Source organism: Phaseolus vulgaris, chromosome 9 (genome assembly GCF_051622355.1).
Source record: "Phaseolus vulgaris cultivar YP4 chromosome 9, ASM5162235v1, whole genome shotgun sequence".
NCBI lineage: Eukaryota > Viridiplantae > Streptophyta > Magnoliopsida > Fabales > Fabaceae > Phaseolus > Phaseolus vulgaris.
The window spans coordinates 31916509-32060687 of record NC_143506.1 but is presented as its reverse complement, the minus strand read 5'-3'; the positions used below and the strand labels follow the sequence as shown (position 1 = coordinate 32060687).

At 32.3% G+C, this 144179-nt stretch overlaps 11 protein-coding genes and 1 long non-coding RNA gene across 23 annotated transcripts; 8 read left to right on the top strand and 4 right to left on the bottom strand.

Moving 5' to 3' along the window:
- Positions 1-3706: 3706 nt before the first annotated feature.
- Positions 3707-5361, top strand: LOC137821354 (RNA-binding protein csdA). Of its 2 annotated transcripts, none has more exons than XM_068625907.2 (4): positions 3707-3806; positions 4253-4604; positions 4966-5036; positions 5165-5361. In XM_068625907.2, the coding sequence occupies exons 2-4, from the start codon at positions 4267-4269 to the stop codon at positions 5176-5178; spliced, it is 423 nt and encodes a 140-aa protein (XP_068482008.1). In that variant the 5' UTR covers positions 3707-3806; positions 4253-4266; the 3' UTR covers positions 5179-5361. The 2 variants fall into 2 exon arrangements, with proteins under 2 accessions (XP_068482008.1, XP_068482009.1); XM_068625908.2 differs by having other exon boundaries at positions 3728-3806; positions 4262-4604.
- A 13890-nt stretch (positions 5362-19251) lies between these two features.
- On the top strand, positions 19252-49380 carry EMB3142 (nuclear pore complex protein (DUF3414)). Of its 4 annotated transcripts, none has more exons than XM_068624822.2 (45): positions 19252-19541; positions 19640-19735; positions 21503-21577; positions 21843-21947; positions 22043-22153; positions 22832-22991; positions 23078-23163; positions 25272-25394; positions 25486-25707; positions 26415-26504; positions 27319-27480; positions 27776-27892; positions 27981-28187; positions 28593-28694; positions 28834-28977; positions 33901-34031; positions 34126-34245; positions 34502-34625; positions 35311-35508; positions 36954-37072; positions 37180-37330; positions 37433-37545; positions 37624-37705; positions 37789-37875; positions 37962-38039; positions 39132-39335; positions 41830-41922; positions 42100-42204; positions 42322-42492; positions 43194-43249; positions 43355-43427; positions 43553-43743; positions 43829-43955; positions 44045-44122; positions 45432-45596; positions 46579-46746; positions 46822-46959; positions 47168-47311; positions 47597-47719; positions 47836-47931; positions 48059-48196; positions 48305-48405; positions 48528-48647; positions 48819-48951; positions 49133-49380. In XM_068624822.2, exons 1-45 carry the CDS (start codon positions 19401-19403, stop codon positions 49211-49213), a joined length of 5649 nt encoding a protein of 1882 aa, XP_068480923.2. In that variant the 5' UTR covers positions 19252-19400; the 3' UTR covers positions 49214-49380. The 4 variants fall into 4 exon arrangements, 3 of the variants coding, with proteins under 3 accessions (XP_068480923.2, XP_068480922.2, XP_090151409.1); XM_068624821.2 differs by having other exon boundaries at positions 46813-46959; XR_016515563.1 differs by lacking the exons at positions 47597-47719; positions 47836-47931; positions 48059-48196; ... (2 more) ...; positions 48819-48951; positions 49133-49380 and having other exon boundaries at positions 42100-42208; positions 47168-47306.
- A 3329-nt stretch (positions 49381-52709) lies between these two features.
- Positions 52710-56068, top strand: LOC137820639 (heme oxygenase 1, chloroplastic). The gene is made up of 4 exons (XM_068624820.1): positions 52710-53541; positions 54519-54742; positions 55560-55667; positions 55846-56068. The coding sequence occupies exons 1-4, from the start codon at positions 53130-53132 to the stop codon at positions 55936-55938; spliced, it is 837 nt and encodes a 278-aa protein (XP_068480921.1). The 5' UTR covers positions 52710-53129; the 3' UTR covers positions 55939-56068.
- Positions 56069-76193: 20125 nt separating this feature from the next.
- On the bottom strand, positions 76194-79847 carry LOC137821557 (amino acid transporter AVT6A). Of its 3 annotated transcripts, none has more exons than XR_016515562.1 (4): positions 79110-79810; positions 78533-78736; positions 77214-77737; positions 76194-76699 (listed from the first exon to the last, which is right to left on the bottom strand). XR_016515562.1 is itself a non-coding variant. In XM_068626201.2 (4 exons), exons 1-4 carry the CDS (start codon positions 79684-79686, stop codon positions 76561-76563), a joined length of 1386 nt encoding a protein of 461 aa, XP_068482302.1. In that variant the 5' UTR covers positions 79687-79832; the 3' UTR covers positions 76194-76560. The 3 variants fall into 3 exon arrangements, 2 of the variants coding, with proteins under 2 accessions (XP_068482302.1, XP_090151408.1); XM_068626201.2 differs by having other exon boundaries at positions 77214-77679; positions 79110-79832; XM_090295282.1 differs by lacking the exon at positions 77214-77737 and having other exon boundaries at positions 79110-79847.
- A 5032-nt stretch (positions 79848-84879) lies between these two features.
- On the bottom strand, positions 84880-88257 carry LOC137822767 (pentatricopeptide (PPR) repeat-containing protein). Its single transcript, XM_068627761.2, has one exon. The coding sequence runs from the start codon at positions 88101-88103 to the stop codon at positions 85860-85862; it is 2244 nt and encodes a 747-aa protein (XP_068483862.1). The 5' UTR covers positions 88104-88257; the 3' UTR covers positions 84880-85859.
- Positions 88258-95772: 7515 nt separating this feature from the next.
- LOC137822645 (2-alkenal reductase (NADP(+)-dependent)) lies at positions 95773-98077 on the top strand. Its single transcript, XM_068627587.2, has 5 exons — positions 95773-96088; positions 96422-96599; positions 97095-97261; positions 97340-97422; positions 97526-98077. Exons 1-5 carry the CDS (start codon positions 95783-95785, stop codon positions 97905-97907), a joined length of 1116 nt encoding a protein of 371 aa, XP_068483688.1. The 5' UTR covers positions 95773-95782; the 3' UTR covers positions 97908-98077.
- Positions 98078-98444: 367 nt separating this feature from the next.
- LOC137821311 (pentatricopeptide repeat-containing protein At5g66520) lies at positions 98445-100363 on the top strand. Its single transcript, XM_068625832.2, has 2 exons — positions 98445-100113; positions 100231-100363. Exon 1 carries the CDS (start codon positions 98537-98539, stop codon positions 100106-100108), a length of 1572 nt encoding a protein of 523 aa, XP_068481933.1. The 5' UTR covers positions 98445-98536; the 3' UTR covers positions 100109-100113; positions 100231-100363.
- Positions 100285-103959, bottom strand: LOC137821312 (beta-glucuronosyltransferase GlcAT14B). Of its 2 annotated transcripts, none has more exons than XM_068625833.2 (4): positions 103288-103959; positions 102033-102108; positions 101796-101911; positions 100285-101211 (listed from the first exon to the last, which is right to left on the bottom strand). In XM_068625833.2, the coding sequence occupies exons 1-4, from the start codon at positions 103823-103825 to the stop codon at positions 100697-100699; spliced, it is 1245 nt and encodes a 414-aa protein (XP_068481934.1). In that variant the 5' UTR covers positions 103826-103959; the 3' UTR covers positions 100285-100696. The 2 variants fall into 2 exon arrangements, with proteins under 2 accessions (XP_068481934.1, XP_090151683.1); XM_090295557.1 differs by having other exon boundaries at positions 101796-101859; positions 103288-103957.
- A 10320-nt stretch (positions 103960-114279) lies between these two features.
- LOC137822765 (uncharacterized) lies at positions 114280-117176 on the top strand. The gene is made up of 8 exons (XM_068627758.2): positions 114280-114423; positions 114503-114615; positions 115176-115247; positions 116028-116063; positions 116237-116282; positions 116518-116605; positions 116839-116896; positions 116981-117176. The coding sequence occupies exons 1-8, from the start codon at positions 114345-114347 to the stop codon at positions 117029-117031; spliced, it is 543 nt and encodes a 180-aa protein (XP_068483859.1). The 5' UTR covers positions 114280-114344; the 3' UTR covers positions 117032-117176.
- A 3772-nt stretch (positions 117177-120948) lies between these two features.
- LOC137820014 (chaperone protein dnaJ 49) lies at positions 120949-122541 on the top strand. Its single transcript, XM_068623776.2, has 2 exons — positions 120949-121142; positions 121280-122541. Exon 2 carries the CDS (start codon positions 121313-121315, stop codon positions 122402-122404), a length of 1092 nt encoding a protein of 363 aa, XP_068479877.1. The 5' UTR covers positions 120949-121142; positions 121280-121312; the 3' UTR covers positions 122405-122541.
- A 7160-nt stretch (positions 122542-129701) lies between these two features.
- Positions 129702-137573, top strand: EMB1187 (Protein kinase superfamily protein). 3 transcript variants are annotated; one of them, XR_016515635.1, is made up of 12 exons: positions 129702-130219; positions 130600-130691; positions 130914-131020; positions 132703-132808; positions 133569-133691; positions 134176-134267; positions 134693-134927; positions 135079-135163; positions 135932-136037; positions 136116-136182; positions 136978-137070; positions 137156-137573. XR_016515635.1 is itself a non-coding variant. In XM_068625440.2 (11 exons), the coding sequence occupies exons 1-11, from the start codon at positions 130083-130085 to the stop codon at positions 137279-137281; spliced, it is 1134 nt and encodes a 377-aa protein (XP_068481541.1). In that variant the 5' UTR covers positions 129702-130082; the 3' UTR covers positions 137282-137573. The 3 variants fall into 3 exon arrangements, 2 of the variants coding, with proteins under 2 accessions (XP_068481541.1, XP_090151537.1); XM_068625440.2 differs by lacking the exon at positions 134693-134927; XM_090295411.1 differs by lacking the exons at positions 130914-131020; positions 134693-134927 and having other exon boundaries at positions 129942-130219.
- Positions 137574-139939: 2366 nt separating this feature from the next.
- LOC137822781 (uncharacterized) lies at positions 139940-142862 on the bottom strand. 3 transcript variants are annotated; one of them, XR_016515305.1, is made up of 3 exons: positions 142714-142817; positions 140901-142039; positions 139940-140251 (listed from the first exon to the last, which is right to left on the bottom strand). It is a non-coding gene; the product is annotated as an uncharacterized LOC137822781 (long non-coding RNA). The 3 variants fall into 3 exon arrangements; XR_016515304.1 differs by having other exon boundaries at positions 139940-141509; positions 141894-142039; XR_016515303.1 differs by having other exon boundaries at positions 139940-142039; positions 142714-142862.
- Positions 142863-144179: the final 1317 nt, after the last annotated feature.

The following is a 144179-nucleotide window of genomic DNA, read 5'->3' as shown; positions in this document are numbered from 1 at the left end:
TTGCTAATTAAATAAAGAAAGAAAGAAATAAGCCATACTTATTGTGTGAAGAAGATGTGGCAGTGCGTGAAGAACCCTAATGGGAATCATATCATGAGGCTTATAATTTGAGTTCATGTTACCCTCAATTTTGAACAGCCATTACGATTGATGTTAGTTGTTGGATATGAATCTGAGAATGGCATTTCTATTATTGCCAAAGCAAGCAAAAAAGATGTTGGTAATGGATGTGCATCAAAGACGAATCAATTCTCTATAATGTTTTTCACTTTCTTCTCACACTCTGCATTGCATAAGCCTATACCCAGTGAAGGTTTATTTGCTCATTAACACACTTTTTTTATAACATCTTTTCATCATACTATTTCTTCAAAATCAATCAATGTGTTCTTAGTTTTACCTAAGATAAAAATTCTACATATTTAAAATACTAATAAGTTGACAACTATACACTAAATTTTTACTATGAGGTCTTTAACTTTGAGATTGTCAAAGTAATATTTTTACATATTGAACATTATTAGTCTAAATTTCATCTAATAAATAAAAATATACTAAAAAATATATTATCTTGATTAGAAGTTGAGGTTGTCAACAATTTATATATATATATATATATATATATATTTTTTTTAATTTTCTGAAATGTTTTTAGTAACAAAGTTATAACAAATAATGATAAAATTTTAAATTTCAATTAAAAAAATCAAATATGGTAATTAATCTTAACAATATTGTTTTTGAATCAATTTGAAAGAATGGATGAGATATTTGATAATATTATTTAGGGGGGCAATTGGATTCTTGCAGTGTCACATAACAGCTTCCCCTCATAAAGCCTCACACCATGGATATGTTCTGCAATAATGCACTGGAATCATGTAAAGAAGGGTATTGTAAGGAAAAAAAAAATACAAAAGGAAAGTGTGCACATATGCATTGTAGTTTCTTCCTCTATTTAATTCATTTTATTAAATATTTGAGCAGAAAATTCTAATTATTATAACATTTTTATCTCACTCCTATAGTGTTATTTCTGGTAAAAAGATATTTAAGATTTATTAAAAATTATATTATATTTGACCTATAATTAGAAGTTCATTAGAAAATGAATTTTAAATTTAATTTAATATAAAATTGTTCGATCCAATAAATTTTTACTAAATAGATGTTATGTAACTCTAGTAATATTAAAAAATAATTTTAAGTTTAATTTAAATTTTTAAGATTGATTCATAAAAAATAAGTTTATACTTATTTATATATATTATAAAGTATTTTTATTTATAATTGATGTAAAACCTTTATCAGAAATATATTTACTCTTCTCTAATATGTAACTTTTTTTTAATCAGAAGAAACATAGAAATAGAGAGCAATAATAATTTTTTATATATATGCATGCTTAATATAATATATTATTAGTGAATTTAAAATTTGCCTGGCTAAATAAAAGGGAATCATGTTATTTTCTATGATCTATATTAATAGAGACTACATGTATATAACTAAAAAAGTTATTTTGATTGCGAAAGAAAAGGGTTGGTAAGTTCAATGACTTTCAAATTAAAGTTTTAAAAAACAACAGATTTGAAGAGTGAATTTACATATCCATGTAATTAAATTGATTTCAACATTCCTTTTCTTTCCCATATCTATTTTTTTCCATTTTTTTCTATTTTTTCTTATTTTATTTATTTATCTGTATTTATTTTCTATTTTTCTTCAATTAAATATATTTTAAGTTTTACCGGCATAATTTTGACATTCTCAACCGATTGTTTAAGTGGAAATTACAGCTTTTTATAAATTTTTCATCTATTTTAATTTAATTTTTTTATTCCATCAAGCTTATTTCTGAATACTAATTGCAATCTAATTCCATTGAATTTATCTATATATTATAAATTTCTTTTGAACTTGTATTCCAATAAAATTACATATAATTGGTTTAACTTATTTATTAAAGTAATCACTTATTTTTATCATATTTTTTAGATTTTTTTTGAAAAAATAATATAAAATTGCAGCAAACATGCCATGAATACGTTCAACTTGGATCATTTCAACATAAACTGCAGTAAGCCTATTTATTTCCTCCCTTTCAAACACATAGGGCCTATAGGTAGCTTACCTTATTTCGATTAGAAATTTTATAATTTAAATATATTATTGAATTGTTTTTATTTTAGATTATTTAACGTTTTAAATTCTAATAAATTAAATTTTAATCTTTTAATTTGGATAAAACATTTAAATTAGTTATTGTACTGGTACGGCCGGACGACTCAGTGAGTCGGTCAGCACTCGGTCCATATCGCCACCTAAGTAATAAAGAGACGGCTACGTCACACGTGTGTGGCCGACTGATTCACAATGTTCAAGTCAAAGCATGACTAGATTAGTGAGACTAATCCATGGTTAAATGGTGGCTTAACACAACCCTAAACGTAAATCAACTCCTTTAACCTGATCCAACAGTGAAGGCTCATTAAGGTAATATAAATAGCACGCATTTCAAGAATAAATGTACATTATCTAGAGTACTCTGACACCCAAATACTGACACCCAAATACCGACACCCTATCTGACTTAAGCGTTGGAGTGTCTTTTGCAGGTATCATCCCCGCTTGTGGAGCAGGACGACCGAGAGGGAGGAAGTACATCAGGTAGCACAAACACATTAAGGAATACCAGGACAACCAGATACAAAAATAAAAGTAATCGTTCTCTAGGTCCCAAATCCGTTTAAGAACCGTTATAAAAAAATAACATAGATACATTTCAAATCTATAAATCTATGAAGACGTTGACAAAATATAGATACTGTTGACAAAATATAGATACTATCAACGGAAAAATTTTCACAACAATCAAGAAATAAGTTGGCGTCTGCTAAAAAACTTAAACATGAATAATAATTGTATAAATAAATAATTCTTAGAACGTTAACTAGAAAAGTGTTGATGAAAATACTTTAGTTTACATTGAATGAAAATTAGTATTGTTAATGGTGACGAGAAAAATTTATTAATTTTAGTCAAAGAAATAACTTTGATCTATATTTTCATCATCAACATTAATAGAAAATATAATAATCCAGAATGACATGAATTAAAATTAGTGTGTAATTGATATTATATAAAATAATATCTATCAAAATTAACTGAAAAAGTTGTGTTTAACATTAATACAAAAAAATTGTTGATATTGAAAAAAAACCCTATAATAAATCAGAAATGAAAAATAATATTAATCTACTAACTATAGAAAAATCATTTTTATTAATCTTGGTCTAAAAATATATAGTCAATCACTCATCAATTTTCATCGAGTCAACGATGTACTAACTTAACTCAAGTTGACAATATCAGAATCGAGTCAAAGATTAAATATGAAAAAATATACAAAAATTTGAGAGAGAAAAAGTAAAAAAAAAAATCTTTATATTTTATAAGTGAACTTAAATTTATCTAATTTTAAATAATTAAATTAGTACGACAAAATTCAAGAATTTCAACTTTTAAAATTCTTTTTATGGAAACAACATACATTACGATAAAAAGTTAATTCTTTATAAAATTAGCATCTAAGAATTTTCTATCTAAAAGCTTAAGCTTTGACGAGGATAATTCTTTGATATCTAGAGAACTGATAAATCATGTCCCTACCCACAGTATCTTATCACAGGCTAGTTCATATAGCCCTTCACCCAAGCACTGGACTCACCATCTGTATCACAAGCTTCTCTAAGAACAACAATTTCCCTGCCTCATACTTCTATAATCGTTTACTCTCCCACAAGGTAATAAACTTCTTGTATCTGCATTTACAGTTCATACCACAATAATTTATCAATTCATGCATATCATATGCAAATTTCTTCGACTTATAAATAAAACTTCCACGTTTCAATCTAAGGTTTTAAATTGTAGACCCCATTACAGCCACAACATCAGCTATGAGCCGCAATGACAGAGAGTATGCTATCACTATGAACACAGTTCCTATCCAAACAAACACTTTCACAGATTTTTTGGATGTCGTTTAATAAAACATAGGATATGTTCTATTATTACTAAAACGAAACTTTATACCATATTACAACATGGAACAATTTTAAAGTTATATTGACCAAATAATAGGTATAAAATGGTGTCTGGTAGCTTTTAATATGCAGTGGTCAAGTCAAGGTGGTAGTGTTTGGTGCCTTTCAACAAGAAATTACTAAAACTAACAATACATAAATAGATTAAACAGGAAACATGAGCTGGTCTGGTGGAGATTGGATGTGTGGTGCTTGCCAGCACATAAATTTCAAGAAGAGGGATTCATGCCAAAGTTGTGGATACCCCAAATTTGGAGGCCCTGACCCAACAGCTTACAGATACAACTTGACTGAAGCCTTGGCAGGGGACTGGTATTGCACTTCTATGAACTGTGGAGCTCACAACTATGCCAGCAGATCAAGCTGCTACAGATGTGGTGCATTGAAAGATGGTTATTCTTGTGGACTTGGAGAAAACATGGATGCCTGTGGAGGATATGCTTCTGATTGCAATCATCCCCTTGGCTGGAAAACTGGTGACTGGATTTGCACTAGGTTAGTTCACATTATCATCATATAATTTTCTTATAGCTCAACAAACAATCTGCATTTTTGTTCCAACTATAAGAAACTCACGAGCAGTGTAGTTTAAAACATGCAAAAGCTACATTTCATGTATTCAATGCTCCTTTCTTCCACTCAGAGATATAGTTATTCTTTGCCTTGCATGACACATACATACAATGAAAAAGGAGAGTGTGGGCCATGAGCCCATAATAATAATTGAGAAAGAATAATACGAATGGTGGTCACTGGTCAAAGTAAAATAACTCATTTTCTTACATATTACACAATAGGAAATATAAGAATCGATTTTTTTTCTTTGAGCTTTATTTTCTTTAATCCCATGTATCAGAATTGGCTGTGGAGTTCATAACTATGCTAGCAGAACAGAATGTTTCAAGTGCAAAACACCCAGAAATTTTGGTGAGAATAATAGTTTAACCCTCGTGAAGTTTTGTCTGTAATTATTTTGAAAACTTTTGACATGTTCGTTACAATAGCACTGGCCATTCATCCTTAGTTCCATAACACGTTTATTACTTCTTTTTCAGGTGATGCAGACTGAGAGAGCAAATTTCGACCCCCTTTAACTTCACATCTTTCTTCTGGAAACTTGTTTTCCCTAATGAAGGTCTAAGGTCCTTTGATAGAGTGATGGCCAAGCTTTTGAAAGGGTTTTCTTTCGTTGTTGTTTACTGCTAGATGTTTTCACAAGAAAGTTATAAAATCCATATATATTTTCCTTGAATATCTTCCTTTGATTTCTAACCGAGATGAGATAACTAGGCTATAAAATCTGTCAACAAACTATAACCTTCCATTATCCCTTCTTTGGTTACCCTACTGCACATGAATATTTGCGTGTGTATGTCACGGAGGCAATGTGAGAGATTAAGGAAAGTTGAGTCGAGGGATGTGTGCCGGTGGAACATTATGTTACCAAGTGCTTCAAGGATTTAACATGGGTTCTTTTACTTTTTAGTATAAATTTATAAATTTCTGTTTAAATATAATTAAATAAAACAATTAAAAATGAAGCGTTTAGCATCTTAAAATTACTTTACAATTAAAAGGGAATATTATGTTAGTAAATGCTTCGGGTTTATCTATAGAGGTGCAAATACCGGTTGTCCTTCCGGTATTGATTCACCATGCATTGACTCGCAAAATGTATGTGAAGTTATTACGTTCCGTTTAAGTAATGTGGGTTGAATCTATTGATTCATCTCGTATAATGGATGGTTTGTATGTCTGCAGGTTATCTGCATAAAAAAAATTAAATTTTTATTAAAAAAATAAATATTAATCTATTTGTTGATGAGAATCAAAAGTTAGAGAAGATAATTTTGTATTTTTTATTAAGGTATTTTTTTCTGTACTTTATCAAACTTCTTCTTGCACCTCATTAGTTTTGGAATTTAATTTCCATAACATAAAAGTCAAATTTCGAAATGGAAATTTTGAAGAGAAAAAAATTTCAGAATAACATTTCCGAAACAACTATTTTACCTTTTGGAATCTAGAACAACTATTTTGACTTTCGAAATTTGATTTTTGGAATTGATCGGGTGCAAGAAAAAATTTGAGAGGATATAAGAAGAAACATCCTTTTTATTATTATGCGGACTAGTGGAATGACCCGTTCTGCCTCATCCATGACCTGCACGTGTTTCACCCTACATTTTTCATAGCGGGCTATTGATCAACCTACATGGTTCGTCCCTACTAAAAAGGATTTAACATGGGTTCTTTTATTTTTTTTACTATAAATTTCCCTTTAAATACATAAATAAAAACAAATTAAAAACATTAAAAAATGAAGTTTTTAACAACTTAAAATTATTTTACAATTAAATGTATGAATAAATTGTTACTAGTTAATTTGATAGATTATTGTAGTGGTTAGACACTTTTTTTTATCACAAGTTGACTGAATAATCCATGTAGTGAAGAATTTGAGTTTAATTTCAAGCATGTAACAAAACTTGCCAATAATAATCACAATGTGGCAAATAAGATTACTTTTTTTACTCACTAGCCTATGAAAAATTCAAGGTAGGAAAAAAATTATATCAAAAGTTCAAGAACTTACAATTTTAAAAAAAAATGCCTAAAATACTCATAATAATTTAATTTTTTGCCTACATTTTATAATTGTTGTTTAAAATGAATAAGCAACGTTTTTTTCTAAAAAATTTGAGTTAAAGACAAATAAACTTTACTATGTGGATAACAATAAAAAAAATTGTTGTTTATATCTCTTTTAAGCAATATTTTTTTATCCGTTGATATGTAAGCATGGTCTAAAGTGAAAAAATATGTAGTGAAACTATATATATATATAAGTTGTGGTAGGTAGGAATTCTCCATCAATTCCTAAACTGAAATAGAAATAGATGTCACTATGTACAAGTTAGTTTTAAAAAAAAAGGAAAGGATTCAAGATGACTTACTTTAAACTATGTTTGGAAAACTTTTCACAAATGTCTATCAGAACTTATAAAAATTTTATTAAACTTTTTCACAAACCTTAATCAACATATAATAATTGAGTAATAGAAGCAAAAGTGATAATACAAAATTTATATTGGTTTACCCAAACTATGCTATACTCTTTATTCTTGGAAGCTAAACAATAATGAATAATGAGTTTCACTATTCAAAATAAATTACAAGTATTATTACGACTACTTCTAACTTACAAAAGAGTACATAAAGTTATTATTTTTAACTATTTGACTATACAAGACCTCTTCAAGAAAAGTACATAAAGCCTTTTCAGGTTGTCAACTATAAATTCCTTTGAGTTTAAGATTGAGTGCACAACATCTCTCCAAACAAAGCACACAAAGTCTCTCTAGTCTATACTATACAAGTTTCACACTCTCTACAATCTTTACAACAAATATCACTTTAGGCAACAACATAAAATCGTGGTCTAAACTTTAGTCAATGGTTTTCCAGTTGTGGAGCATTCTACCTTGAACGTAACTCAAAGACAACAATCTTTTCCCATGGTCATGTTTTCTTTTAAAATCATTGTCTTAGACTAGTAGAATAGTCAACACTTTTTTGTCAACGTTTAAGCAAAACTTTTTATCATAATTTTAGGCAACACGAATTTTAACTGACACCTTTTCTCTAGACATAGATTTTTAACTATTGTATTTACGTTTAAGCTACATTTGTTTTGCTGACACTTTTTACCGTAACTTTAGGCAACACGCATTTCAACTATTGCCTTTTCTTTAGGCAACAATTTCTTAACTATTGCATTTACGTTTAAGTCACATTTGTTTAACTGTGACAATTGCATCTCTTATTATCATTATTACTATTATTATTAACAATTTGTTTGTTTGAGGAAATCAAATTCATGTTCCATGAGTAAACATAAAACTTATCACCATTATACAAACAAATTTTGTAGTCATGTTATGATTATTATTATTATTAATAATAAAATTATTATTATTAATATTATTAAATTTATTATTATGATTAATAATGATATTAATATTGTTATTATTAATTTTTATTATTAACAATATTAATAAGTATATATGAATAATTTGGATTTGGATTTTAGAACTAAAGTTTGTTTTGAATTTTGATTTATAAACCAATGAAAACTATTTAGATTTAGGTGCATATTGGATAATGGAAAACAAAACAAAAGGTATCATATATTTGAAATTCGAAAGCATACTTTTTTTTTAATTTTATTAATAGATTAATTAAATGTGATTTAAAATATTCATAATTTCAAAAAAGTTGGCTCACTAAAAAAAATCACTTTTAGCGACCACCAAATTCGGTCGCTAACAGTACAATAATCGGTCGCTAAACGTATTTGCGACCGAAACAGTCACCAAATAAAGATGGAAGCAAAATCCCTAGTCACAAAGCCTTTAGCAACCGAATTATAAAGTAGTCGCTAATTTGCACCCATATTTTGGTGGCGAAATCGGTCGCAGAATATTTGGTCACCAAAATTTAGAAACCAAATTAGCAACCGAAATTACGGTGGCTAAATCGGTCGCATAAAATTTGGTCACCAGAATTCATAAACCAAATTAGCGACCAAACTTTTATAAAATATTGGTGGCTAAATCGGTGGCTGAAATAGAGGTGATTGCGACCGCCATTTTCGGTCGCTAATGGATTAAATTAATTAATTAAAAAAAATTTGGTGGCTAATTCGGTGGCTAAATGGAGACCGCGACTAATTTGTTTCGGTGGCTAAATATTTTTCTTAATTACAGCGACCGATTCTATTTCGGACGCTAATTTTATTTTTTTTGTAAAAATAGCCACAAAATCGATTTCGGTGGCTATTTTTATATGTATTGTTCATACCTATTTAAAATGGTATTTTAACCATTTTATAAAGAAATTCAAACCTGCTTATAGATACTCAAAATTCAATCAAGCTAAATACTAATGAACTTCAAATACAAAGTTTAAGAAGGAGTTGTACTCAAATTAAAAGTAAATCGTATTACACAACGAAAAGTATTAAAAACTAGTTAAAAGAGTCAAATCTATTATATAATTCAACATTCAACTAATCTTCTTCTGAACTATCATCTCTAATGTTGTCTCCTTTATGATGTCCACTGGTAGTAGGATTTGAAGAACCTGATATGGGATTATTCATTTGAATGTGTTGACTGATTTGTTGCATCTGCTCATTTTGTTTGCACATCTCCTTATTTTGTTTACGCATCTGCTCATTTTGTTTGATATGCTATATATATATTTTTCCTATAGACAAGAGAGATGAAGAATGTCATATTGAATCAAAAGATCATTAAAATAAGTAAAACTAGCTTCAGCCTAATAATAAAGGTTTAGTCACCATCATGGAAAACTAATAAAAATTGAGATGTAATCAACCATTGATTAACCATATTGCCAACAATTTCATCCCGATATCATACAAAAGAATAAGAAAGAAGAAACTACAAACTAAGGAAATGAATGCAGAGGCAAGTTTAGAACAGATGGAAAAATCTTTCACCTTTTATTTTTTAAAGTTCAACCATTAATTTGGTCCCTATAGTTGAACAAACTTTACATTTTAGTTTCATGTAAAGATCATATTTTTAGTCTTATACATACTATTGTAATCTCTTTTAATTTCTATGAATTTAAACATTGAGACTAACAAATTAAAAATGGTATGCATAAAAACTAAAAGTAATCGAAATAATGAGTGAGATAATGGCCAAATTATAATTACACGACCTAAAAGACAAAATTTGTATAGCTAGAAGGACATAACGAGTAATTAAACCTCTTTTTAATATTGATTGTGATTTTTCAGTAAAAAATAAATTTTATGCACTCTGTTCTAAAGTGACGTCAATTGGAATGGTGTCCAAAATTAGTAAATAAGGAAGAATTTTGGAGAGTTAATTGCATATGAAAGATAAAACACCACATTGCACAACATTAATGTAGTAGTATAAACAGACACATGTAACAATGATAAAACAAGATAATTTTGTAACTCCGAAAGGTTCACTCTAAGAAAGGTGGAGTAAAACACAGCAATACTTGAGAAAAAGAAAAATACTTGAGGAATAACAATTGCTAGATTTAGAACTCCTATGGCCAATCCTGCATAACCAACAGGCATCTTGAGATCAGAAACATTAAAAGACCAAATATTCAGGATATCAAAACTATCTACAACTAATACCAACCTAGGTCACCTCCTGAATCAGCCGTCAACTCTGCTGTGACAGCAAAGGGAACATTATAGGTAATCTGCCACATATATGGGAAATTTATTATGCCATGCACTCCCTTAGGTATTTAATAAAGCTAATAGAATGATTGCTTGAGAAGATCTATAAGGAAACAAAATCTGGTGGTGCAACAAATAGTTTAAATGTAAAAGTCAAACAACTCATGCTCACCGCAAGAGGAAAACCAAGAAGAACAAATACAACTAAGGAAGGAATCTTGATTGTTACACTTGCTCCAATTGCCTTACTCAAATTTTGAGTAGTTTTAGATATTTCTTTTATTATTATGACAGATTTATCTTTTATATTCTCTTTCTGTCTATTAATTTAAATTCATATAAATGTCATGGTAGGTTAGATATTTTAGGGATTTCAAACTAGTTGCAAGCCTGTATATAGGGATTAATAGATGATTGTTGCCAAGTGTCTCCAGCCATCAGTTTTGTTGCAATTCTAAGCTTGTGGGCAACATGTAACACAATCCACACACAAAGAGATAGCCCAAGATGATCCTAGAAAAGTTATTCATTCACTAAAAGTGGGGCTTGCAATCTCACTGGTTTCTCTTTTCTATTACTATCAACCACTCTATGAGAACTTTGGTCTATCAGCAATGTGGGTTGTGATGACTATAGTGGTGGTTTTTGAGTACACAGTCGGTAAGCTAGTTTGTTCATATTTTAATCAATGATCATGATACACAAAACCATGTTTTTGGTTTTGTTTTCTTTTTATTTATTCCACAGTTAAACTAACCATTGTATTTGTAATTTATGGCACGTTTTTAGGAGCCACTCTAGGAAAAGGTTTAAATAGGACCATTGCAACATTGACAGCTGGTGCTCTTGGTGTTGGGGCTCATTATTTGGCCAGCCTTTCTGGAGCAACAGGGGAACTAATATTGATCGGTGCATTTGTCTTTGTGCAAGGTGAAAAGAAGTTATATATACTTAATAAATAAACGAAATAACAACAATGACGATGAAGCTTTAAGAAAAGAAAAAAGCCAAAAGAATACGGCTCTAGGGGTAGCTATTTTCAATCAATCATATAGTATATAGTTTTGATCGTTGTTGTTTTTTGTTTGTGTTTATAAGGTTTTTTTCGAAAGTGAAGGCAAGATGTTTGAAATTCCTATATACAGGCTATTAATCAATTTAGAAATATTTTCCGAAACTGGTTGTTTTAATGTAGGCAGGCATACAGAGACACATGGATCAATAGAATGAAGGAAAAATATAACATCATAAATATAAGAAACATGATAAACATTCCAGACATATTTCTTCATTCAAACAGCCACCACCTCCACCCTCTGAAACCGTAAGTCAAGTCATATTCAACTAAATTGTCTCTAGACAAGAGTAAATATCCAAGAATGAAAAATCTCACCAACAAAGTTAACCTCTTTGATGTGCCACCCCTTTCAATTTGTAATTCAATATTCTTCTCACACTATCATCAAGTAGAGTCTCCAGTTTCAAGAATTGGGTAATGACCTGCAATGAATTTTACAGAGTCAAGTTCTACAAAACAAATTAGAAATGAGACTCCCATGTCTAAAGCCAACAACAAATTAATGCAAGCAATCAAATACCTCCGTTCACACCTCCGTTCGCACCTCCGTTCTCACCGTTCGCCTCCGCTCGGCTCCGCTCACACCTCCGCTCGCCTCTGTTCGTACCTCCGTTCGCACCACGACCACCACCCACAACTTCCTCCTCCTCCGACCACCGCCTGCAGCTTCCTCCGCACCTTTCTTCATTCATATCAACAATTTTGGGTATTTGGTGCTCTAACAGCACCTGCAACTTAACTTTGAAGCTTAAAAAAAACAAATTCCAAATTTTATCTAATTGTCACGTTTTTTTTAGTGAAGGCACCTCTTTATAAATAATATTAAAAAATATAACATTCATGTAAAATTAAAAAATAAATATTAAATAAGTATTTAAATATCCATGATAGTAAATATGGATATTTTAATCAATTAATTATTTTTCATATTAATACATTTTATAATTTCTAACTGGCAGATACTTACCTCTGTAATAATTTTTAATTAAAAAAAATAGAAACAAGTAAAAAAAGTGTTATTAATAAAAAAAAATTAATAATTAAAAAACTATTTACAATTTAATTCTAAAAATTTATTTATTTTTATAAAATTAAAGTTATTTTAAAGATATCATTTTATTTAAATTTAATTATATAGTGTAATTTACTTTTTTTAAAGGATTAATTTTATTAATAATAATATTTTTTTATGTAATTTTATTTAGAATTTTTATTTGAGCTAATATTTTAAAAAAAATATTTAATAAATTTTATTTAAATTTAAGAAATTACAAATATATTTTACATATATTTTTTAAATAGAAAAAGAAACCAGTGATACAACTAATTATTTTTTAAACGGATGAGTACTCATTAATATTCAAAATTGTGTGTGATACCTGTATAGTTTTTTAAAATAAAAATGAATTATTATTATTATTAATAGTAGTAGTAAAATAAACAATTATATTTAGCGACCAAAAGAAATTCGGTGGCTAAAAAATAAACGTATTTGGTGGCTGATTCAGTGGTAAAAATAAACAATTATATCTAGCGACCGAAACAAAATCGGTGACTAAAACATAAATAAATTTGGTGGCTGATTCGGTGACAAAAATAAACATTTATATTTAGCGACCAAAAGAAAATTGGTGGCTAAAAAGTAAGCATAATCGGTGGCTAATTCGGTGGCAGAAAAAAACAATAAAATTTAGCGACCGAAATAAAATCGGTGGCTAAAAAATAAACATATTCGGTCGCTAATTCGGTTGCAGATATATTTTTCCCAATTTATTCGAAACAGCCACCACTGTAGCAACCAATGGTTTTGTCACTCTCATGTTCGGTCGCGGATTCGGTCGCAAACTAACTAACATGATAAATAATCCAATCGGTTGCTATTTCGGTCGCAGATCTGACACTACGGGTATTTGGTGGCTATTCCGGTTGCAAATTGCGACCACTAATTTTCGGTCGCTAAATTCGGTGACTAAATTGTTATTTCCTTGTAGTGGCTAAAATAACCATGTTTTGATAATCGTTCCCTATATTAAAGAAAAATTTAATTAAATATGGTTTAAAAATGCCTATTTTTATTATTTTAGGTTGCATTTTTTCAATGTGATTTATTCTTTTTTTTTTAAAGCTTACGCCACAAAATTGTGGCTTAAAAATTGATAAGTGCCAGATTTCAGTAATATTTCATATTAAAATACATGCACTTATGGATATTAATTGATAAAATAACCCATAATTTATGAATTTATACATTTTTATATATTTTGTGATTTTAATTTGAATAAGAACGATTTATTCTCAAATTTGTATTAATTTCATGATTCTAGGGAAGAATGAAGATGATTGGGCAAAATGAGAATATACAAAGCTAAAATGGGAAAGCTAGAACACACCAAACACTCACCAAAGCTCGTCCAAACTTGCCTAAGCCAAACACCCGTAGAGGATCTCGCTCAAGCGAGCTTAATCTCGCCCAAGCGAGATTGCTCCAGTAACTTTGGGCCTTTTTTCGTGAATCTCGCCCAGACGAGCCCAGTAACACCCAATCGAGAAGTCACTTAGCCTAAGACAATTAGGTTAAATAGGAGGTTGGAGGCACAATCCTAAACACACAAGATTGAGAAGAAAACACCATTGAATGAATTGGATCCAATTGGGAGAATATGAGGTGTTAGAAACCCTAAAGGAGGAGGCCATCAAGGAGAAACATTTGAAATCTTCTTTTCTTGCTCTCCATATTTGTAACAACCAACATGTGCGACTAATTATACCTTTTGAGATTATGAGTAATTTGTTCAAATTCTTATGTATTGAGGTGATATTTAAACATAATATTTTGTTCTTGATTGATGATTGATATTATCATTTTGTTAGTAATGCTTGTTCGCCTTGATCTCAAAATTTAGATTTAACTGGAAAGTACTTCTAAGTTTCTGACCCAAATGATAATGCTTAACGTATTTGAATGCTAAGAATAGATTTGAAATGTTAATTGTTATCAATGTTTGATCTTACTAATAATTTTTTTTATAAACATGTGAGAAATCGATATTTAGGAAACATCTTAATAATTTTATATGCGAGGAATAGAAATAAATGATTTTTATACGAACATCAATATTAATCAAAGGTCACAATATTGCTATGCTAATCAAAATATAAAAGAGTGAGAAAGATGAACCCCAATCCCTATTTTCCCAATTGAAACAACAAACTCTTTGACTTATTTTCTTATTAATCATTGCAATCATAACAAATTCCAACAAACTTTATTATTCTATTTTCTATTTAGTGAATCTTTTACTTGATTATTCAACTACTCCTTGTGGTTTCAATATCCGTCCTTAGGGACAAATTATTACTTAATGACAACATGATGCACTTGCCGTAAAAAGTCATCAAACATCTATGACCCAAAAAATGTGGTATATAGTGATTTATAAGTCACATTTGTAAAAGTGCTACACTTTCAACTTTTAGGCCACAATTTTATAAGTGTTATAAATAAGCAATGATTTTACGAACATGATCTTTGGTAATGCTTAAACCACACTTGTAAAATTGTTGCCCTTTTTATGTTTAGACAACAATTATATAAGTGTGACCTAGTTTAATGTTTCTAAAGTAAATGATGGTGTAACTTAACATGAATATAACAATTAATGTGACTATTAAGGAGCTAGTAAATAAGGTGATGTATTTTCAATGACTAATAATAAAGATAAGTACAAGGGGGACTTCAAAAGATCTTAAAGAATAAATTAGAAGACAACTAAATTTGTAATATTTTAAAATATTTTAAATTATTCTAAAAGAATTTAGAAAAGACAAGAGAAAAAAATAGAGAAAAAGTATAGAGGAACAATGTTTGATCAATGTTCAATAAATCCTTTATCTGATTTTGATTATGTGCATAAACAACAAAGTGTAAAAATATTTTTATTAACATCAGGTTTATACAAAAGCAAACTTATATGCAAACAAACACAAGAGTTTTTGTTCATGTGCTTCATTTGATCGAACAAACATAAATGTGTTTGCTTCATTTGACTGGATAAACGCATACACTTTGCTTGTACACTTTATCTAATAAGTTTTTCCTTGGACAAACAAAATCGATGTGTTATCGAAGCATTCATAATACACGTCGAAGACTTATAAATATTTGTTTTATGTGTAGGGAATGTTCATCCCTTTGTTTCTTTCAAGAGGATCTTGCATTAGTATCCACATCAAAATCTCTTAAAAATATGCTTAAAGTTGACCCACACATAAAAGACAAAATGTCAGTCTTGCAGAGTCAACAAGTTGTGTTAGGTCATGTCGTATATAAGAGGAGTTGCATAAAGAAGCCACACATATTTAATGTTGTATTGGAGCATTTAATGCATTTACATGTTTGAGTGTGGTCACATGCAAGACACAAAAGATGAAAGGTTTGAAAACCTCATAACAACTCTAAAGGGATTTACGATGGCTATTTCCTTCTTAATTCTATATATAAAAGACCTATGCGAAGAAGAAGGGTTGATGAAACTCTTTAAACAAGATCGTGAAAAAGCTCTTGTAATCTTAAACAATGCTTAACCTTATTCTCTATGAGAAATAACATTGTACGCGTTCATAACAAACTATAAAATGTGCTCAAACTTGTATTTGTCTTAAGGAAGATATTCTCTTTTAGTAAGTGAAACTCGTGATCGTTTAGATCATAAACCTTTGTTGATCAAATTGTTTTAACTAGGAGTGGTTGGATCTAAATAATATTCGCGCTTAGCCATAAGTTGTTATGTCCAAAGAATGCTTGTAGTTTAGGAAGATACGAGTTTGTTCAAACAATACTTGTTGTTGTAGCCTAAGTAGTTGTGTTTAAAGAATTCTTGTAGAAGTGATTGAGTTCAAATAATACTTATTTTGTAAGTTACATTGTTAGTATGCGTTAATGGAATCTTGATTATGTTGATTAAAAACTAAATATAGTTTGATCTTGTCAGACGAACCAATATAAAAATAACTTTGAGTAAATATATCTAATCTCCTTTTATATTGCATGTTATTTATCTAAATCTAATAAAAGAAGGAGAACTTTGAGAAAACTAGTTTTTAAAAGTATTTTATTGCTTCTATCTGTTGAACCAAGTGGAGTTCAATGTTTTGAAGAATCCAAATCCTTTGAAGGATGATGAAGCCTCTACTTTGCTTGTTGCTGTTGTGCTGGTTTCAGTCTTGTTCTGGGGTAGTTCAATGTTGTAATCAACATTTAGATTAAATCTCAAAGCAATTAGCATCTCAATTTTAACAAAGCAAAATGTTTTTCAAACTAAGTTGAAACAACCGATTGTTTTGTCGAAACAACCGATTGTTTACACTTAGGTGTTTTGAGAAAGTTTGAAAACTGTTTTTTGAATGGTGTTTTTGTTAAGTAACAAAACAACCGATTGATTTGAGGAAACAATCGATTGTTTGTTTTAAAACCATAACAGAAAAACTGTTTTCTTTGACTGAGCTTTAAATGCTTTAACTGAATACGCTCTAGTCATTAAATGCTTTGACCAATCTATTTTAAATGCAATTAAGAGTTTGTTAAGATTTGATAACAAACTATATTCTTAGATATATTCTGAAAAACAGTTTTGATATATTAAGAATCTTGAAACAAAGTTTTAAGAAGAAGAGTTTTTCAAAGTATTCTGAGATGGCTAACGAGTTGAGAGATTGATCAAAGTGCTGAATAGGGATTCTACTTGTATTGATTTCAGATTTTCATCTGTAACAAGTGTAATATTTGTAAACTGCTGAACAATTCGTTTGTGTGTGTTGCTGAGATTGGCTGTGTGTTCTTGAGGTGTTCAAGATCAACAATCTTAGTGTCGGCCAAGGAGAGTGTGTTTCTTGAGGTGTTCAAGGTCATTCTCTTGGTTGTGGTGTAAGTGATCAAGTGGTGATTGCTTAGTGGATTTCCTCAGGGTTTCTGAGAAGACTGGATGTAGCTCTGGATTGGAGTGAACCAGTATAAATAACTGTGTACAATTTCTCTATCCCTATCTCTTTAATTCAGTTTGATATTTTGGAACTGGTATAAACAACCGATTGTTTCGTTAAAACAACCGATTGTTTTTCCAGCTTTGTGCTTTTTGCTGTTTGTTTTGGAAAAACTGAATTCTCAATCAAGGTTCTTCTGAAGTATTTCCATTCTAAGCTTAAAAGTTTTCAAAAATCCTTCTTAAACAATTCACCCCCTCTCGTTTAAGGCCATATATTCTAACACTATCATTGTTAACATACATTTAATGAGCTTTGTCAAACACTTTTCTTAAGAAAAAACAACTTTGTCTAGCTTAAACTTTGTCTGTTCAAATCCATCAAACGTTATTTTATGAAAAGTTTTAAAAAAGATTAAATATAAAATTCAACTCTCCCTTCTCATGTATTTGTTGTGTTTTCACATATATTCATGAGATTAATTAACTCATTAATAAGGTAGTTAAGCAACATGAACCTAACTACCTCCACATATTTTTTCAAGCACACGTGAAAGTTGTAACTATCTTGACATGTCATTTTCAATAACATGTGATGGGTTAACTTCGTTCATGTGTCTTCATCAAAGTATTGAACATCCAAAATTTTTAAAAGACACTTGAATGCTCCCATTTGTAAAAACTATCCAAACTCCACTTTATAAATAAAAGTCGTCCCTTCCTAGTATAATTTACTCTTGCTTTTTTGAATATAATTAACTTTGTGAGAATATGACACTCTTATACTTTTTGGTTCTTATCCTAAAGAACTTATTTATACTTTGGTTCTTATCCTAAAGAACTTATTTAAGTGACTATTTTTCATTGTACTTATCCTTAGCTCCTTTATATTGAGCTCTTCTATGAGCTAAATTCATCTTCTTACCTTTAATTCATTTTGTTATTTCTTTTGCAAATTATTATTATTTTTTGCCTTATTTTCTCTATTGTCGAAAGCATTCTTATGAAAACCATGAAAACTTCTTCAAACACTTCTTTGAGTTGATAGATGACTCATCTTTCTAATAAATACATCACAAGAAGAAGTGAAGTTGAAAGCATACACTTTAAAGGAAAGAAGAAAGTTGAAGGAAGAACAAATAAGGCTATCAATAGAGAAAACTAAGGTTGAGATTAAAGCTAAAGTTTACAAGAAAGTTCCTGCTGCCAATTTGGTCACGGAGCTCCAAACCATCGAGCCATTGCCAGGTCCGCCTTCATCAGATTCTTAGGGAACCATCCAAACACCCCCTTAGAGTGTTGCACCTCCAACTGCCAACATCATAGACTCCATCGACAAATGGTCAATGATGCCCTTCAACAACAATGAGCAAAGACACAAACACAACTCTCAGAATCTGAACATTGCAACATCTGCAATAGCTACATAGCTGCAAACATCTATGACAATCTTTTTTGAAAGCAATAACCTAATCTCAAGAAATGGTTAATCCTATATCTCAACCTTCACTGACAACTCTTTCAATCTCAACTGGAAAATGAAATACCCAAATATTCTTTCATAATAAGTTATTCATGAATTTCCAAAAAAAAAAAAAAACTTGTGTAATTTTTAATTATAAATATCATATGTATGAACATTTATTATTTTTATTTATCTTAAAAATCATTTATTAAATGATTTAACCATCAGTTGTATATGCATTCCATTATTTTCTTTAACCAAATTAAGAAAAAAAAGATCTCCTTTGAATTTTTTAGATGGTTTGAATTTTGGTTTAGTTTTTTCAATTTTTTGAACAGGGGGGGTTTATAGGGTTTAAAGCTGCCATAATACGCTCACAGCCTCGGATCTTTAATCTTCGGTGAAACCCCACTGTTTCATTTCCCGCTCAAGTGGCCCTAAGGGAACGCACCTCTTTCTCTTTCCGCGTTCTGCTTCCAGCTTTAGGGTTTCTCCGGTGAGTGGCGAAAAAATGGTGTCTCCGAAGCAGCTCCTAGGCACTATCGAATCTGCGCTTCTCGGCGCTTCGCCTCCAACTGCGGCGCAACGCGTAGAACTATTGCACGCTCTTCGCACTTCCCTCATCTCCTTCCGCTCCCTTCTCTCCTATCCAGTACGCTGTTAACTTCCATTCTTGTTTTCTTCTTTTCAATTTCAAACTAGAATCACCACTCTTTTGATATATTTTATTTTGTTTTGTCTGTTGTTTAGCCCCCGAAGCCCTCTGATCGAAGCCAAGTTCAGTCGAAGTCCGTTAGGCTTCCGGATTCTCCTCCTATTTCACTTGACGACCAGGATGTGCACATTGTAAGCTCCTACTCTGCACTTTTTCTGCAATGCTAGCATTTAACACGGTTTGTATTCAGTAATAGTCTGGGCTATGGATACAGTTTGGTTGCTTATGTTTTTCTATAAAGAAGATGTATATCACGTTTTATTCTATGAATGGTTGGTTTGAGCATAAGAACTGGAGGTGACTGAAACAGAAAGATAGTTAATTTCCTAATTTTAGTGGTGAAACTTGGATTGGTAAAACAAAATAAACGACGTTAGAGATAGGGATCAAAGTGAAACCACTTTTGATGATATTTCACTTTGATCACTTGCAATCTATGCCTATTTGTTTGACCCTTGGCTTGCACAGCCATACATTCACATGCTCGCATCTGTATAAAATATGATGAGTGATAATGGAAATCGAACAATTGTTCATTTTTACAGGCTTACGTGCTTGTATAATGGAAATCAAACTACATATGTATGTGTGCATATAGGAGCAGAAGACACCTCTGATGCCTTAGGATAAGTTCATGGAGATTGATTTTCATTGGTTATAGAAAAATGATAATACAAATGAAGTAGGAGTTGAATGACTGGAATCCTTTAGTGCTTTGAGTTTCTTGGGTTTTTGTCTATTTGAGCTTTTCGTTGTTCTTAACAATCCCCTCTTTAAAGCACATGTTTGGTTCAAAATTATTTCCTTGGAAATACTTGCTTTTTTCTAGAGTTTGCTGGATTTTGGCATAAAAATCAATTATTTCTTTAAATAAGTTGAACAAAATATGCACTAATTCTTTGACAAGTCAACGGATTTTGAATGTCTATATTGATGAGTTCAGTTATAAATTATTAAGGGAAGCTCTGTTCTTAGAGTCTAATATTTTCTACCAGGAACATGCAGCAATTTTTCTGATCTTATGCTTGAAGGTTCCAAGTCATTTGACTCTTTATGTTGATATCATGAGAAATTATGTGCCATGACGAATCATGTTAAAAGGCAATAGGTGGTCTTAAACACTTAGAGAAAATGGTGCCAAAGCAAAAGAAAGCATGCCACATGTAAGCCTAGTCTTCAAATTGTAAGAAAAAGGAACTTAAAATATCCTAAAAAGTGCTGAAAGGCTTACCTCAGAATAGAAGAGAAAATCAAAAGTAAAAAAAGTGCCTATTCATTCAAGTGATATCTGAAGAGTTTTGCTTCTCTGTGTTACTTAGCTTGAATTGTTGAATGACTCTTAGCAGCCACCGTCTTTTAAATTTAATCATAGGGCTTTTATTCGCTAGACTCTGCCAAATCCACTAGGAAGGTGCTAATGGGGGGAGTGCATCTTCTATTATGAGGGACAACTTCACAAGCGCCTTGAAGGCACAAAAGGTGTGCCTCACCTAAGGGGCAGCACCTTTGACCAGAAGAAGGTGCTGGACCCTTTTCTTGGCCTGCCGTAATGCATTAGGCTAACTTCACTGGATGTATTTATAGTTATACGTATAGTTTTTTTTTATATCTTTGTTGTATGGTATGTGTTTTGCTATTTTTTTCTTTTTCAGACCACTTTTTGTATATTTAATTATTGAATTTTTGACATTTTCTCTCTCTTTAAATTGCAAGTTTCCTAGGATTCTGTTGTCTTCAGGACTTATTGATGAAGACTTGCGATTTTATTAATTTGATTCTTGCCACTAATGTGTAATAACTTGTTTATCTTGGTGATATGTGTGCACATCTGGTTTGGAGTCTAATTGTGGTTTTGTTTACCCTTCCTTTTTCCTAACGACTGCTTATATGACATGTAGGCGCTCAAATTGAGTGATGATATCCATCTCAATGAAGTAGATTGTGTTCGTTTGCTTGTATCAGCTAATCAAGAGGTAGACTTCAGCTTTTCATTTGCTTTATATACATTAACAAACTTTGTGCACAAACTAACAATGAATGTCCATATGATTTGAATACGTAAATATTTTAAATTCTATTGTTACCTGATTCATTATTGTTTGCTCCTTAGTTGTGGTTATTTAGTGCATCTATTTTTCTAGTTTTTATGTTGGAGTGAGAGACCATGACCCCGTGAATGATACTGTCAATATATGTGCATGTTTTATATTTAATTATTTGCTTTGGTTTTATCTGTAGTGGGGCTTAATGGGAAGAGAACCACTGGAGATTTTACGGCTTGCAGCTGGACTCTGGTATACAGAGAGAAGAGATTTGATAACATCCCTTCATTTGCTCTTAAGGGTATTTCTTTCTGTTCAAAGAATCATTCAAGTTCATTTGGCCATTATTTATTTCTTTAGTTTTTGGTTAATAGCTTTGTATTATTTTCTTGACAGGCTGTGGTGCTAGATCAGGGACTCCAAGATGATATATTGGTAGATATTCAGAAGTATCTAGAGGATCTTATCAGTTCTGGACTTAGACAACGGTTAATTTCTCTTATCAAGGTTTGATTTGTAATGAGTTATTAATATTATATTGTTCTGTAACTTTAAGATTATATTCCGATTTAGGGCAAAGTTTTTTAGAAAGTGGGTGTTGTTTATTGCCAGTTTCAAGGAGGGGTAAGCTATTATCAGAGTTTACTAGGTGTTGTTTCATGTAGTGGTTGTAACTTACTTTTCCCTGAGTTGTGGCTTACATAGATTAAACTATTTAAAAATTGACATAATTGATCATAATAATTAATATTTATATATTGGTAGTAATTTGGTTTTAAAAATTCTGCATGTTTACAAAGTGGCAGTTTATATTGATGATTGTGGCTCCATATTGGCTGGCGAATAACCTAAAAATATTTTTTTTTATATTGTAACTAATTGAGTTAACCTCAATGGTCCTGCTTGTATTATATGTTAGTTCATATTTCAAGACATTTTCTGATGCACAGGTATGTGTCAGGTACACTGTTGTTGATTAGTATGCCTGACTGTCTCTTGAAGAAACATGATCGATAAACTATGTACTCTTATAAGCATAGGATTGCCAAGTAAACAACCAATGTGGTGGTTCATTTTTTAATCTTGACTAGAGTATCTAATATATGATGTTATGTGAATATGTAACTTTTGGATTAACCTTGAATGTAAACATAGCTTTTCTTAAGAATTTGCTTTCTGATGTAGGAACTCAATAGAGAAGAACCTTCTGGTTTGGGTGGCCTTCAGTGTGAGCGCTTTATTCTTGATTCAAGAGGTTCTCTTGTGGAGAGGCAGGCAGTGGTCTCTAGAGAAAGACTTATTCTTGGGCATTGTCTTGTCCTTTCGAATCTAGTTGTTCGGACAAGTATGTTCAGTTGTGTTTCTTGTCTGCTGAGACTCTACTTGATTAATGTCATGAATGGAAGTTCATCAATAATCTCTAATTTTCAGGTCCAAAGGATATAAAAGATATTTTTTCTGTTTTGAAAGATAATGCTTCTGAAGTTAGTGAGAGCAATACCATTGTCAAACATCAGGTGCATTTCTATATTCTCGCTGAGCTAAATTTTATATATTTTGTTTTTTGGTGGAGCATTATTAGAGTTGTTTTTAAATCATAATTTTTCTCAAGCATTAAAACAATCCAACCAAGGTCACATGGTAAGAAGTTGTTATTCAAGCTATAAATTTCATTGGCCTTCTTTTTGAGTTTGTGCTGTATGGTTAGGTGCACTGTCGGGCATGCTGGACCTAATATTGTTCGTTAGTGTTAACTTTGTTTGTCTTTTCAAAGAAGCATTTCCTTAGATGAAAGGTATAAATAGAGGCATGCTTTTGCAGTTTCTCCAATATCCTTTACTAAAATGATGATAAATGTATTCAATGATTTTTATCTTCATCTCTAAATCTGTTCAATGAAACTAATGATCTAAAAATGAAGAAATTTGTCAGCTTTTACTATAATTGAAGAAAAATTGATGCAGAGATGGGAAAAGGAAAGAAGGAAGAGAGGATATATGTAATTCAAAGAATCTTATCTAATGTTAAATTTTTTGTTAAAGAGCACAGGATCATATGATACTATGATTTCTTGCCTTATTGTGTGCAAGATTTATTGTGGGACTGTTTTTCTGTAAGATTCTTCTTAATGCGATCTTCCTCATCCAAGATCACGCAATCTGAGCGGTCTTGATCTTCCTCTGGGTCTGTGAAACCAATTTAACCTGACTCTGTCTCTCATCTCAGCCTAAACTCTTGCTTGCTTTGTCTCTATCATAATATAACATAGATATTTTTCTTCTCATCTTTGTCTAATACTTTTGAAGCTTTTGCTTGCCTATTTTGACATAAGTACTCTTGGGTTCTTGTTGTCTTCTGCTGTTGCACTTTATCTTTGTTGTGGATTATGAGCATATTATCTGTCTGGTTTTGGCTCTGATTCCTTGCAATAAGAAACTCCTTTTTATGCTTTGATTTATTGTGGTTATAACTTGAATTCATCCAATTTTAGCTTGCCTATAGGTTAGTTATAAAACACTAGCATTATTTTTAAAATGCAAGCTTACTTTCTTAGATAATGTTACATTTACATACACTAGTTTGACTTATATTTATTTATTATATTATATTAAATATGTATATATATATTTATATATACACACACATATAAGGGCGTATGACATTTTGGTGTAGATATTTTTGTGAACTATTTTGCCCCTAAAATTTTCTCTATAAAGTTCTATTTTGTTCCTATAACTAAACTAGTCAAACCTCCAATACCCTAACTGCATTCTGAGAACCAACCATGTTTATTGACCTTTTTCATTTCAAAATACGGAGGGGTGCAAGGTGTGTCATTCTCTTAGTGTATAAGTTAATACTTGGATTGTGTATTTTAACATCATATATTCATGGTTATGAAAGTAATATGTAGTTATCAAGAATCTGTGATGTTGTAGTTATCATATATGATGTGCAGTGTTTTAACTCATAATAACCGGTTATGCATGAGTCACGGTTGGAAAATTCAGTATTTGTTATATATTAATGAGTTCAAGGAAAGTTATCCTTATAAATCCGTGAATTATTTTTTTGGTTCTACTTCAGTTCAGTTTATTTTTTGTTAATAAACTTTTTGACTTGTATATCTGTATGTATAATTTTCCTAGTTCCATCTTATCATGATCCTTAAAATTATGATCTCTCATCCTATCCCGTGTAAGATCTTTATTTTGACAACAATGATTTGAGCAACTTCAAAGTATAATAATTGAGCCAGCAGATTCCTTAACTAGGTACATACTTTTTTTTTTCTTCTAAAAGTAAAAGAGCAACAAATGCCCATGGCTCACCTGTTCAATTCATCATTAAAATATATTTGTATTTTGTTCAGAACCAGCAGTTAGCTTGGTGAGGTATAAAATGAATTGCTTTTTTTTCTATGTATTTTTATTTTATTATTTTTATGTGAAAATGATAAGTTTGATTTTTGAAAAAGTTAAACTTGATTTATTTGAGAGATACATGCTTCCACATGAGTATCAAGCTGCACTTATTATTTATTTTCTCTAATTTGATTTGGGTCTCTTTGCTCATAAAATTTTGCATGTGTTACTTGCTTATAATTTTCACTTTGTTATTGCAGATTACCTTTTGTCTTCTCTTTGCCCTTGTGATTGCATTTGTTTCGGATGGTTTGAGTACAGTGCCTGATAAAGCATCTGTCCTTTCTTCTAATACTTCCTTCAGACAGGAATTTCACGAGCTTGTAAGATGAAAGATAATTGCTGTTTTCTCTGTAATTGTTTATAATATTTAGTATCAAATTGGAATAATGTTGAAGTTTTTTAATGCTTAAGATAATGGCTGCTGGAAATGATCCAATTGTTGAGGGATTTGTTGGTGGCATAAGGCTTGCTTGGGCGGTACATTTGATGCTAATACAAGATGGAACAAGAGAGACTATTTCAAGTGGTTCATCAAACGAACTGGGTTATCTTAGTCAATGCATGGAAGTCATTTTCTCAAATAATGTTTTTCAGTTTTTACTTGATAAAGTTCTTCGTACTGCTGCCTACCAGGTATATTTCTATGCTTTTTTATTTTTGTTTTCACGTTTTGATAAAAAATATATTCATTGAGAGGACAAGGGATCCTTCATGTGGTGAAAAGAAAAAATAAAGTAACAAATGAAAAGTGAAAAAGCAAAGCTGTTTAATCTTTCTTTGTTAATGAAATACCTGTAAAAGTAAATTGCTTTAATTTCTGAAAGACTAGCACTTTATTAAGTTAGTGGAAAGGCTTTTTTTAAGTACGTATCATCTTGAGTTATATGTAATTTTGTTGCTTTTAGGAAAAAAAAATGTTCATTCTTTCCTCGAGCATTTAATAAGATTTTTTCAGTTTACAAATTCAATGTTATTATAATCTTTTTCAATGTTGAAAATAATAGTTATGTGCCTATATTGATATAAGGAAACAGGTGAGTTAGTTAATACAGTTAGGATATTGATTATTTTTTATAATTATTGATATTCTGATCTTTGTTTGGGTTTAGGGTATAGATCACTCTTTGGAAAGTTGTCCTGGATGGGATTATTTCCTGAATTCTTTTTTGTTTTCACTCCTACATACCAAAATATTAAGATTCTCAAGGAGTATGCTACAAGTCATTCTAGATTTTTGAATTTGTGCAATATCACTTAATTGTAATTCTGTATTTACTTTACCTTTTCATGAATCATGACTATACTTCATTATATTGAGACGGCCACTTGTTATCTTACAGACGGAAGATGAAGATATGGTCTACATGTACAATGCTTATCTGCACAAGCTGATTACATGCTTTTTGTCTAACTCTCTTGCAAGAGACAAGGTCGATTAATTTTTCTGCTTCTACATATGGAACAAGCTTATTTGGTTGATTGAGTGCACAAATTTTGCTAGGATCTTTTTTTGGTTCTCAAACTACTTGATCAATGTTAACTACTGTTTTTAAGCCTCTTATCTCTTATTATTATAGCAGTTGAATCATGAAGTTATTGTCTGACATGTCATGATTGTAGGTTTTTGTTATTTCTAACTTCATTATTTATATTTTCCCTGTTCTCTGTACCTGTGTGTATACTTGCTATATTTTGGTTGCATTTTTGTTTAATTCAAAAGAAATGGAATTTGACATTTGAAAGGTGTTTTTTTTTTTTTTTTTTTTTTTTCATTTTTCTTTGGGTTATTCCTCATTTTTTTACCTGGTTTCAGTATAATGCCAATGTTAGGTCACTTTCCAACTTTTTTCAGGTTTTGAGTGTGATGTACTCTTGGTCTGAATATTGCTGGCCATCACCTGCATCTTTTAGCTCTTTCATATTTTTTTTCTTGTTCCAATCACTAGTTTAATTTACTGTTAGCTGTTTGATTCTTATTCAATATTTAAAATGATTTTCCTTTTTCCACTTTAAGGTAGATCATTTCTTGAAAATCATTATTAAATATTCATTTCTATTCTTGAATATCTACTTCTATCCGTCCATTGAATTTGTTTTAAATTTTTGAAATCGTAAATACATGTGGCAGAAGATATTTTGTTTGGATAGTTTTTGCAAAATATATTTTTATCCACTCTGGTGTATCTTTTATCTTAAAAATATTTAGTTCTGTCCTTATCTTTATGAATATTATACATTTTACAGATAAAAGAAATGAAGGAGAGGACTATGAGTGTGCTTAGTCCATACCGAGTTGTTGGATCTCATGATTTTGCGCAGGACAGTAATTCAAGCTCTCTTCATGGCACTGAGATGGGCCCTTTGCCATTTAATTCAATCTTGGACTTTGTGAGCGATATTTATCAGGTCAGTTTGACCAAGTGGTGACAAAACATGACAATTTTCTTTTTTTATAAGCAATCAATGCTAGTTTGGAATAGATCTGATGATTCAAATTGTTGATGGCAGTTTATATGTTCCTTTTGCCTAATAACACTACTATAGATTTGTTTAGAAAAAAAATCTGTTCAGGCTATGTGGTTGTACGCTTATAGGGTTTGGATGCATTATTTTTTAGGCTTATCAGATTAAAGTAATGTGCTTGGCTGATTTTTAAGGCTTTTCCTTTCAATCATGACCTTTAATGTTGTCAAGTTATCAGAAAGAACCAGAGCTTTTGTCTGGCAATGATGTGTTGTGGACATTTGTAAATTTTGCTGGAGAGGACCATACAAATTTCCAAACGCTTGTAGCATTCTTGAATATGCTGAGCACCTTGGTGAGGATGAAATTTTTTACTATCTTTGATGTCTTAAATTTTCTTTTCAAACATTCTTGCCATATAATTTTGGGAAACTGCTTTCTAGGCTTGCAGTCAAGAAGGTGCTTCAAAGGTTTATGAGTTGCTGCAAGGTAAAGCATTTCGCTCTATTGGATGGAGCACTTTATTCGAATGCTTAACAATTTACGACGAGAAATTCAAACAGTCTCTTCAAACTGCTGGAGCTATGTGGCCTGAAATTCAGGAAGGGGATGCTAAAGCGCTTGTGGCATACTTAAATGTTCTAATGAAGGTCTATTTTTATCTATTTTCTTGTGTCAGCTTATATTGAATCCCTTGTACGCCCAAACTTGTCCTTGCCAAAATAGAAGTTAATAAATTAAGTTCTGTGAAAATGGTAGTGTATGATAATGAATAGTTTGTTATTCTGTTAGTGGTAAGTTAGTTAGTTAATAGACAGATGTAAATGTATCTTTGTATTGAATTTGTTACATCTAACAAACTCTAGCACAGGATATAAATGTGCTTCTCTGTAAACTCTAGTGAATAAGGGTAAATATTCAATAAAAAGTCCTTGGTTCAAGATTTTTTTTGTGGCGTGTCTAACATTTTATTGTTGCATGGGACTTTCCTTTCATAGATTTTATTCAATTGAGAGGAACGACATTTTTTTACTCTGCATTTGTTGCATATACAGGTTGTAGAAAATGGGAATCCAACAGAAAGGAGAACCTGGTTTCCTGATATTGAACCACTATTTAAGCTTCTTAGTTACGAAAATGTGCCCCCTTATCTTAAGGTAATGGCTGTATCATGATGTTCTTACAAGAAAGTTAAAAGTATAATTAGGTTCCTGATTTTGTTAGACCTTGGACTTCCAATGGAAGTGTTTGAACTGTTATTTTCTTTTTCGCTAAAGAGAATAATTTTTGATATAGGGTGCTCTGAGGAATGCAATAGCCACATTTATTCAGGTTTCTCCAATACTGAAGGATAGCATCTGGACCTACCTTGAGCAATATGATTTGCCAGTAGTTGTTGGGTCTGATATCCAGAACGGTCCACAATCTATGGGTACTCAGGTTGGTATATCTGATTGATGAAGAAGTAATAATTTCTAATCAGCATCTTATAATTTTTGTTTCCTTCAAAACTACGAGAAACAACGCTTCTAGGAACTATGGTTTGTTTGGATAAAAATGTTCTTTTTCTAAATCAGTATTCTTAATTTTTTTAAGATAATTAGATATGTTACATTTTTTGCTTGCTTGATAGATTGTTAAATCTGTTAATAGCTGTTAGTTATTATGTTTGTAAGTTAGTTGTAGATAGTTGATACTTTGTTGGGCATAAATATTAAGGCAGATTGTATGTATAATAGGGAAATTGAGAGATGGATAATCTTTTCATTTATGAAAAAATTGGGGTCTTTGGACACTGGTGGTTGTAGTTCCATGATGTTCTGCCACGTGTTCTATTCCATACACGATGGGTTGTTAGGCCCATCTTCCACCAACCCAAATGAGCCATATTCAAGCCTTATTGGACTAAATACTATTATGCATTAGTCACTGAGCTTTTAGCCCTTCTTCCAGTCCTTTGTAGTTTGTTCCCCTAAATGGGCTGAATGTTCTGAGTGGATGCCCTATCTACGTGAGTGGCATAATGAAGTTCTATCTTTTAAATTTACTCTATTGTTATTCATAGGATAACCATAGATAATTTTAGTAGCCCTAGCTGCACCAGCAATTGTTTCTAACGTTTTGATGCTTTCATTGTTGTCCCTGTGCTTCCTTATACAACTAGAGATATGGAAGAAGCCCTCCTGCCCATTACGAATAAACTCATGGATACAACTAAAGATATGGAAGAAGCTCTCCAACCCATTACAAATAAACTCACCCAACTTTAGACTCAACGTGAATCTAAACAACTTAGTGACATTCATGCTATGATACAACAATCTATGTATTCTCACCATGAAGCCTTTCATTCTGTCCTCATATTATCATGACCACCTCACTCATCGTAACCAAACCCTTTCCACCATAAGACTCACCACTTTGGGACCCTCTTCCATGGACTGTTAACCACACTAACCATGCCTTTCTCCACCATTACTTCCCCCTAAACCAACACCCTTCCCCCATTTCCCACCATCAACGTCAATGACCACTACCACCATCACTTCTTCGTGACACTTATACTTTTCTAGGCCCCTTAACTTTTTCCTTTTTAATACATAGTTGTCAATAGTGCATAATGGCACATAAATGACACTCCTGAAAATGCTACAACTGGATAGTAGTACTAGTAGGATAATCTTGATGAATTTTTTTTAGTACTTATTTTGAAAATTTAACTTTATATGTATATACATACACACATATACATAGTGCATAATGGCATGGACACCCACTCATACTATAACAATATATGGATTTTTACTAATATTTTATAATTTCTTGTGTGTTTTCTTGTTATTATATTATTTTTAATTTTTTCTTTATTATTATTTAATTTATTTTACTATAAATTATGTCATATTAGTTTTATTTCTATTATTATTTAATTATTATACTTTATTTAGTTTATTATATACCATGCCTTCAATAACTTATACTTTCTAATACTATTATATTTATTATTAATATTTTTAATTAATTATATTACATCACATGTTATGTTTATTGAGAAAAGATATAGTCTTACATTAGATAAAAAAAGGCTATTGGACTCAAATTGATGCCCAATAAATTGAAATAGATAACATAGAATGAAATACCCTAAAATCCTAAGATCCGACCCATTAGGTACAAGTTAGCGCCACCGTAATAGATTGAAGAGAGGGAGGTTGATGGTGAAAACATTGCAGAGTCTCATCTGACATAGTATAGTAGTTAATAGCGACACATGGCAAACACTCCTAAAAATGCTACAAGGGGATAGTGATAATGGTATAATCACTATTCTTTTCTGTTTGGTACTTATTTTGGAAATTTAACACTATATATATTATTTTGGATGTACACAACACACACATATATATTATAACAATATATGAATTTTGTTTAATAATATTTTATATTTTTTACTAGTTGTATATATTTCTTATCGTAATATTTATAAATCTTCCTTTGTACAACCTCGTTTTATTGTGGAATGTTTACACATATTAGTTCATGAAAAATACCATTGAGACAGAAAATTGGTAAATTCACGATTCACATATTTAATACCATTATCAAACTTAATTTTTTGATGGTTTTTCCAAATTGATTTTTGATGAGACAACATAAAAAATAACAGATTTGAGATACCTCATGTTTACATTTTATAATGTATATTCACATGGGATAGGTGCAATCATCAATCAAAGTAGTTCCAGAAATAGACTCTAAAAGGTCCCCAAACATCATAGTAAATTAAGTCAAATGGGATTGGATGCATGGTGATGCTTTGGTAATTAAAAAATATTACATTTGATTTACTAAACGAACTCTTTGGCATGGTTATGATACTCATGAGTTAACTCGTTCGAGTTTACGTTTCCTCTCATCATGGGCTAGTTGACTTAGAAGCAAACTCATTTTTGGAGGAAACTCGGTAAAATCACATTGAACTCGTGAGTCTGCAATCGAGTTGACGAGTTCATAGGGTTTTTCTATAAACCCAAAATGATTTGTTTCTGAACCCAAAATCAGACAAACAAACTCACGTTGCTCACGTTAGGGTTTGTTTGCGTTCTTCGTGGTTGTGTCTTGGTAGCGTTCGTTGTTGTGTTCGTGGTTGCTTTCTCTCTTTCGTGGCTGCCTCTTATTGAATCTTTGTTTTGATTGTCATCATCTCTGTTCTGATCGTGGTGGTGTGTAGAATTTGGGTATGCACCGCCTAGTAATTTCTAAGCTTGGCAAGAGAGAACATTGAGAGTGCATCTGGAGATATTTTTAAAAAAAATTGAAAACGTTTGTAGTTTTTTTTTTTTTCCAATTGAATTCTATTTTTAATTTCAGAAAATTTCATTTTTTGAATTCATGTTGTTTTTGAGGTATATTGGAGAGTGAATCAAATTCAACTCGAATAAACCAGTGCATCTTCATCTCTTAAAAGTAAGTAAAAATGCTTCCGGACATATTGTTTCTGCATGACCCATAATGTTTTGTAATATTTGACTGAACTTATTTATTTGAGGTACTTTGGATTTTCATTCACTACTAAATAAATGTATTTATTTTTTTGGTATTGTGGACTTTTGTTTTAAGTACTTTGATTAATTGTATTATTGAAATATTTTTTCATACGAAGTAAACTCTTACAAGTCTACAAGTTTGAGTTTACGGAGCTCCCACGAGTCTACGTAAACTCTCTAATTTGATAACCTTTCTCTTTTGTAAGTAAACAAGGTAACTTGGATTTGATAAGGTTGAATGAGGAGGGATGTTCAAATGTTATAAGATGAAGCCATATTTTGGAATTTCTCCATGTTTCTTATGTTGCTTTTTGGCTTATGACCTTTGTTTTGTTTTGATCCCTTGACTCCAATTTATACAAGTTCCTTAGCAAATAAAATCGTCTTCCTCTTAGCAAGGTCTTTATTGAAAGACAGTCAAAAGAGGAAAGAGATAAGACTATTGGCTAGTTTTTGCATATATATAACAAATCCTTTAATATAGTACATGATTCAAAGTTATATTTTCAGATTTGCATATGGGTACACTATCTCCATTTGCAACTTTAGTGAGTTCTTCTCTAGTCATTTTGATGTACAAATTGAAGTGCTAATGAATTGAGGTCATGTGATCAGTTGCTCTTAGTCAAGAATCCAAACACCATATAAGACATAGGGCCAACAATATTGAATGTACTCTTATCTTTCATGGATAAGGTATACTATCTAGAGGACTTATTCATTGATTCAATAATTTTTCTTAGTCGATTAAGTTCCTCCTTACCGTCTTTCATAACATAGATAAACCTATTTGGCAAAAGAACCACGACAAATCAAAGCCAAATGGGCTGTTACCACCCTTCGGAATGGGCTCGTGAGGTCCCTTCGACCTTGTGTGTGGCTGCAGCAGGGAGTGGGCTTTGCTAGCTCTAGGCAGGTGGGCTACATTCATTGATACTAGAGGTGGCATGTCAACCTTGTTTCTATGATTATAACTGGACTTAAGACTATGATGCATGAAAGGTACTGTGCATAACCTTTTCTTCAGTACTTTGTAATTTGTTTCCCTAAATGAGCGAGCTGTTGATCCCAGTGAGGGGATGCCCTATTTATGTGCAAGGCTACCATTTGAATGACATGAAGTTATATCTCTTTAAAAAATTTCTATTGTTTTTCATAGGGCAACCCTAGATAATTTTAGTATACCCAGCTGTATTGTCAGTTCTTCTTAACTGGCATTTGATAGTTCTTCCAAATTCTTTAAAAATAACGAGTTTCTATCAAAGAGCTCGAGAAAGAAAACAATTTGTTTCATAGGAAATTAACTTTTCCAAACTTGTTTCAAAGTTTAAAATGACAAGGGTTTGTATGCTAAGAAGTTTGTTTCATAGGAAATAAACTTATCCAAACATGTATCAAAGTTTAAAATGACAAGGGTTTGTTTGCTAAGAAGTACGTACAAAAAATATTGTAAAACAAGGAATGGTTGTTCTTATATGTTAACTGGCATGACCTAATCGTTCTTAAGGTTTATTGGTATATGGAAAAGCCAGATTTTTTTTATACTCTTGTACTTTGGCTATTTTGATTTGCATTTTTGTTTGTACTGTAGTTCTATAAGCTAACCACAAAAATATTACAAAATTAATCTATATACTAGAAAAAACAAACACTAGTCATAAATAGATATCATCCTTTTCTTTTAATTTTATCTTTCTTGTTATCGGCATCATTTTATTCATATGTTTCTTCCATCCCCCCCCCCCCATTTCTCCTGTTTTTGTCTTCACAATCATTTACTTTCTCTCATGCTCAAATGAACTTGTAAATCTGACAGGTTTATGATATGCAATTTGAATTGAATGAAATTGAAGCAAGGAGAGAACTATATCCTTCAACAATATCTTTCCTTAATTTGATAAATGCTCTTATTGCAGAAGAAAGTGATTTATCTGATAGAGGGCGAAGGTACTGGACACTGTATATTTCAAATCTGACTGAATTGTATATGCATGTTTTTTCTTGCTTGTGCTCTAATTTCTAAAAACTATTTGCTTTTCAGATTTATTGGAATCTTTAGGTTCATCTATGATCATGTTTTTGGGCCATTTCCTCAAAGAGCCTATGCAGATCCTTGTGAAAAGTGGCAGTTGGTTGGTGCCTGCCTTAAACATTTTCACATGTGAGTGGTTCTGTTTCTGTCTTTTGAGAAATAATTGAAATATATCTCTGTTGTTCTTTGATATAGGTTGTATTGATTATTGGATTGATTGGTTTTTGTTATTCACAATTATTTGAGTTGTATTGAGATGCCAACATAACTTTTCTATTTTTAATTTGATTGAAACTGATCTCTATAATGCAAAACTATGAGCAAGCTATGATATGAGCTGTTTATTATAGATTTAGAATGTTATTTGATGAACTTAAATTGGCAGGGTATTGAGCATGTATGGCATCAAGGATGAGGACTATGAGGGTGTAGTTGATCAGTCTCGACTTACAGCTACTAAAGAATCATCACCACTTCAGACACAGCTCCCAGTTCTAGAGTTGCTCAAAGTATGTACTTGTAATTGTCTTGTTATGGTGTATTAAGCACGTGGACAATACCTGTAATTTTGTTATTCTAATGATGTATCAGAATATTTTGCATTACATGATCAGTATAATAATAGAAATTAAAAAAATAAGAGAAAAATAGAATGATAAAAAGGAATTATTTTAAATTCATGTTATTAATGATATATAAAATACCCATTCTATTGATTGGGATGTCTAATCAACTATCTAACTAACTAACTGAATGACATTTGTCATACAGCTGTTATATTAACAAATTTAGAGCAGTTACAGCTAACTAAATACAACACTTGGCATACATGTTGGTCATCTAAGATTACTAAAAAGGAAATAAATATGGAATACAAAATTAAAACTGAATAATGTCTAAACACTGAGGATTATCATCCTGGATTTTGGATTTGTTAGCTGTATGTTATGTTATAATGAATCTCATAATGTTGAGATTGATGGATCGGTACTTGTCTAGTTATGATTAATGAACAACTATCAGCTCTGCAAATTTATTGGCTGTCGGTGTTTTTATAGCTTTCAATATCAAATATTCAGCAAATTGATGCGTTTATATTCAGGAAATATAGCATTGATGCAAATTATTATTCTGTTGGGAATTTTTATATCTTTAATTTTACTAGTTTATATGAAATAATTCTATATGTTTCAGGATTTCATGAGTGGAAAGACTGTCTTTCGGAACATTATGAGTATTCTTCTTCCAGGGGTGAATTCTATTATTGCTGAACGCAGCAGTCAATTATATGGGAAGCTTTTGGAGAATGCAGTGCAGCTTTCCCTTGAAATTATAATCCTTGTCTTTGATAAAGATGTACTTCTTTCTGATTATTGGCTTCCTCTATACCAGGTAACTCAATTTTCTAAACAGTACCCATCAACTTGTTTTTATGTGAGTGTGTGTGTGTAAAGGAGAGAGAAGAAATGAAGTTTTAAAGCTCTAGGATCAAGTTTTTCCCTGTTTTAACTATGGATAAGAAAAAAAGAGACACACTGAAAGATCCAATGGTGGAAGAGATTACTAGTTGTAGGAAACTTGATGGAGTTGTCCTTGGCTCCTAGCTTGATTCTTTGGTTAGAATGATGTATGAATGGAAATGAAAGGCAGCAGAAAGAAATAAGATCAATAGCAAGGTGATTCCGTGAGTGAAAGAAGGAGAATTGGTGCTATGAAGGAGGTTATGCCAACCTTCTAGCTTTTCTCTAGGCTTTATCACTAAGAAAGTAGAAGCAAGAGATGAGAGACTAGGAGAAAAAAGGCTGAATCAAATTTGGAAGAACTTCAATACTCAAAACAAGTCTGAAAAATACATGATAGGGATGCCTTATTTATAGGGAGAAGAAGCTTGGCCTCCAAGTTTGAGAAGCTTGCATGGCAAGCTTCAAGTTTGAACCGGTCATGACTTGGCTTGGTGCCAAGTTCTGTGTTCTATGGAAGGGTGCATCTCCCTTACCATGCTCCCTCTTTGGCCCTAGTTCACAAAAAGAAAAGAAATCCTAGTCTACTCAGCTGAAAATGCATAGCTGAGAAGTGTTCAGCCCATAATACAAGGCTAGAAAAACCTACACTACTCTATACAAGTATTTACAAGGCTAGAAAAACCTACACTACTCTATACAAGTATTTACAAGGCTAGAAAAACCTACACTACTCTATACAAGTATTTACAAGGCTTAAGAGGAAGAAATTAAAAGATTTATGTCTCTCTGCTTCATTTTCTTCATTCCCTTGGCCTGAGTTGGTGGTGGTTAGATGGACCTCCATCAAAAGTTGTGATAGAAAGAGAAGGAACATCGTAGGACTCCTCACACCTAAATTCTAACACTGAGGATAGATGGTTAATCAGATACGTGCTATAGAAACAGCTTCTGAACAAGATGCTTCCCTTTCTAACATCACACATACACACACACGCTCATATGCTTGGGTTGTATGTCTTTATTGATAGATAGATTTGAAGTTGCATTTTTCATCATCTTCTCTTCTTTGAGTTTCTGAGAAATTTACTGATTAGTGTGTGGAGGCGTTGTCAAGGTGATCTGGTTCAATATATATACATGATTTTGCATTTCTCTATTGAATTGTTAACATTCATTTTCTGGTGTTAATAACTTTCCAGGGCTTTGGTTGGGACATTGATCCTATTGGATGCTGTTGTTTTGATGTGATACTAACCATTATTGTGTTTAAATGTAAACTAAACATCTTTGTGTAGCGCCTTAGTTTAAATATATCTTCTTTTTTAGCATTGGATAGCTACTTGTTAATGTCCTTTATTGATGATCTACGTGCAGCCATTGGATATTATACTCTCCCATGATCATAATCAAATAGTGGCCCTGTTGGAGTATGTCGGATATGATTTTCAGCCAAAAGTTCAGCAATCCTCCATCAAAATCATGAGTATTTTAAGGCATTTGAATACCTTTCCATTTTCTTATTTTCAAATTTATAATTTTGTGTTCTGCTATCCTGAATATCATTACTTAATCTGTATTTTGTTTTCTTTTTGAGTGACAGCTCCCGCATGGTTGGGCTTGTTCAACTATTGCTAAAATGCAATGCTTCAAACAGCTTGATAGAGGATTACGCAGCATGCCTTGAGTCACGGTCAGAAGAGTTTCAAAGTCTTGAAAATAGCAGTGATGATCCTGGCATTCTTATTATGCAAGTTTGTCTTCATTACTATCAACTTTTTGTTTCGTTTTCTCTTTTAAATTGTATAATCTTCCTAAAATGGTTTTTGTTTGCATCTGCCTTCTGAATGTTTCAGCTTCTAATTGACAATATCAGCCGGCCAGCTCCAAATATCACCCATTTGCTGCTTAAATTTGATCTAGATACATCTATTGAACGAACAGTTTTACAGCCTAAATTTTATTACAGGTTTTTGTCTATTACTTGATGGTGCTTAATAGCTTGATTCTGGAGAATATAAGTTTTCCCTTATGATGTTATTTGCAGTTGCTTGAAGGTTATTCTTGATATTCTGGAAGATCTTTTGAAGCCTGATGTAAATGCATTACTTCATGAGTTTTGTTTTCAGGTCAGATGTTGTTTATCTAGTGCATTTTCCCCAGTCATTTGTGATTTTTTCTAAAAAGGATCCTGACTTTTTGATTGATGCAGCTCCTTTATGAATTGTGTGTAGATCCGGTGACATCTGTACCAACAATGGATCTGTTGTCAAATAAAAAGTACCAATTCTTTGTTAAGGTTAACATTCTCTTCGATTTATTTGAGTACCTTTTTTTCTTGTAGTTGTTTATGATTATTGCTCAAACTTTCTTGCTTAAATGCAGCACCTTGATACAATTGGGGTAGCTCCACTTCCTAAACGGAATAGCAACCAGTCACTTCGTAATAGTTCACTTCATCAGGTTTTTTTATTGTACTTTCTCCTTCAAACCATTTGTAAATTTAGAATTTAGTTAAAACATGAAGGATGCTGCCAATATTTGTAAAAGTTTTCAAACAAGTTGTTCAAAACAAAAGTGGCTGTTATGTAGTGAGAATAACAAGTGAGTTGTTCAGAACTAGATCAGCACAAAACTAATGCATGTGAACAGAGAACAATCAATTGATGTAAGGCTTTGAATTATTCTCATTTTTCATACATTCCAGAAATTACAAATGAGTCCAACATTACTTTTATGTTGATCTTTAACGCTTATTGATACATGACATTGGATATTTTTTTATAAAATAATTATTTTATTTGAAGTAATGAGACCAAGTTTCCTCAACTTTGAAGCACATATTTCACGTACAAATCAAGATATTGCACAGTATATAAATGAGTGCAAATCTCATCTTATAAGGCAGTTTTGTAAGGTCAAGTTAGACTTAGAAATTCACTTTTTAATATGGTACTAGAGCTATATAGAGCTCTTCTTAACGACGGTTTGTTGGGCTTATCAGGCCACCTGCTATCAGAATCCTATTGGACCACTCATAAATAGATAGTCCTACACAATAGTTGGAGGGTGTTGACGTGAGGGAGTGTCTTTGAAATCCCACATTGACCATATAAATGGACATTTCATATTATATAAGTGGGTACAAACTTGACCTTATGAACTCTGATTTTATATGGTTGAGTTAAAATTAAAATCCTCTTATTAATATCTTTTACTACTTGGCTCCTAATCAGTATGTTGAATTGTAATCCTTTAGTTGGATACATTGATTTAATAATAACAAGTAAACATCTTTCCAATTATTATTGTTTTTGCTTTTCTTTTTTAAATCTTCACAATTTTAGAAGGGCATAAAAATGAACTCAAAAGAATCTTCGTTAAATACCTTATGCACATATTGTTCATATGTGTCATTATTAATGTCTGTATTTAATACTTTTGTGTCAATGATATTAATTTTTTGGAAGGAATAGAATCGAAGTATATTCAAACTATATAGTATGCCTATAAAGTTGGATTTGATATAGGTGTTGTGTTTCATTGCTTTCTCAGAGAGCGTGGCTCTTGAAACTCTTAGCTGTTGAACTACACACTGGTGATGTTACAATCTCCAATCATAGAGAAGCATGTCAGACAATTCTCTCTTATCTTTTTACACATGGTATCAATGACTTTGGTGGAGGCCAGGCCATGTATCCACTTTTGCGTCATGATGCTTCTCAAAATGCTGCTCTAGGAGCTGTCAGCAAGAGTAAGGTACTGATAATTACATGCTTTATTGTTCCCTTGATATTATGGGCTAACATATCACATCTTGTTCATATCTTGGATTCTTTATTGTTTACTATAATTCCCTTGATATTATGAGCTAAAATATCCACAAACTTCATGTTGAGTGATAGCTCATATGCTTATTTTTATTGTTGTGGGTGGATGTAGGGAATCTTGTTGTCAAATTCCTGAAATTCAATTGTGTCAATTATGGCATAACTTTAGTGGATGAGAGTTAAATGGTGAATGAGTGGGGTAGAAGTAATGGAAAATTGAAACATCTTGGTCCAATGATAGTTAAAGGGTCATCATGGCAATGTAGATGAATTTAATGATATAGAAAATAGGGAGGGTTGTTTTAGACCCTTGATAACCAATGTAAAATTCATCTACACCCGAAACATAGATCATTTGCGACAAATGATATGTGTGGACATGGTAGGTTGTTACATGGAATTAACACTCTGAATGGCTTGAGAATTATGTTAAATAAGCTAGATCCATATAACCAGTGCTTGGATGTGTTAAAGGAGCATATGTCCTCACTTTTTTCTTGGATAGTTTGGGTAAATAAGCTAGATCAAATGTTCTTGATTGAGTTTGATACATGAACTATTGATGCTTTGATAGGGAAGCCATTACAGGTGGTGAATATGATGATTCATAGGAGGATTAACATCACTTGTCTTTGCCAAACTAAATTGGGTTGGACAAAAACCTAATGTGCTTGACTCTATTATTTAAACTTTGGTTCACATGAAAAGTTACATTCAATAACAGTTGAGTATTATTATAGTTAAGGATTGGAAAGGGTATGAATGTAAAATGGACTGGGGAGAAAGTTGTAAATGGGTTGGAGAGAAAACTAATGTCCTTGACATAATAGGATCTAAACTCTTATATATAGAAAAAGATAGATGAAAGAACAGCACCAGTGTTATTGTTGATAAGGATTGAAAGGAAAAGATGATGATTGTAAAATGATCAAGGACAAAATTGTGTCTTGAAAGTTAATTGATGCTTGGTCAAATTTCATCTGTTAATGTGCATCACAAGTAAGATAAAATAAACTTTTGAAAGACATGCTTTGGGAAGATTTGGAGGGTTTGTTCAAAGCTATCTAAACTAGGAAGGATAGTATTGATTTCAAAATGACATTATGTTATGATTATGAATACTTGTGTAAAGGGAGAGGAGAACATTTATCGAAGGTGCTCTACTAAAAGAAGTAAATTCTGATTTATTGAAGGATCTGTAACTAAAAGGTCTTTATCATTTACGAGTTTGATGAAAAAGTATTGATGTTAATATAGAAACTTGCAAGTGGTTTTTTATTGATTGGAAAAACATATAATCGAGTGCCATGAAAAGTGTTGTGGAAGGCTTTGGAAAGGAAATATAGCTGCATAACTTATATTTACAAGACATGTATAATTGGATAGTTACTAGCGTGAGAACTCCTAGTGGAAATATTATTGACTTCCCTACCTAGATAGGTCTGTCCTCAGCCTTCTTAAGTCTTTGTTTATCTTAGTATTTGTTGAATGGGCATACCAAAGACATACACACCAGGTGGCTCTCTCTCTCTCCCTCTCCTCGTGGAAGGATCTCTGTTCGTGATGCATAGCCGTTGTTTCTGCAACTCATGACATCGTTGTTGTTGTGGTCATTGGTGTGGTGGTGTGCTGTGGTTCCCTTCTTAGGTCACAACATTGTGTTCCTACCATTATTGTGGTCCATGCTCTGCTCTTAGGTGCTCTTAAGGTAGAAATAGAATTAGGCATTGCTGTAGGCAGTAGCATATATTTTTTTACTATATTATATGTTCTTTATATGATTTTTAATAAGTTCACACCTTAGCGCAATTATTAACAAGTGAATATGTTTTTTTTTAATTTTGTAATTGAAATTTGAAATTAGGGAGCAATTTAAGGTATGTAAGTTTGAGAATGGATCAAATTCAACTAAGGACAGACCAAGTGCCTCGTCATCTATTAAAAGTAGAAATCTAACATGTATGAACAGGTAGTATCTATTGGACACCTTCACTTATTGCCAATTGGTTTTAAGCTGAAATCGAACAAGTAGTATAAACAGGTATATTTTGACAGATGTGTTAGTAAGGATGTAATTCAAAATGATTTTATATGGAGATATTTGTGGCACTTATGATGGAAAAAATGGTTGAAAATCTGTTATGGTGGCTTGTACATATGTAGAATCTGCTGAGACCTTGCTGCTGACAAATTGGCATATTAGTTTACTGATAGAAACTGAACATAGAGGGTTCCACATGGTTTGTGCGAATGCATAGTTCCCACGTAGTCTATAAAGAGTCTGTGTGCACATTGTGCATTCTGCATTGTAATGAATGAGAGATTATTTTCATTGAGAAATTCTTTGTAAAATTTACTATTCTTCATTTCAAACTCCATCTTATGCTTTTCTTCTAATTTCAACAATTTTCTTTGAAATTCAGGTTTTTGAATTGCTTGAAATCATCCAGTTTAGATGTCCTGATTCCACTACTCAGCTCTCGGATATTGTGGCTGGTATGAAATATGACTTGCCGGTGAGATACTAGTCCTTAAAACACATTAAATCTATATTTTAATTTCCTTGTTTTTCTCTCGAGTTCTCCCGTACAAATATTTTATGTATTTCAAGTATCGAAACAATCAAGATGATATTCTAGTTCTTGACCATTTTCATCATGTTCTTGCCTGTCTTTGGGTGAACATTATTTCAGGCCGAAGACATACTTGGAAATTCTGGAAATGATGGTGTGTACTACTATTCTGAGAGAGGTGACAGGCTAATTGACCTGGCTGCTTTCCACGACAAACTTTGGCAGGCTGGTCTATCGTTCACTTATTAAATATTGAAGATATTGTTTTTTATTTTTACTCCTAGGATTGTAGTTTTTTGTTAATGTTTTTTTTTATGAAATTCAATTTTTTTCTTGTTGCAGAAATACAATTCAGCATACACCCAGGCAAGCAACATTGGAAATGAAGTTGAGCTAAATAATGTTCGTGAGACAATTCAACAGTTGCTGAGATGGGGGTGGAAATACAATAAAAATCTTGAGGAACAAGCTGCACAGCTTCATATGTTGACTGCCTGGTCTCAGATTGTTGAGGTGCATATCTTTCTATTTCTATTTCTCGTTTTTTTTTTCCGATTTTCCTGTACTTCCTTCTCTCTCAGTGCTCTCCCTTCCCTCTTCTTCCACATCCTCAAACTGTTGCCTGCAAATCCTTCTTGTCTTGCATCCTTTATATAACCCATCTCGTTGCTTCCTGCAATACTTGCACTGTTTTCAAAATATCAATCTGTACCGTGCTGCTCACCTACAACTGGATGACATTGAGGTCAACTGAATTTGCATCTCTACCATTACCTTTAGCCCAAACCATCGGCAATGCAAACTGTAATGAATCCCACCATGAACCTCACCACACCCACCTCAAACCCGCCTCCCCCTACATGAAAGCTATCACGAAACCCACCACGACAAAACATTGGTCCTCCTTTTCTCTCCGGCTTTCTTTTCTCCTCTCTCCCCTCATGTTGGTGGCTATGAGTTGTGGTGGTGGGCATTGTGGAGGACTGAGGAACAATGACGAAGTAAGGCAGTGGAGGTGGAGCATAAGACCTGAGTAGGACAAATTAGGATAAACTAAAGTAAATGAAGGAAATTTTTTCCCCATTCAATTTTTAAAGAGTTATTCTATGGCTAGAAATTGCTTTCAAATGGTGAGAGACCTGATTAACTCTCCCAACCTAGCTAGTGTCTTTTGTCTTGTTATACATTCTCTAACGTTGTGCTCTTTTGTTAAGGTGTCTGCATCTAGAAGATTAATAATGATTGAAGATCGGTCTGAAATTCTTTTTCAGTGAGTTGCTACACTTCTTTAGTGAAAAAGCAAAAACTGTAAATTATCATTGTCGATTTTCTCATTATTGGTGCACTTTATGTAACTGCTAAATTGTATTGGCAGGGTCCTTGACGCGTCTCTCAGTGCTTCTGCTTCTCAGGACTGTTCATTGAAGATGGCATTCATACTCTCACAGGTAAATATTTACAATATATCATTTTCTTGTTGATGAGTTCTTCAACAAGTCAAGTCATTCTGTTTTTGTTTGTAAGCTTTTCAGATAGACTGATGTATGTTTATTTAATGTGAAATTTCTCTCAGGTAGCATTGACATGCATGGCTAAGCTGCGAGATGAAAGATTTTTGTTCCCTGGCAGTCTTAGTTCTGATAATATCACGTGCCTTGATCTCATTGTGGTGAAGCAATTATCCAATGGTGCTTGTCTGACTATATTGTTTAAGCTTATTATGGCAATTCTTAGAAATGAATCTTCTGAAGCTCTTAGGAGACGGTATGTTTAATGTTCAGTAACTAGTTCTGGATGTTTGGCTGTATACTGTTTTGATTGCAAACTTACACTTGCATGTGTTGTACAGCCAATATGCTTTCCTTCTTAGCTATTTCCAGTATTGTCAAAATGTGGTTGATCCTGATGTTCCAACAACAGTTCTGCAATTCCTTCTGCTCAATGAACAAGACAATGAGTATATTGATCTCCCAAAGGTATAATTTCTTGAATTTTGTTCAAAAACAACATTATAATCTGGTCGGAGATTAAAACTTCACTGCAATTTGTACTCCATTTTGCCCAGATTGACAATGAACAAGCAGAACTGGCTCATGCAAACTTTTCAACTTTGAGGAAAGAAGCTCAGAGCATTTTGAATTTGGTTAGTTGCTACTCTTACCAAGCTTTAATTTTCTATATGCATTATTATTCAGAATACAATTTCTTTTTTAGGGCTTCTAACTAGTCTTTTTTAATTTTAACATGGGATAGAGAAAGGATCATGCTTATGACTGGAGAATAGTATGTTGGGAAGTCCCACATTACTTCTCTCAATTCTTAAAGTTTGACTTATATATTTGTTAAGCAACTTCACTTAATCCAATTGATTTTTAGATGAAATTTAACATGGTATTGTAGCCTATAGCTCATATTGGTAATTTCCTATTCTAGTAGGCTTGCATGGTTTGACAAGCATCTCGGTAGGGTGGGTGTTGGGAAGTTTCACATTGTCAGCCTGAATTCTTGGAGTGCAACTTATATATGATGGGCAACTTCACTTTAAAGATGAAATTTGTCAAAATATTGGTTTCCTAAAAAGAAATTCTTTAAGTGAAAATAGAAAAAGTGCATTGGATATTCATTAATATCTCTAAGCTGATGTATATATGTAAAAGGATCTTTACATCAAAGATTCTCAGGCAACCTATACATACTTGACAAATAGGTAATAGAAAATATAAGTTAACCTACTCTAAAAAGTGAACCCATTAAATCAATTATGACACTCCCCAAACTGAAGCATACACATTATATGTACCGAGCTTAGAACGTATAAATAGAATTTGATGTCATGTCAATGACTTAGTTATATGTGCTCTAATACTATCTAAGAAAGTAGACATTAAGTCTAACTTAACATCCCCAATCAAGTTCCTCCCCATGCTTGAGATGTTCAACCCTGTGTGTGTTGAGGATCCCACATGGACTAGAGATATTGTCAAATTATAGTATACAGATGAGTGCAAACCTTACCTTATGAAATCTATTTTGAGGTTGAGTTAGGTTTAATGTTCACTCTCTATGAGATTGTACAATATACCTAAGCCATATATTGAATATATATTTAACACAGTAAAAAATTTCTTCCAAAATCTCTATTGAAAACTATTATTTATTTAAAATAAAATGAATCAAGCATGCATTTTAATATAATAATATGAGGTATGTGTTTTTATTATCTGTAGTATAAATGTCAAGATATGATATTATAGGCTTATTGCTTGCATCCTCACTTTAGACTGCTGAAATATCAAGTCCTTTTGCTTCCCCAACCAGATATGATATTATGGGCTTGTTCCATGTGCTGTCATTGTCAAGTTCTGGTCTGTTTAGCATTAATTTTCCAGAGTCTGTTTCTATTCGCTATTCTTATCTCAATATTTACATCTTCAATTAATTTAAAATTGTAGGTCATAAAAGATGCCATGCATGGTAGTGAATCTGGAAAGACAATATCACTTTACGTTCTTGATGCATTGATTAGCATAGATCATGAGCGCTATTTTTTGAGCCAACTTCAGAGCAGGGGATTTTTAAGGTCTTGCTTTACAGCCATAAGCAATGTTTGCAATCAGGTGCTTGTTCTTTCCACCATAAACTGTTGTCTCTATTTGAAACATTGTATTTTTTGGTTCTGCAGTTGTGCACTGTTAATTGCTTTGCACAAGGCATCTAACATATAATTATTTTAATGGTTATTTTGGTTCTGATAATATCATTGTATTTTTATTTTATTTAAGTGGTTTCACACATTTGGTATTGAGGGAAAATTTCTGACTTGAAATTTTAATAATATAGGATATCTTTTTATCTTTGTCTTGATGTATCAATTCACTGTAGTTATTACTGGTGTGCTTGGCAACCTGTTATTACAATGTATGATAACATTTTTCCTCATTGTAGTTATTGGGTTTTAGACAGATTTCATATATAAAATTCTGTATTTGATATGCTGGTATTGAGTTTGCTGTCCCTCCAACTTTGTCTATTCTTACTATGTCAAATCTCGGCTTTAATAGCAGAAAGAATCATTCTCAGTACCAAATTACTCCAATTTCAATGAAGTTGCATGATTGTCATAATGCTAGTAGGTCTAGCCGTAGGTCAGTAATGCTTTGAAGCCATTTCCTCAACCTAGTTGCAATTGGCACGTCAGAAACAAATTATTAGCAGTTTTGAATATTTTTTTTTCAGGAAAATTACACACAGGTTTTAAGCAGTTTGTATTCCCATGATAAGATAAGTGTGTGTCTCATTCTCATGGGAATGAAAATTGTTGTCTAAAAAAGCTAATACCCATGACATTCTTCTACCTTTTATTTTTGTTTTATTTTTTAAAAATAAAATTACTACTACCAAACAACAGTCTGCGCCAAGAATTTTTCTTTAAGAAAGAAAGGATAAATTCAAATGCAAGAGGATGAGAAAAAAGGTTTTTGTGTGGGATTTGAGTCCCGCATTGAAAATGTGACATTTTTGTGTGGGATTCATACAAGGCCTTTGGAGCTTGAACTACGTTGGAACAAATAGTACTGATTCATTTATATCTGATTCAAGGATGGTGGCAGTCTTTCACTGGACTCTTTACAGAGGGCATGCACTTTTGAGGCTGAACTTGCTTTACTACTAAGAATCAGCCACAAGTATGGAAAGTCTGGAGCACAGGTACTGTTTTCCATGGGCATATTGGACAATCTTTCATCTGGCAGGGCAATGAATTTACAGGTGAGGGAAATTTTCCATGTTAATGCCACATCTACTCTAATTCGGCTAACTTACTGAATAGTAAAGAATCTGCAGGGAAGTTTAAGGTGGGTTGAGACAAGACTCAGAAGAGATGTGGCTGTGGATGTTGATAGACAACGGATGATTATAACTCCAGTCATGAGATTAGTGTTTTCACTAACTTCCTTGGTTGATACATCTGACTTTTTGGAGGTTGGCTTTTGTGCTCCATTTACAATATTTTCAATATGATGGTTTCTATGAATTTTCTTTGCTTCTCTGCTAGTGAATCAATCATTTTAGCACATTCCCTATTGGTTTTATGATTATTTCAATTGTGATTGAATTGTTTCTAAAAGGAAATCCAATTTTTGTTGCATTCATGAAGATGATGTATCATTCTGTCTCGTGTATAATACAGGTGAAGAATAAAATTGTTCGTGAGGTAATAGATTTTGTCAAAGGGCATCAATCACTCTTTGATCAGGTTCTCCGTTTAGACATTGCTGAAGCAGATGAACTAAGAATGGAGCAGATCAATTTAGTTGTTGGTATTCTTAGCAAGGTATTGTTCAATTATTTCTCTACATTTAAAAACCTTTTACAGGAATTGTGATGGTCGCTTGTCAGACTTAGTGTAGGTGAAGCCAAAAGATATTATATTTACATAAGTTATTGTGTAATCAAATTCTTTGAGAACTATACCTTTCACGTATCAGGTAAAGCATGATCTTTTATTTCATGCATAATAGTGAAATCATCTTAAATCTAGCTTCGAGAGGCTTCAGAATTCTACTTAGGGAGCTATGGTTGTTTCTCTTTGTTGCTTTACATTTTCTATTTTTATTAGGTTTGGCCTTACGAAGAGAGTGACGAGTATGGTTTTGTTCAAGGGCTTTTTGGTATGATGCGTGCTCTTTTCTCACGTGATTCGAAAAGTCCTAGTTTTGCTCAATCAAGAGTATCACCTGAGGTGAGTTGGTAGTTTTCTTAATTCATGTTAGGTTATGGGAAAGATTATCTGGCATTATGTGTGCATAATATTATTGATCCTAATCTTATGGTGATATTGCCTTGATTAATTATCAGAATCAGAGGAATTCAGAACTACGGCTGTTTAATTTGTGCTACAGCCTGAGCTCTTACTTATATTTTCTAGTCATAAAGAAATCCCTGAGATTGCAGGTATATTATACAATCAACAGTCATTTGTTTTTACACTGTTTTCCCCATTCATCTAGTGTGTGTGCATTTTTTTTTCTCTTTGCTAGTTAAACAGAAATTTGTTTTCTCTTGTAATTTTCTGTCCCAGCCTTCTGATGCCTCATCCAGTTACCCTACTTCTGTTGAACTTCAACAACCTACACTGAGCTTGCTTAATTCTCTTCTTTCTTCCGTTACAAATGCTCTGGAAAGGGCTGCTGAGGAGAAATCCATATTACTGAATAAGGTGAAAATGCAACGAAACTTGTCTCTTTATCTTCTCCACCTGATTTTGTTTACATAATTGCTTTTTTAATATGGATGTATAAAGAACACCTTATTTGCACATCTGCAGATCCGAGACATAAATGAACTGTCGAGGCAGGAAGTGGATGAAATCATCAATATGTGTGTCCGGCAGGACACTGTTTCATCTTCAGATAACATACAGAAAAGGTTAGTCATTTGACTGAAGGCTTTCTCCGCTTGTATATTATCACGTTCTCCTAATTTCTAGAATATTTCTCCTTTTTCCATAACATTTTCTCTGTGTGGTTTTAAATTTATTTTTTTTACAGGAGATACATTGCAATGGTAGAAATGTGTCGAGTTGTTGCTAGTAGGGATCAGCTAATCATTTTGTTGCTTCCACTCTCTGAACATGTACTAAATATCATCCTAATCCATCTTCAAGAGAGGTGAGACATTAAGTTGGAAAGGTGATAAGATGTTAATATTAACTGAAATTAGACACAATGTGTTGTGTCAGTGAAGATTAATATTTTGGCCAAACATTGGGGAAAGTGATACAAAGCCCTATAATGACCTCTGATTCTGTAGGCTAATCTTTCTTTGTAATCTTCTGGCAGTTCTGTTGCACTTGATTCAACCTTGACAACAAAAACAATTTCATATGGTACCAAGTATGATGCACAACAGGACGTTTCTGTATTATGTGGAAAGTTAGTCCCAACCCTGGAGCGACTTGAGTTGCTGAGTGAGGTATGGGTGCAATACTACTATAGTTCTTCTTAATGTTCCAATGGTTAAGTCAACCTCTTGAAAATGGCCTTATCTGCTAGTTTGTGATGTATTTAGTAGAAATCAGGTTTCGCCTAATTGACCAATTCTAGTATGTTTTGTGCTTAAGATGCTCTGGTTGGTGGTTGCTTTTCTTTTTCAGGATAAAGTAGGGCACAATCTCAAAGTATTCCGCAGATTGGCAACTTCTGCCAAAGAGCTTGCAATTCAAAAACAGATTTAAAATGTATGTATTACAAATTTGCTTCACTCGAATTAACTGCTTGTTGGGCGCTGTAAATTATGTAAGTTTTAAGTAGTTTCAGAGAATTGAGTTCAAGCTGTAACAAATCAACTTCACACTTTTTGTTATGTAGATGCTGTGATTTTAGTGCTATTTCTGATTTTTTATACTCATGCGTTGATGAAATTTAAAAGTCGACTTGGACTGGCAATTCGACAAAAGCCCTTGACTGACGCCAAAAATTTTAGACAACATAGCTGATAAATAGAATGCTTCCAAAAAAGCAAATGCTACAGCTCCTGAGCAATATTTAACCTTTAGTACTGAGTTTTTCAGGGATAAACTTTATTTATCCTTTTAGAGGTCAGAGATTAGTGAGATCTGGCCTCTACTATATTTTGTATTTTCTTTGTGATATTTTGAGGTATTGGATTAAATGGATTTTTGTTTGTGGTGTGAATATAATTGGGATGGTATTCAGCGTAATAATGTTTTAATATTCTTACTTTTATTAAAAGATGAGGAATATTTATGCTTTCGTCGCTATACGTGTTTGTAATATACAGAAACTAGAATTCTATTTTAAATTTCATTAGAATTTTTAAAAAATAATTTGCACAATCTTGGACTTCTATAAGTCTTAGTAAAGCTAAAATATTTATATTCTAAATTAGAAAATTTCCAATATCCAGTTTATTGTTGGTTTAAACCATTCACTTGTTTTTAATAAATGAATAATTTAATTAAATACTTTTTTTTTAATATAATTGGGATTTTATCTAGTATTTCTAAGTTTGATAGTATTCTTCTAAGATATAAATAATTGGGGTAACAATATACGAAGATAATGGATTGATTAGTATGTAAAAAGACCATTGCATTCTGCACCCAATGAAATTTTTTATAATATAGAACATAAATTATGTATTTTGTAATGTACAATTTATTATATATATTTTTTATTCCGAATTATATATTTTTGAATGTCATTTGGATTACAACTTTCTTGAATTTTTTAATTTTTGTAAGTTGCATTTTTTGGATATAAAATTTAGTTTTTTCTAATAGTAACAATATTCACTAAAGAACTACATACCATGTTTGTCATAAGCTATAAATATTTCAAATATTAATGTTTAAAAGTTCTTGTACAATATACTCTTTAATTAAAAATTGAAAAACTTAAATTCATAACAAAACTATAACAACTATTTAAGAATTATAGTCATGTGGCTTTCCATGTACGACATATGGACGTCTACTCTAGTGTAAAATGCTCATTTATTTGTAATATCAGGTTAACTATTGTGCATTCTGATTTTGTCATATTTTAGAGTATCTTGTTAGGTGTTGGAGGATGCTGACAATCCACTAAAATAACATTAGATATTTAAAATATGAAAACAAATAATAAAAATAAAATAAATTACTCATTAAATAAGCATGTTCATCTTGTGAGATTGATTGTGTCTCGTCATTATTTAGACTATGTGGTTGACAATGTAGTAATATAGACAATTGATCGTCCCTGGAAGTATATACGTGTGTTATATACTTCTAAATAAATGCATTTATCTTATTGTACATGCTAATGGATGTGAAACAAGTGTCACATCGATGTAGTTAATAAAATACAATCATCAACGGTTATTACCTTTAAATGACGAGGTAAGTTAAGGAATCATTTGTTTGTAATCAAAGTGCTGCAAACACACGCTTTGACAAATGGTCATGCGAGCATGTTTCGAGTCAGATGTATCACGAGATCATGGGTATCGCCTCAAGCGACCTGCTAAGATGATGGTTGTCATAAGGAGTCCAAATCACCATAGTATAAGTAACACCATCTAACTGAACACGCAAAAAGACAATTATGCATATATAACGTCCAGTCACACAACATGATAATGTTGGATGGAGAACCTTGTGATATGTGGGATTCATATCCATCCTACTTGAAAATTATATACATGTTTGTTACATCATGAATAAAACACGATTCATATATTCAATTGAAAATAAATTCAAGTTGTTCAAATTATGTATATTATTTACCATTAAAGCGTGACATAATCACACAACTACCTTGTTTGGCCAAAATAATCACCCCCAGTTGGTCAGACATGTGGCTGAATGCGTTAGCTTCCTATGTGTACTTATCACACATTCTCATATTACTAAACAACACCAAGTGTGACACATTAACATATGTCACACTTTTATCATCGAATATTGTGCATCCAACAAGATGTAATAAATGAGTCTGAGCTGCAAATTCCTATCTCTGTTGCACGATGCACTCCTTATCCACCTTGCACAACCAACTTAGTTTGACGTGAACACCACATCATACCTTAACTCTATCGTGACATCATTGAACTCCACCCCAAGGAGCTCGACAAACAATGTTAGTACTGATGTAAAATTCAACGCCACATATGAATAAAATTGTTCCACAATGGGATATGCAATAATGCTTACACCTCATCTAACGAGAGGTAGAAAGTGTTGGTGTAGCAGTGTCACCTTTTTACAGAGGCTAAAATGAGACCCTTATCAGCAGTCTCATAGTTAATGTTGCACTGGCAACAACCTAGTGTGTACTATGATCTTAATTTGGGGGTGAGGGATCCAAAATTTAGTTAACTTACATTTGTGAGAGACCAACTTCAATTCTTAACATAACTCACAAGTAAGAACATATCAAAAGGTTCACTAACAAATCCTTATTGCTCATCATGAACATCTACAAGTGGTGGTGACACATCTACATTAATTTCAATGGTAGCTTGTTCTTGATCTCTTTATGGGCTAATGTTGTCGGTCTATATTTAGCTTCGATGTGAGATACTCCACCTCTAGTCCTAACCATATCTAAGCCAAATGTCAAATGATTCCATCAAGATTATTATTTTAAAATGACAAATTTATTCTAGAATACACAATTCGAAATGTAGGACTATATTTCGAATTTGTATTTTTGAATGTATTTCTAGATTCATTATGAAATTTTAAAATGCATAATGTACAAAAATCTTCAAATACATTATGGATAATGCCAAATCAACCATTTTGAGTAAACTAGTCGCATCAAGCAAAATACAAAATAACAAATCTCTTCAAGTGAAACAGTTGGACAATCGAGTTAGAGATAGATTTTATGAGATAAATATTGTTCTGATAGAGTCTCTCACACATAGACACGAGTAAAGAAAAAAAAACTAGGGGTGCACCACAAAGGAAGAGGATGAAGAGTGAGAGTAAATAAAATATGATTGGTTTATAAACTTAGCGCGAGAGTATTATTGACAAGAAAAGAAAGAAAAGAGTAGTTTTAGAATTTTAAGAAAGAGTTTAAGAATTATATTTCATAATTTTTTTTTAATTTAATTTAATTTAAATTTGACTTGAATATAATTATTTATTAGCAATAGTTTTGAAAATGATAACAAAATATGTTGTAATATTTTTAAGAACGTTAATACTAACGAAGTACATATTAACAAATTTATGTTTCGAACACTTAAAAGATATATATAAATAAATGGCTCGTCGATATTCATGTTCCTCTCATCTCTAGCGTGGCCATTGTTTTGGTTTACATCAAAAGTATATAAAATTATAGAGTTTAAAATTTAGGATTTACGTTCTCTACGAAAAAGATAAGCAGAGAGTGGAAGGCATGTGTTGAAGGTACATAGAAAATCTGGGTGCTCGTGCTAATCTGCAGTATCTTGTTTCTATTTTATTATTATTATTCTCCATCAATAGGTAATAGCTTTTTCTTCAAGATTACTGCATCATCCATACCCATTATTCTATCATTCAATTTCTGTCTCACACACTCACTCCCAAGTACCGTGCCGCTTCATCTTCTCCTCCTTCACATCAACGTTTCCGTGCACTCAACTCTCCTATGGCGTCACTGATAGCTCTATCCCAGACCCAATTGCTCTATATTAAGCCTCGCATCGTATCACCGCCAAATCAATCTCGTTCCTTTTTCTTGCCCACGGGGTTACCATCGGAGGTTCGCGGGCTGCGCGCTACTATGCCGAGAAAGACGGTTATTGTGTCGGCGGCGACGGCGGAGACGCCCAAGAAGAAGGGGGAGTCGAAGGGGTTCGTGGAGGAGATGAGGTTTGTGGCGATGAGGCTGCACACCAGGGACCAGGCCAGGGAGGGTGAGAAGGAGGTCAAACAACCTGAAGAGAAAGCCGTTACCAAGTGGGACCCGACTGTTGAAGGGTACCTCAAGTTTCTTGTGGATAGTAAGGTCGTTTACGACACGCTAGAAGACATCGTTCAAGAGGCTCCTCATCCTTCTTGTCAGTATCTCTTTTATCCCAGGATATTTTTGTAAAATGGTTTTGTTTTGCGTGTTTGTTTTGGATAGTGCTGCTAATATGTGGTGGTGATTGTGAGGTCATTGTTGGAGGTATTGTGTGTCTTGCGTTGTAGTGTTCTGTTTTACGAGTTGCATGGTTTTATGTGAATCTTAGCCCTTTTCGTTGTTTGATTCAATAGGCTACTGATGGTATTTTTGAGTCTCTGCTTCTGTCTTTGGCTTTTTTTCACGATCATTAGTGTGTTTGTTTAGACATTGAAAAAGCTGAGTCAATCCTTTAAGTCACGTGGTCTTCCATTTGGGTATTTTGGAAGTTGTGACGCCTGCCATCCAAACAAACACCATGCTTTTGGATTTTAATGTTATGACATTTTGGAGGGTTCTGCTTTCTGTTTGCTGGGTTATGTTTTTGTTAGTTTTGGATCTTGCTGCAAATATTGGGTGTGATAAGATAAGTGAGATCATTGTAAGAGCTAAATGTTTGTCTAAGTTATTCCGATTGAGTGCTCTGACAATTGCGAAGCTTATTTTTTTATTGTTTTTCATTACATTGATTTGTAATTTTTGCTTTGATGTACCCATATTGTGATCTTTATAAGATCTCTCATTTTTTTATGGCTAAAATTTGTGTACAAACGATCATCCGTAGTATTTTGGGAATTAAGGCAAAATTTGAGCTGTTGAGAGGTTATTTACGTGGGTACAAGTGGGACAGACAGGGTTACAAGGTCATTAGAGAGTATCCATCACCTGATTGGTTGATGATGCTGAAGATAAATTGATTATACCAATTTTTGTGAGCCTGATTTTTCTAATTCAGTGAGTGTTTCTTGTTGTTATCCATACAGGTTGTACTATTCTATTACGTCTACCATATCTACAGCTTAAATGTTGGTGTTGGTATATATGTTCAAATCCAATTCTTAAATGTCCAGTGCATTTGTCTTTCTTGTGTAGATGCTGAATTCAGAAATACTGGATTGGAAAGGTCTGAAAGTTTGAAAGAAGATTTGGAGTGGTTCAAGGAGAATGGTCATACTATTCCTGAACCTTCTTCTCCAGGACTTACCTATGCACAATATCTTAAGGAGTTATCCGTGAAGGATCCTCAAGCATTCATTTGCCACTTTTACAATATCTACTTTGCTCATTCAGCTGGTGGTCGAATGATTGGGAAAAAGGTAAACAATTACATGCATTCTTAAAGAGGTTAAATTATGTTGTGTCACATGTTTTTAGAAAATCTTTGGTTGATGCTATTTATGGGCTGGAACATCAGTTTTATGATTTATAGACGCATTCATATCGTGGGACATAGGATTGTTTACTACTCTATATATCTCCTCTGAGAATGTGAGAACATAAAGAAGCTTTTGATGAAGTAGGAATATCTCATCTTTCCTTTACGTCTGCACAGTTTTATGTCTGATACCTGTAGTAGGTATATGTCATCTGGCATGTGGCTATTTCTATAGAGATATTTGCAGAATGTTGCACGTATGTACTATATGTTCTATTGTATTTCTACATAAAATATTTTCTAGTGTGTAGCTATTATTATGTCGGTGTTAATTAATCAATAATACTAATAAATGCATACCCGTATAATTAGCATATCATTTAAAGGAACTATAGACATCTCAGCCCAAAAGCTTTCTGAATGAAGCATTTTGATTGAAAAGTAAAATACGCAATACACCTGAACCTGAAAAGCAAAGCAACAGCAAGGATTAAAATTATGCTGTTTTCAATTTATTACAAAGCATAAAAGAAAAAGAAGTGATAACAAGCTTCTTACAAATCAGTGGTTCCTATACTTCTTTTGTTTTGGATGAAATTTGTTTTCCAAATTTAAATTGTTCTTACAACAGTGGACATCCTTTAAGCTTCACTATGTTCTAAACATTTTTCTTTCATTATCACCTGATGAGATAAACGCTAATGCTGAATGTTACTCTATCCTTTCTACAATCAATAAGTTCTTCCTGCGTCTTACAGGTTGGTGAAAAGTTACTTGACAGCAAGGCATTGAAGTTCTACAAATGGGACGGTGACCTTCCCCAGTTGTTGCAGAATGTGAGGGACAAATTGAATAAAGTTGCTGAAGTAAGTTTCTTAATTTTATTAATTGTTTGCATACATTTTTTCCAAATGTTTAAGGAATCGTCAATAGGTTTATTTTGGTTTCGGTTTTATACCTAATTAGCAAAGGATAACGTGATAGCTTCCAATTTTTCTTAGTTAGGGTGTTGAATTTACCTTTTTGATATTCCTTTTTTAATAGGATTGGAGTAGGGAAGAAAAGGACCACTGTCTAGAAGAAACAGAAAAGTCATTCAAGTTATCGGGAGAGATTCTCCGACTGATTCTATCGTGATATTAAAGTACCCTGCTGTATGTGTTATCTGTGTAATTATGGTTATTAAAGTGCACGGTGGAAGCCAAAAACATTGTATGTGAATTATTTAATTTCCAAAGCAAAGGAATAATAGAACTATGTTGATCAACTTGCTTTGTCAAATGGGCGTTTGTTGCTGTGAATAGGACATTTTATGACTCATCCTAAGCCAAAAAAGGGTACTATGATATTGATAGAAGCTGACTTTTATTGATAAAAGCAGCAAGAGACCAACTCTTTAATTACTTGATCAGAAAATGCAGAAATTTAAAGATAAATTTGAGGTATCCCAAATCTACTTCCTTCTCGGCTTTTCCTGTCAATTCAGGCACTTGCTTTATCTATCTTTTCCTTAAATTCTTGTTCCCTCTAAACCGTATATCCCTTGCCCACAACACCTTTATTTCCTCTCTAATATGCAAGATTCACCGTGTCCAGAGGTGAGGGACCAGGGCTGGATCCTATCAAAGTGTAACAGAAACATCCATCAGCTTACATTTGCATGAAGTATATACACGACAGCACTGTTGCAAATTGTTATTTCTCTATTTTGCTTGATGTCTGAATATTTGACCGAAACAGTCTAATGGTAGTTTCAGTAACATTAAAACAAATGAGCCATGGAAGGAGATTCCACCTATGATACTTGTTGTTTGGGTGCCTGCGTGAAATACCAAAGATTGAATTTGGTCTTAAAAGTGGTTTATCATTTATCTCCAGATTTAATTCTAATTTGATAATATTGGCTTTGAAGATCAATCTTGAAAAATATGAGATCTATGCAATTAATTGAGGAAGTCATGTAGTCTGTTATTTTAGGACATTATAGTTTGTACACATGCCGGTTTTCATCCTTTTTTATCACAAAAATGATTGATATAGCACAGTACGTTATGTTGAATCATTTTGGACTACTGAAGATTGATGTTAGGCAGTTTCTTCTTGCACCTCTACATTTTTCTTCTTGCACTCTCACAAAGTTGCACAAAGATAAAACTGTCCCTATATAAGCTGTACATTTATTTATTTGTATTCTGGATTATGAAATCCAGTAAATTTTCGGATTGACACTTCTGGTAAATTTTCAGATTGACGCATTCAGTAATCTCTCCCGAATTGATGCTTCCGATAGTACATGAATGATAGTGTTAATCCAAAATAAAAAAATGCAAAACATCCATTGAAAAAACCATTCCGGATCTGTCAATCCGTAATTCAAAATATGTATTCTGGATTCAGAAATCCATAATTGAAAAATATCATTCCAGATCCACCAATCCGTAATAGAAATTAGGCTTCCGGATTCAGTAATCCAGAAATCAATAATTTATGCAAACTTTGCTTTCGGAATACCATCTCATCCGGAATACAACATGATTCACTTCCGGATTGATGAATCCGTAGCACACTCTCAGATCCCAAAATTGTGGGGTCAGTTTCAGAATTTACAAAATTGTGGGGGTACAGGAAGAAACTGCCTTGATGTTATATGTTGGTCTATCTAGAAGAGAAGACCAAGAGATTAGATTTATCTGGTGCGCTTCTTAGAGGCGCTAAACTCTTGGGAAATACATCCCCAAATTGCTCTAACAATTTATACAAGCAGTTTGAACTATTAGAAGAATTAAAAGAAGGGGAAGAGGAAGTTTTAATAAAAAACTGTTTTTGGATTAATATTACTTTCTTAACCTTCTTTAGGGAGATTAATACGTTTTCTTTCTTTCTTTCTTTTTGACCTTTTTCTTGATTGGATATGATCGTGTAACTTGAAGTTCTAAAACACATTGGCTTATTAAAGATTTGATTTTAGTTTGATAAGCAAGATTTGAAATCTAAAAGTAGAAACCAATTCGCATAAAGTTCTTTTAAGTTCAGATTTAAAACAGAAGTATCAGAAACAGTTCTTTAATCTTTAATGACTTACAAGTTACTTGATTCACTTCAAATATCAAAACACTTGCAGTTTTAAAAAACTAGTTAAACATTTAATGACTTTGTTAACAGAAAACTGTAAAGAAAAGGGCTGCAGTAAAACAACATATATAATCTTCAAACAACAGATTCATTTTAAACCAATTTTACTGTTTTTCCAGATATTAAAGAAAGTGAGTATGAGAGCAGAAAAACACACAAGATTTTATACTAGTTCTCTCAAAACTAAGCTACAACCACTCTCATCTGACACTAAGATAGATTTCACTAATTCACAATAATCTATTACACAAGATTATACAAAAGCAATTCTTGAACCCTTCAAAAACAATATACACTTATTAAAAAAAACTATTTCAGAAAGCTTATGTTTAAGGAAATCCTATCTTGGAAGCACACTATCAAAACTTTACAAAGGAAATAAGTATGGAACAAACACACCTTGTTTGCAAATTTAGGAGACTCAAATTGGACTTCCAAATTACAGCACCATGAAGAAGCTCCTAATCACCAGCCAATGTGAAAGTGACAGCACAAGAACTTCAAAAGTTTTTCAAAAAAATTTTCAAAACTAAACTCTCTTAAAAACCTGTCAAAAACTCTTTGAAAGCAATAAGCAAATGTGTATTCAAGGGATGATTTACACCGTAAACTAGATATCCTTTTATAGGACTCAAAGCATAACAATTTTGTTAAAACAGTTTTAATACGGTTATAAAACCAACAGATTAAAGCTAGAAAAAACATAATGTATTTTCAAAATACACTAGGTGGCAAAAAAACTATTTTTTAGAGGTTGAAAACAGAATGTGAAAAACAAAACTATTTTTTGGAAACAGAACTGGTTTAGTGGAGTAAGATTTTAAAGCAATTGTTTCACCAAAAACATATTGAAAAACTAGTACAGGTTGTAAAAATATTTTAATAGATTTTAAAAACCTGTGACAATATTAAAATAGTTTTTAAAATCACTTGTGCTTAGGATCATCATCATGGCTATGAGATATGTAGTTAGATCAAGATACAAAAGACACTTAAACAATTCTATCTTAACTAAGATAAAATGACTGTATACACTCCTTATGACAACATCCACATCCACATCTCTTCAAGGTTAATTTTTTCATCAAACACTTCTTCATCAAGCAATATAGTTGAGAAGAGTTTCAAGAACTCCAAAAATGATCACTTTGTCCAAAATTTGATCACCAACTTCAAAAATGTGAAAATCTAACATATATGTTGGGAGCACAACACCAGAGCTGATATGCTTTCACAATTAACAACCGTCAAGAAGAAAGGGCTCCATCGTTGATACGGACGAATGTATGACGACTGAGATACAAATAAACTGGATAACACCCATCAAATAGTTCATAGACACTTTGTGACTGTGAAACGCAGCAGGGAAAGACAATGAGGCAGCAAGCTGCTCGATTTTTCCTCATTGGTCCCAATATCTACCGAAGAGGATATAGTTGGCCACTTTTAAAATGCATTTCTCATGACCAAGCAGATTATGTCATGCGAGAAATACACGAGGGGGTATGCGGAACTCACTCTGGGGAAAGAACGATAGTTGCTAGGATACTAAAAGCAAGTTACAATAGGTTGACCGTGCAAAGTGATTGCACAAAATTTGTCCGAAAATGTTTAAAGTGTCAGGAATACGACACCCTATCACACCAAAAGCTTGAGAATCAACATTATACTCTCTCTCCATGTCCATTTGCAAAATGGGGAATGGATATCATTGGACCTTTCAACTCAGGGAAAGGACAGTGTAAGTTTATGCTGATTTGGATAGACTATTTCACTAAGTGGATAGAGGCCGAGCCTTTAACATTAATAACAACACGAAATATTCAAAATTTTGTATGGAAAAATATCATTTTTCACTTCGACATACCCCATGTCATTATCATTGATAACGTTCAGTAATTCGTCGATCGAGGACTTGTTGAATTTTATGAGAAACTCAACATCAAACATATCACGAGTTCAGCGGAACACCCCCAAACCAATGGGCAGACCGAAGTTGCTAACAAAATAATTCTCAACAAATTAGAAAAGAGACTCGACCCAGCTAAAGGCAAGTGGACCGAGGAGCTTCTTGAAGTTCCATGGGCTTATGGGTGTACGCCACAGTCCACCAAACAGGAGACCCCGTACAATTTCAGTTGAAATCGGAGAACCCTCCCTACAACAACAAACATTTGACCTAAACCTCAATAAGGAAAGCCTACTGGTCGGACTCGATTTGATCAATGAATTCAGAGAAAAAAGTAGAATAAGAGAAAAATATTGCAAGATTCGAGCGGCAAGACGATATAACTCAAAGGTGACACCTTAGAATTTCCAAAAGAGAGACTTGGTCTGGAGAATGCATAGTGATGCTTGAAAAAATGAAGGTAAATTCTCAGTAATTGGAAAGGACCTTTCCGTGTTAAAGACACAGCAACCGGACGAGCCTATTATTTATAATTTTATTAGGGAAATTTGTACCGAGAACGTGGAATGTCATTCATCTCAAATTTTATTACCGTTGAAAATCTAAATAAAAATAGTGTACTTTTTCCTCACTCGGCTGTTTTATCCCTAAGGAGAGTTTTCGACCAAGAAGGTTTTAACAAGGCACTTTCAAAATTATTTATTTGATCTGTATTACATGCTATTATTAAAAATGCAGGATTGTTCGGTTAAGGCAGTCGCTTAAAAACTAGCAACCCTTACCGACCGAACGACTACTCGGTTAAGGCAACCGCTTAACAGCTAGCGATCTTTATCGATCAACTACTTGGTTAAGGCAACCGCTTAACAACTAGTGACCCTTATTTATCAACTACTTGGTTAAGGCATCTGCTTAACAACTAGCGACTTTTATCGATCAACTACTCGGTTAAGGTAGCTGCTTAACAACTAGCGACCCTTACCGGTTGAACAACTACTCGATTAAGGTAATCACTTAACAACTAGCGACCCCTATCGATCAACTACTCAGTTAAGGCAGCCACTTAACAACTAGCAACCCTTATTGATCAACTACTCGGTTAAGGCAACATAGCCTTATTGATTAAAAATGGCCATTTCGTAACGTAGTCAGCTCAACAACCAAGAGGTATTTGTAGAAGACTGAAAGATGATTTTAAAACCAAATTCCCAAGTTGTTGAAAATTTATTTTACAGTGCCCGGATGGCATTAGATAAGCTGCCACTAAGGCAATCACGTCAAATACATATCAGGGTAAACATTCCTCGCAACCAAATGATTTAACTCCAAAGTTATTCAGCCAGAGCCTTAAACAATTATTAAACGGGGCGTTAGGTTCGACAACTGTTATTGATAGTTCAACCAATAATTCGTCAACATAAAACATGTTATCAGGTGGAAGAAGAAAACAGTTGCACAAATTAAAAGCACGCTATCAGTTGGAAGAACAAAATTGCATTAATTAAAAATGTTAATTGTTTTATGCCCATAACCCGGTTCCAGGAAATTTCAACGAATTATAAACTTTACAAAGGGTCGAACAACTCTTCAATAGAGCATTTTCCCTCGTCTTGTCCACCAAGGTTATCACTTTGGCCTTTTGCAACCACGTCCTCCTCGTCTCCACCGACCGATATGATCTTTCCATTTACCACATCCTTATCTATATCATATCGATCGTCGTCCAGAGGGACAGCGTGGTAGAAGGCATCCTGGTGGATACTCTGAAAAAAAACATTGCTTGTTGATGCGGAGAAGGAAAGACTCATATTGCTCCAACTTCTCAATCAAATCATTCTTTTCATTTTTCGCTTCCTCCCCAACCTTAATGCGGTCGGATCTCATTTTGCAACTCTGATTCCAGAGTTACCACTTTTCCCTTGGCCTCGTTCGCTTTAGCACTATCTAGGAGAAACTTCTCGTCCAGTGAGCCCATGGCTTCCAGGGTTGATTTTTCAAAGAACTATAGAACTTGTCCAACTCCGCTTTCAGCTTAGCCACCATAGCGGCTGAGTTTCTCTTCATTTCATCACCCAGTGCTCGGGTCACCACTAACGACCGACTCAGCATCTTGACCATCCCTTCAAACAAATCATCTATAAAAATGGTGACGATGATGCTTTCCTTTTCATTAGTCATCCCCACTTGAATACCTTAGGCCAATTATAGACGTTCACCTAAACTTGAAGGAGAAGAGGATGACCCTGCCTCCATTCAAGGTTGGGACGCCTTAGCTGACCGACCTCTCTTCCTTGGGTTGGAAGGTTGTAGGACGATCGTGGTGGGCACCACATCAACGATCGGGACCGATGTTCTCGCTCTAAGCACCTCCAAGGACCCTTTTTGGCGCATGACCGTTGACCTTCAGTTGCTTCAAAAAATTTACCGGCTCTGGGTCAATCTGAGACATGATTTATGCAAAACACAAATAATTAAGCATTAAATCAACATATGAAACAAAGCCTTATGAATGTTAAAATGTAACAAAGCTACAAGCTTTCGAGTAGGAAGCCTGTTAGGAAGTTGGTCGAAAACATGAAAGATTTCTTTATCCTGGGGAGTCATGGAGGACCTCGGCCAGGAGACATATCGCGTGGGATTGCACGTCCAATGGAAAGCAAACTTCGTTCTCCCTTCCGAATTCATAAAGGAATGGTTTGTTGTCCGTGTTGATCAAGAGTGATCAAGGGCTTTGAAGAATCCAAATCCAAGTGTTTGATGCAAGGCTGGAGTTGCTGCTGTATTTGGGGTGGGATCTGGGTAGTTTAAAAGTGTAATCCACTCTTTGTTGAGTCTAAAGCTAATGTGTTTTAAAACCTTTTTGAATTTAAGTGTTTTTCAAAACTAAGTGAAAAACAACTTGTTGTTTTGTCGAAACAACCGATTGTTTTACTCTTAGGTGTTTTTTAAAAGGTTGAAAACTTTTTGGTTGGTTGACTTGCTGTCAAACCAAAACAATTAGTTGTTTTGTGGTTTCAACCGATTGTTTTTTTGAAAATCCTAACATAATTCTGTTTTGGTGGTTGAATGTGCTTTAAATGATTTCCAACTGGATACGCTCCTTCATTAAATGCTTTGACCAATCTTTGAAAAGTATAAAAGTTTTGTTTATGTTTTAAAACAAACAAGAAAAACAGATTTGAGTTTTTCAGTTGTGAAAAAGTTGCTTTCAAGATTTGAACATTCACATCAAGCTCTGGGTTTTCTCAAGAAAGAGTGGAATACTGTAAACAAGTGTAATTCTTTCTGAATCTTCTGTATTTTCTGGTGTTGTTGCCAAGGAGTGTTGTGTGCTCTTGAGGTGGTCAAGATTAATACTCTTGGTGTGTGTTATGCCAAAGTGAGTGTGTTTCTTGAAGGGTTCAAGGTCACTACTCTGGTGGTTTGTGTGTAATCTGTTTTGATTGCTTAGTGGATTACCCAGTGGCTTCTGGGGACTGGATGTAGCTCTTGGATTAAGGGTGAACCAGTATAAAATGTTGGTGTATCTATTTCTTCCCTTAAACTCTTTTAAATTCAGTTGTTATTGCTTTACTAGTATAAACAACCGATTGTTTCGCAGAAACAACCGATTGTTTTTCTTGTGCTTTACTGTTTTGTGCTTAAATTCTTGGCTAACTAAAATTCTGATATGGATTCACACAAAGGATTTTGTTCAAGCTGAAAAAGTTTTCAAAAACCCCTCTTAAAAAATTCACCCCCCTCTCGTTTAAGACCATATTTTCTAACAATTGGTACCAGAGTTTGGTACTTGAAAAATATTCAAGTTTGATCCTAAAATCTTTTTTTTTCTATGGCTGGAAAACTACCTTTTGAGGAGGGTGCTTCAATTAATAAACCACCTTTGTTTTGTGGTTTGAATTATAAGTATTGGGAAGCTAGAATGAAAATCTTTGTTGAATCTATTGATCAAGGAATTTGTGATGCAATTGAAAATGGCCCTTTCATTCCTAAGATTAAAAAGAGTGGATCTTTTATTAAAAAACCTTGGTTCCAATGGACTAATGAAGAAAGTGAGAATGCCAAGTTTGATTGCATTGCCAAGAATATCATAACTTCTGCTTTGGATTCTAAAGAATTTTTCAGGATTTCAGAATGTGAATCTGCTAAGGAGATGTGGGATGCACTTAGAGCAACTCATGATAGTACCACTGAAATGAAGAAAGCAAAGACAAGAAGTCAAGTAAGAAGAAAAAGGAGGCAAAATAAAAAAGGTCTCAATCTGTGTTTTATGGTAAAAAAGGAGGATGATTCAAGCAGTGAAAGTAGTGTAAGTTCTTCTGCTTCTGTAAATGCTGAAAACTATAGTCAATTACTTCAAGCCTTTAAAGAAACTCATGAAGAAGCTAACCGATTGGCTCTCTTGAATAACCGGTTGAAGGGAATGAACAACTGGCTTAAAACAGAGTCAAATCACTGGAAGAAGAATTGGAAAATTCAAAAACAGATTTTGAAAATCTTGAAATTCTTTACAAAAACTCTTCTTGCAAGTGTGACTCTATTGTTTGCGAAAATTGTGAAAATCTTAAAAAGAAAGTTCATTATCTTGTAAGAACTGTGGATAAGATTTCAAAGGATAAATCCAACTTTGAGAATGTCTTGGCATCTCAAAATTGTGTTTTTGGAAAAGCTATATTAGGTTTTAATCCACAGAACAAGCAAGATAAGTTTTCAAAGTAATTTTCAAAACTGCCAGAAAAACAATCGATTGTTAAATCGAAACAACCGGTTGTTACATGCTTCTACTGCATGAAAAGTGACCATTCAGTCAGATTCTGTAAAATTAGAAAATATTATGTTCCTAAAGGCATTATGAGATGGATTCCTAAAGATTTTGGAGTTCCTAGTGATGAATGTAAATCAAAAGGACCCACATTTATAAGAGGACCAAATCTTTGTACTTGAAATTTTCCTTTGTAGGGTTTAGGGTTTGTAAATCAAAAGGACCCACATTTATAAGGGGACCAAATCTTTGTACTTGAAATTTTTCTTTGTAGGGAAAATTGATGGAAATCATGCAGCAATGGTATCTGGACAGTGGCTGCTCAAAACACATGACAGGAGATAAATCTAAGTTTGTGAGCATCATCTTCAAACAAGAAGGTCATGTAACATATGAAGACAACAACAAAGGAAGAATTCTTGGAAGAGGCTCTATAGGAGACAAGAGTATCTTGCTTATTCATGATGTCTTATATGTAGAGGGACTAAAACGCAACTTGCTTAGCATTAGCCAACTGTGGGACAAAGGCTATCAAGTAATCTTCAAGACAAACTCTTGTGAAATCTGCCTTCCTAACTCAAAAGAGGTAATGTTGATTGGTAAGAGAATCAACAATGTCTATTTCTTGGATATTTCTTCTCCTTGTTCTATTGATTGTCTTCTTTCTAAGCATGATGAATCTTGGTTATGGCATAGAAGAATTGCTCACATTCACATGAATCACTTAAACAAATTAATCTCCAAAAGATCTTGTGATTGGGTTGCCCAAGCTTAAGTTTGAGAAGGACCACATATGTGAAGCATGTCTAAATGGGAAACAAGTTAAAAATTCCTTCAAAATTAAAAATGTTGTTTCATCTTCAAAACCCCTTGAGCTGCTCCACATGGATTTATTTGGACCTTCAAGAACCATGAGTCTTGGTGGCAACTATTATGCTCTTGTTATTGTGGATGATTTCTCTAGGTACACATGGACACTCTTCTTGGAATCAAAGAGTGATGCCTTCTCTGCCTTCAAAAAGCTTGCTAGAAGGTTACAAAACACAAAAAACAACAACATTGATTTTATAAGGAGTGATCATGGAGGGGAATTTCAAAATGAGAAATTTAGAAAATTTTGTGAGAAAACTGGGATCTTGCACAATTTCTCTGCACCAAGAACCCCTCAACAGAATGGGGTAGTGGAAAGAAATAATAGATCTCTAGAGGAATTAGCAAGAACCATGCTAAGTGAGTCCTCCCTACCCAAGTACTTTTGGGTTGATGTTGTTAACACTTCTTGCTATGTGATGAATAGAGTGTTGATAAGGCCAAGAAAACTTCCTATGAACTCTTCAATGTAAGAAAACCAAACATTTATCACCTAAAAGTGTTTGGATGCAACTGTTTTGTTCTGAATAATGGGAAAGAAAATCTGGGAAAGTTTGATGAAAAAACTGACTATGGCATCTTTATTGGTTATTCCTTAAATAGTCCTGCCTATAGGGTCTACAACAATAGGCTCATGATTGTAGAAGAATTTGTTCATGTGGTGTTTGATGAAGTTGATCACAAAAACATTCAAGCCTCAAAGAACAACACAGAAGAGGATGAGCAGAACATCAGTTTGTAGAAGCTGGACTGCTGTCCAGAAAAACAACTGGTTGATTCATCGAAACAACCAATTGAAATTCTACAGTAGAGTGAGTTGCCTAAAGAATGGAGAATACCAAGAGATATGTCAGTGGAGAACATCATTGGGCAGATAAAGGAGGGTGTTTCTACACGTAGCTCTATCTCAAACTTCTGCAGGCACACTGCTTTTGTCTCTCAAGTTGAACCAAAGTCTATTGAAGAAGCTCTTAAAGATGAAAAATGGGTGGATGCAATGCATGAAGAGCTAAATCAATTTGTAAGAAATGATGTGTGGTTTCTTGTCCCCAAGACATATGAGATGAACATCATTGGATCTAAATGGGTTTTCAGAAACAAGCTAGATGAGGTTGGAGTAATTACTAAAAACAAGGCAAGGCTAGTTGCCAAAGGCTACAATCAAGAGAAAGGAATTGACTATGGTGAAACATTTGTCCCTGTTGCAAGATTGGAAGCTGTGAGGTTGCTACTGACCTTTGCTTGTATGAGTGGATTCAAACTCTTTCAAATGGATGTGAAGAGTGCTTTTCTCAATGGTTTTATCAATGAAGAAGTATATGTTGAGCAACCACCGGGTTTTTAGGATCATCAACATCCCAATCATGTTTTTAAGTTGAAAAAAGCTTTGTATGGGCTTAAACAAGCTCCAAGGCAGTGGTATGAGAAACTTAGCAACTTTCGTTTATCTCATGGTTATGAAAGAGGAATGATTGACAAAACTCTTTTCATCAAGAAGTCAAATTCTGAAATTATCTTGATGCAAATCTATGTTGATGACATCATTTTTGGTGCTACCAAAGATAGTTTGTGTGAAGAATTTGTGGCTGCTATGCAAGGTAAGTTTGAGATGTTTATGATGGGGGAGCTTTCTTTCTTTCTTGGATTGCAGGTCAAACAAACAAAGGATGGAATTTTTCTATGACAATCAAAATATTGCAAAGAAATTCTCAAGAAATTTGAAATGGAAAGTTGCAAGGAAGCTAGCACACCTATGCCTTCAAGCTGTTATATGGATGCAGATGGTGCTGCAAAAGGAGTAGATCAAACAAAATACAAAGGTTTAATTTGTTCCTTACTCTATCTTACAACAAGTAGATAGGATATCATGTTTGCCATATGTCTTTGTGCAAGATATCAAGAAAATCCAAAGGAATCTCACTTCAAAGTTGCAAAGAGAATTCTTAAATATCTCAAAGGAACAACCAATGTTGGTCTATGGTATCCTTCTCACTCTCCTATACACTTAATTGGTTATTCAGATTCTGATTTTGCAGGGTGTAAGCTGGACAAAAAAAGCACAAGTGGAACTTGTCATCTTCTTGGATCAAGTCTCATTTCTTGGCATAGTAAGAAGCAAGCTTGTGTAGCTCTTTCTACTGCAAAGGTTGAATACATTGTTGCTGGGAGCTGTTGTGCACAAATACTTTGGCTTAAACAGTAACTTGCAGATTTTGGATTGAAGATTAGCAAGGTTCCTTTGCTTTGTGACAACACAAGTGCTATAAATCTCACCAAAAATCAGATTCAACACTCAAGAACTAAGCACATTGAGATTCGTCATCACTTCCAAAGGGATCATGTGAACAATGGAGATTGTGAAGTGAAATTCATTGAAACAAAATTGCAATTGGCTGATATATTCACAAAACCTCTACCAAAAAAAAGGTTTTTCTTCTTAAGAAATGAGTTAGGCATTCTTGACTCTAAAATCTCTCTTAAACTGTTTTTAATACTTAAAGTCTATTTGTGAAGACTAATAAGGGGAGAATTGGTTGGTTTTTGTGTTGTTTGCTCTCTATAAAATGTTTCAAACTGTTAGATCTCTCTAATTTCTGAAATTGGAACTATTTTGTTGCTTCTGTTGACAGAAACAATCGATTGAATCGAGGAAACAACTGGTTGTTTGTTTGATACAATGTTTAGTAAAAGTGCTATCCTAACCTGCTGCTATAGATGCCTTGTATTGCATAAGTTTTTGTTTTGCAGGTACTGCTTCATATTCAAACAAAGTCCAACACAAGCAACCAGGGATTTGTCTTCATCAAATAGGGGGAGATTGTTGATCGTGATCAAGGGCTTTGAAGAATCCAAATCCAAGTGTTTGATGCAAGGCTGGAGTTGCTGCTGTGTTTGGGGTGGGATTGGGTAGTTTAAAAGTGTAATCCACTCTTTGTTGAATCTAAAGCTAATGTGTTTTAAAACCTTTTTGAATTTAAGTGTTTTTCAAAACTAAGTGAAAAACAACTGATTGTTTTACTCTTAGGTGTTTTTGAAAAGGTTGAAAACTGTTTTGGTTGGTTGACTTGCTGTCAAACCAAAACAATCGGTTGTTACTTCTTTGAAAATCCTAACAAAATTCTGTTTTGGTGGTTGAATGTGCTTTAAATGATTTTCAACTGAATACGCTCCTTCATTAAATGCTTTGACCAGTCTTTGAAAAGTATAAAAGGTTTGTTTATGTTTTAAAACAAACAAGAAAAACATATTTGAGTTTTTCAATTGTGAAAAAGTTGCTTTCAAGATTTGAACATTCACATCAAGCTTTGGGTTTTCTCAAGAAAGAGTGGAATATGATTGCATCTGTATTGATTTCAGATTGTTCTGTAAACAAGTGTAATTCTTTCTGAATCTTCTGTATTTTCTGGTGTTGTTGCCAAGGAGTGTTGTGTGCTCTTGAGGTGGTCAAGATCAATACTCTTGGTGTGTGTTGTGCCAAAGTAAGTGTGTTTCTTGAAGGGTTCAAAGTCACTACTTTGGTGGTTTGTGTGTAATCTGTTTTGATTGCTTAGTGGATACCCAGTGGCTTCTGGGGACTGGATGTAGCTCTTGGTTTAAGATTGAACTAGTATAAATTGTTGGTGTATATCTTTCTTCCCTTAAACTCTTTTAAATTCAGCTGTTATTATTTTACTAGTATAAACAACCGATTGTTTCGCAGAACCAACCGATTGTTTTTCTGGTGCTTTGCTGTTTTGTGCTTAAATTCTTGGCTAATTGAAATTCTGATATGGATTCACACAAAGGATTTTGTTCAAGCTGAATTTTTTTCAAAAACCCCTCTTAAACAATTCACCCCCCTTCTCGTTTAAGGCCATATATTCTAACAGTTCGGCTTGATAAAGAATTTAAAGTACCTCTGCTTGAAGTGTTTATAGGACGAGTAAGAACGTCCAAGACGCGTGGATCCACCTACTCGTAATCCGGACTGTCGGACGCAAGGTCGACCGACTGATCCGAATTATTTACATATCTCACACCACCAGATGCGAAGTGAGTGTGCTTAGAAGACTCAATATTCAAAATAATTCTAGAAGACTTAGCGGGGAAGACACTACTAACCTTTAGAGTAAAAGACGTGAAAGAAAGAGAATTGCTCGAAACTCGACACTTGCTTCACGCTTGATGAAACTCAATAGCAAGAAGATAGGTAACAAACTTTACAATGTTCATAAACACTTCTATTTATAGAACGTCAATGAGGAGAGAGAAAATCATGCTCCCTTCTTGGACCGTTAGATCATTTCGCATCCAAAGGTCCACAATGCTTGGCATATGAACCGACATGGATCAGTAACCGTTAGATCTCTTGGATCAAACAATACACATGAAATTACAGACACTTCGAAAAAGCACAAGTCACGTCTCTGACAGCATTAAATGTATCCAAGTAACATCTTACCTCGAGACACCGAAAAATCACATATAGACTCTTCAGAAGCTTACGTTCCTCAAGCCTGGGGGACAAGTGTACCTGTCAATACTGGACAAGCCAATCACTCGGTCTCGGTGACCGATTGACCGTGTCAAAACACACTTTAAAGCACTTAATAAATGACAACAACGACAGTTATGAAAATTTTTTATGGGTCATAATCATGTCCCACTTAATGCGGGTGACATCTCCGAAAAATCAGCTAAACAACTTTTTAACTGAAATATATTGAAGATATTTTCTAAATATGAAATATACATATATACCAATATATCTCCCTATAAATCAGGGATCATACTACACATCAGTTAACAACTGATATTTATTCGGCCCATCGCAACAAAGACATATGACTAAACACTATAAATAATCAATTTACAATATACACTCTTAACTCAAAGTTCTTACTTGTGCGTCGGAGTATCTTTTTCAAGTCAACATCGACCGAGCATTGGTGGAATAAAGAAGGAGATTAGAAGCAAGGAGCAACCGACACATCAACAATTGTCCAACCAGTTTCAGGTACTATCTATCTCATCAAAGAAAACCAAAAGAAATTTCCTCAAGAAGTGTTGGACAAAAACTAAATTTACTAAACCTTGAAATGTGGCTGGGGCGTTTGTAGACCAAAGGGTTTCACCAGATATTCATATTGTCCCCTATAAGTTTTAAAAGTTGTTTTGTACATATCATCAAGATCCATACACACTTGAATATTATAGTTGGCTCTCAAATTTATTTTTGAAAAAATGGAGGATCCTTGCAACTCGTCTAAAAGATCAACCATAACTAGAATAAGGAACTTATTCTTAACTGTATTTTTGTTGAGATCCCTATAATTCACACAGTCTCCATGTGTCATCTTTCTTTCCCACCAAAACAGCCGGGCTGGCATAAGGACTTTGTTGTTCTGGATTACTCCAGTTTTAAGATAATCTTAAACTAATTGATCAATGATGTCCTTTTGGGACTTAGCATATCAGTAGTGTCCTTCATTGGTAAGATTTGCACCTTCAACCAAAGGAATCTGATGGTCATAACCTAGTCTAAAAAGGGGTAACTCGTAGGGTTCTAAAAAACATCATCAAATTCATATAATAAACTTTGTATTGAATGCAGAACCTATGGTTGATCTGCCAAAACTGTAAGAGCATGCATGATCCCTTCACTGTTGTGACACAATTGTAGCATAGAAAAGTGCACACCACCTTTGAGAGCTTTAATGAAGTTATTTTTGTTAGCGGTTTTCAGATGTTGTGATGTAGCTCCTTGTAACACATGTTTCTTGCCATGCACCCATAATTCCATAGTCAAGTTGTTAAATTCCAAGTGATATCACCCAAGGTAACCAAGGTTCCAAAATTAAGTCACAACAACCTACAGGAATTAGAAAAACATCAGAAGTAAATGTAGTTTACTATACTTTCCAAGAAAAATTATTGACCATAGAGGAAATAGTAATTTTGTTACCATATGCGACTATAACCATTAATGGTTCGCGTTCTTCAATTCTGCATCCAAACTTCTTGGCCATTTGAATATCCAAAAGGTTATGAGTATTATTGCTATCTAACAAAATCTGTCGGGGATATTCGTTAACTTCCATAGTTCTAAAATTAGCAATCTCGGTAAGAGCACTTACTGAAATCTGAGGATCATGGCAAGCTTTTGAAATGGCTTCAGTTGTTGTGAATTCTTGTTCTTCATCAGTTTCTTTCTTGGGCCTCTAACACATGAACCTGCAACTTCTTGTGTCAAACTGTGTTCTGTTGTGTATGGTTCATCACAAAAATCACAAAAATAACAAAGACGTTTGGCTCGTGTCTCATTCATAAAAGCAAGGATCAATGTTCTTGTTGATCTAATTTGTGGATTCAGGTTGTCGGAGTATTTAGGAATCCCTGTTTTTTCCAGCAACACTGGTTTAGAACCTAAAATGCCCTTGTTCTTGGTTAGATACCAAGAAGAATAAGTAAAGGTGGACGTATTACAAAAGTTTTCTGCATTGTAGTGGGTTAAACATATGCACTAGTATTTGTATATCTTTTTTGTAAACCTCAAAGAAAGCAACTCAAAGTATAAGATTCTGATAGATTCAAGTGATTAATAATCGCGTCAAAACCTCATCAAATCTGCCATGGGATCCACACATATATCTCCAAGAAAGCCCTTATTCTTGGTTAGATACCAAGAAGAATCGAAAGTTTTCTGCATTGTAGTGGGTTGAAACATATGAACTAGCCTTTGTATATCTCTTTTGAAACCCCCAAGAAAGGAACTCAAAGTATAAGATTACGATAGAATCAAGTGATTAATAATTGCGTCAAAAGCTTCATTATATTCATCCACTCTTGTGGTTTACCGCAACCTCATCAAATCTGCCATGAGATACACACACATTCCCAAATTGTTCTCGAACTAATATGCAATATAACCTTTCCAAGAAAGTAAAGAGCAGTTTCTATACTTTGCCAAAGTTGCATACCATTAAACCGCACGACCTTCCAGATGAATTATGACCAATTGAACCTGAATATCATCAGGTGTATGGTTAATTACGAAGAAATCATCACACTAATATAAACACTGCTCCACATTATCACCATTGAACCTTGGGAAATCAATTCTTGTAAATCTTTTCCACAAGAATAAGGTGTTGTTTATGACCACCAGGGACAGGAGTAGAACTTAAGTCACCCAAAGAAAAATGACTAATAAGTTCATACACGGTTTCTTTTAAGGAATCAGTAAGGGTCCGTTGAATATGGATCCTACTGATTTCGCTAACCAAACATCCAAGCTTGCAGAAAGACATTCCTCCAAGTCCTTCATAACCACAATGTTGCATGTAGATTGAGTGGTGTGTATAGATTTTGGAGGGAAATTGAGTTAATTAAATTTTTTTAATATATAATATTTATAATTATTTATATTTTTTAATTAAAAAATTAAAAAGTATGATAGAAAAATTAAATTAAAATAAATTTATGAAAATAATATTTATTATTATATATTAATTATTTTATATAATATATATTTTGTTGATATTATAATTTTATTTTATTATTTTCATTATTTATAATTATATCTTATTATTAATAGTATAATTAAATATTTTTAAGATAGTTAAATAAATTTATGTAATATTTAATTTTATATATTATAATTAAAGAATATTTGGATAAAATGTAATGAAATCAACACAAATCATTTTGTGTGAAAAACAAAAAAAAAAACTCTCATCTTCTTTCCTGTCCACTTTCTCACTCTCAAAAATCAGTTAAACAAACACACACAAAATACTCATTTTTTTCTTCATTGCACGTATCATAAACAAACACAAACACAATATGAGAGTCCTTTGAATGAAACTCACTAATTTGACTACACAAACATCCAAACGTGCAGACATTTCTCCAATTCTTTCATATAACCACAATGTTGCACATTCAACCATGAAATTATGAATTGAATCAACCTAGACTGATACAAATTGTTAGGTACAAGCTATTAGGGTTTGAGCATAGGGAAGAAGAGAGAAGATCTAGGTGTTTTATCACCCGATTACAGAAAAGGAAACTCAAAATCAAATTCCACAAGATTATAGAGGTAAGAAGCATACAATGAGTTGCAATAGTTTTTTCTATATATTTTACTCATGGCGGTTCCTATATATGTAGGAATTGGCCAGCTAAGAAATTGTAGACTACCCTACAACTTTATAACACATAAGACAAGGGAGCAACGACACAAAGTGTAGTAGAAGAAGAAAAAACAAAGAGTAATTGTAGAAAACACAAAGCGAAATGATGCATTTTTTACCCATTAAAATATATAAGAAGACCATTATTTTAAATAATCGTCCTCATTTCATATTATCAATGACAATTCATTTTAAACTATCATCACACATACCAACAATCTGGTTATTAATTATCATGATTCCTTTATAAATGTTATCCGAGAAAATTTGGATTTATTAAAAAAGCCAATGTGCCATCTTCAACTAAAGTTCTTATATGATTGTCATGTAAAGACATCTAAATGAATAATTTTGTATTATCGTGTAGAATATTGAAGAATATTTGTTACCATTAGGGCAGATTTGTTGGTTATAAACCTTGCATAATGGTACACCTATAGTTATGTAAAATTATCTTCACAATTAGTTAGGAAAGCTACATGATAGCATTTATCCAAAAAAATTGTATCATCACAATTTAATGGAGAATTCTGGAGAGGGGAACATAGTTTTGGTCGGCATCTTTTCTAAGACTAATAAATAATATTATAAGTTACATGTGTCTCATGTTTTTAATGTTGGCTGTCTCTATGCACAGGTACTGATTACAGAATATCATGGCACATCTTCTCACTTCCTGTAAAAATTACGTTAATATAATTTATTTATTTGATTTGGTTATATAAGTTAGTCGTGTGGGAATTTATTTATCTAACTATAAAATCTTTTTAAGTTTCCACGATTTAATGAGCAAATGTTAAGAAACTCGTAACTAAAAAAAATTAAAAAAAGTAATGAAAACTCGTAACTCAATTCGAATGAGTTATTATTCGAGTTAGTATTACACATAATATAATTAAAAATAAATTTATAATTCATAAAATGGTTATGAATAAAATAAATCAACCAAATGCTTAATACAAATAAATTATAAAAAACAAATTATTTATATTAATCATAGAATAATTATCTTCCACCAAACTTTATTTTTATTAACAATCCTCCGTTTATGATCCATTGTGCGATTCTGCAACGTTTTCTTCTAAAAAGTCATAAGATTGTATGGTCTGCGATTTTAATAACATTGGTGGTTAGAGATGAAGATTTTAATAATAATTGTGAAGTCGTGGCAAACTTTCACTACTTTCTTTAGTTATCAAAACATAATTTACGAAAATTGATTGAAGCCGTGGATTTGGTGGATGATTCCAGCTATGAAAAAGTCGTGCATGTCCTGTATGATTCCATTCTAGATAATTTGAGAAATTTAGGTTAAAAGAACTCTTGTCGTGAATGACTTTTCTTAATTTTTTTTAATGACCAATTTGTAGTTCACAAATTCCAAGATTTCTTTAAATGAATTTTTCAAATTATCTAAAATTGTGAAGGACATGCCAAACTTCTTTACTAGTCGTCCACAAATCTACTATTTCAAATAACTTCATAAATTAATTTTTGATAACTAAACAAAGTTGAGTTGTGAAGGTTTACCGCAACTTAATAATTATTTGATATCAAATTGTCTTTATCTCTAACAACTTCTTCTTCGATTAAATGTACATATTGAAATGATTTCAATGAAATAAAGTAGTCTCCCATACACACAACTTATTATATATGTAATATATTTTTTTTATCCAAATCCCTAATAAATAAATCGAATTGGAGCATTAACTTAAATTTTCCCTAACTTCCTACCACATTAGCACTTAATAGATCCTCTCATTATTTCTAATACGCAATGTTTGTTTTAATATCCAATCAAGCAAAATTCCGGTCCAGTTTTCACATCCCCACAGAAGTTACTCAATTCAGCTTCGAGTTTTCAAATCTTCAATTCATCTTTTTTGGTTCTAACGATGAACGCATTACATACTGGATTTGGGGTTAAGGTAAAAATTGCCCATTGGGACCCATACCCATCTCTAAGATCCTAACTGTCTAGTTCTATCATCTCCTATGATCCCGTGCAAAGCCATTACTGAAAGCTAGGCATGGATTGAAATTGGTATATATTACTACTTGCATAGGATTTGCTAAAGCCTCAACTACGGTAGTCATGCAGAGGAGAGAAGTGTGCGAGCAAGAATTGAGTTGCCAAATTAGTGCCTTGAAGAAATTTTGCACTTCTTTATTTGTCAGTTTTATTTTATACATTCAAGAGATCTCCTATTTTTGGAACTCCAGTTGTCTTCCAAATCCACTATTTATAGAGGATACAAGAAGGGAATGGGAGTGATCTGACTTAGGCTTCTCATGAAAGAAAGGGGCCTCCACACATGGCTTTACAAATTTAAAACCAGTGTTGATTCAATAATGGAAGGTTTAAAAATATGATTTCTGAAAAAATTACCTATGTAACTATTCATCTTAACTAAGCACACTTTCATCGTAGGTAACTAGGTATACTATTATTAAAATTTACTTATGTAACTATTCTTTTGCTGATAAAAAAAAAAAAAGAGTATATAACTATTCATCTTAAATAAGCATACTTTCATCGTAGGTAACTAGGTATACTATTATTAAAATTTATTATTCAAGAAATAACTTGAAAAACAGTCGGAAAAGAAACCAAAGTTGATTGGTTTAGAGAATGTGCTTTGAGAAATATAGAAAATATTAAAAGTACTAATAAATATCTTTATTCCAGATAGTCTTCCACTTCTGCTTGCAATTTGATAAAATCTTCCAAATCCACTTGTATTTCCAAAACCTTTTCAAATCTGAACCTTGAAAAAGTTTAGTGGATTTTCAAACCAACTCCAAAATAATACCCACATTTTCAAGGATTGATGCATTTTCCTTGGCTAAGAATGTGTAGTTCAACTTGAAGAATTGTGTTACCGATAAAATAGGCAACACATAACTCATTGGTGAGGATCCACTTGTTTTCTGAACAAAGCATCAGCGTTACTGTATATAGCCACAGCGTTTGAGAACACAGCAAGAAAAATCATGACAATGGATAAAATCTTGTCCTTCTTTGTTGCAATGCCATGGGGATCCCTGAAATAAAAGAAATATAGATCAGTAGGGAAAATGGATCTCTGTAGCTTTGAAGTTCAAACCAATTTAAATATTAATAGTTTTTTGTCAATGAAAAATTACATTCATGAAGCAAACTTTAGCAATCCAAGGATGAACAAAATTACAGGAAATAGCCACTCTATTATTCAGCCTTGTATTAAAACAAGACAATCTCTACAATTTAATGTCATCCTATATCCGAGTAAAAGTTAAACATTATAGAAGTCCAGAGGCCTAAATACTTCAGCTCTCAGCTGAAGAAAGAGTATGATTTATTTTGATAGAATATAATAGATCCAACATGAGCCTATTATATTTCTATGGAATGCCAGTCGGCTTCATACTAAAAGCTGCATGAACTTAAAGTCCCTAAACAACATTGATAAGTCACAAAGATTCACACAACAAACACTTCAATAAAATGAACACGATTAAATTAACAATAACAAAATTTGATGTGATCACTACATTAAGATAAAGTAAGAAAACCCACCTAATAGAAATTGCAGAAGGGAAAATAAACCCAAGGCAAACGGTGGCAGTAGCTCCAGTGAATTGAAATACATTCCAGATGCTAGGCAAAAAAATTGCAGCCACATAGATTAAAGTGACGAGTCCAATGGTGATCAAGACAAACCTACGATTATCTAAATCCAAGGACCTAGAAGAAGGAAAGATAAGATCGTCCAAATTGAAGCGCAGTGAGAAGAAGATAACTGGGAAAACAAGCATGAGGTGGAGGGCGTAGCTGATACGAACAATGTCATTGAGTAGACTGCTATAAGGGATACCCAGATCAGTATCAAAGTTGGCCAGCACATCATCAAGTGTTGACTCACCAAATAGGAGAAATCCAAATAATGCTGTAAGTATATAAATACTAGAACACAGAACCAGTGATGCACGTATAACCGGTTGCATCAAGGAAGGGTCTCCTAATTCATTTTCGATTGTATGCACTGCATGCACAGGACAGAACTTTGCTGTTTAACACTGGTTGTTTGTTGTATCAAATATCTGAGCATAACAGTAAGCAAAAATAAAAAATCGTGAAAGCTGATAGAACACCAGAAATGGAAGACTCATACTAGAGCCACCAGCTCCTTCTGAATGATTTCCCTGTCTAAAAATTTTATTACACACCACCTTGACCCTAACATCGCTCCGTCCCTAGCTATAAATTCTTAATTTGATAAACTGGCAGGGCAGAATTGTAACTGACTCCCTCTCTCCCACTGGCCAATTCTGCCTTATTCTATAAACACTACAGATCATGAGTTTCTTTAAGCTTGGATCCCAAAATTGATTAAGGCTCTGTTCAGCCCTAAAATCAGACATAGTGCCAAAAGTTGGTATAGGATCTATAGAACAGAGCATTTATATTTGAATGATAAATATTGACAAACTGTCACCTTATTCCAATTTTAAAGAAATGTGATTATTCCCAACAAGCATGAGCGATCGTGCAGAATAAATAAAGACCCCTTTGAAAAGGAAGATTTGTGTTTGTAACAATACAGAGCAGTGAGTGAAAGGAACTGTCATTGCCAATGCCATTAACATTTTTGTGTCAATCTGTTTCAGATAAGTTCCCAGGACCCACGGATTGATGGAAGGATTTTATTTTACCGATTTGACATAAAAATATGTACTTCTATTTTAACAGAAAGTATTACAAACACAACATAACAGTATTTGAGTTATTAGTTAATCTCTCTGCTTTTATGGAAGTGGGGACACTTAATAAAAATATCATCACAAACATTAGAAAGTGAAATTTTAAAATTGCACAATTACAATATGGTAGCTTACCATTGTAGTGACAAACAAATGCTGTCACAAGAACTGGAACTGCTGTAAAGAGATTCCATATGGATGAGACATCAGTAATATTAGGAAGCATCCTGGGACTGGCTATACTGCCATTAAACAATTTGAAGAACGTGATTCCCGCAGTTATGAGTAGAAACACAATGGCCAGAGCCACTGCTAAGGCAGAAGTATGTCTCAATGAATCTGCAGGCACAAAAATTGTCCACATACCAAAGGAAATTCATCAATGTGCCACGGAAAATATCCACCCACTCCTCTCCCTCACGACACACTATAAACCACTTGCGAAGCATATTTAATCATTAATGCCACAACTACACATTGAATTGTATAGAATCACACTCACTTGCAAATAAACCATTAACAACTTAGTTTAAGTCTAACTAAACCGATAAAACCAGGATTTATATCCTCTATATTGAAATTTTCTATATGAAATCTCCAAAATAAACCATGATTAAATATTTTAATAAATTCGTTTATTTTATTTTTTCTAACGTGTCTAAGTAGAGAGATGGTAGTGTAGTACTGTGCAGTGTGTATTGTAGTTAGTTACCAATCCTCTTAAAGAAGGCCAATGGAGCAAACACGAAGAGAGTTGTGAGAAGCAGAACAAAAGCACGGGTAGTCCAGAAGCCCTGACCAAACCAGCCTTCAAGCACACCAAAATGATGGACACCACTGGAAGATGTTCCGGACAAGACATCACCAATTATGATGACGTAGACAACAAGTATCCCAAAGTTGTTGATAAGCACCGATACGTGAAAGAGCAGGGTTCCGGAACTGCCAAAAGCATCCCCCATGAGGTGCGCATAGGTGGAGGCCTTGGCGACTCTGCTGAATCGGAGCAGAATCTCCAGAGAGGTGTGCGTGAGGAAGGCAAGGAAGATGACGGCAGCAACGCCCACACACACACCAACGATTTTGATGGCCGCAGGTAAGGCCATGATCCCGGCACCGATGATCGTCGTAGATAAATTGAAGACAGAACCACTAACCGATGCCTTTGACTTCGATTCGGAGCCGTCACCATCTCTTTCTCCGCTTCCAAGCAGTGGCAGCGCCGACGCTGATTCCTCCTCTTCAACAACTTCCTTTCTTCCTATACCAACGGAGTTGGCGTGGCTCATTCTGTTACTGCTAGCTGTTGCTGTTCAATCTTCTCTATCTTTTTCTTTCTCTCTCTCTCACTCATATCACAATCCAAAACTATGTGAAATCTGATGTATAAAAATGCCAGCATGGAACACGATAAAGCCAAAAACACTTTCATTCTACTCACTATTATCTTCCTATAACCTTTTTTGCTATCAACGTAAATAGAAAAAAACTAAAATAATTAGTTTTTCAATTAATAAATAAAAGTATATAAGGTGGGTTAATTAACTGATGAATGTTTTGTGATAAGCACATCAAACGAAATTATAGCAGGAAAAACTAAGTAGTTTTTAAGGTTAATCTAGTTTGTATTCACAAGTATTAATATTATTCTCATTTTGATTTTATCCCTGAATTTTATAATTATGTTTGGGGTTTTATTAAGGTTTTGAAGTTCTAATGTCTATAATTAAATTTATATAAAAAATAATAATTAATTATTTTGTTTCTTTTTACTTAATTCATGTTAGTTACTTATTTATAGTTCTGTTTGCAACTAGAAAATAAAATATATTTGAGTTTCTAGATGATTTAATTGTAATTGATCCACCTGAATACAATTCAAACTAGAGTTATGGATTAAATTTAAGAGAAATAATTGCATAAATCTAAATTCAATTCAAGATTTAACTAGTAGAAGCGTTTAGTCAAATCAATCCAATTACATGTCAAGAACACATTGAATTTAAACATTTATCATCGTAGAAGACCAAATCTCAATTAATGAACCAAAAATCAAATCCAAAATCAAATCAGACGAAACTTTTCTAAGAATATATGTCAAATATGGTCTTCATTTGACACAAGTTCTAATAAGACAAAATATTAATCTCTTTGTTCTTCATTTCACACCTAGGTTTTATTAATTATAACAAACAAACAAATTTTGATTTATCTAATAAAATCTACTTAGTGTGTAAAAAGTGTTAGAAAAAAAGTCAAAAATATATTTGATTCTGACCACGAAACAAGTTTTTTAATAAAAGCACAAGTCAAATTGAAGACAAGAAGCAAGAAAAAATGAGCTCATGTCAAATGAATACTACAAAGGATTAGAGGAGTCTTCAAGAAGTGTTAGATGACCCTAACGAATTTAGATGACCATTCTATGTTATGAATAAATGATCTCTTAAATACATCCTTTTTAACAATTGACATAAGTAATATAGAATTCGTACTATAAGGTGAAGAAAGACACCCATAATCACTAAAAGAAGGTGAAGAAGAAGAAGAATTCTCACTATCAACTAATCCTCATTTTCTCAATATCATAGTTCTTTTGGTAGGACAATTGGAAGCTATATGTTCTTATCCTAAGCATTTAAAGCATCTAATAAAACTTGTCTTTTGAGAAGAAGAATAAGTATTAGGAGTAGAAGACTTTTGTGAGGAACCACAGGAGGTTGATTTATAAGACATATAAAGACTTTGATGATGTTTGATTTTGATTTGGTCCTTCTAAGATGAGTTGTAGTTTTTATTACTATGAATACCTTTCTTAAAATTGGATTTTCTTTTTTAATTGTGATTCAACTTTAAGTGCTTGGTGAACCAAGCTTTTTTAAAAATATATTCATGTACTCTAATACTTCTTTTATGTGTGCCTATAAAGGCCACTTAAAAATCTATCCATTTTTACATCAACATTATCATCATTCAAATGGCTTTGAACATGGTTCTATCTATTGGACATCTCATAGATCCCAACTACAGTGTTTGATGAAGTCATGAGTGAAGATGTGATGCCTTATTTGTCTAGGTAACTTAGATTTTATTTTTAGTTGTCTTGATTTATCTTTTACCTTTAGGAATGATGAAGAGTGCAATAACAAAATGGTTTTCAACTGATTAAACTATTTTTAAATTGATTAAAAAGGTTTTCAACTGGTTAAAAAAGTTTTCATCTGGTTTTAATTTTGTTTTCTAGAAAGTTACAGTTTTTCAATATGTTATCTTTTAAATCAATTGATTGAAAATACTGAAATGTTTTTAGATTTTTTCTATAATATGTTTTATATACTGAAAATCATATTTGAATATGTAAGAGGATAAATGTTTTCAATTTAAGTACATTCCATTTGAGAAAAATTAGTTTTCAAATAAACTACTGGTTTTAAGTAAATCAACAGATTGTTTTAAATTTTAACTGGTTGATCTTACTGACAATACTTTTTTTTGTCTAAAACTGTTTTTGTTTTATCTTCTATAAAAGGGTGATTTTGTTTTCTGAAAAAAGGTCTATATAGTGGTTACACAAAATACACTTTTACAATTTGTGAGAATCCTAGTATGAGTTGTGTTTGAAAGAATTAGTCTTTGTTGATCTTTGAGAGTTCTTGGTGCCTAATTTTCATCATTGAGCGAGAGATCAAAGGTTCTTCAAAGTGTTGTTGTGAATGGGGAGATCCTATTGCATTTCTTGGTTCACATTCAAGGTGATTTCGTTCCATCTTATTATTGTTTAGTAATTTTTTGTTTGTAAGGGCCAAGACAGGGTATCTTGGTGGGAATCAAAGTTGTGACAGGGTGTTGCAGTGAGTGATTGGTTCTTGCAGTGTTCAAGAACTGGTTTTGTTCTTTTTGTAAAAGAATTTTGTTGATCTAGTAAATTCCATCTTGGTGTGAGGTGGGACTGGATGTAGCTATGTTGTGAGTGAACCAATATAAAATTTTGGTGTCCTTTAAGTTTTCTTTATCACTGGATTTTAATTTTTCTACATAATTTTCTATACTGGTTTAATCAATCGATTGTTTCTAAAATCAATTGGTTGTTTTTGTTCCCTGTAGATCTGTTTGATTGTTTGTATTAACCAAAGTTGTATATTAAGCAATACTGTGTGGTACATTGTGAATTGATTTTGATTGTATCCATTCATATTCATTACAATTTATACAAGTTAATTTGAATCAAGAGTTTCTTTAAAACATTAATTGAATTTTTTGTATTTTGCCTTTTCTTGAAGTGTTGCAATAATCAGTTGTTTTCTAACATAATCTATTGAATTTAATTCTGAAATGTATTTCTTAAAACAGTTTTAATTTTTTTCTAGTTGAGATTTTGATTTACAGAATTGTACTTTAAGAATTGTGTGTTAAGAAATTTAATCAATTGTTTTTTATAAAAAAATATGTTCATTTTTCTTAATAAGTATACTTTTCTAAATATCAATATGCTGTTTTGAAAGAGAATCAGTTAACATTCTGTCAAGATTGTTATAAACCACTTATTGTGAAAATCTAACTAAGTACAATTCACCCCCTCTTGAACTTAGCTCCCCATTAATTCAACAATTGGTATCAGAGTTAGGGCTTGAAAGTTAATCAAGTTTTTTGAAATATAGCAGAGTTTAAGTTGTTGTTCGCTGAAGATGCGTCTATTAATAGACCCCTGTGTTTGGTGGTGTCAATTATGCTTTCTAGAAAGTTAGTATGAAGATCTTTATGCAGTCTATTGATATGGGTATATGGGATGTTGTTTTGAATGATCATTTTATTCCTATGCATGTGGTTAAAGAAGAAAATGTTAAGAAAGCATGATTTCAATGGTCTGAAACCAAAAAGAAGACAACTCAATACGATTTTGTGGCAAAAATATTGTTTCATTTGCTTTGCACATAGATTACTTTTTCAAGGTTTCACACTGCAATTTTGCCAAGGAGATATGTGACATCTTGGAGGTCACTCATGAAGGAACTGATGATGTAAAAAGAGAAAGGAAGCATGCTCTCATCCATGAGTATGAACTGTTTAGGATGAAACAAAAAGAAACCATAACTGATGTACATAAAAGGTTCACACACATAGTGAATCACTTGACAGGTTTGGGCAAAGTCTTTGATAAGGAAGAGTTGAATATCAAAGTGCTGAAATGCTTGGATAGAAGTTGGCAACCTAAAGTAACAACAATCTCAGAATCCAAGAATTTGTCAAGACTATCTACGGTAGTTATGTTTGGAAAATTAAGAGAACATGAGTTGTAGCTGAACAAACTAAAAGAGCAGGAATCTTCTGAAAAGAAAGTGAAGAGCATAACTCTTAAGGCTAGTGCACAAAAGAGGAAGTTGAGTGAGGATGAAGATGACTGAGATCAGGATGAAACCTTAAGTATGCTCACAAAGAAGTTTAACAAATTTCCAAAGAAAAAAAACCATGAGAGGTTTCAGCATAAACAAAGGTATTCTTCTAAACAGAATGAATCTAGTTCTGCTAACTATACTTGTTTCGATTGTGGCAAGCCAGGACACATAAAAGTAGATTGTCCAAGCAACCAAAACAAGGAGAAATCATTGAGCAGAAAAACAGACAAGAGCAGAGGCAAGAGAGCTTATATATCATGGGAAGAGAATGGCATGTCTTCATCCAATGATACATTTGCAGAGAGTGAAGAGGTCAATCTTTGTTTCATGGCCAGTAATGAAGGATCAAGCAGTGACTCAATAAGTATCTATTATACTAATTCTGAGAATTATGATAAACTGTTGATTGCATTTCATGAAACACATGAGGAGGATAATAGGTTTGATGTTATAGGTAACAAGTTAAAAAGTGCAAATAGTTATCTTGAATCAAAAGTGAATTTTTTAGAAAAAGAACTACACGATGCTCAAACACGACTTGTTAATCTTGAATTAATATGTTTGCAATTAAAAACTTATGATAGAAATCGGTAAATTATGATATTAAATTTAATAAATATGATAAATTTATTATATGCAATTGACAGAAATCGATAAATATTTCACAACTTAATATGTGACTCAAAAAATATCAATTTACGTATATTAAAATATATGTTAAAAAAATACTATTTTCATAATTTATTTTTTTATAGAACATATTTTAAACATGTTTGTTTGGTGCTAGGCAAATTTTCCTTCTTTCACGCAGGGTTGTTAAATAAGTTTGGTTCAATGTGCTACTAGGCCTTTGGGATAGACTAGATTAAACAGTACATTTGACAGCTTTAGTTTTCACAAGTCCCTTTCAAATTTAAACCTCTTTTGAATTTTTATTTTACTAAAACTAAATGGTAGTTATTGAGCCACTGTCCTTACTCCCATCTTTACTCTCCATCTTGCCCTTTGTGTAAAGGAAAAAATGGCCATATACATACATCAAGGACTGATAATATATTTGATGTTTTGGCCAAAGCAATATGATTATCAGCGCATATAAAAGCACATTTGTATGACACATTTAACAATATCACTCATTCATAACAACTAATCCAAGTTTGGAAAAATGGCTTCATTTTCAGTACATCAATTCCATGGGAATTGGGAGTTATGAAGCAGGTGCTTCCAAACAATATGCCTGTATGTCAAAATGCCAGAGCTGCTTAATTTGAGCACCGTGGATGTTTCTGCTCAGTTGGACATGAAGCGAGGTCATACTGTTCGACTAATAGACAAAACCAAATCTGATGATTCCTTTAAATTATACACAAATTACAGCTAGGTAGGAGAAGCAGTATAATGTATAGAGGTAAGAAAAAAAGTATCCACTCCTTTAAGAAGCAAAAAATTCAGCAGAAACTTGATATAAAAAGGATAGGAAATGATATGACAGCTGCCCAAAAAAATGAATGGAGTGGATGAAAAAAATCAGATTCAGCGTATGAGGAAATCTCTTTATTCGGTATTAACCGCTCCTCCACTGGTTGTATTTGTTACACATAGCTTCTAACCTTGTTGTCATCATTATAACCAAATAAAAAGAGCTGCCTACTAGGGTGTACAGACAAAAATCCTGTTTAAATTGACAAAACTGTCCCACAAATACTGCCCACATAACACTGATTCACAGGGGATAGTGAAAACTTTCAACAACTATGATGGAACATTGTCTATGTCAAAATACTTCAATACGTGGTCAAACATTAATCAGCCTGTAAGAATGTTTCCCCTCTCAAATTAAAACAAATGATGATGGTAAATCAGCAGGAATGGTCACCATATTCTGTGATTTTGTTCAAGTCCATATAAAATGGCAGGATAGTCAACACACAACTGCATTCCACATATGGTAATGATACTCACCTTTTGAAGAAAGAGGTAACATAGGTATCTTCATACTGAAGAACCCTGTAAATGGTAGTCACTATTGACATTGCTTTATATTTCAGAGAATATAACAACTGGACCTGTCACCAAAAGTCTCCGCATGAACACGTTCCATCTTTAAACAAGTGGAATCGGGCAGCATCTCTAACAAGAATCTCCCTCTGGGTGATCTTAGATATATACTTAGTTGCATTGTGGCAATCCCCACAGACCCTTAAATTTTTAACAACTCGTATGGGCAAACCAGGAGGAATAAATATTAATCCAAATGCAATTGCAAGCTTTTCACTATGGTGATTAAGCATCTTTATTTTCTCTGAATCCTCAACATCATGCAAAACAGAATTCATATCAGGCACATATCCCTCTTGTACCATTTTATAGTTCAATTTTTCAAGCTCAGAATATATCTGATCAGAAAATGGGTTAGACCGATCATCAGCAGAAAAAATGTGCACTTGGTTCTTATATTTGATCCAGCTACATCCTGGTTCTTTTCTCAGACCCTTATCTCTCATCCCTTTTCTTAAAATGGAAACTTCTTCCCATCTTCCTTTAGAAGCATAGATGCTCGAAAGTAAGATGTAACTTGCAGTGTTATGTGGTTCTAATTTTATTAGAGATTCAGCTGCCCACTTGCCAATTTCCATGTTTCTATAGAATCTACATGAACTTAATAAGGATGCCCAACCAATTGCGTCAGGGCTGAAAGGCATCATATTTATAAAATTCCTTGCCTCTTCTAACCTCCCAGCTCGGCTGAAGAGGTCAATCATGCATGTGTAATGATCGTGAATAGGTATAATCCTATGTTCCTTAATCATTGACTCAAATATCTGATTTCCTTTCTCAACTAGTCCTGCTCTGCTGCAAGCTGAAAGAACCCCAATAAAAGTAACCTTGTCGGGTTTGAAACCATGGGCTAACATCCTTTCAAACAACGTTAAAGTTTCATTGGCTTTACCAAATTGTGCATAACCAGAAACAAGTGCAGTCCATGAGACTTCATCCACGAAGATCATTTCACTAAAAAGTCTATGAGAGTCTTCAATGCTTCCACATTTACCATATAATGTAACTAGAGCATTGGAAACAGTGATAAAAGAAATTAAGCCAGAAACCAGAGCTCTGCCATGAAACTGAGCGCCCTCTTCTAGGCTAGCAAGGTTTGCACACGAGCTAATTACACTCCCAAGGGTGAAATCATCTGGTTCAATCCCATATTTTTGCATATCACAAAATATTTTAACAGCTTCTTCACAGTAACCATTCTGTCCATAACCCACCAACATCGCAGTCCAAGATACAACATTCTTGCAAGTCATCTTCCTAAAAACTGATTCAGCTGATTTTATACTCTTACACTTACAATACATGTCAACAAGAGCGCTACCAACAAATATGTTATTCTGGTAATCCGTCCTAATTATATAAGCATGAACTTGCTTGCCTTCTTGCAAAGCCGCAACACCACCGCAAGCAGTTAACACGCTTCCAAAAGTGTACTGATCCATATCAAGATTTTCTAATCTCATATCTCTCAATAAATCAATAGCTTCTAAGTCAAAACCATTCTGAGTAAATCCCGCAATCATTGCTGTCCAGGAAATGGAATCCTTTTCCCGCATTTCATAAAACAACTGCCGCGAATCCTCAATTCTTCCGCATCGCATAAGCCCTGCAATCAGTGTATTATACATAACCACATTCTTCTGGGGCATCTCATCAAAAACCTGTCTTGCACAAAATATAAGCCCCGTTTTAGAGTACATATCCACCAGAGGACTCCCAACAAAAACATAGGACTGGAAACCAAATTTCACCACATGCCCATGAATCTGCCTACCCAAACAAACATAATTCTGATTGGAGGCAAGTATAAGCATGGTGGATAACGAAATCCGTGTCAAATTAAATAACCCATCATATAACATCATATTATAAGCCTTCACCGATTGAACAAGAAAACCACGACTAGCATAGCCCGAAATAAGGGAATTCCACGAGACCATATCTCGGGCTGGCATTGCATCAAACACGCGTTTCATCTCAGGAAGACGACCCAATTTTGAATACGATGAGAGAAGAGTGTTCCAAGAGTATAGATTCCGTTGGGGCATTTGATCGAACACCCGGCGGGCATAAATAATGCTTCCAAGCTTAGCATAGGCATTGACTAAGTTGTTTAGCAGAAAGGTTTCGGGATTTTGAAAGGCCTTGATTATGTTGCAGTGAACCTTCTTTGTGTCGCGGCAATGTTTGAGCAACTCGCAGTAGTGATTAGACAGATGCATGGAATTCAATTGTTTTGAGACATGCAAATACATTTACTTCGTCTTGCTTCCTCTCTGTTAGCTTTAACATTAAAGAGAGAATGAAAGAGTGTAAAAATTTCTTCAACTCTCTCTTCTATGTGTGTAATTAATACTATTCCTTTCAATGAATGATAATCTTCAATTTGGTGATGGTGATAATTATATAATTCTTGAGTAATCTATATCTATATATAAAATATTTTCATCTCAATTCTTTTACTATCTTATTTTTATATTAATATTTGATTTTATATTTTTATTTTTTAAAAATATTTTGTATATATGAGGGGTTTTAAATTGAATAAATTGAAAGAGGGGTTGAGAGATTTTTTTTATATTTCAGTCATTTATTTTTTTTAAATATTTACTAAATAATTAATTGTTTTTATAATTAATTGAAAACTATTTTTAAAAAAATCTAATATACTTTTTGTAAATATGGAGTACTTTATCAGATATGAAACGAAACAATTTATTACACGTGGAAACATTCTTGCACGTGAAATAATTTTTTTTTTCATATCTTCATCTTTTAAAAATTATATTTTTTTATCTCATCTTATTATTTTATTTAATTTACATCTTTTATTTAAATTTTAATATTAAATATAGATAAAAAATAAAAAAAAAAAGTGATACACCGCCATAGAGCTTACTATTAGTTAGTCAATCTAGATATGTCAATATTTTAGATCTGGATGACCCATGACAGCCAGTAAAAAAAAAGTTATGTTTTTTATTTTTACTTTTTCAAAAAGTTGCCATCATACTATATCACATCTCATTTTTCAATTTAGTTATAAAATTTTGTTGTTCGATATAACTTTGATTCCTATAAATCTTTTTTAAATTTTCAATAAAGTGCTATATTACACATAAATTATCATAAAAGACATTATAATCTTTCTTTATTTTTTTATTTTTTATTTTCTATCATTATGTCACATAATGATAAAAAAAACTAATTTAAAAATTATATGACAAGTAAAAAATTAATATAACAAAAATTAATTTTAACTGTTGATAAAATTTAGTAACCTTTTTAATATGCAAGACTATGGCATCTTCATTCACTTTTATTATTGGATTTTGGATTTAGATCTCTTTATTTATATGGATGTATTGATTAGAAGCAAAGATGTAAATGTATATTCTTTATTTGGATTCACTCTTTTGTGTGTAGAAGATAAAAAGAGAATATAAACAATAAATCTTTTCTTCCTTTCAAGAAAATCAAAAGAAAAGTCAGTTCAACATTGAGTATTTTTTCAAATTTGTACTTTTTTTATTTTTGGGTTTCACTTTTTTTACATTTTTTATTAATAAAAAGTATACTTCATTACAAATATTAGTTATTAAATAAATTTAACTAACACAAATAGTTTAATAAAATGATAATAATAATTAATAACAAAATAAAAATTTAATACAAAAATATATAGTTAGTTATAATACACAAATTATATAATTATTATTATTATTATAAATATAATAATACTATTTACGAATTTTCTAATTAGAATTTTTAAATTTATGAATATTTAAATTATTTATTTCTATACCACAATTTACAATTTACACATATTCAAAATTTTACATGTAAATTATTTTTCGTCAAGTAACTCGTATTTTTTTTTAAATTAATTATTCATTTATATCATATTATAATATTAATAATTTTAATTCATCCAAATTTATACAAAATACCTAATATTTGATTATTCTATATTTTTTAAAGACAAGTGTAAATTTGTAATCTTATCTTTTACACATTTAAAAAATAAAAATAATCTCATAACCAACAAATCACTCACAAACTTTAATAAATTTTCCTTACAAATTTACTCTAACATACCCAAATCCAAACAGACTCACTTACTTCACACTTTCATCTCAAATTCTCACGCATCTACTCCATCAAATCCTCACACTTTCACTCTTCAATCCAAACACAAGGTTGTGTTTGGATTGAGGAGTGAAAGTGTGATGATGTGTGAAGAAAGTGAGTGTGTTTGGATTGGATTATTTTAGAGTGGATGTGTGAGGAAAGTTTATTCAAGTTTGTGAGCGATCTGATCGTTGGTAGGAAATTTATAGTATTTTTTAAAAGTGCATAATGTAAGTTTACAATTTTACCCTTATAATAAAAAAATTATAAATAATAAAATATGTTGAATTTATGTGTATATTTTAGTTAATTTAAATTTTGTAAATTATTGTGTTTGCATTAAATTATGAAATTGAAAAAAATAAATTGAATATTCACAAGTTATATTAAATTTAATAATTAAATTATTTTCTACTAAATTAAATAATATTATTAATTGTAAAATTAAATATGATAATAATAATTCATTGATAATAAATTGCATGAAGTTAATTATTCATACCTTAAAGTTCAACCAAATGACAATGTCATGTGAATTTGAAGAAAATTGTGAACATAGTAATGTTAAGTAGCAGAAGCAAATACACCCTTGACAACATCGGAATACATTTTGTAGACAACTTCAAACGCTTCTTTAAACTACATATTTTATTCTTTTGTCTGACAATAATTACATTCATTTCATCGTCAACGTCTTCAATACACCATTTGACGAAATTAGAGTCGAAAACTACACCACTCCTACTTTATTTTGAACAAAACCATAAAATGAAATGAATTAAAAACTTTAACACATCGTCATACCTTTGCATAAAGCATACTTTAATAAGTTACCTTGTACTTAGGACAATCCCAAAATCGTTTCCCAACATTTTTTTTCAGTTGTTGTTTTTTTCAAAACAGTAAAATCTCCACAATCACAAATGAAAAATTGATTTTTCCATCCAGTACAATGCAACAAAATCGATTGTGAACTAAAAAAATGCATGAAATCGATTGTGGATGAAATACAAGGCACAACACAATCGATTTTGCATAAAAAAAATGTGGCAAATCGATTTTTCCATCCAGTACAACGCAACAAAATCGATTGTGAACAATAAAAATGCATGAAATTGACTTTTTTTTTAAGTGTGTTAAATGCATGCAAATCGATTTTGGAGAATGTAACTCACCTCCAACCATAAATCATTGCTTTCTTTGATGCTCAGGAACAAAACCTCTCTAGGCCAAACAACTTGTTGTTTCAAATGGGATCAAAAACCTAATATAGATACGCTCATTGGACACCCTCACTAGGCAAATGATAAGTATCATAATTCAGTAATATTTCATGCAAAAGATAGGTACTTATGAACTTTAATTTATAAAATAGTTATAATTCAACCTTTAATTTAGGAATTTGAACATTTCTACATATTTTTGGATTATAAGATGGATATGAACAATTTATTCCCAAATTTGTGTTAATTTCAGGAATGTATGAGAAATTGGAGATAAAAGGGCTAAAGGAGAATGGACAAGTTAAAGACAAGATGAAAAGATAAAGTTGGAACATTGAAAACTCATCCAAACTCATTCAAACTCGTCCAAAGTAAAATCACTCCAAAGAAACTCGCCCAAGACTCCTCCAATGGCTGCTTAAGCGAGTTCACTCTAATGAAGTTGGATTTTTTCTCATGAAACTTTCTTAAGCAAGCAATATTTCGCTTGAGCAAGATGTCACTTAATCCAAGCTCAATTATGTTAAATAGAAGGCATGAGGCATAACCCTGGACATCATTGGGAGGATATTGAGAGATAGAAAACTCTAGAGGAGGGAATCATCAAGGAGAAACACCATGAATCTTCTTTTCTTGTTTTCCATGCTTGTAATAGTCAATATGAGTTTAGGGTTTAGGGTTGAAAGTAATTTGTTCAAACTCTTATGTATTGAGGTGATATTTATTTATAATATTAATTTATTGATTGATGATTGGTATTGTCATTTTATTCTTAAAGTTTGAATCTTTATTCATGATTTTGATCCTTAGATTTGGCTGGAAAGTACTTCTAAGCATTTAACCTAAATGATAATACTTAACATATTTGAATGCTATGAATAGATTTGAAATATTAATTTCTTTATAACATTTATTCATAATGATAATGAGTTTTTATAAATATGTGAGGAATCAATATTTATGAGACTTTCTTAATAATTTTGTATGCGAGGAATTGATATAAATAATTTTTATATGTGCATCAATATCAATAAAGATAAAATGTTATATGTTTCTAATCATTGAAAATGTAGACGAGTGTGAAGGATTAACCCCAATCTCAATTTTCCCAATTGACTCATCCAAATAATTTACTTTACTTTTATTTAATTTCTTACAAATTCATGATACAAACAAACTTTTACACATTTTCTTATATTTAGTGAATGTTATACTTGAGATTTTTATAGTTGTTCCTTGTGGGTTCGATATCCGTCCTTAGGGACAATTTATTACTTCTGACTCGGTACACTTGTCGTAAAATAGTCATCAACAAGGAACAAATCTTTAATATGGAAGAAGCTCTCTATTGGACAAGGAAGAAGCTCACACAAAACAACACAATGATAAATGTTTTCAAATGGTGCACCACACTTTCACAAGTTCAAGTTTTTGAAGAAAAAGTTTTAAAAGTAGTCAAAGATTCCTCCATGTCGACAAAGTAAATTGAAAATTGTTTTAACAATGTGATTTAGTTGAGGTATAAAACTTGTGTCTGATGTAACCTATCAAACAAAAGAGCTACGTTAAAGACTAGTTTTCAAAACATGTTTCTTTAACTAGAAATTTTATTAAGTGTTTGAGTTGGGTTTATTGAACTTAATCAGATGTATCTTATCTTTATGGGAACACTTCCTTTAAAATCATATGATCTGATAAATAAGTCAAATTGTAATCTTACGTCTGTCTAAGATCATCACACTCAAAGTTCAATAGTTGATGGATCAGTTAAATCAAAGATATTATCTATTTATCCACAAACATATGATATTTATAAAAAGGTATATTTTAAAAACACAATTCAACCCTTTCTTTTATATATATATTTACATAACAGAAAGGATTAGATAGAAGTGATGATAATTGACCTACTCAATAAACTGATAGTTGTCTCTGTCATAAGTCGTTTTTCTTCCCTTTTGTCGAAAAGAATGATTGTACTTGGAAAATTTGCACATATAATAGAGCCTTAAATGTCCCAACAATGAAGGGTAGTTTTCCTATTTCAACTATTGATACATATTCCAACTATTGAAAGGTTTTCCTATTCCAACTACTGCTGAGCTAACTCGTGAGCTACATGGCACTAACTGCTTGTCCAAGTTAGATTTAAGATTTGATTATCACAGATTCTAATAAATGAGAAGGATACACCTAAAACAACTTTCAAGACACACACTAGGTCCATTTGGGCTCACAAATATTCCTATTACTTTTTAGTGTATATATATATATAAAAAAAAAATTAATCCTAACTTGTGGAATTTCTCATTTATCTTGGGATTTAAATTGAATAATGTTATATTTTTATACTCTTAAAATATCTAGGTCCTAGGAAAAATATTACGTAAATAAGTTTTAAAAGTTTTTATTAACTATTGACTAATAATATTTGCATCAAATTCATAGGTGTATGTTTTAAAATTAAATAAAGTTTTATATAATTAAGAAAATCATTAAATAAAAATGAATTTTAAAAATAAAAAATAATTAATTTCTATAATAAATAAATTAAATATTATTTTAAAAACTAAAAAAAATTATTAATATTTAAAATAATTTCTATTATTATTAAATAATTTTTAAATTAATATCTAATTAGTTACTAAGATTTTAACTAGCCAAGTGTAGAATCAAAAATTGTTGGTGGCTAAAACCTAAATAGCAAAAACCCTAGATATCAATTTAAAAACTAATTTATAAATTTTATTAATAATAAAAACTATTTTATATATCAATAATTTTTTTAATCTTTAAAAGAATATCTAATTTAATTAATATAATAATTTTTTTTATTTGTAAATTATTTTTATTTAATAATTTTCATATAATAAAATTTTATTTAAATTCAATAAGGAGTTTATAAAATAATATTCATAAAGTATTTTCTGTTTGATTAATTATTTCGAAACTGTTAAAAATCAAAGTGATAAACAACAAGAATTTAGGACATTACAACCGTTCTCTTGTTTGATTGCATTCATCTCTTTAATGATTCTTCTCTTTAGGTTTTCTAACTCCTTTTTGAGCTCAACCACCATTGTCTTACTCAAGTGGTTCTTCCTAGTTTATGGTGGTTATCATTACCCATTTGTCATATTTTTTTATAGAAACTATGTGATTTTTTAATAATCTTACTCGGTTGCACAATTCCAACAAGACCTTGAGAATGCTCTTCATGTGACAACACAAGACAATCTTTCAAGAATGTGATAAAAGGAGAACAAGAGAATGAAGTGAAATGAGGTATAGATGAGAGGAAACAACCATGTATAGGTCAACAAAAACTTGTTTTTCCTTTTCTGACTGGTGTCTTGCTCCTTTATCGTGTTTGAAATCGATTTAATTAGCATGATCAGTGTGATAGGTATCTCTATTTTGATGGTTGTTGATTTTTGTGGGTAGTTGGGTTGGTAGTTGGGTTGGTGGCTAAGGTCTGTTGTTCTATTTTGCCCCTTGCTATGGTGGTAGTGAGATTGTAATGGATTTGTTTTGAGATTGTACGGGATTTATAGTGGTAGATTATTTTTTACTCTCTCATTTTGATGGTTTGGGAGACCAGAGAAATTGGTTAGTGATTCCTATTATTCAATTCTTATTGTTGATAAAAAAAACAATGTATAGGCCTTGAGATCTTCCCATGTTTGTAGTCTTTTAATGTCTTTTATGAAGATGGATGATGAGCATGTGTGGAAGACAACCTTATTAATATTTTTAATGACGTAAATACTTATCTATGTGTTATTATCCGGAGATGTCAAAGTGTATGAGACCGAGATCATCTTGAATAAATTTTAAAATTCTTATAGAATTTCAGACATACAAAGAATCTGGAATGCTTAGAGATTTCATGTTTGCATATGATTCCATTTTTGTCTATAAGCAAAGATGTCTCCTTTCTTTGTTTGTTTATTGCAGGCCAGATTCCTAACTCACCACTGGTTTTGGATTTTACTTCAATTAATAAGAAGGGGTGGTTAAGAAATTGAAAGGATAATTAACAAGTTCATATTCTCTCCAGTTATATAATCACTGCTATTCAAATTATTTTATTAAAAATACTATAAACGAATATTTTTAAAATCAATGAATTTATATTTAATGGCCATTATCCTGCTAAATATCAATGGAGAAAATTCTTATACATAATTAATTTTATGTATAGCTCTTTTAGGTTCCTAGTAGTAGGGTATTAAAAAATATTTAAGTTTTCAAATTCATATAATTTTAAGTTAACTTGATTAAATTAGATCGAACTCAAATCAAATCAAGATGAGTCTAACTAAACTCGAGTTAGACCAGAGACCGAATATTGAACTGTCTATACAAGTTAAGTTCCATCAAATTAAGTCAAATATAAATTTAAATATAATTTGAAAAATTACTCAAATTGAATTTATTCTAATTTAAATTGAATTAGAAAACTCCAATTCAATGATTGAAATAGATTAGAAACCCATCTACTTTATTGGATTTAATATTATTTAAAAAAAATCCAAAGTGTCTTTTATAAAAATAACATTTGAGTGTGTTTTCTGATCATGCCTCTTCGTTCTATAAATTTTGTGTCCATAGAGAAAGAGAGCAGCAAGAAGAGGAAAAAAGGCGGAAAAATGGAAGTGAAGAACAAATACATAGTGATAAAGCATCACATTGAAGATGCACCCAGAGAGTCCAATTTTGAGCTTAAAACTGGGACAATTGCTCTGTCAGTTGCACCAGGTTCTGATGATATCATAGTCAAGAATCTCTACATTTCTATGGACCCTTACCACATTAACCGCATGAAATTTTCTAGTTCCTCTCAGGGTACTATCAGCTTTGCAGCACCCATACATCCAGGCCAGGTAATCATTCATTATTTTGGTTTTGGTAACTCAATTCTCTGATAGGGTCAGTGTTTGGATCAATTTCCAAATTTGTATACAAAATTGATGATTTAAAGTTATATATGCCATAAATTTGGATATTTTATTACTTTTAAAATCAATTCTCGAGTAATTAATTACATTAACAATTATCTAAAATTATGTTAATTGAGTTTGTAATTCTTGAAAATTCTGCAGGAAACCAAATACCACCCAAGTAGAAGTAGATCATTTTGATGTTTATCTATGACTGATCCTATTGCTTCATGAGAATTAATTATTGTGTTGTTGTTCTGTGTTCACACATTCCAGACTATTGATGGTGCTGTTATTGGAAAAGTTGTGGTTTCTGGGAATTCTAAGTTTCAGAAAGATGATTTGGTGCTGGGAGTATTCACGTGGGCAGAGTACAGTTTGGTGAAAGAAGGGAATATCATAAAAAGATTAGAGTCCTCTGAATTTCCACTCTCCTATCATCTTGGAATTCTGGGTAATTACCGATTCCTGCATATCATTTATCACTTTTATACAGTAAAGTTTGTAATGATTATGAAGAACACTTTATTGAAGATCTCACATCGATTAGGAATGATGATATATAAATCAGTTTTATAAGGTTAAATTAGACATAAATCTACTTCTTAATATGGTATCAGAGTTATTTTCGAGTCTATCCTATCGAGAGTTTGTTGAGTTTATCGGGTCGTCATTAGATCACCCATAAATATATAGTTTCACACATGAGTTTATGAGCCTCGACTTGAGGGGAGTGCGTTGGAGATGCCACATGAACTAGAAATAAGAATATTTTACAGTATATAAGTAGGTGCAAACCTCACCTTATAAATTAGTTTTATAACATTGAGTTAGGCTTAAAGTTCACTTATTAATATTAATACACTTATATGAACACTTTCTATAAAATAGCTTACAAATAACAAAAAAATAAAATAAGTAATGCTTTAATTTCCATTATCTGATGCAGGATTCAACGGACTGTCAGCTTATGCGGGGTTTTTTGAATTGTGTAAACCCCTAAAGGATGAAAAGGTTTTTGTCTCAACAGCTTGTGGAGCAGTTGGAAATTTAGTAGGGCAATATGCAAAGCTTTTAGGTTGCTATGTTGTTGGCTGTGCAGGTAGCAACAAAAAGGTAAAGTAACTAAGGTTAGGATTTTATGCTTAATTGGTTTTCAAGCTTAAAAGCCTAATCCATGCATTGTTGCCATAGGTGGAATTGCTTAAACAAACGCTAGGTTTTGATGAAGCATTCAACTACAATGAAGAAAAAGATCTAAACTCAGCTCTTAAAAGGTTAGTTAGTGATGGAAGAAGAGAATCAGAAGCCCATTTTGGAATAAAAGTTAGAAAGTTCAATTGGATTGTGTTTGATGTAGGTTTATGTGTTATATTGTAGGTATTTTCCTGATGGAATTGACGTATATTTTGACAATGTTGGGGGTGAGATGCTGGAAGCAGCAGTTGCTAATATGAGGCTATTTGGAAGAGTGGCTGTTTGTGGGGTGATATCTGAGTACACTGGTCCTGGAAGAAAAGCTGCACCAAGCATGTTGGAGATTGTGTACAAGAGAATCAACATCAGAGGATTTCTGGCTGCTGACTTTCTGCATGTTTTTGAAGATTTTTCTGCAAAAACTTCAGATTACCTTCGTACAGGAAAGTTAAAGGTACTTGAAGACATTTCATCAGGCGTGGAGAGCATCCCTTCTGCTTTTGTTGGACTCTTCAGAGGGGATAACATTGGAAAGAAAATTATCAATTTAGCAGAAGAGTCATAGAAAGGAATGAATTGGAGGTTGAGTTAGAGATTAGAGAAAATGCTACTCATACTCATGAATCACCACTACCATGAATTTGATCTTTAAGAATAAGATTGCTATTTTGTTTAATATGAGATGATGGGTTGTTGACACTTGAGAAATTCATGGAAAAAGGTTTTGGATTTTCACCTGCTTTTAAATTTTGCATTAGGTAAACATTAGAGTCTGCAAGAATGGAACTAAAAACTAACTTCACAAAATTAATTTTCAATTAGGTTAATTAGTGTAAAATTAGCAAAGGTTTAACTTAAGTTAAACCATGATAAGTGAGCAATAATAAGTGCAATAAAAATATTAGTTCAAGCCTAATTACTACCCTTTTGTAAACCAACAACAATATCTTTTTAACCAAATTACTATTCATATGATACGTCAATTTTTTGTTTGCTCTTGTTTAGAATCACTATACTATATTTCGGTAAATAAAGTTTGGATTATAATAAATATAAACGAAATATATTAGATGACTTGTAAGCTACTGTGTGTTTATGAAATTGTAGCTCATAGACCATCTAATAGATATACCTAAAGACAATCTATTAGACGATTGTCGACGATTTAGACGATTAGATAGAATTGATGTTGAAATGAGCGTTGAGAAGGGGTTTCTCACAAGCGTGGCGCAAAAATGCAACACTCTAATCAAACTCAAGCAACTACACGCTCACATCCTCCGATGCCGCTACAACGACACGCCGTATGCCCTCGCCCCGCTTCTCTCCGTCGCAGCCATCTCCAACGACGCCTCCTTTTTCTCCTACGCTCGCTCCATCTTCCGCCACCTCCGCCACCGCAACACCTTCATGCACAACACCATGATCAGAGGCTACCTCCAAGCCCGTTTACCCCTCCCCGCTGTCTCCTGCTACTTGTCCATGCTCCGAAACGGGATTGCCGTTAACAACTACACATTCCCACCTTTGGTCAAGGCTTGCATTGCGCTTCTTCCTTCTTTCAAAGTTGTTGGCCGTTTGGTGCACGGCCACGTCGTTAAGTTCGGCTTCCGCGACGACCCTTACGTGCTGAGTGCGTTCATCGAGTTCTACTCTGTTTCTCGTGAGGTGGAACATGCACGGGTATTGTTTGATAAAACGACTAAGAAAGATGTGGTGTTGGGGACAGCGATGGTTGACGGTTATGGTAAAATGGGGAATGTGGACAAGGCTAGAGAAGTGTTTGAGCAAATGCCTGACAGAAACGCTGTGTCGTGGAGTGCCATGATAGCAGCTTATTCTCGAGTTAGTGACTTCAAGGAAGTGCTTGCTTTGTTTGCGGAGATGCAAAACGAGGGTACAAAGCCGAATGAGTCCGTCCTTGTCTCGGTCCTCACTGCGTGTGCTCATCTTGGTGCATTCGCACAGGGCCTGTGGGTGCATTCCTATGCCAAGAGATTCCAACTTGACTCCAATCCAATTTTGACAACGGCTTTGGTGGACATGTATTCCAAATGTGGAAGTGTAGAATCTGCTTTATCTGTTTTTCAGAGCATTGTCAATAAGGATGCCGGTGCATGGAATGCTATGATTTGTGGTGTTGCCTTGAATGGTGATGCAGAGAAATCGCTGGAGTTGTTTTACCAAATGGCTGCTTCTGGGACTAAGCCGAATGAGACTACATTTGTGGCTGTCCTCACTGCTTGCACTCATGCAAAGATGGTTCAGCAAGGCCTTTGGCTGTTTGAAGAAATGAGTAGCTCTTATGGAATTGCCCCAAAAATGGAGCATTATGCTTGTGTTGTTGACCTTCTGTCAAGAGCTGGCATGGTAGAGGAAGCTGAGAAATTTATGGAGGAGATGGGTGGACTTGCAGCCAGTGATGCTAACGTGTGGGGTGCTCTTCTAAATGCATGTAGAATTCATAAAAATATTCATGTTGGGAATAGAGTATGGAAAAAACTGCTTGATATGGGAATCGCTGACTGTGGTACTCACGTTCTTACTTACAATATATATAGAGAAGCTGGGTGGGAAGCAGAGGCAAAAAAAGTTAGAACTAGGATCGAAGAAATAGGGATGAGAAAGAAGCCCGGATGCAGCATAATAGAGGTGGATGATGAAGTTGAAGAGTTTCTTGCAGGTGATCATTCTCATCCACTAGCTCAGGAAATGTGTAGATTACTGGATTCCATTCTCAAGATGGGGACTTTAGAGAACTTCTGATGGGTGTGAGTAGTTTTCTTACATGCTTTAGCTTAATTATAGTTAATTGCAAGAACCTATGGACATGAAAAGAAAATCAAATATAAATTGTGGTTCCTTTATTGGTGAATTTATGAGGGCAGTGCTTCACGAGGAAAACAAGAGCAAAAGAAAGAAAGGAAAGAACACACAGGATATGCCGCAGCTAGCATATCATCGCATAAAGAATTTGGAGAATATTTTACATCGGCTTATTGCAGTTTCCGCCAAACGAGCATCTTGATGCCCACGTATTACATAATTGAATCTTATTTTCTGTAAATCTCATACAGAGTACAATGGTTACAACGGTTGCATCGATGACTTGTCATTCCGTAAAGTTTAATAAATCGTGTGAACTGCTGATACATAGTGACAGCATACTCGTGGTCCTTTTACAAATTTACCGTAGAACATCAAGTCAAAGGTAGCCATTTCTGTTTTCCCTTTTGTTTACTCATATTCTCACAGCATCCTCCTGGCATCAACTGATAAATGAATTGTTCGCCTCTCAGCTGTTGGGTGATGGAAATGCAGCAATGAACTTAATAGGCATTCCAATGTCAGGTGTCAAGAACACTGATTTGCCTGAAAATTTTCTGCTGATAATAAACTACTGATAAGGCGTCCAAGCCTTTCAGCTCCAGGCCCTGGCCTAAGGTCGGTGATATTTCCTATGCCAGAATATTGGTCAATGGTGCTTGAATTCGCTTGACTGAACCACCTGCCGGGGACATAACCATCTGCATTTCTTCCCAAGAGTTCCGTATCAATCTTATCCAAGACTGGTTCGTTCCTGCCAAATTTCCTAGCAAAAGGTGCATTGCTATCCACCATTTTCTGGTAATCATTATCTGTAAGAAAATGGGGATGTTGTTTTGGAGGGTTGTCCCATGATATGAAGTGGAGGTCATGATTAACAGTAGTGTTACGAAACTCCTCTGCATTGCAGATGACTGTGTGAAAATACCCTTCTGGGGAAGACAGAAAGTTGGCATAATACATCAAGACTATTCTCGGTAAGTTATCCCAACCCCATATACAGTATTCAGTAAATGGGCGAGAGAGCATCATCCAGGCAGAACCTGAGCAAAATCAAGAATCATAATTTAACAACTCCCATGACATGAGATTGAGACAACCAGTTAAGTTACTTTCTGAATTTCAACCAATTTCATGCAACAAAGTTATATGTAAAAATACCTTCACATTTACGAAAACAAGTAAAGAGAAACTGTGAAGTGACACGAGTTAGAGAATATGCTATTATACCTAATTATGAATAAAAAGAATTTTATGAGGATTGGAAGCTCACAAGGGATGCTTGCCAACCAGCACTGGAAACATATATAAAAAATAACTTCAAGATGAATGCCAGAAGTTTTGGACAAAAGAATGGAAGCGTATGTGGAAAAGGTATTGAAATTCACATTTACACAACAGTACTATCAAATATCAATGTTTTATCTTTCGCACTTTACATTATTAGTGTCGGACTACGTTCAAGAATTTCCTTAACTACTCTGAGTATTTGTAATTCTCTTTAATCTAAGCAGGGACTAGAATTATTTTTTAGCACTTAAACTGACTCGACTCGAATTTGAAAGAGCTAAAAATTTGACGGGTTGGGCGGAAAGTAAAACAGTGATTCATGAAAAAAGTTTCTCACCTGTAAACAGTTTATAAGCTGTGGGCACATTTCTTTTCTCCGATACCCAAAATACATCTGATTTCTGCAAACCATAAAGACCTGGATCAAGTATAACTGGCTTGGCTCTATGATACCTATTCAAACGAGTAAAGTAGCCCTTGTAAATAAGGGACACATTGATCTTTACATATTACATGTTATTAACATTCATAAATCATGCAATGAACAGAATGGCGAAGAGAATTAGTAACTTACTCCTTCCAACCAATATCACTGGTGTGTTCAATGAAGTTCAGGTCTCTGGGAATAGACGACAGCGTATGCAGCAAATCTGTTGTGCAAAAGAAATATAGCAAATTGCAAAAGTTGGTCAATGACAACGAAAACTGGGCAACATAGTTCGTGCTTCTCTCTGTCTATTATTTTTGAACTTCCAACAATCAGCAAAATTATTCAGTGAATCATTAATTCTTCCGCAGTGTAAATTTCTTGAAGAATATTACTACTTAACATTATGTAACGTTTAATCTTGAATATACTTTATTAATTTTTATAATAACTATTTTATAGATATTTCAATAATTATTTATAACTATTTGAAACAATAAAACAACTAAAACACAAGTATTTCCATTTAAAGAACAAATAATACATAATATAAGGAGTTTAAAGTTATACATGAAAACGTAATTTTACGCTTTTCTTCGATTAAAAAAAACCACAATTGATATAGTTTAAAGATATTAATTGTAAAAATTAATATAATTCCTGTGCTTATAATAATTTATAATTGAATGACTACTTTACACTATTATCAGCACGAAACTCATTTAGTCTAACATAAATTATAATGTTATATAAATATAGATTATTATATATGTTACTTTTTTTATTTTTATATATATAATAACTATAAAATGTAAAAAAAAAAAACTATGACTTCTGATCAGTCTATATCCCTCTTAAACTCTATTCCCGAAATTTTTTTAAAAAAAAATAAATAAATAAATAAAATAAAATAAATAAATAAATAAATAATATATATATATATATATGATGAAGAGAACGAGTAAGAAGCTGCCGACAAAAATAACTATTGGTCAAGCAAGCAAGCAAGATATGGAAACCAATGTTAAGTAACTTTTAATTCATTTTACAAACAAAAAAAATCAATATTTAACAGGGAGCAAAATTATCAACGAAGAAGACAGATTAAAGAAACATAATGAGTGATGAAGGTAACTTTTTTTTAACAAATTTCTTCATAAGAATAAGAAAACAAACCTGAATAAAGTTAAAACCAGTTTTTAACAAATTAAAAAAAAATCTAGGTCAATTTTCATAAATAATTTTCAGTTCTAGATAAGCTTCTTCTATTTTATCTATTTTTATGGTAATAGACATGTTTAGAAAAAAGTTGGTCTAACCAAGAAGACACGCATACTTGGGAAGTCAACTCAGAAGTAGTGTGTGTGTGAGAAAGAGAGAGAGAGAAGGGAGAGGTTCCTACCATCTTGGGTTACCAAAGGGTAATCGGAAGCGCTCAAGTTAATGAACCAATCCCAGTCCTGAGCTTGGCTCAACAAAAAGGCGGCGGCGTGAAGGGTATTTGCGACCATAGTGGGCCCTCTGTAGGTAACCAAGTTGGCCTTAACCACCGTTCTCACGTTTCCGAATTTCAGAAAGAGAGGCTGGTTGCTCACGAAATCCGCCAGCTCCAACCTCTCCCTTGCCGAGGCCTCAAGGTCCAAGTGCACCGCGTAGTGGTTCCACGGATGGTACAGAGCCTTCAGCGTCCTTTTCAAACTCTCCCCGTCGCCCGCCGAGCCCGATATCAGGTAGGCGATTCGCGGCACCGCCCTCGTCGATGCGGCACTCGCCCTGAGCTTGGACTCCACGAAATGTGGCTGTTCCGCGGGAACTTCGAGGCGGTGGTGGCGCTGCGATGAGGAGTTGATGGAAGCAACAAGGGAGAGGAGAAGGATGAAGGTGAAGAAGAGGAGAGAGAGGAGGAGTGGGAGGAAGCTGTTGTTCTTGGTGGGTTCCATGGTTTGGGAGTGGTGAAGGCGCAGGATCTATGTTGGCGTGAAACGCGCAGCGAGGGTGAGTGGCCAACCAAGATTGGAGAAACATGCTACTTAATTCTCAGTGGCAAACCTGTCATTCTGACAATGATGGGAGTGCCCATTATCAAAACCTTTCCCTCTTTCTAAAACTCATTTCCACATATTACATTTTTTTATTCCTTATTATCTTCATTAATATACAGCTCAAATCATTTAAGTAAAAAGTATATTTTTAAAAACAATTGGTCAATATATTGGCTCAATTTCCTATCTAGCATCATTTACACTTTTATTTCTCTATTTAGTACCCTTGTTTTTTATTTTCTTATATAACACTTTTTTGTTTTTATTTCCCTATCTAACACCCTTTTATTTTTTATTTCTCTATCTAGCACCATTTCAAAAATAAATAAATAAATAATATATTTTTTTCTTTTATAATTTTAATTTTAAATACATTAAAAATTAAATATTTTTAATATTTAAAATAGTTAGAAATATAATTAATGAATAAAGAAATGAGTTTTTACAAAATAAAAATAAAAAAGTAATAAATTAAAAATGTTTAGTTTAATTTTTTTTTAAGAATGAAGAAACTAAAAAATTAAACTCTACAACAACATAAAAGTTGAATCTATAAACATAAATTAGTATTTATTTTTATTATTATTGATGATGTAATCATGTTAATTTCAAGTAAAAAATACAGGACATAATTATAAAAAAATCAAAGTCAATTAGTATTAATTAATATTGAATGCACAAAAAATATTGAAGTGTCTATCTACCCTAAATGCAAAAACCTAAAAAAAAACAAATGCAATTGCTACACCTAATGCTTAAAAATAAGAAGAAGAAAAATGTAAAAATAAATAAATATAGAAAATAAAAACAACAACATTGGAACAAATCTTCATGTTACGAAAGACTATTTGATGGAACTAAAAAATAAAGAGTATTGACCTGCATACACTGGTCAAATACTATGCCCAAGTCCCGACATGAAAATAACCTCAAAGGGGAGACCTAAGTCAAGTCGAATAAGGACTGATATGGACATAAGAGAACAACATGATCGTACAAAAAAATGTGCATATTGTCAAACACCAGGACACACAAAAAGAACATGTCCCAACATTATTGGATTGTGCACTTCTCGTCATTAATTATGTTTCATTTCGCACAAACTATTTAATGTACCATTGAAGAAAGAAAATATTAAACGAATGATCATCTTTCATTTATTTTTCTTTTTATGATCAACATCTACTTATTTAGAATCATCTTATATCTCTTATCTTTATCTTGTTTGGAGTTTTACTTTTTTTTGTATATCTTGTATATTTATCTTTTTTTTTGTCTTTATTTTATATCTTATATGTTTTTAGTTATTATTTTTTTCTGTCATTGTTTATTTATTTTTGTTTTTTGTTTTTATTTTATTATTGTTGTTTTTATTTTCTATACTCATTTATTTTTGCATTTTTTTCTTCTCATTTTTAAGCATTAAGTGTAGCATTTGCATTAGTTTTTTTTTAGGATTTTGCATTTAGGGTAAACACTTCAATATTATTTGTGTGTCCACTATTAATTAATATTAATTGACTTTGGTTTTTTTATAATTATGTCCTATGTTTTTTACTTGAATTTAACATGATTACATCATCAATAATAATAAAATTAATACTAATTTATGTTTATAGATTCAACTTTTATGTTGTTGTAGGGTTTAATTTCTTATTTTCTTCATTCTTAAAAAAATAATTTTAAACTAAACATTTTTAATTTATTACTTTTTTATTTTTATTTTGTAAAAATTCATTTCTTTTTTCATTAATTATATTTTTAACTATTTTAAACATTAAAAATACTTATATTTTAATGCATTCAAAATTAAAATTATTAAAAAAAAAAATTATTATTTATTTATTTATTTTTGAAATGGTGCTAGATAGGAAAATAAAAAATAAAAGGGTGCTAGATAGGGAAATAAAAACAAAAGGGTACTAGATAGGGAAATAAAAGCAAAAAGGTGTTAATTAGGGAAATAAAAGTGTAAATGGTGCTAGATATGAAATTTACCCCAATATATTATACTAATCATAAATGTTATAGTTAAAGAATTAAAATAATGCATTAACATAAGTAAGAAAATTTAAAGTATAATTAAATATAAAATTATTTATTTTTAGAGGAAAGTACGAAAATAATGAGAGTATTTTGATTGGGGTATGTTAGATTAGTGTGGTAGTTACGATAAATTTTTTAACTTTTTTAAAAGGTATAAAATGTAAAATTACAAATATTATTACTAATTAAAAAATATTTAAATAATAAAATATGAAGTATTTAAGTGTAAATTTGAGTTAAACACATACCATTTATTTAAGTTTGTTTTTTTAATATTTACAAAAATTAGTGTAATATATAAGTGTACATCTGTTAATTAAAAATATATAAGTTTAAGAAACAAGAAAAAAAAAAAGTATAAAGTGAAATTTGATAAAAGTTGAAAAGAAGTATTATAATTTAATGAAAACAATAAAAACATCGATATTTGAATATGCAAATATTGTGTTCGCATTTATAAAAATTGGGATAAAATGGGAATAACATCAATGTTGACGTGGTTTTATACGGATTGTTTGTTTTTATAAATGTACTGTTTACCAGCAAATATATGAAGATATATTTTTTATTTGGATTCATGGTTTAGTGGAGATGGACGAGATGATATAAGTGTGAAAAGGAAATCTCTCCCTAAAGAGAAAGTCAACTTAGCATTGAGTTTTTTCCAAATTAGTCATTTTCTATTTTAGGATCTCATTTTTTTTACATTTTTCATTAATAAAAGATAAAATTCATTATAAATATTAATTATTAAATAAATTTAACTAACATAAATATTTTAATAAAATGAAATAATAATAATTAATAATAAAATAAAATAAAATTTCAATATAAAAATATATAGTTATTTATAGTAAATAAATTATATAATAATAATTATTTATTATAAATATAATAATACTATTTACATTTAATACAAAAGGATTTTTTAATTAGAATTTTAAATATGAATATTTAAATTATTTATTTCTATATAACAATTTACAATTTTTACATATATTCAAAATTTTACATATATAACTCATATTTTTTTTCAAAATTAATTATTCAACAATATCGAATTATACTACTAATAATTTTAATTCATCTAAATTTAGACAAAAATATCTAATATTTGATTATTCTGTTTTTTTAAAGATAAGGATAAATTTATAATATTAAACTTTATACCTTTAAAAAAATACTCTCACAACCATCACAAACTTCAATATAAACTTTCTTAACAAATCCACCCTAACATACTTTAATCCAAACACACTCATTTTCTTCACACTTTTCTCTCAAATCCTCACACTTCCACTTCTCAATCCAAACACAACCTATGTGAGGTGTAACTTGTGTGCAGTAGGTTTTTGCATAAGCAGTATCTTTTTAAGGTTGTTCAAGATATTTTAGTTTATATATTTTGTGATTACATGTTTCACATATGAAGTGTGGTTGTAATATGAATTAGTGGGATAGTGAAAACAATCTCTCTAAGGTTAGTAGATTAATGTTGGATGTATGATCGGTTTGATTCAAATCAATCTAAAATCATTTGTTCAATCTCTATTTATCTAATTTTTTACTATTTATTGAATATATTTTTGTTTTGTGGGAGTTGAATATTTATAACCAATCTTTGAATATATTTATTGATCTTCTGGGTTAGAGTTGTAGCAAAGTGGATAGTTTTTAGTTAATAAGATTTGTACTACACTCAACTTGTGCTATACGATACTTTTTATTTTGAATATACTTTCAGTTGCATTAATAATATTATTTTGATCATTCAACTATAGAAAATTCGCATGTTATGTAAAATCCTTTATAATAATACGTGAATTAATATTATGTTGACTTCATAAGACTAATTTGATGAATTAAAAAATATTTATTTGTCTCATTATAACATGTTGTTGAGTCTTGCATCTTTTGTTGTATAAACTTTTAGTTTATCATTTTATTACTTGAAAGGACAAGATAGTTTGATGACATAGTAAAATTTAAACTTTTAATGGAAAAAAACTTGTGGTTGTACCCAATGAACATACTTCAAACAAATGTATTAGTTTACTAAAACTAGTCATTATTTGTTATGATCAAAACAAAGATTCTTTATATTATCTTTATTTATAATGATTGGACTATATTGATTAGACAATTGTGATAAGATCACTTTAAATCATATTGTCTCATGATAATATAATTTACGCTTAACATATTGCATTTAACTTTATTTGTACTTTAAAAATGCACAAATGGTTGTTGTCACAAATTTGTATATCAAATTTCAAAATTTATGACATTATTTTTTTTGCAAAGCATATAGAATGTCTGAGAGAAAATTTAATTACTATTACAACATAGTAAAGACTAAAAATAAGAAAGTAGCATGATGAATGAGTGATATTTTAAGGTACAAGTGAACACTTACGTAGGATACATTACAACCGACCTAACAGAGTTCATAAATTGTGTTGAAAAAGACTATGAGTCTTTTTCTTGGTGAGTTCTACAATTCACAATTTCTCGTAGAGTAGACTATAAATTTAGCATAGGAGAGTGAACAACTAAAAGATTCATAGTCATACAAGACAAAATATGGTATAATTGTGGAAAGTTTTAGAAACTTCAATTATCATGTTCAATTTGTTACATGAAAACACACAAAATTCAATCATGTATTTAATATGGTCTACAAGAAGAAATATTCAAAGTTTATTACAAGTTGTTTGAAGAATTGAGGCAAAGATACTATTAACCACCATACATAATAAGATCTCCAAATCCTAAAATGCAAAGAATTTGTAAGGGTCACACAACTTCATACTCTGTTCATAAAAATGGTTTTTATCCCACGACTTCACTATTATACATAATCATCCTCTATACTCACAATTTCTTTGCAAAATTAGTTATATTAAAAATATTTATGCAAATGATTTCTATAAAAAAAAATTCAACTGAAGAATCGTTACACCAAACAAAATCTTTCTTATAAACAGTATACACAACTTATCTATTACAAGAATGAATTTTCTTTTCTCCCACCTAAAAAAACGTTAGGATCATACATAGATAGTCATTTCTATACATTTTTGACTATTTTATGTTTAATATTTATATCAAAGTGATTGATACATCAAAATAATTATTGAAACTCACATTTATGTGACTTATAAATATGTGTAGACAATCAATTTTATTTTCTTTATGTTAATCAATAATCTATTATATGTAAATATCTATTATTTAAAAAGGTATATGAGAATATAAATTATAACAAGAATGTTAAAAAAAATTATTCTATTTCTCTTTTTTAACAAAAGAACCATTAATTGTATTTTCTTTCAATAGAAAATCTTTATTTCCCTCTATTTTTTTTTTCATTTAGACACTTTTTTTTTATTGTTTTCACTATACAAACAACGCAATACAAATTTTAGATTAAATAGTCAATTCATCATCATAAATATTAACATATTTTTTATTTAATAAAAATATTATAACCATAATAAAAAACTTGAATTTCATGAATATTGTCCGAACTCTATCATCGATTAAAATAATCGAATATATATTCTATTTTAATATTTTTAATACTTATTATATATTTGTATTAAAATAAAAATCAATCAACATTCATATACAATTAATCTTAAAGGAATTGTACTGTCTAGGCCGAAAGGTCAACCGAAAGGTTGTATCAAAAGTTGTACCGAAAGTCTCAACCGAAAGGTTAAATATAAAAAGTAAATAAGTAAAATTAAATTAGTGATTATAGCAAAGCCCATAAGATGGGCCCAAATATACATGTGTGTGTTTTCAAAATGTTAGGTGCAAAAAGAAAAGACCCAAGTAACTCTTAAGCCCAATAAGAGAGCCTTATAAATAGAGGTTCAACTCAAGAGGTAAGTAAGATTCAATTTATCTGATGAACATAAAACTATATCTGACTTTGGCATCGGAGCGCCTTGCAGGTACACACACCCACCTGTGAGGAGAAGAAGCCGAGAGCACCTAGCTGAAGGAGAAGCCGAGAGCACTTAGCTGAAGGAGAAGCCGAGAGCATCTAGTTGAAGGAGAAGCCGAGAGCACTTAGCTGAAGGAGAAGCCGAGAGCATCTAGTTGAAGGAGAAGCCGAGAGCATTTAGCCGAAAGAGAAGCCGAGAGCATCTACCTTGAGGAGAAGCCTAGAGCACCCAATGTGAGGAGAAGCCCAGAGTATCCAGCCCAAGAAGAGACCGAGAGAGTCCAACCCAAAGTTCGGAAGATTTGTATAAGAGTTAATCTTGTCCACCTGATTCTAGTGTTCTTGGTCCTTGTTGTAAGAACATTTTGGCGCCCACCATGGGGCCGAGAAGTAGCTGAAAAAGGTTGAAGACAAGATGAATCAAAGAGAAGAACAAGGTGGAGAGCAATCTGGGGAGCAGAGAGATAATCAAAATTCCATGTCAATGGCTATGCTCATGCAGTTACAAAGAGAGTTCGAAACACTAAAGAAAAGAAATGAAGAAAAGTTAAGTATGTTAAGGGCGGAGAATGCGTACATGAAAAGGAAGTTGAATGAAGAGACGATTTTAAACACATCATTTGAAACTGTTCAACCAAGAACACATATCCACCAAAGGGTACATAATGAGAAAAGATTTGAAGGGAAGGGCTCTGAGTTGGTTTACTCAGTTGCCACTGTTATCCATTGATTGTTTCAACACTTTAGTAAAAAAGTTTGGAGCTCATTTTGCTACAAGCCGACCACATCATCTGACATCAATTGCCTTAGTGAATATAAGGCAAGAAAAGGGAGAATCCCTAAGAACATTTATGGAGCGCTTTGGAAAGGTAGCACTAAGTATCCGCAATCTCAGTCCGAAAGTCACAATGCATCATATGATTATAGCACTGAAACCGGGACCATTTGCTGACAGTCTTTGCAAAAAACTGGCAACCAATCTTGATGAGTTAAGACAACATGCATCAAAGTTTATGCAGATGGAAGAGTTGAGAGAATTTCGAGGGCGGATGGAAATGATAAGAAGATAAGTGAAAAGGAAGGATGACATTCGTTTAGAAAAGGAAGAGAATAATTTCGTAGCCGAAAGTTTCAGCAATATACACCGTTGAGTAGTAATGGAGCAAGAATCTTACAATAAGCAATGGCAATAAAGATAATCTCACCACCAAAGAAGGAAAGAACTTCAAAAAGAGCATATCAGCGTAAACATTACCAATACCACAAGAATCATGGTCGTCATACAGAAGAATGTGTAGCTTTGAAAGATAAAATTGAAGAATTGATTCAAGTTGGGCAGTTGAAACGCTTTGTTAGAGATGGAGGGATAAGGAGCAGACAAAGTCCAAGGCAGTTAAACACTCATCGTTGTATGTAAAACCTTTCGGTCATGGATGATTTTTCATGTATAAAGAAAGTCTTATTCAAGATTGAAACACTTAATGAAGAAGTTATTCATATGAAGAGTCAAACTGTTAAATTCATCAATGCTTCGCATACTTCAAACCTCTCGGTCCTGGATGCTTTCACTTCAAGTGAAATCCCTCCCGAGAGTGTATCTCGTACTTCAAACCTCTCGGTCCTAGATGCTTTCACTTCAAGTGAAATCTCTCCCGAGAGTGTATCTCGTACTTCAAACCTCTCGGTCCTGGATGCTTTCACTTCAAGTGAAATCCCTCCCAAGAGTGTATCTCGTACTTCAAGCCTCTCGGATCAAGATGATTTCACTCCAGATGAAATCCCTTCCGATAGTGTATCTCGTACTTCAAGCCTCTCGGATCAAGATGTTTTCACTCCAGGTGAAATCCCTTCCGAGAGTGTATCTCGCACTTCAAGCCTCTCGGATCAAGATGCTTTCACTCCAGGTGAAATCCTTCTCTCGAGTGTTTCATTCAAATCAAATCTCAATCAACGGAGTTCTTATTTAAGAAGTCGAAAAGTTATAGTCCGAAAGGTTGGCAGAATACAAAAACCGAGAGGTCTTATAAAAAACCGAAAGGTTCCAAAGCAAAAACCGAGAGGTCTTATAAAAAACCGAAAGGTTCTAATACAAAAACCGAGAGGTCTCATTTTTTGCATGGCACAAAACAAAAACCGAAAGGTCTCATTTTTTTGCATGGCACAAAACAAAAACCGAGAGGTCTTCTCAAAAAACCGAAAGGTTCTAATACAAAAACCGAGAGGTCTTATAAAAAACCGAAAGGTTCTAATACAAAAACCGAGAGGTCTCATTTTCTGCATGGCAGAAAACAAAAACCGAGAGGTTTTATCAAAAAACCGAAAGGTTCCAATACAAAACCGAGAGGTCTTATAAAAAACCGAAAGGTTCCAAAACAAAAACCGAGAGGTCTTATCAAAAAACCGAAAGGTTCTAATACAAAACCGAGAGGTCTTATAAAAAACCGAAAGGTTCCAAAACAAAAACCGAGAGGTCTTATAAAAAAACCGAAAGGTTCTAATACAAAAATCGAGAGGTCTCATTTTTTGCATGACACAAAACAAAAACCGAAAGGTCTCATTTTTTTTGCATGGCACAAAACAAAAACCGAAAGGTCTCATTTTTTTGCATGACACAAAACAAAAACCGAAAGGTCTCATTTTTTTGCATGGCACAAAACAAAAACCGAGAGGTCTTCTCAAAACCGAAAGGTTCTAATACAAAAACCGAGAGGTCTTATAAAAAACCGAAAGGTTCTAATACAAAAACCGAGAGGTCTCATTTTCTGCATGGCAGAAAACAAAAACCGAGAGGTTTTATCAAAAAACCGAAAGGTTCCAATACAAAACCGAGAGGTCTTATAAAAAACCGAAAGGTTCCAAAACAAAAACCGAGAGGTCTTATCAAAAAACCGAAAGGTTCTAATACAAAACCGAGAGGTCTTATAAAAAACCGAAAGGTTCCAAAACAAAAACCGAGAGGTCTTATAAAAAAACCGAAAGGTTCTAATACAAAAATCGAGAGGTCTCATTTTTTGCATGACACAAAACAAAAACCGAAAGGTCTCATTTTTTTTGCATGGCACAAAACAAAAACCGAAAGGTCTCATTTTTTTGCATGACACAAAACAAAAACCGAAAGGTCTCATTTTTTTGCATGGCACAAAACAAAAACCGAGAGGTCTTCTCAAAACCGAAAGGTTCTAATACAAAAACCGAGAGGTCTTATAAAAAACCGAAAGGTTCTAATACAAAAACCGAGAGGTCTCATTTTCTGCATGGCAGAAAACAAAAACCGAGAGGTTTTATCAAAAAACCGAAAGGTTCCAATACAAAACCGAGAGGTCTTATAAAAAACCGAAAGGTTCCAAAACAAAAACCGAGAGGTCTTATCAAAAAACCGAAAGGTTCTAATACAAAACCGAGAGGTCTTATAAAAAACCGAAAGGTTCCAAAACAAAAACCGAGAGGTCTTATAAAAAAACCGAAAGGTTCTAATACAAAAATCGAGAGGTCTCATTTTTTGCATGACACAAAACAAAAACCGAAAGGTCTCATTTTTTTTGCATGGCACAAAACAAAAACCGAAAGGTCTCATTTTTTTGCATGACACAAAACAAAAACCGAAAGGTCTCATTTTTTTGCATGGCACAAAACAAAAACCGAGAGGTCTTCTCAAAACCGAAAGGTTCTAATACAAAAACCGAGAGGTCTCATTTTCTGCATGGCAGAAAACAAAAACCGACAGGTTTTATCAACAACCGAAAGGTCTCATTTTTTGCATGGCAGAAACAAACCGAGAGGTTTTATCGAAAAAACCGAAAGGTTCTAATGCAAAACCGAGAAGCCGAGAGCACTTAGCCGAAAGAGAAGCCAAGAGCATCTACCTTGAGGAGAAGCCTAGAGCACCCAATGTGAGGAGAAGCCCAGAGTATCCAGCCCAAGAAGAGACTGAGAGAGTCCAACCCAAAGTTCGAAAGATTTGTATAAAAGTTAATCTTATCAAACTGATTTTAGTGTTCTTGGTCCTTCTGGTAAGAACAATAATATTTCCATTTTATAAATTTAAAATTTTTAATATTTTTTTAGATTAATTATATATTAACTTTTTTTATTATAAACACATCTGACAAGTTTTATAAACAAACAAAATTAAAAAACTTATATTAAGATTATAATTTTTTTTAACTAAAATCAATATCTGTACTTATTGGTGTATTCATCCACAGTTTGATGAGATATTTTGAAATAGAAGGAACACGTGTCGCATAGACATTGGGGAAACTACGTATACGTGTTTGAATTGTAAGTGTGGTGAATTTGAAGTCAATGGTAACCCAACCATATTTAAGTTTTGCACTGCAAGAGCCAAACGCATTCATTGTGAGTAACAAGAAGGAAACGTGAACCGTTTCCAACCCTACCAATGCGCAGAGAACAATGGGTTGGGTCGCAGACACTCTTCACTCTGTTACTTCCATTCAGCTCAGAGAACTCTTCAACCACTTCATCAGTCTCGGTACCATTTCTTTCATGATCAACCAAATCAATTACCTAATCGTCGCTAATTTCTGTTATTCTTGGCAACCTGTTTTTAGGTTTGATTGTAACATCGGCGCTCGTAATATGGAAAGTGTTAATCTGTGTTAGCGGCTGCCAATCACCCGTCGTCGTCGTTATTTCCGCAAGTATGGAACCTGGTTTCGGACGAGTAAGCTCTATTTTTAAATTATGCATAATCTTCTTTCTGTTTCAAAACATTGCACTCACACACATTTTCTACTTTGCATATTATCCCTTTAAATTGTGAAACTATTGAATTTATGTCACTTGTGAAAGTGCGAACGAAGACTATCGAATGAATTTTGATTGAATAAAAAAATGAAAAACCGAAAAGATTAGGGTATAATTTTTTTTCCATGAATTGGGAGAAACGATTTATTTTATTTAAATACGTAATAAATAATAATAAAAGAACCCATCAAACAACAATTATAACGACGGTAAAAGAGGAATGTAAGTTTAATTTGAGTTAGGGACGAAGGATGTTATTTTTTAATAAAAAAATATTTTAAAAAACAATGATTCGACAATTTTTTTGAAATAAAATATTATATTTATAATAAGATAATATTTTTTTTTAGTGTTAAGTGGATATGACTGGTAATGAAGGTATTCTGTTATTCTTTTTTGTTTATTTCAACGTGTGGTAATGATGTAAAATGGTGATTTGCATTTTGTGATGCTGACTATTATATGGTTTTCTTACAGGGTGACATTCTGTTTTTGCACACGAGCAAGGATCCCATTCGTGCAGGAGACATTGTGGTTTACAATATAGATGTATGCACCATCATTATTATTATTATTATCATTTTGTTCTGTACTGGTTGTGGATTTTGAAATGCTTTCCAATATTATTCTATCAATTTCTTGGCATTGATCATCAGCCTTTTGTTACAACAATATGTCTTTGACAAGAACCTACTTTTTGTTCCATGAAAATATTACTGTTCTTTTTTTAATTATTCATGTTTTAAATTTTTTTGTTTTAACTTTTTTTAATAAAATTTGGATTTAGAAAAATGGAAAAACCGAAAAGTACTCCCAATATTACTACACAAGTAGCCAATGAGAGGTTGAAGCTGGTAGTGAAAATCCACTTATTTGAATTCAAATATACTTTTAGTCTTGTGAAAATATTATTATTTATTATTTTAGTTTTTATATAAAAAAAACTATTAATTCGTTTTCGTATATTAAGATTTTAATCATTCTCTAAATACTGAAAACAGGTGTTACAAGAGATTAGATCCCATTATTTTGTTAGTTAGAAACTACAATTAACAAGATTTACATAAAAGTCAAAACAAAAAATGTGCTATTTTCTTGCATAAAACATATTTAATCCTTTTGAGAGATAGAGAACTAACCTTGACTCTCTTTTCTTCTCAACACTTAATTATTCAACAAAATTTTATAACAAGGTAGGAAATAAATAAGGATTATGTCCAATATTGCAAGAAAAGACTAGTTTTGGCCATCATATATGTTCTTGCAATATAATGCTAGTCTTGAAAATTTTATTTATGTTTAATGTGGTTGCAACTATACATTGTACAGGGAAAAGACATTCCAATTGTTCACCGTGTAATTGAGGTTTGTATGACTTTAATTTTCTGCTGCTCAACATTTTTTTTGTACTATTTAGTTTACCCAACATAAGCCATTTTTCATTTTACAAAATGGATTTATTGGCTATTTCTATTTTTAAAATTTCAATATTATTTGATGACTATGATAAATAATACTCAATTTGTTGATTTTTTTAGGTTCGTGAACGTCAAAATACTGAAGAAGCTTATATCCTCACAAAAGGTACAATACAAAAGACATGATGCCTATATTATATCTCCATATTATATTCTAATTGTCAGCAGATGATCCATATTATTATATTTTTCGGTCACGGTTCAATAAAGCTATTACCATTAGTACTAAAAGTTTATTGTTAGTATTTTGTTTTCATGGGGTAAGTAATTAACTTTTTTGGTTTCAATAATTTCTTTCATCAATTGACCAAACATTCACATTTCTTTGATATGCATTTCAGGAGACAACAATCCTTCAGATGACAGGGTTATGTATAATCCAGGCCAGAAGTGGTTGCAAGAACACCATATTATGGGAAGAGCTGTAGGGTAAATCCTATTACATTAGGACTAAGCTTCTACTATTGCTTCTCTTTTGGACGCGTCAAAGAGAATTGCTTTGGGCATAATAAGTACATTTTTGGAGTAAATTTGGAGTCAAGAATCGTTGTGCTCGTTTATTTCTTTAAAGAAATTTGCGAAATCATTTTTCAAAATTATAAACCAAACATGATTTCATCACTTACGTATATACAACTTCATTACTTGTGTCTTTTCTGCAGGTTCTTGCCTTATGTTGGTTGGGTTACAATAATAATGACTGATATTCCTGTACTAAAGGTTTGTTATTTTGGGCTACAGTTTAATAGTGTCAATATTAGCATCTTAATATGAATTCATCAATCATCATTTTTTTTTTTGCAGTATATACTGATTGGGGCATTGGGACTGCTAGTTTTAACAATGAAGGAATAAGGATGCAATTCTTTATACATGGCTTAAACTGACATATATTTAGCTTTTTCAAGGACGAAGAGTGTAACAAAGAATTACATAAATTATATAAGAATATTATCTTTTTCCTTTTTCAACTATATACATACCTCAAAGTTACATAGTCTTCCTTGTTTTGGTGTACGCTACAAAGTTATACACATTATCACAGTCTGCAATAAACTCTAGTATGTGGCAGTCTTCTGGTAACGCAGTACCATGGTGGGAGAAAGTATACATGGTCGGTATGTTCTGGGACGCAATGCAAATTTGTAATAGTTGATGAAAGTATACAAAGAAAATAGTCTACCTATGGATTTGGATGGGTTATAAATTTATCTTGAGATGAGTCCTAATGTAGCATAAACTAGTGCATGTAAAGACATATTCAAGCTTGTATGTGTCTTGGCTAAATAGAGAAAAAAAAAAGTGATAGAACATTATAGAAAGATTATATTACCATTATGATTTTGTTTGAACTTTATATTAGAAGGAGAAAATATTGTGTCTTGCAAACTTTTTCTCCAATTTATTTTATATAGCTACAATAATTGAGAAATATGAACTAAAACAAATGATGATATAAGGTACAAGTCTATTCTATTGTTCTCTTATTACATGACAAAAATTGTGTCTCAGTTAAGTACAATCTAACATAATTATTTGAATTTTGATTCATTGTGAGAAGTCTAATCTCTTAATTAATTTACAAATATGTCTATTTTTGTAGTCTTTATGTGTATAAAAAAAATATCACGTACACGTACACTTTGTTTCATTATATCAAAGATAGAATGGACAAATAATTTTGCATTGAACTCTCACACCATTTGTTTTTATTTCTCAATTTCAAAACACAGAAGTTGCCTTCACGATTGATGACTTTGGATGACACGAAATGAAGAAGTTTCACACAATGTTGGTGACTTCCATGAGATCACGTGCACCACCTCATTTCTTTCCTCACATGGCTACAACAATTCTTGTTTTGTTTAGATGGGTACAACAATTGAACAATGGTGTTCAGAGATTCCCTGACAAACTAAGTTTGAATTCAAACTTAACATACATTGGTGCGGGTGGAGGTTGCAATTTAGCATTAAGGGTGCTTAGAATGAGGTTCCAACCATTCAAATGTGACTACAATCTATTCACAATTTCAATTTAAATAGGTCCCAACCTAAACATTGTGACCACGCTGAAATTAACACATATTTCGAAAACAACATAATATGTAAGAGGAGATTACACAACCTCACTATCAACATCATGTCGGGTGTTCTTCTCAAGTTGAATCGTTTCAACAACAATCTTTTCGTCCGTCAAGTGTTCACCCGACTCAATTCTTCGGATATATGGATCAACTTCACATGCCATTCCAATTGTCATTCCACCAACCGCCTTTCATCTACTCAATATTTCTATCTCAACAACTATTTATTATTGGTCCATCAAATCCATTTGCAACCTCTACCATGACCCCTCATCTGCCTATAATTCAATGTCATCCATGTAGTATCATCGACCAACAATGCCTTCACAAGTGTCCATGGGTAGTTAAGGTAGCTTACCTTTGACAAAAGGAGCACAAAATTTCTAATGGAGGAGACAAAAATTATGACAAAAGGTCTGACCAACAAGGTGATTCATAGTCAAATTAGATGAATTGTGGTGTGATTGTGGCAAGTTTAAAAACTTCACTTGCCATGTTCACATGTGTTTGTTGTGCATGCAAACACACACATCACAATATTGTGATGTACATTGCTCATGTCTAAACCTCGAAACAAGTATCTAAGATGTATGAAGGTCTTCTTGAAGAACTCAAGCACAATAACTATTGACCAACTTATATTAAACTAATTTGGTGGTCAAACCTAGAAGTGAAAAAAACTTGAAAGGATAAGCTCAAGTCAAGTCGAATAAGAATGGAAATGGACATTAGGGAACAACAAAGACGAATGGAAAAATGTTTCTATTGTCACACAATTAGTCACACTAGAAAAAATGTCTCAACATTAATGCAACATCAACTTCATATAATTATTGTCTATGGTTTTAAATTAATTATTTTCCATGTAAAATGTTGACATTGATCTAATGAATAAATTTTTAATTTGTTTGTCATACAATTATGATTTTTTTTTATTTCAATAACTATTAGCTGACAAATGAATTTTGTATACTATAGTAACATTGTAAGATTAATTTAATTTTTAATTTTGAAACAATTTTTTACATTTCTTAACAGTACATTAAAAACTTTTCAATATTATTGGTATGATATTTTAAAAATTACAACTCCAAAAATAATTTTTATTACATAGAATGAAGAAACAACAATAAATGCAATGTTATCTAACAATAAATAATTACATAATCAACAAAAAAAAACTTTTATTCATGTCACACTAATCAACAATTTGTGCACAAGTTAAGAATCTTATCACCATCAATGTTTTATGAATAATTTCGTTTAGTGTGAGTTGAGTCTAGTGTACGCTTATCAACATTGTTTCTTTAATAACACACATAAATCATGCTTATCTATCACTTATTATTTTTCAACTATAAATATAATCATTTACAAAATTAAAATCATTATGTCAAATTCACCATTTTGTTCATAATTTTTCTCTTTAAATGGAGCAAATTTTCATCATGTATATTGAGAATTATTTCAATTCATATCTTGCAACTTGTTTGCAAATGACCAGAGACAAAATAAGAAAGATGTTCACTTTCAATATGCTTCTCCAAAATTGTTTAAGATCCCATACAATTGTACATTTATAAATTTGAAGGAAAAATATGCACAACTTTGGGTCTTTCTAATGACACATTAAAAAGTTGTACTGAACTCAATCTAAAGTCACACATGACAATCTAGTTAGATATGATGCTACTAAGATATTAATTGATATCCATGTAGCGCAAATGATTGCTAATGGGTCCCAAATTTCTTTCAATACCATGATTGAAAACTTTTTAGAATATCTATAAAAGAAATTATGATACTTATAAACCCACTTAATGCAAGCTCTTCCACAAACCCTAACCGCGTCACTTCCCATAAAAAAAAATACTTTACTTTGGGGGAGTTATAGAATGAGTCACCGTCATGGAAAATCAAAATAGTTATGACTTTACCCACAAATGTTGTAATATCATCTAACACAATTAGTTTTTCACTCAAATATTTGTCCAGATAACTAAAGTATAACACTATTGACACTATAAACAAGTCATAATTTACCCACAAATGTTATAATATCATCTAACACAATTAGTTTTTCACTCAAATATTTGTCCAAATAACTAAAATATAACATTATGGACACCATAAACAAGTTATAGAAATTAGCTACTGACATCTAGTTCTTGTTTTACTAAAAAAAATAGTACACAAATGGTCAATTTGATATCAATCATTATTATTATTAATAATGATATTTTACTTTAAAATTTATTTTACACACACCATTACCTTATGTTATTTATTATTTTAATAAATTTCAATTTAATAGTTAAAAATTACATAATTTTTTAATTTTGTTTAATTATTTTTTTATTTCTAAAATGAGTGATGATATTTTGATACAAAGAAAAAAAATCTACTTAACAATATAAACTAATAATATTTTAATAAATTTATTTTATTTCTTAACTTAAAATTCTAATATAAATGGTTATATTATGAAAGTGAATTGTTAATTAGATGTCTTTTTAGGGTGTGAAACTATTATTTTTGTTTTAGGTGTTATGTTGGATGATTCATTATTAAAATTCACCGAATTGTGAAAGTAACATACCTAAGTAGTTAATAATTTAATTCAGTAATTTCATAAGTTTATTTTGGAAAAATAAATTATATATCTTTTTAATCTTTAATCAAAAGAGAAAGAAAGTTGTGAATTATATATATGGAGAAGAGGAGAAGATTTGAGAGTTGCTCCATTAATCTCCAATCGTGGGGCAGTGATAAACTGTGAATCACAATCTCTGTTCTATCCCCAAATGAAACCCTAATCAACTCGTTTCTCATTCTTCTATCTCGCTACCAATCTTTCTACGCTCGTCTTCCTCTCCAACTGTAACTTCACTTCCTCTTCAATTTCTCATTTCAATTCACAATTTTTTATTGTTCTTTCTATTTTCCCCCAAAATTAATCCCAAATCTCACATATAAATCTCGAATTGTTCACTCCCTTGGTTGCCCTAATTTTTCAGGTGCAAAGATCCGGCACGAGCGTTACCTAGACGATGGAAGGGAACAAGGACGATGCGTTGAAATGTTTGAGAATCGGCAAAGAGGCGTTAGAAAGTGGCGATCGTACACGCGCGTTGAAGTTCGTGATGAAGGCGCGCCGCCTCGATCCCGCGCTCCCCGTCGACGATCTATTGTCCCGGATAGAGGCGGACACAGGGGATCAGGCCCCTGCCGCGGAGGCAGCGGCGGAACCTACCGTTTCCCCCGATAAGCCTTCTCTACGGCGAAGGGCCGCTACCTCGGCGGCCCCGGCGGGGTCCTCCTCCTCCTCGTCCTCTTCGGTCTCATATACCGAAGAGCAAGTTTCAATTATCAGAGAAATTAAGAGGAAGAAAAACTTTTATGAGATATTGGGATTAGAGAAAAGTTGCACTGTTGAGGATGTGAGGAAATCTTATAGAAAACTGTCCCTTAAGGTTCATCCCGACAAGAACAAAGCCCCTGGCGCTGAGGAAGCATTCAAGGCTGTGTCAAAGGCGTTTCAGTGCCTTAGCAATGAAGATAGTAGGAGGAAGTATGATGTTTCCGGTGAAGATGAATCGGTTTACGAGCAGCGTGCCGCTAGGCCAGCTGCAAGGGGTTTTAATGGTTACTATGAGGCTGATGTTGATGCTGAGGAGATATTTAGGAACTTCTTCTTTGGAGGAATGGCCCCTGCAGCCAATTTTGGAGGATTCAGTTTTGGACCAGGTGGTTTCAATGGCTTCAATGGTCATAGGCCTGCAGAACACGCTTCTGGTGGTTTTAATGTGCGTGCTTTAATTCAGTTGCTGCCGGTGCTACTGATTTTGCTACTAAACTTTTTGCCTTCCTCTGATCCCTTGTACTCGCTGTCGAAGAGCTATCCTTATGAGTATCGGCTTACTACACCTAAGGGTGTTAACTATTATGTCAAGTCTGCAAAGTTTGTTCAGGAGTATCCGCCGGAGAGCGAAGAACGAGCAACTCTTGAAGAAAGGGTGGAGAGGGAGTACTTTAGCGTTCTTCGCCAGAATTGTCATTTCGAGTTGCAGCGCCGCCAATGGGGGTATATCCGGGAAACACCGCACTGCGATATGCTGCGGAAGTATGAGTTGGTGAATTGATGAGTGGAATCATAATGCTATTTTTATTACTGTCTTACCTTTTGATGTAGATGCAACAGCTATTACTTATTTGTGATATTATAGAATGTACAATTTATTTTTTACACTCTGATATTAGTGAAGCAAGTTCACAATAAGCCAGCTGCTCTGTTGGAATTGTTATCTCTCAAATTTTATCAAATATCTCTATGATAGATTTTTTTTTGTTTACTTGCTGAAATCATTGATTACCTGAGGTATAGTATGAATGCATTGGCTCAATTGTGTACTTACATTTTGTCTTTTGACTGTAGTGTATTCCATGCTAGGTGGTAGAGTAAATCAGTAAGTACTATTTTGCTATAATGCCCTGATTATTCGGTTGATTTTATTGTTGCTAAGTGACAACTTTTACATATTACGGTAATGCTTTAGCTCTAATATAGGATGAATGGATGAAGAGAATGGGATAAATGTCTGGAGATGGCAAAAAGAGGAAGGCAAAGATCGAGAGGGAATAGCTTAACAATTCCATGATTTTACATCATCATCAAAAGGAAATAGTGTTTAGAGGGTGCTAAACTCTTGCTGAAGGAGGATTATGTGGAGTTATTGATGTCATCATTGGGCATATACGATGGAAGTTAGTACTTTGAAGCATGATTTTTGGACAACTAAACTCCCAATTAGCAAATATCTATTCTATTGTCATGCCATATCACTCCTCACTTTTCTATTTCTTTCTCCCACCTGGGCTAGACAGCCCAATGGTTGTCCACGAAACATTTTTCCTCATACATTAAGTAGCGATCTAGCCTTCTTTGCTTCCTTGATACCTGATAAGCAGAAGCTCTTTGATTGAGGTAGTAGTGGAGGCATAGTTGAGTCGAAGTTCCATGGCGATTAGGCACCATCTGTGTGTTGCTAGACTTTTACAATGATATGATCTATAGCTTATCTGTCATCATGGATATTAAATTTTACGTTTCTTAGGGGCTTGGTTTTCATTTTAACTAAGCTATGTTAATCTGTGCTTATGCCATTGCCTGTGGGAGATGTACCTTGTTTGGGTCTGCATGAAAGATAACTAATATGCTGATTGAGGCGAGCCAGAAAGCCTAACAAAGTTTGATAATGTAGTGTGTGATTTCTCTATTGGATTCCGTTAGTCCGTGTCCTTTTCTTATTCATCAAGCTCAGAAGATAATAGCCATTTTTTCTTTCCTACTGTGTCAACTTATGGCCAACTTATTTTGATGACACTTTGGCGGCTGCTTCTTCCTGCACCTCCATACCTTCTTGTGCCACCCCCATACATTTTTCTTATTCCAAAAATACCCTTTTCAATATTCCGGATTATATAATCCGGAAGTCATTTTTTAGATTCAAAATTAGCTTCCGGATTATGTAATCCGGAAGTCTTTTGTGATTAGCTTCCGGATTACATAATCCGGAAGTCTTTTCTATACATAAGATTAGCTTCTGGATTATGTAATCCGGTAGTCTTTTTTTCCGATGTGTTATTAGCTTTCGGATTGCATAATCCGGAAGTCTTTTCTAAATATGAAATTGACTTCCGAATTATGTAATCTGGAATTTATCCAGATTACATAATCCATAGGCTTATTATTTCAAATCCAAGGGGGTGAAAAAAAAAGGATAAAATGGTATTTTCATATTTAGTATGGGGGTGGCAAAGAAGGTATGGAGGTGTAGGAAGAAAGAGTCCACTTTGGCTGGCACTGTAGAGTTTAGCTTACCACTTTTGACTTTAATTTTGATGAATATTTTGATGAAGAAGATGGTATGTTTGTAATGTGTCATAAACCGTGGGGTCACTAGGGCTATCTTCGTATGTGGGAAAGCGTCTACGTTCCTATTACAACCTTAAGTATATCAAAGGAGAACCTTATTTGGCTTCAGGTGGCTCAGCACAGATTAAATTATACCCCATTTCTTATGTTCATTGGAAATTATTTCAATCAAAGTTTTAATTCCTATCTTCTTAATTGACCAAATGGCTTGTCAAGAGCTATGCCTTAATTCTTTCCTTTTTAACTCAGATACCTATGCCTTAATTTTTATGAAGAAGTTTGTTTTAATATTTTAATGCAAAAACCTGAATGATATAAATAGAAAAATGTTAGAAGGAGAGTTTACGGAAAATTCCCATTAATGGTACAAATTACACAGATATGTAGAAAAGAAATTATACAAATAAATATTTTTAAAATGGTATGAAGTTCTCAATGCGATATACAAAATTAATTAAACACATTAAATCTGTCATTTAATTATTATTTTAAATTAAAGTTATCAACGGTTGATAACTTTAATTTAAATAAAATATATATTGGTTGACATTTTAGTATATTTCATTTAAATTAAAGTTGTTAGTGTGACAATTTTAGTTGAATTTTTTCTAAACAATAATAATTAATGATTTTAAAATAAAAATGTATATAATAATATTTTTGAAATTATTTAAAATTATATAAAATAAATAAGAATGTTGTGAATTTATTTATTTATAAATAAATAATATAAACAAATAATTTGTTTGATTTAAGAAAATCATATATAAAATTTAAAATTTAAAAGTTTTGACAAATATTTTTTCCTTAAATCAATATTAAAAATATGAGTTATTTTAAATAAGTTCGACTAAAAATAGGTTGTATAATAAATTTAAAATATTTAATATTTTTTAAATATTGTATAAGTTAAAATATTTTTATTATTTTAAAAAAATGAAATTATATTCGGATTGATCTAATTCAATTTTTAATTATGTATTGTGTGTAAAATAGTTTCAGATAGTGTTATTGGAAAATGTGATTTTGTTGAAAGTGTTGTGTGTTCTTGAAGGGTTCAAGATCAGCACTCTTGGTTGTAGGGATGACAAAGCCGGACGGGTCGTGCAGACCAGCTCGTGACCTGCTAATAAAAAGTGTGGGGTGGGTTCACCCTTTCAACCCATGTTAGCCCGTCCCGCATAACCCGCAGCCCGTGCAGACCAGCAGCGGACGGGGCAGACTGACCCGATAACCCGCGAAAAAAAATAAAATATAATTATGCTGACTTGGCAGTGGTGGAGTGGGAATGGCATTGCAAACAAACATTGTTCCAAAATAGTTTTTTCATACCTTTCAAAACGCTGAGTTTTCTTCCTCTGTGTCGTTTCATTCATTCCATATCCATTCCATTTCATCTCCGCCGTCGTCGCCTGCAACTCTACTCCGCCTACAACTCCGCTCCACCGGTTGTCGTTCCGCTGCTGCCTCCACTCCTCCATGCAAAAAAAAAAAAACGAATGCAGGTTGGCCGAAACTCGCGAGTTGGCCCTTATGCGGGGCATGACAGAGAATCCAGCCCGCAGTCACTACGCGAGGTAGGCCAACCCGACCCGCATTTTGTGGGCCAATTACGGGGCGGGTCGGTCCGCTTTGTCATCCCTACTTGGTTGTGGTGTAATATGTTTTTGATTACTTAGTGAATTTCCAATGGTGTGCTGGGGACTAGTTGTAGCTCTTCGTTAAGAGTAAACCAATATAAATTTCTTTGTGTGAATCTCTTTTTTCTACTATGATAAATTGTTTTATATTCTATTATGTGTGTTTTGCATTAAACAATCAGTTGATTCGTAAAAACGAATAAGTTTATATTTTTCACATAACTATTAGCCTGATAAATTTATTGACTGATTTAACTGATCTTTTCAATCTACTTTCATTCTTTGAGAAGATCTTGCGAAAATAATTTACCCCCTTCTTGTTTCAACCATACAGTACACAAATCAAAAGTAAAGCAATATCAAGGAGATACAAACGAAGTAAAGATTAAATATCAAATCACAAACAAGACCTTTAGAGTAAATGGTCATAAATTGAAATTTTTTCAAAAAGGGAGTTCTATACAAATTACAAAGCAGACAAAGCTAGCTTTGTCTGATCTAGAAATTCAGGAATAAAAAACACCAAAGAAAAATCAGAGAAATTTCTTTAACTTTGAACATTCTCTTTTCTCTTTTCATTCTTCTCTGCCACATTGAGGATAATGTTTGATTCAAGTGTGAGGGGAAAATTTTACTTTGATTTCAATTTATTTCTATATGTTAATATTTTTTTTTTGTTTGATCTATTTTGTGTTTTTACTATTTTTACTATTTTAGATACTGCTTTTTTTTATAGTAGATAATTCATTTTTTGTTTCTTGAAAGATAGGATGTAACCGTTTAATATATTGTTTTTAGATGAAGTGACAATTGCATTTTATTGAATTTTGTTTCTTTCCTTTGGTTTTTCATTTACATTGCACTTTATTTTAATGTTTTTATTTTTCCGTCGTTTATATTCTTGTCTTTACATTTTCATGTGTTGCTAGATAACCATCAAATGATTGTCTATGGACGATGAATATTTGGATAGTTCAAAATAACGTTTTGGACTAGGATATTCATAGGCTAAACTGTGACTATCTGATATTTACTCTACACCACGAAGGTTAGGTAGTGAATGTGAAGTTATAAATGTCCAATATTCTCGACAAAAATAATTACGATTCTACCAATATTTTAATAAAAAATACTTATCTACCTAATCACTTTCCAAGTAACTTTTTATGTTTAGTGGATCATCATAAGTGGAATATGGATCAATATGTTTGATAAAGTGAAATTGAGTCTTATGGTTGTAGGTCAAATACTAGTCTCTATTGTTTGTATTGTATGTTAAGTTTATTAAGATTGATATTAAGACTTATAAATACCTCCCTCATTCTCATATTTTCTTTCATATGTACATGCGATACAAGTAGAAGTAGAAGTTGTTCAGTAAGAATGATTTAGGAAAATTTTGGAAGACTTTCTCTAGAATATTGAATCATGGAGAACTTAGTTCTAATATTCTTAGGATATATGAAATATATAGATAATCGGTGTAAAATTACAAAACTTATATATTTTTGTAATATATTATGAATAATTATATCGATGTCAAATATTGACATATTTATATATATATATATATATATATATATAAAGGATATGTCATGATTAATATTATCTCTAAGAAAATCTTATTAAAAAAAAGGCTTCTCCTAATTTATAATTAAATAACAATTATTTCTCCTAATTTATAATTAAATAACAATTATTTATATAATACTTACAATATTACATTAAGCAACATGTAACACAAGAGAACATTAATAATACAATTTTTATACTAGTTCACCTCAAAATATGCTACGCTCAATTCTTCTTTATAATTTGTAAAAAATTTCACTAAATAAATTACTTAATAATATTATTACTTTCACTTCTAATTTACAATAAGTATATAAAGTTACTCTTAATTAAGGTTGTCAAACTTGAAAATTTACATAAACTCGTGGAAACTTCATAAACTTGAATTGTAAACTCTTAAGAGTTTACTTTGGATAACAATATATAAAAATATCTATAAATAATGTAATAATTTAATATTATATGATGCTATGAATAATTTTTTATATTTTCTTGCTAGAATATTATTATTAGTTTATCATTTATATATATATATATTAAATATTTTCTAATAATATGATTCTTTTATCATAACTCTAATTAATTATATGATATATTATGCTTTATATAAAAAAATGACTTAAATGGAGGTCCAAGAGTTCAACTTAGAAAAACGCAATCAATGGCATCGTTTTTTGTTTTAAAAAAATACCCCTCTAAACTCCATAACTCGATTGCAAACTTGAGAGTTTTGATAAACTTACCAATTCACACTAAAAATGAGTTTGCTTACAATTTAACTTCGACAAGAAGCATGGGAACGTAAACTGGTAAGTTTTTACAAGTTAACATTCTAGTTTGATAACCATGCTCCTAACTATTTGAGTATGCAATACCTCTTAAGTTTAAGTACACAAAGTCTCTAAAGACTAAGTAAATATACACATATCAACATAAGGCTAAACCCTTAAGTCTAAAACTCAACTTGCTCAAATGTATGACACATACCTTTATTAGATGAAGACTTTTGAGATACAGATGAAGACAACAACTAGATGCAATCAACATAAAGTCTTAATATGATACAAGACACATTGACTATGAAGAATCACAAGACACAATCACTTTGAACCATATATGCATTTTACATGCATTCAATGTAAGATGAGAGTCGTCTAAGAGTTGTAAAAATCTAAATTGAAACTCATCCTAAGGATGATTCTAACACAATGCATCAATCATATGACAATGTATGTTCAAAATGGTGTCAGAGCAATAAAGAAGTTTCAAAAGAGAAATCATGTCCTTGCCACAACACTTAGTATAGTAGTGAAATACATAAACCAAAAAGTAAAGCATATTCTAAAAATGCATTAACCCAAGGACAAAACTACAACACATAACTTTAACAATTCGATACGTTTATAAATCGAAGCTTTTGCATGAAGAATATGCTAATGAAGGCATGAAATAAACATGTGCAAAGGACATTTTTGCATGTAACGAAAGTAAAAAAGCTTCAAATGCTAATGAGTAACAAACCAAACTTCAAAGAGAGTTAATATGTGCAAATCCTTCACTCAATGAAGTTAAGACTCTTAAAACAAGGAATGTTCATTTATAATATTCTCTTAGTGAGAGTTTCCATTTAATACCAAACAAGTTATTGTTACATAACATGAAGAGATTTTGTGTATTGAGTGTAATCTTAGTTAAATATTAAAAGATATCCTGAATCTCTTATAAGTCACAAGTGATAGAGAATATACAATTTTTTTTATGATTAGTGAAAACTTTTGTAGGTTAAGGTCAATTGAATGAACTCAAAGTTGGAGGTGAAATAGCATAAAACTAAAGTATTCATTAATTTATGTCTGTAGGCCATCATTTAAGGAGTTGTGAGCCTATTTTCTAACACCATTACACAACCTGGTCCAACATCTAACTACATTAGTTTGAATTTTTTTCAAAACAAACCTCTATTCACACCTTCATTTCTAAAATTAACATTTCCTTTCACCAAGGGTTGGTGCATGCTTCTTTTTAATTTATATTTTAATTCTTAACAAACTAGTTTAAATAAATAAAGAATTAAGATTAAGTATAAAAAAAATTAAGTAGGTGTGTCCCACGAACTTAAATTTGTAGGAAAGGAAATATACAAAGATAAAACATTACAAAATTTAGATATTAAAAGTAAAACTAGACAAAAAATCCAAAATAACTAAATTCTGACTAACGATTATTTATTTTAGGAAATGGTGTTTTGTTGCTGGAAGAAACATTAAATTAACTATACCTAATGAACTAATTAACGAGGCGTCAAATCACGATTACGCCGAATTGGTCATTTCGTGATTAAGATCCTCTGCAGTTTGAAAAAAAGAGTGCATAGATCTCAGCCATTAAAGTATAAATCATTGTAATACACGAAGGAGAGAAAAACTTAGATTAACGGCGAGATTTATAACTTGAGTGGGTGCAGTTCTGTTTCGAATTGCAGAAGATCCATTTTCGTGATTTAGCGTGGCAACAAAAATGCTCCAACGCCATAGGAGGAGACACCTCTGATTTCAAAGCAAGTAAAAGCACACCGCTAAATTTTCTTCTACCATAATTTCCCACACAATCTTGCTCCTTTGTTATTTTTTCTCTCTCTCTCTCTCTCTCTTCTCTGTTCGGTTGAAGCAAGCAATGGGTGCAGAGGTTAAGATCTGGAACCCTGTTGAAGTCGCAGAGCAAGCTAGCCATGACTATGTCTCGCAGATTCATCCCTCGCAGCTTACCATCGACCCTTCGCTCGAGCTTACTCAAATGACACCTCTCGTCATGTTCGTGATTCTCATCTTTTTCTTTTTCTTTTCTTTTCTATAAAAATAAAGAATAAAGTATTAATTTTCCTTTTTCGCGCGCTTCTCGTTTGAACTTTCATGGGTTTCTTTGTTTCTGGCGTCTGGTTGCTGGGTAAAGGTGGGAAAGTGGGTCAGGTTTTGCTGGGGAGCCGTATCAATTGGGGTTTGGCGATTCTAGATTAGTTAGAAATGTTCAATTTCTTTGGATTTGCAGTTATAATACGTCTTTCAATGTTGAACCGTTGCTTTTTGGTTTGTTTGTTTGTTTATGCTATTAAATGTTGCTTAATCAGTTTCATCTCTATTCCTGAAATTGCATAATTTCTGTTTTTTATTTTATTTCTTGTGGTTTCTTGCAGAAATATGTGCAGGGATATGTTCAAGGCGTGGGCAAATTTGGCTGATTCTTGCTTTGCTGTTGAGAAAATTTCCGGGGGGATTACAAATTTATGTGAGTTGTTCTTGTTAATCTTGTTGCTTTTTCAAGAAAGAATGAAATGTTTGTTTATCTGAAGATTGATTTTCACATGCTGAATGGCTGTCTGGTGAACGGTTTACTTCTGAAATACAGAAATGTAGTCAGCTAAACTTTCATCTGGTTGCTTAATTACTTGTCGCTCATCCGTAGTCTTGTGTTGTTGATGTGGTTAATGCATTTGTCATTGTCTGTCAGTACTCAAGGTTTCAGTTAAACAAGAAAATTGTATTGAGGAAATTATAACCATCAGATTGTATGGACCCAACACTGAGTTCATTATAGATCGTCAGCGGGAATTGCAGGTTAGACACTGTACTGCATGATTACATACAAAACTGGCCATGCCACTGAATGCTTGTGCGTCCTTTCTTGAGTCAAATATTGCAGTCATATAGTGTTGATATAGATCTTGTTATTTCTGCAATGTTGTTCTCTAGTTGATGAATAACTGAAAGTTTATGGTAACTGAAACGTACGAATGCTTGTGGCAAGTTTGTAGTGATATTTTCCTGGATTTTACCATATTTTATTATTTGAGGGTGGGGCTATGATTTTCACCGACTGACCATTGCAAGTAGAGTTGTCAAACTAGGTCAGCCCATGTGGGTTTGGGTCATCCCATGAGCCTTAATTTTAGAAATCTGACCTAGGCCCAGGCTAGAGATTTTTGGCTAATGTCAAGCTGATGATGTTCTCTAGCAATGCCAAGCTGAAAATGCCTTGGTCGAGGCCAAGTAGAAGATACCCCCTAGTTAAAATTGGGTTGAAAGATGCTCCAGTAGAGGTTGAGGTGAAATAAGTCTAATCGAGGTCGAGTTGAAAATGATGTGATTGAGGCCAAGGTAAAAATGCTCTAGCCAAGGCCGAGCTAAAGATGCCTTGGTTGAGGCCAAGTTGAAGATTTCATGGGATCATGGAGGAGATGCCTTAGTTGAGATTGAGTTGAAAATACTATAGCCTAGATCGGGTTGTAAATATTGTGTTCAAAGTTGTGTTGAAAATACCCAAAGGGTGGAATTGAAGATACTCTAGCTGAGGTTCAGGTAAGTTAAAATTACTTTGACTGGTGCTAAACTAATATACTATGGTTTAGGTTTAAAGATATTTTAGGTTGAGGCTGAGTTTGAGTTATTTTGTTTGAGATCAAGTTGAGGAACACTAGTCTGGTCTAGTTGAAATTTTATTTCTTGTAATCAGTTGAGGAAAACAATTTTTGATATAGACATGACTTGTAGGCTGGAAACCCTTAAGCCATGGTCCACCCCCTTACTAAGTGAGCTTAAAAACCCCTCATTAGGTGGCAAAACCATTATAGTGGGCTAGCCCTTGGACACAGGGATAAATTGACACCTCTTATTGTAAAGTTAAACTTCAGTTTTCATTTTGAGCTTACTAATTTTCAGTTAAGATAAACTGCCTCTGTAATACAGTAATTCATTCCTTTATTTTTAAAATTATTTTTCTCCTCTTTCTGACGCACATAAGAAAATAATTAAAAAAGCCTCATGAATTTTTTTGGTTCCTATGTTAGATGATGTTGCTTTTACTTTTTAGTTGTAGGATTTAAAAATGTCTTTCAATATAAATATATAATTATTTAAGTATGTATGGATTTCATTTTTCATTTATTCTGCCATATGCTTGAGATAAGGCCAAATTAAAAATTAAAAATAATACTTATCAGGAAGGGATAAGCAAACCAGGACTTCCAAAAATGTTGAAATCCACATCAACATAAATACCTTGTAGATTATGTGCTGCAAAATTTTGTTCATTAATCCATAAAAGAAAATAAAGAGAAACCATGTTGAACTTGTTTTATATCCCTGCTTAGATGTGCACAGAGGATCTGGTTAGATTGTGATCAGAGAAAGATATGAACTCTATTGGTGCAACACATTATAGGTTATAATTGTTAAATTAGTTGCTTATCCGTATTTACTCAATGGTTTACTTGAAGTTTGGTGTAAAATTTGGTGTTTAGGCTACCAAATTCATCACAGCTGCAGGATTTGGTGCTAAGTGGCTTGGCATATTTGGGAATGGCATGGTGCAATCTTTTATTAATGCTCAAACGCTATCGCCTTCAGGTACATGGGAAAAATTCTTGTTTTGAACATGAGTGACAGTCTCAAGTTGATAAATGCTAATGGATTCTGTTAATATCATATTTTTGAATGTTATTGATAATATTTATTAGAAACTTGATAAATCTAGACAATGAACCTGTAGCTAGTACTGCATTTATGGATATTTCCTTTTTGGTTGAATGTATCATTTTAGGGAATAATGTTAGGGACTATAGTCTTTGTAATGAGTTCTTTACTGGATGTTTCCAAAAATTTCTTCTTATAGTATAAACTTTAACTTAATTCTGATTAGGATTACTTTTTACGTTTGGTTTATAGTCCTGCAGTAAATTCCTGAAGGGATGAATTTCAACTTACATTGGACTGGGATCACTAGGCTTTACCTAATGATCACTATGTGTAAATGTAGAAACTTTTAACTTGCCTAACCCAACCTAAGACTTGATGCTGACTGTTGATCACGAGGAGGCTGTAAGATGAAGTTCTCATTGTTGCTAACTTATTACTTAATATTTGTTATTTATCCCAACTTTTTACCAGATCCCCCCGAATCTTCATACATACATAAACACATACATACTGTCATATATATGTGTGTATATATATTATTTGAAATGTGATAAACTGGTATTATTTGGATTTTGGTGTAAAAGCTTAGAATATAATTTTTCTTTTTTGTAATTATCTGTTAATATGCTTTGTTTACCTTGTAGAGGTACACTGGTTTAATGACTTCATGAATACATGTTCCCTGTGGCAGATATGCGGGAACCAAAGCTGGTTGCTAAAATAGCTAAGCAACTTCAAAGATTTCATTATGTGGAAATTCCAGGGTCAAAGGAACCTCAATTATGGAATGATGTTTGGAAGTTCTTTGAGAAAGGTCTATTATCTTTTCTTTCTTCTAGTGTGGCCTTTGTCTGAATCTATTTCATATGAAGGGTTACTTTAATTTTGTTTGAAGTCAATTTGATTTGTTAATTTCTAGTATTCCTTCTGTTTTTTTCTTCCGAAGCTTTGAACTCCACTTTTTAGCCTTTTCAGTTTCACCACTCTCTGATTTAAAAGTAATTCATGATACTGGAATGACCTGTTATGTCTTGTGAAGGATCTGTCACTGTTTTTGGGATAATAGAATTATTTTTTAAATGTACAATCTGTTTGGGGTCTGTATTTTGTTACATAAAATATCCTTACGGTTTCATTCTGTATTCGTAGTCCTATGTCTGATGTACTTCTTCAACATATTAAAACTATCATCAAGCTAGATTAACCTCATGCTATATGCTTTTGTCAATGGCTTGTGTATGTATATGTTTTTGAAAGATTGTTATTATTAGTATTTGAGTAGCCACTTTTTCTTCCAGCATCTGGTCTTGAATATGATGATAGTGAAAAGCAGAAGACTTATGAAACGATTTCATTTAAGGAACTTCATGATGAAATTGTTGAGCTCAAGGTACGTGTTTTTTCCATACGTTTCTTGGCTGTTATATTTGTTTTTATCTTTGATTATAATGCAAGGGTCAAATGAATATAAATTACCACCATTTTGGAAGTCCAACTCTAATAACTAGATTTGAAATATTTTTAGTGGTGACTTACTGTCTTTTTTGCTGTTAATGTCCAAACACTTTTACTAAATATTTATTAGGACAGGTCAACAAAGAAAGAGCCCAAGTGTCCAGGCATAATTTTCTTTTCCATCCCATCTGTCCTTGTGAAGATAACTTACAAATTTGTGAATAGCTTAATTAAGTTTTAAATACCCAATTTGGGGTATTTTCAATTGAGTCCTTAGGAAAAAAATTTGTTCTATTGAGTGCTCAAAATATTTTGTATTTTCTGTTTAAGCATTTTACCGTTTGATTTTATTGTCAACAGGATGACATGCCATTATCTTCACCTTCCTGTCTCCAACTTGCCAATCAATTTGCGTCTTTCCTCTCTAATCTCTTCCAATTCACTGGTCAACTCTGGCTTGGAGAGGGAAAGCGAGTTGACCGGCAAGCTGGAGGAGATTGGTGAGGGAAGAAGCAAGTTGTTTGGTGAGTTGGAGATGAGAAGATAGAAATAATGGTCACATCATCCCGTTGACAGCAAAAAATCAAACCGTGAGGTACTTAAATTAAAATAAAAAATATTTTATAAGGACTCAATTATGTTAACAAATACGAGGTACTTGAAAAGGCTAAATTAGTGGTAGTGATTGACTCATTTTATGTTAACAATTTCTTCTACTGACAAACTTTTATCCTTTTTTGCGGCAGGAATTGTGTGATCTACTTAAATCTCCTGTAATTTTTGCTCACAACGACTTGCTTTCTGGAAATATAATGATTAATTGTGAAGAAGGTATCTAAATACCTTGTTTGTAAGCATACTTGTGCTTCTACTCTGTTAATGTAGAATTTATTTATTTATTATAGAAATGACAGTAGCTTATTTATTGTGCTTGCCATTTTATGTACATGCCATTACTGTAACTCTCAAGAGTTGGGAGTTCTATAGCATCCATCGTCTTCACCCAAACACTATATACATACACAGACATATAGTTACTTTAATACTTTTATCTTTCTTCATAAAATGTGTGCATGGTATACTCATGGCCAAGCATTACTGCAATTTATATTTCGGATTAGGAAACATTTGCAAGACTAAAAGTGTAATGGTGTTGCATTGTTTTGTCCTAGAAAAGTTGTTATATCTGTTTTTCTTCAATGGTTGCTAAATGAGTACAAAATTACTTCACAGTTAGATCATGAGCTTACTATAATAGCTCCTATTTTAATCGTTCAGGAGTTAAATTAAAGCAGGAAAAATGAAGTATAAAACATTAGTCATAAACCAAAACATAATGAGTTTCTTTTTAACAAGTAATGAGTTTGTTTTTCTAATTAAGTGATGAGTTTGTTTGTCAACAAGAATTTCTGATGTGAATATATTTGTTCTTTCAGTTTATATCAAACTCTTAAGGAGGCTGACATGCCTATGGAATTCACAATTATTTTAATATTCACATGTGAAGAAGACATGATGTTTAGATAACCGACTAATTTATTAATTCATGAGGTTTTTATCTTCCGTTTTTTTTAAAAATTTATTCTGACATTTCTCCAGATAAACTTTACTTCATTGATTATGAATATGCATCATACAACTACAGAGGCTACGACATAGGAAACCACTTTGCAGAATATGCTGGTTTTGATTGTGACTTCCACTTGTGAGTTCTTTATCCTTGCTTCTCTCTTTTAATTATGATTTCTGTTAGTTGCTTTACTTCATCATTTTCATAATTCAGGTACCCAAATATAAATGAACAATATCATTTCCTCAGGCATTACTTACAACCTGAAAGACCCTATGAGGTACCAATCACAGTGAATGGGATTAAATATTTCCTTTTGTATTTTATTTCATCGTCTCCAGATTCTCAATCATCTCTAAAATAAGATGCACATAATCCATCAATTATGCCATGATCATCTTATTCCCAGTCTGGCCATGTTAGTTACATATTTCCTTTATGCTGTTTAGGATTAAAACAACTTCAGCAGTGCTTGCATTTGTAAGGGTATCCTGGTTAAATGTTTTACTAAATGTTGTAAGGGGTCATAATGTTGCGTGATTGTTGTAAAAGTAAATTTTCTTAATATTTTTAATGTTTTTGGTGGGGCAAGGATGGCATGAAATCAGCCTATACTTCCTTATACTTGCTGCATAATTTATTTACCTATCAGTGATTAATTTCTTAAATTCGTTGTCAATGAAAATTGTGTGATTTGGTTATTGGTGATGATTGCATTTTACTCGAACGAATACTTTTGTTTTCCATTAGCCTTTGGTCACTTCGACACTCTAGCCCTTTTGGTGTATCAACTATATTAGGTTGCCTTTACTGCTGGATTGATCTTTGTTACATAAAACTGCCTGAATATCTTCCCGAAATCCCCACTTTTGTCGTACCCTTGAAGTTCATTCAAATTTGACTTTGACTTGAAATAGCCTTATCTTGCATATATATTACTTAGTAATCATGTACATAGAATACACTTGCACTTCAGGGTACATAAGTTATTGGAAATTAGAATATAAGTTTTTTTTCGTGTCCTATAATGGGTGTCTCCTGTATTTCTTTAAGATCATCACTTAATATAATACAGGTGTCCGAGAAAGATCTTGAAGCTTTGTATGTTGAGGCAAATACATTTTCCCTTGCCTCTCATATTTTCTGGGCATTGTGGGGTCTGATTCAGGTAGTATATTGCCTCTTTTATTCTCTCAATGCTTTCATAGTCGAATGACGTCCTTTAGTGTTGATATTGCTTCTGATGATAACAGGCAAAGATGTCCCCAATTGAATTTGATTATCTTGGTTACTTTTTCCTTCGATACAAGGAGTACAAAAGACAGAAAGAGAAGTATTTCTTGCTTGCACAGACCTATCTTTCAGGATGCAAGAAATGAGTAGATGAGAGATTTACTCAATCACTTGTTAGTTTTTGTATGTCATGTTTGTAGCATGAGTCCCCTGATTCATGTAGTTTTTGTATTTCATTTTAGACGCTTTTCCGAATAATGGCCTAATTGTGTAGTTTGAGCTTAGAGGCTTTTCTACATTCTCTGTTGTAATTCTAGAACAGCCTATAAAGTTGATGTCATTCTTTTTCTTTCTCTGTTGTAATTCTAGAACAGCCTATAAAGTTGATGTCATTCTTTTTCTTGTATAATGGCATTATAAATTTTGGTGTCTTGTTTATTCACCTCTACAAAAGTGACCCCCTCACTTACAATCTATTAAATCCAATCTACAATGGAGGCAAATTAATTAATACAATTCCTTCTATCACAAAAAATGAGTTTCCTCTTAGCACATCTGATTAGCTCATGCAAGTTTAAGTCCTGGATTTTGTATTGAAATAATACTCAGTAAAGATGTAAAATATAATTGGAGATAATGATTTATATTTTATTGATTTGTTTATTAATGGAGCTAAAAAATAACATACATAAAATGCATACCATAATATTTCATATTTTAAAGCATAAATATTGGTAAATCATATATTTCTTTGACAACTAAAAAATTAAACAACTTAATATAAAACAAACTGAATAAAAATATTTATGTTACAGTTATTTTAGACATTTTCAACAAAAACTCCTTTTTGTTTCATTAGTTGCACACACCTAATTTATTTGTCAAAAATTCAAATTTGACGGTTGACAGGACTTTTGTTAAATATCTTATCAAAGCTTCAAATTTGACTTTTGAAGTACTTTTGTTAAAATATCTGAATTTTATATTCAGTTTTGCAGGAAGGTTCAGTTTCTCTTTGTGTTACTCTTAAAAGAGAGAGATAACTTGATCTTGAAATGCTTAGTTTTGTCATGAAAAATAGAATTATTTGAAATGAAAATGCCTATTAATTTTTTTTAATAATAAAATGAGTTATTTTTTTAAAAAAATAAACAACTTTCACATGTAGATTTAAAAATTAAAATTAGAAAATAAATATATATTACATATAAATAGATATAAATTAAAAATTATAATTAAAAAAAAATGTATTCGAATAATTTCTTAAAATATTAAACAAGCATTATAAAATTAGAAAATAAATCAGATCTTATACAAATAAAAAATAATATTTTGTATTATTTAAAACCCTGTAATAATGAAAAAAAATACTAAAAAAATATCGTAATTAACAATAGAAAATAATTTCTTAAAAAATTATAGTCAAATAAATTACTAACTCATAAACATAATAATTATAAAAAAATATATTAATATAAATGTAGCAACAAATTAAATAAAAAGAGGATTTCAAATAATTTTTTAAAATATTAAATATATACTATAAAATTAGAAAATAAATCACATCTTATATAAATAAAAAAAAATACTATTTTTTAATATTAAAAATCCTTGCAGATGAATGAGGATAAGTTCGAAAATAACATATGTCGATGTGACTTTTCTTCTACATCTTTTCATTTTGAAGGAAAAGGATATTTATTATTCACAAGTATATCATCTTCTCCTCTTCCCTTCAAAATCCTGGATCCAAACAACTGATATTCTCTGACTTCTTTCACTGTGAGCCGTACATTCATAGAAGCAAACATAGCCTATGTTTTTGTAAGGCTAAATAAGTCCAAATACAAAATTACTATTGACACCTATTTACACATGAAAGAAAATGAAAGAAAAATTTTAATTTATAAAATTTACAATAAAAACAAACTCTTATTTACAAATATTTATTTATTTAAAACTACTTAAGATCTTCCATATCCATAACACTCATTAAAAAATGAAAAGAAAAATTATGAGATGGGAGTTTCTATTTCATGCTCCCATTTATTTATTTTCTATTTTGTTCCAATCCCTTGAAGGGTGTCTTTGGTTTTGAGATTAAAATGATGCACCCAGGTTTCTTGTTCTTGTTTTTTTTTTTTTTTTTTTCAATTTGGTTGGTGCTTGAATGTGAGTATGGTCTTAAGGATTTGAAACATAGGTCATATTTTGTTTGGTAGAATTTCAAAGTGGTGGTTGTCAAGGTCGTTCTAGGTTCTGAATTGGTTTTGTAAGGGAAACTAGAATCATACTCAAATTTGAATAAATATAAGATTGAAGCCCAATTCATAAATTTTTCAATTTATAAAAAAATTAAAATCAGAAATCAAAATTCTATTTTAGTCTATTTTAAAAATAGTATTAATCTTCTGATAAGCCTTACGTGAGATTGTTCCTCCTTATCTTTATTTCATTCATCATAATTTAATTTCCAACCCAAACAAATTGTTAATTGTAGTCTTATCTGGTCATGATTGTAGACATAATTTTGTGTACTAACCAATATAAGCAAAATCACTTGGATAATTCAAAAAAGGGGCTGTTGCAGGAACATTTTCTTTGTCTGCTATATATAGTACACTGATAATGTTCCTTTGTCTGCTATATATAGTACACTGATATAGATAAAAAGACAAGGAAGAAAAACCAAGTGAAAAATCTTAGTTAGGAATTGCCTACCCTTCTTAAAAAAAATTATTTTAAAATTGGATAAGTCGACTTAAAAGACAATTTTAGTGAAATTTGATATAACTATGTAAGACTTAAGTTTAATATAAAAATTGAATATAGCACATATGCATCTCTGTAAATAGCAGTATGCTATAGCACATAGTACATGAGACATTCTCTTTCTCTGATAGACTCTATCATAGCACATAGTACTTGAGAGATATCATAGATGAAACTTAAACTTGGTACACCAATCACAACCTGTTTTTCCTTTGTTGTGTTTCTTTAACAGAAGAGGAAGACCCATCATTGAATCACATCTCTTTGGCATGCAGATCAATGCAAAAGTCAATTGATGTTTTGGTTGTTGCTTGTCAAGAGGCAAAGTTCTTTCAACTTCAATGCTGCATGATATAAATCTCTTTTATCATTTCTAAAATATGCTTTAAGCTCAACTTGCTTTTGTTTTGAATACCAAAAATCATTTCCTTATATAACTTTAACTGTTCAGGTACTTGTTAAGTTGTCACATATGACTCTCAATCAAGTCAATATAAAATACATTATCCCTTAAAATCAAAGGATCACAGTTGTCACAGATTGAGACAATTGAAGAAAGAGTACGTCAGAAAGAGTAGAGCAATGATGGAATCTGCAACTGTGACACATCCCTGTAGTACCTTCATCACAAGATATAACTCAATTCTGAAGAATTTATGAATACACTATATTCTGTGTTAGAAACCTCTTATTCAGCTTTGAAATTGAGGTCCTCCATAGCTATAATTCCCATTAACCGGTCAAACATGATAAAAAACAAAATTAAAAACAGAAAAGAGCCCTAATGCAAAGACCCATGTACTATTATTATGTCTTCATTCTGTACTGTCTCATACAGCAGATGAGACAAGCTGTCCAAGTTTAGTTTTAGAAAGAAAGAGTAACCAAAACACAATAATATCATGAGAGCAATATTTCAGCTCTCAATCCATGTAACTATAGTACTTGGAGGAGAAAGAAATTAAGGGAACCAACTTGAAAGGATTTACCTACCATGAGTTCTGGACTGCATATGAATGAAAACTTTTACATAGTCTATACTACAGTACAGTGAGTTTTGTCCCAAAATCTTGGTCGGGCTTGGCTCTTCTGCATAAGAGATCTGTTTTCCTTTAGAATCTTAGGTGGAAAGAAATGCTTAGTGTTCTGTAATGGAAAATTTGACACTGAACTGATTGTGGCAGAAAATGGCTAGATATTTGATGAATTACATGTGGAAAAAGAGATTGGTCAAGTTTTTAAAAGAGTCCCTGATGTAGTTTTCTAAGGTTCAGATCTTGTATGTTTGTGAAAATTCTCAATGTCTAATGGAGAGAGCTTCACTTATGTGTTAGAAAGTGAGTGAAGCAGATAGAATCAGGCAGTGAATGAACTAGCTAAATCCGTATTTGAAAACCAAGGGAATGAAATGAACAGCAAGGGCTGTTGTGATTAAAACAACAAAACTCCAAAGAAAGAGGTTGTTTTGAATTTTATCACGAGTACAGCATTTTTAATCAATCTTAAGTTTGGTTATGTAAATTCAGTGGAGTGAAAAATTAAGAAGACTGAAACCAAAACCAGCATAAAATTCTAAAGGTGACCTTAGCATCATGACACCACCTGCATAATGTACAAGAACATGAAGTGAACATCTTAATCCATCATAGTTTGATTTGACAGAGGCAAAGAGAAAAAAATATATGGGAAAGTGAAGAAGTAGGAGCTCCCTTCAGTCCAAAACCAAAGCAACTTGTGCTTGGAAGCTTTGGGCTGCAAAGAACTCCCATTTCTGCAGCTTTCACAACTCCACCAATACATGTGAAGAAAAAGAGAATGTAAACAAGTTCATTTATACAAACTCCTCTTCCTCACCATGATTCAATTAGTAATGGTCTAAAAATTCTGTTCAGTTGAATTCAATTTCTAGCATGTACCCTAAAAACTTATGTAAAAGAAAATGAAGAAGTGTACACATTTATAACTGAAGTTACCGTTACAACTTACAAACCACTAAAAACAAAGTGCCTCCTTTTTGACAATTCAATGCTTTCATTGTTCCTCAAGAAGTGATTTTAGCCGTGTAAGTAGCACCTAGCCACCATAGGCATAGCTGGAAAATGGTACATGACTCAGTTCAAAGTAACCCTCCCCTAGTTACAAAAGTGCAACAACATAAATGCTTGCTGGCAACACTTTTCTGCAGCACTTTTATTTCAAAGATATGGAGAAAAAGTTCTAGTGTTTAATAATATCCATCTAAGTTAAGAAGAATCATATCTGGAGTACAATGAAGGTAGTAAATAATGTGCAGTGAAGAAGTATCCTATAAGTGTGTAACAAGAATTAACAACATTCTCATAAAGGAATATAAATCTCAGCACTGATTAGTGTCATTTCCCTTTTCCTTTTCCACTTAGGGGCATTGAGTTCCTATGAGGTTCTGCTTTTCCAACCATTCTCACTTGGTGGTCCTATATATATCTACTGCTCTGAACAAGGATTCTCAAAATCTCTTTAATTTGATGAAAGTTAATGTTTCACTTTGTGTCCCATCAAGGACTTCAGATGGGACTGCATTCCTACCTTCATTCCTTTTATAATCACCTGATAGGAACTGCATTTTATTTCCATACAACTTTTCTGTCTCTCCTATTTTCCAAAAATTTTCCCTCAATAATTTTCTCAAGCTCATAGATTCGTTTGTAAATTATTTTCTAGACTAGCACTTTTCACTATTCATTATTCATGGTGGGAATTCAGTTTTCGGAGAGTCAAATTACCATCTATAGTTGTGCTTGCAAAAAATTAAAACGAAAAACAATACCTCTTATAATTCTGTATCCTAGAAGTCAAATTCTGGTGAGGTCGCGGTAGTAGGAGATTGAGAAACATTAATGCTCCAATATATACCATGGATACAGATACGAATACGATCTTTCAACACTTTAAAACATGTAACCTAAACTTTAAATCTTAATCTCTTACGGATATATCAATTTATATATTATATAATTGGGAATTATATGATATAAGATGATCATCATTGAAAAAATCACTTTAATTAAAATTTATTTAAAAAAATTAAGAACTTTAACAAATTTCAGATTATATGAATATATGATAGAAATTAAATAAAAACATTTTCAATAATACATATATAATTTAAATATTTTTTATTATATATAAGATTTGTTCTTTATTTTTATAATTATAATGAAAACTTATGCAATAAGTTATGAGTTTTTAGAAAATTATTGTATTTTTTTTTATTGTCTTTCAAAGACCCAAATAAATTTTTTTTAAATTATACACTTCACCGATATATATATTGTACGAGTATCATACATCAATATCCAATATGAACACATAATTTAATAAACGTGTCTAAACTTTATAGATGTTCTACGTTATGCAAGTGAAAAAGAAAAAAAAACTATATAGAATTTGATCTTAGGAAGAAGATAAACAAAAATTTCAAATCAAAATGAAGGTGAAAATTATGTTCCTCAAGAACTCTCACCAAGAAGTGTAAAAAGTGTGCTAATGGAGGAAAATTTCCCTATTTTCCCCTTACTATTTCAATGATTTTGATTCCCCTACGGTTCTTCAAATTTTGGCACTCTATGGTTGAGTAGGTAATTAATCTGTAGCAAACTCCTAATCTTCTGTCACTCCACTATAAGTCTTTGGCTTTCAAGCTACCCTTTTAGACTCTTTCATGCCTTAACTTGTTTGATAAAATTATACTCATTTGGTAAAGCTTTTAATAATTTGTAATTATTTTACTACCATTATACGAGAAGCTACTTTACATAAAGTTTGAAGTTATAATAAAATTGTGAAACTTATAAAAGATTACTTAAATTTAAAACTGAAACGTAGCATTCAAATAAAAATAAAATAAAATTACAAGATATCATATAGAAAAGAAAATCCGAACGGCGTGGTCATTTGATTCTCCCTACTTTGAAATAGCTTCTAGCCTTAACTTTTTAAGGTTCCTCTGCTTTTGGTGCATAGCTTCATAGCCAACAAGAAGAGGAAAATTTTGCACATAAAAACACCTAAGAAAATGAACATTACTTGTATGCAGAAAACAATGACGTGACTACTAAATTTAGAAAAATGGAACTAGGAAAAAGAAACCAAAATGAAAAGATTAGAACAACTTAAATTCAACTACTAAAAAAATATTAGATAGAAATAAATTGTAGACAAAATATAATTAATTATTATATTGATTATGTTAGATATTATTTTAGAGACTAAAAAAATTATTAGTATCTAAAT

Excerpts from the sequence above, each read along its gene's own strand:
- LOC137821354 (XM_068625907.2), top strand. The coding sequence starts at position 4,267 with ATGAGCTGGTCTGGTGGAGATTGGATGTGTGGTGCTTGCCAGCACATA. Across the intron at positions 4,605-4,965 it reads GGTGACTGGATTTGCACTAG|AATTGGCTGTGGAGTTCATA; the intron begins GTTAGTTCACAT and ends CCCATGTATCAG.
- EMB3142 (XM_068624821.2), top strand. The coding sequence starts at position 19,401 with ATGGTGTCTCCGAAGCAGCTCCTAGGCACTATCGAATCTGCGCTTCTC. Across the intron at positions 21,578-21,842 it reads TTGTATCAGCTAATCAAGAG|TGGGGCTTAATGGGAAGAGA; the intron begins GTAGACTTCAGC and ends TTTTATCTGTAG. Across the intron at positions 41,923-42,099 it reads GTATGAAATATGACTTGCCG|GCCGAAGACATACTTGGAAA; the intron begins GTGAGATACTAG and ends ACATTATTTCAG.
- LOC137820639 (XM_068624820.1), top strand. The coding sequence starts at position 53,130 with ATGGCGTCACTGATAGCTCTATCCCAGACCCAATTGCTCTATATTAAG. Across the intron at positions 54,743-55,559 it reads GTCGAATGATTGGGAAAAAG|GTTGGTGAAAAGTTACTTGA; the intron begins GTAAACAATTAC and ends TGCGTCTTACAG. Across the intron at positions 55,668-55,845 it reads AATTGAATAAAGTTGCTGAA|GATTGGAGTAGGGAAGAAAA; the intron begins GTAAGTTTCTTA and ends CTTTTTTAATAG.
- LOC137821557 (XM_068626201.2), bottom strand. The coding sequence starts at position 79,686 with ATGAGCCACGCCAACTCCGTTGGTATAGGAAGAAAGGAAGTTGTTGAA. Across the intron at positions 78,737-79,109 it reads GGCCTTCTTTAAGAGGATTG|ATTCATTGAGACATACTTCT; the intron begins GTAACTAACTAC and ends TTGTGCCTGCAG. Across the intron at positions 76,700-77,213 it reads CCTTCTGCAATTTCTATTAG|GGATCCCCATGGCATTGCAA; the intron begins GTGGGTTTTCTT and ends CTTTTATTTCAG.
- LOC137822767 (XM_068627761.2), bottom strand. The coding sequence starts at position 88,103 with ATGTATTTGCATGTCTCAAAACAATTGAATTCCATGCATCTGTCTAAT.
- LOC137822645 (XM_068627587.2), top strand. The coding sequence starts at position 95,783 with ATGCCTCTTCGTTCTATAAATTTTGTGTCCATAGAGAAAGAGAGCAGC. Across the intron at positions 96,089-96,421 it reads CACCCATACATCCAGGCCAG|ACTATTGATGGTGCTGTTAT; the intron begins GTAATCATTCAT and ends CACACATTCCAG. Across the intron at positions 97,262-97,339 it reads GTGCAGGTAGCAACAAAAAG|GTGGAATTGCTTAAACAAAC; the intron begins GTAAAGTAACTA and ends TTGTTGCCATAG.
- LOC137821311 (XM_068625832.2), top strand. The coding sequence starts at position 98,537 with ATGAGCGTTGAGAAGGGGTTTCTCACAAGCGTGGCGCAAAAATGCAAC.
- LOC137821312 (XM_068625833.2), bottom strand. The coding sequence starts at position 103,825 with ATGGAACCCACCAAGAACAACAGCTTCCTCCCACTCCTCCTCTCTCTC. Across the intron at positions 102,109-103,287 it reads CCCTTTGGTAACCCAAGATG|ATTTGCTGCATACGCTGTCG; the intron begins GTAGGAACCTCT and ends TTTGCACAACAG. Across the intron at positions 101,912-102,032 it reads AGTGATATTGGTTGGAAGGA|GTATCATAGAGCCAAGCCAG; the intron begins GTAAGTTACTAA and ends TCGTTTGAATAG.
- LOC137822765 (XM_068627758.2), top strand. The coding sequence starts at position 114,345 with ATGGGTTGGGTCGCAGACACTCTTCACTCTGTTACTTCCATTCAGCTC. Across the intron at positions 114,616-115,175 it reads TGGAACCTGGTTTCGGACGA|GGTGACATTCTGTTTTTGCA; the intron begins GTAAGCTCTATT and ends GTTTTCTTACAG. Across the intron at positions 116,283-116,517 it reads AGCTTATATCCTCACAAAAG|GAGACAACAATCCTTCAGAT; the intron begins GTACAATACAAA and ends TATGCATTTCAG.
- LOC137820014 (XM_068623776.2), top strand. The coding sequence starts at position 121,313 with ATGGAAGGGAACAAGGACGATGCGTTGAAATGTTTGAGAATCGGCAAA.
- EMB1187 (XM_068625440.2), top strand. The coding sequence starts at position 130,083 with ATGGGTGCAGAGGTTAAGATCTGGAACCCTGTTGAAGTCGCAGAGCAA. Across the intron at positions 134,268-135,078 it reads ATGAAATTGTTGAGCTCAAG|GAATTGTGTGATCTACTTAA; the intron begins GTACGTGTTTTT and ends TTTTTGCGGCAG. Across the intron at positions 137,071-137,155 it reads CATTGTGGGGTCTGATTCAG|GCAAAGATGTCCCCAATTGA; the intron begins GTAGTATATTGC and ends TGATGATAACAG.